At 44.0% G+C, this 144,179-nt stretch overlaps 1 protein-coding gene across 3 annotated transcripts; it reads left to right on the top strand.

The window, feature by feature from the left end:
* The first annotated feature begins 29,056 nt into the window (after positions 1–29,056).
* LOC139263449 (leucine-rich repeat transmembrane protein FLRT2) lies at positions 29,057–111,663 on the top strand. 3 transcript variants are annotated; one of them, XM_070879548.1, is made up of 4 exons: positions 29,057–29,161; positions 39,027–39,162; positions 105,340–105,639; positions 106,009–111,663. In XM_070879548.1, exon 4 carries the CDS (start codon positions 106,449–106,451, stop codon positions 108,426–108,428), a length of 1,980 nt encoding a protein of 659 aa, XP_070735649.1. In that variant the 5' UTR covers positions 29,057–29,161; positions 39,027–39,162; positions 105,340–105,639; positions 106,009–106,448; the 3' UTR covers positions 108,429–111,663. The 3 variants fall into 3 exon arrangements, with proteins under 3 accessions (XP_070735649.1, XP_070735651.1, XP_070735650.1); XM_070879550.1 differs by lacking the exons at positions 29,057–29,161; positions 39,027–39,162 and adding an exon at positions 81,461–81,529; XM_070879549.1 differs by lacking the exons at positions 29,057–29,161; positions 39,027–39,162 and adding an exon at positions 104,836–104,972.
* Positions 111,664–144,179: the final 32,516 nt, after the last annotated feature.

Genomic DNA, 144,179 nt, shown 5'->3' with positions numbered 1-144,179 from the left:
ACGTTGAATTAATCTTCTAGAAAAGACATCCAAGACAGTCATTTCCTACGCTAACTGTGTGCACGGTAAGTACGAATGAAACAAATTCAGATTGATCTGAACTGGTTTGACTTTTCAGTGCGCAGACAGTGCTGACAATGAATAACACATCAAAGCAGTTAGATCTTATCCCTCTAGGAAAACTGAGCAAAAGTCAACAGGAGAACAAAATTAGGAATTATTGTACCATCTGCAGACGAAATCAATAGTTCTTGTGTTATTATTTTTTTGCTGAGTCAAATGTCCCTTGACAAAAACAGAGAAACTTTTCCCCTTTGATAGCTTCCTGCCTCAATGAAAACATCCCCCTCTGCACAACGACTGTCACAACAGCAGTACTGGTAATCTAATACGGCTGCTGGTGATTGTCCCTTTGAAACCTCCATTATTAAGCTGCTAGAATCTAATTACTAGACAATTTGCCCTCTCACAGTCCTGTAACAGCAGGAGACTGTATACTGAAGCTAATGCTTTGTTTGGAGGCCACGTGAATTCTTCATTTTTTGGGTTGCTATACAAACACAGCTCTGTAGACACTTAAAGCACGCTCATCCTTACACAAACATTCCACCTTGATTTCTTTCAAAGGCCGTCTTTTCCTGAATTTTTTTCCCTCCAAATCTCTTCGCTTCTGAAAGCGGTGACTTGTGATACGTCACTGTTCTAATACTGCGGGCTGCCCTCTGGTACCTTGCCGACCAACTATTCTTCATGTTTGAGCCTCGAAGTGAGTTTTGGCAGGGCAAAGAAAGAACTTGCATTTATATAGCAGCTTTCACGACTTCAGGACCACCCAAAGCACTTTACAGCCAATGACGTACTTTAGAAGTGTAGTCACTGTTGTGATAAGAACATAAGAACATAAGAATAGGAGCAAGAATAGGCCACCTGCCACCTCAAGAATGCTCCGCCATTTAATATGGCTCATCCGATCATGGACTCAGCTCCACTTCCCTGCCCCCACCCCATAACCCTTTATTCCCTTATCGCTCAGAAATTTGTCTATCTCCGCCTTAAATATATTGAATGACCCAATCTCCACAGCTCTCTGGGGAAGAGAATTCCATAGATTTACAATCCTCTGAGAGAAGAAATTCCTCCTCATCTCAGTTTTAAATGGACAGCCCCTTATTCTGTGACTATGGCCCCTAATTTTAATTTGTACTATGAGTGGAAATATCCTCTCTGCATCCACCATGCCGAGTTCCCTCATTATCTTATATGTTTCGATAAAATCGCCTCTTATTCTTCTGAACTCCAATGAGTATAAGCCCAATCTACTCAACCTATCTTCATACATCAACACCCTCATCTCTGGAATCAACTTAGTGAACCTCCTCTGAATAGCTTCCAATGCAAGTATATCCTACCTTAAATACGGAGACCAAAACTGTACCTGCAATACCCTATACAGTTGTGGCAGAACTTCACTGCTTTTATACTCTTATTCCCCTTGCAATAAAGGCTAACATTCCATTTGCCTTCCTGATTACTTGCTGTACCTGCATACTAACTTTTTGTGTTTTATACACAAGTACCCCCAGGTTCCTCTCTAATGCAGCACTTTGCAATTTTTCTCCACTTAGATTATAATTTACTTTTCTATTTTTTCTGCCAAAGTGGATAACCTCACATTTTCCCACATTATACTCCATCTGCCAAATTTTTGCCACCTCACTTAGCCTGTCTATATCCCTTTGCAGATTTTTTGTGCCCTCCTCAGAATTTGCTTTCCCACCCATCTTTGTATCAACAGCAAACTTGGCTACATTACACTCGGTCCTTTCATTCAAGTCATTAAGGTAGATTGTAAATAGTTGAGGACCTAGCATTGATCCCTGCGGCACCCCACTAGTTACTGTTTGCCAACCGGAAAATGACCCATTTATCCCGACTCTCTGTTTTCTGTTAGTTAGCCAATCCTCTATCCATGCTAATATATTATCCCCAACCCCGTGAATTTTTATCTTGTGCAGTAAACTTTTATGTGGCACCTTATCGAATGCTTTTTGGAAATCCAAATACACCACATCCATTGGTTCCCCCTTATCCACCCTGCTCGTTACCTCCTCAAAGAACTCCAGCAAACTAGTCAAACATGATTTCCCTTTCATAAAACTGTGCTGACTCTGCTTGATTGAATCATTCTTTTCCAAATGTCCCGCTACTGCTTCCTTAATAATGGACTCCAACATTCTCCCAACCACGGATGTTAGGCTAACTGGTCTATAGTTTCCTGCTTTTTGTCTACCTCCTTTTTTAAATATGGTGTTACATTTGCGGTTATCCAATCCGCTGGGACCTCCCCAGAATCCAGGGAATTTTGGTAGATTACAACAAATGCATCCACTATCTCTGCAGCCACTGATTTTAAGACCCTAGGATGTAAGCCATCAGGTCCAGGGGACTTGTCTGTCTTTAGTCCCATTATTTTACCAAGTACTACTTCTTTAGTGATAGTGATTGTATTAAGTTCCTCCCTCCCTATAGCCCCTTGATTATCCACTATTGGGATGTTTTTAGTGTCTTAGAAACATAGAAACATAGAAAATAGGTGCAGGAGTAGGCCATTCGGCCCTTCTAGCCTGCACCGCCATTCAATGAGTTCATGGCTGAACATTCAACTTCAGTACCCCATTCCTGCTTTCTCGCCATACCCCTTGATCCCCCTAGCAGTAAGGAGGTAGCAGACCAATACAAAATATTTGTTCAACGTCTCTGCCATTTCCTTGTTCTCCATTATTAATTCCCCAGTCTCATCCTCAAGGGAACCAACACTGACTTTCGCCACTCTTTTATTTTTTATGTACCTGTAGATACTCTTATTATCTGTTTTTATATTTTGTGCTAGTTTACTTTCATAATCTATCTTCCCTCTCTTTATCATTTTTTAGTTGTTCTTTGCTGGCTTTTAAAAGTTTCCTAATCATCTGGCCCCCCATTAGTCTTTTCAATTTGATACCATCCCTTATTTCCTTAGTTAGCCATGGATGGTTATCCCTTCTCTTACAGTCTTTCCTTCTCATTGGGATAAATTTTTGTTGCAAGCTACGAAATATCTCCTTAAATGTCTGCCACTACTCATCAACTGTCCCATACTTTAATCTATTTTCGTAGTCCATTTTAGCCTATTCTGACCTCGTGCTTTTGTAGTCTCCTTTATTTAAGCTTAGGACACAGGTTTGAGAACCAACTTTCTCACCCTTCAACTGAATTTGAAATTCAACCATGCTATGGTCACTCATTCCGAGAGGATCCTTTACTTCGAGATCATTTATTAATCCTGTCTCTTTACACAGTACCAGAGCTAAGATAGCCTGCTCCCTGGTTGGTTCCGCAATGTACTGTTCAAGGAAACTATCCCAGATACACTCTATGAACTCTTCCTCAAGGCTACCCTGGCCAATTTGTTTTATCCAATCAATATGAATGATAAAATTGCCCATGATTATTGCCGTTCCTTTATTACAGGCTTCCATTATTTCCTGATTTATGCTCCATCCAGCAGTGCAGCTACTGTTAGGGAGCCTATTGACTCCGCCCACCAGCGATATTTTCCCCTTATTATTCCACCCAAACTAATTCAACATCTTGATCTTCTGAGCCAATATCGTTTCTCACTAACACACTGATCTCATCCTTTATTAAGAGTGCTATGCCACCTCCTTTTCCTTTCTGTCTCTCCTTCTGAAATGTCAAATATCCCATAATATTTCGTTCTCAGTCCTGGTCACCTTGCAACCACGTCTCTATAACGGCTATCAGATCATACCAATTTGTTTTTATTTGTGCCGTCAACTCATCTATTTTGTTATGAATGCTTCGTGCATTCCGATAAAGAGCTTTTAAATTTGTTTTTTTTACCATTTTTCGTGCTTTGACCCCACTTTTTGATTCACCTTTATGTTTATACATTCTGTCCCTTCCTGGCATGCTCAAATTTTCATTTCCCCCAGTGCTACCTATTGTGTTCCTAACACAGATGAGACTGCACATAGGGAGGTTAAAGTAACAGTGACCTCAGTCTTTACTGAGACACTTCAAGGTGAGGAACAGGCCTTAGGGGCCAGCTTATACACAGTGCTCCCAAGGGATGCTGGGATCCCTTGGGACTTCAGGTGATGTGCTCCCTGGTGGCGGAACATGGGAGTGCATGCTTTACAGATACACAACATCACTCCCCCCCACAAAATCAAAGCAAAAACTATTTACAAGGTGAGTCGGTCGGGAGCCTTTCTTTCCCTGGTGGGCCGCCTCGGTACAAATGTCTGTTCTGGTGTGTTGGCTGTGCCCTCGCTGGGCTGGCATATTGTTGGCCCTGCAGGATTGTTGGGTGAGCTTGGCCTGGCTGGGCTGTTGGGCGTAATGGGTTCGATTTCCTGGTCCGGAGTGGTGTCATTGATCCTTTGGGTGTGTGTTGTGGGCTCGAAAAAGGCGGTGTCTGCTGTGGGTTGTTCAGGGCAGTCTGTGAACCACAGCCTCGTTTGGTCCAGGTGCTTTCTGCAAATTTGTCCATTGTCTAGTTTGACTACAAACACCCTATTCCCTTCTTTAGCTATCACCGTGCCCGCGATCCACTTGGGACTATGTCCATAGTTTAGCACATACACAGGGTCATTCAGATCAATTTCCCGTGACACAGTGGCGCGACCATCGTTTACATTTTGTTGCTGCAGTCTGCTTTCTACCTGATCATGCAGGTTGGGGTGAACCAGCGAGAGTCTGGTTTTAAGTGTCCTTTTCATGAGTAGCTCAGCCGGGGGCACCCCTGTGAGTGAGTGGGGTCTCGTGTGGTCGCTGAGCAGTACTCGGGACAAGCGGGTTTGGAGTGAGCCTTCTGTGACTCGTTTAAAGCTCTGTTTGATTGTTTGTACTGCCCGCTCTGCCTGCCCATTGGAGGCATGTTTAAACGGGGCCAAGGTGCCATGTTTGATCCCATTGCGGGTCATGAATTCTTTAAATTCGGCACTGGTGAAATATGGCCCGTTGTCACTGACCAGTATGTCAGGCAGGCCGTGGGTGGCAAACATGGCCCTCAGGCTTTCAATGGTGGTGGTGGCAGTGCTTCCCGACATTATTTCACATTCAATCCATTTTGAAAAAGCATCCACCACCGCCAGAAACATTTTACCGAGAAACAGGCCCGCATGGTCGACATGGATCCTCGACCATAGTCTGGAGGGCCAGGAGCACAAACTTAATGATGCTTCTCTGGGCGCGTTGCTCAACTGAGCACATACGCTGCATTGCCGTACACAGGACTCTAAGTCAGAGTCGATACCGGGCCACCAAATGTGGGATCTGGCTATCGCTTTCATCATTACTATACCCGGGTGTGTGCTGTGGAGATCCGAGATGAACGTCTCCCTGCCCTTTTTGGGTAGCACTACGCAGTTACCTCACAGCAGGCGGTCTGCCTGAATGGACAGCTCGTCCTTTCGCCTCTGGAATGGCTTGATTAGCTCTTGCATTACAACAGGGATGCTGGCCCAGCTCCCATGCAGTAAACAGTTTTTTACTAGGGACAGCAGAGGATCTTGGCTCGTCCAAGTCCCGAAGGGCCGAATGGCTTAGTCCTGCACCTATTTTCTATGTTTCTATGTTTCTAATCTGGCGGGCCGTGACAGGTGATTTATCATTTACAAATGCTTCCATGACAATCAACAAGTCTGCGGGCTGTGCCACCATCAACAAGTTTTCAATCTGCGCCATTTGCACCCCCGTGGTGGGCAATGATAGCCGACTGAGAGCATCCGCACAGTTCTCGGTGTTTGGCCTGTGGCGGATGGTATAGTTATAAGCTGATAGCACGAGTGCCCACCTGTGTATGCGGGCTGAGGCATTAGTATTTATCCCCTTGTTTTCAGCGATCAGGGATATAAGGGGCTTGTGATTGGTTTCCAGCTCAAATTTGAGGCCAAACAGGTACTGATGCATTTTCTTTATCCCGAACACACACGCTAATGCCTCTTTCTCAATCATGCTGTAGGCCCTCTCGGCCTTAGACAAGCTCCTGGAGGCATAGGCGACAGGTTGCAACTTCCCCGCAACGTTAGCTTGTTGTAATACCCACCCGACTCTGTACGACGACACATCACATGGTAACACAAGTCTTTTACACGGGTTATACAATACAAGCAGCTTGTTGGAGCATAAAATGTTTCTGGCTTTCTCAAAAGCAATGACTTGTTTTTTTCCCTATACCCAGTTCTCATCTTTATGCAATAACACATGTAGGGGCTCTCAGAGGAACTGGATAGGTTAGATGCGGGAAGAATGTTCCCGATGTTGGGGAAGTCCAGAACCGGGGGACATAGTCTTAGAATAAGGGATAGGCCATTTAGGACTGAGATGAGGAGAAACTTCTTCACTCAGAGAGTTGTTAAACTATGGAATTCCCTGCCGCAGAGAGTTGTTGATGCCAGTTCATTGGATATATTCAAGAGGGAGTGAGATATGGCCCTTACGGTTAAGGGGATCAAGGGGTATGGAGAGAAAGCAGGAAAGGGGTACTGAGAGAATGATCAGCCATGATCTTATTGAATGGCGGTGCAGGCTCAAAGGGCCTACTCCTGCACCTATTTTCTATGTTTCTATGTTAACCCCGGTAGGAATTTACCAAAATAGTTGAGGAGGGCCTGATAGTCTGCATCCCAGAATACTCAAGGAAGTGGCCCTAGAAATAGTGGATGCATTGGTGATCATTTTCCAACAATCTATCGAATCTGGATCAGTTCCTATGGGCTCGAGGGTAGCTAATGTAACACCACTTGTTAAAAAAGGAGGGAGAGAGAAAACGGGTCATTATAGACTGGTTAGCCTGACATCAGTAGTGGGGAAAATGTTGGAATCAATCATTAAGGATGAAATCGCAGCGCATTTGGAAAGCACTGACAGGATCGGACCAAGTCAGCATGGATTTATGAAAGGGAAATCATACTTGACGAATACTTCTGGAATTTTTTAAGGATGTAACTAGCAGAATGGACAAGAGAGAACCAGTGGATGTGGTGTATTTGGACTTTCAAAAGGCTTTTGACAAGGTCCCGCACAAGAGATTGGTGTGCAAAATCAAAGCACATGGTATTGGGGGTAATATACTGACGTGGATAGAGAACTGGTTGGCAGACAGGAAGCAGAGAGTCGGGATAAACGGGTCCTTTTCAGAATGGCAGGCAGTGACTAGTGGAGTGCTGCAGGGCTCAGTGCTGGGACCCCAGCTCTTTACAATGTACATTAACGATTTAGATGAAGGAATAGAGTGTAATATTTCCAAGTTTGTGGATGACACTAAACTGGGTGGCAATGTGAGGTGTGAGGAGGATGGTAAAAGGCTGCAGGGTGACTTGGACAGGTTAGGTGAGGGCAGGTCAGGGCAAATACATGGCAGATGCAGTATAATGTGGATAAATGTGAGGTTTTCCATTTTGGGGGCAAAAACGCGAAGACAGAATATTACCTGAATGGCGGCAGACTAGGAAAACGGGAAGTGCAACGAGACCTGGGTGTCATGGTTCATCAGTCACTGAAAGTGGGCGCGCAGGTACAGCAGGCGGTTACGAAGGCAAATGGTATGTTGGCCTTCATAGCTAGGGAATTTGAATATGAAAGCAGGGTGGTCTTGATGCAGCAGTACAGGGCCTTAGTGAGGCCTCACCTGGAATATTGTGTTAAGTTTTGGTCTCCTAGTCTGAGGAAGGACGTTCTTGCCATTGAGTGAGTGCAGCAAAGGTTCACCAGACTGATTCCAGGGATGGCTGGGTTGTCATATGAGGAGAGACTGGATCAACTGGGCCTTTATACACTGGAGTTTAGAAGGAGGATATGGGATCTCATAGAAACATGTAAGAATCTGACGGGACGGGACAGGATAGATGCAGGAAGAATGTTCCCGATGTTGGGGAAGTCCAGAACCAGGGGACATAATCTTAGGATAAGGGGTCGGCTATTTAGGACTGAGATGAGGAGAAACTTCTTCACTCAGAGAATTGTTAACCTGTGGAATTCCTTGCCGCAGAGAGTTGTTGATGCCGGTTCACTGAATATATTCAAGAGGGAGTTAGATATGGCCCTTACGGATAAGGGGATCAAGGGGTACGGAGAGAAAGCAGGAAACAGGTACTGAAGGAATGACCAGTCATGATCTTATTGAATGGAGATGCAGGCTCGAAGAGCTGAATGGCCTACTCCTGCACCTATTTTCTATGTTTCTATGGGGCCAAGTCTCGGCCTGAGTTGCTCCTGTTTTTTTGGAGCAACTGGTTTAGAATGGAGTATCTTAGAAATTGCAATTCTCGGCATTTACTTTGCTCCAGTTCTGGTCAGTTGGAACAGTTTCAGTTTGGAACAGATTTTTTTTTAAAGGGGCGTCTCCGGCCACTTACGCCCGTTTTGAAAGTTTAGGCAGTGAAAACTTATTCCAAACTAACTTAGAATGGAGTAAGTGTAGATTTTTGTACGCTCAGAAAAACCTTGTCTACACTTAGAAAATCAGGCGTAAGTTACAAATCAGGTGTAGGGAATCGGGGGGGGGTGGTTTAAAGGGAAGTTTACAAACATTAAACACTTCAGTTTTACAAATAAAGAATCATCAATAATAAATGATAAATACATCAATAAATCAACCAATAAATCAATCAAAAAAAAAATTAATACAAAATATTTTTTTATTAAATCAATGAATAAAACATTTTCTACTTATCGACTGCAGCACCGGGAGTCCTCCAACAGCGTGCTGGGACAGCCGCCGCCCCCCCCCCCCCCACCCCACCCCAGTGTGTCTCTGTCAGTGTCTCTGTCTCTCTGTCTGTCTGTGTGTCTCTCTCACTCTCTGTCTGTCAGTGTCTGTGTTTCTGACAGCGAGCGGAGGGGAAGAGGGGGGGGCAGGGGAAGGTCGGGAGCGGAGGTCGGTCGGGGAGGGGTGGGGTGTCGGGAGCGGAGGTCGGTTGGGGAGGGGTGGGGTGTCGGGAGCGGAGGTCGGTCGGGAGCGGAGGTCGGCGGGGCGGGGGGGGGGGGGGAGAGTCGGGAGCGGAGGTCGGGAGCGGAGGTCGGTCGGGGGGGGGCTCGGGAGCGGAGATCGGGGGGGGGGAGTCGGGTGGCGGGGTGGGGGGAGGTCGGGAGTGGAGGTTCGGGGGGGGGTGGAGGTCGGGAGCGGAGGTCGGGAGCGGGGAGTCGGGAGCAGAGGTCGGGGGGGGAAGGTCGGAAGCGGGGGAAGCGGAGGTCGGGTGGGGGTGGTCCGGTGGGAGGGAGCGGGAGTCAAGTCGGGTCTCGGTCGGGAAGAAGCAGGAGCTGGGCGTGGGAGGCAACCTTATCGACGCAGCCCCAGTGAGGCCATTCGGCCAGGGCTAGGGGCTGCGTGCTTCGGGACCCTCCCACACAGTTTTGGGTGCCTGGAGCTACTGCACATGCGCGCCCACTGTAGCGCGCATGTGCAGAGGTCCCGGCACTGTTTTCAGCGCAGGGACCTAGCTCCGCCCCTACAGCTCGTGCTGCGCCGCGCCCGGCTCAAGAGGACCAGCAGGGAGCCGGAGAATCTGGAAGTTTTTTTTAGGCGCACTTTGTGGTGCAAAAAACGGGCGTCCAGGTCGGGGCTGCGCCGTTCTAGGCGCGGCCAGAAACTTGGGCCCCATGTTTCTATGTCACAGGAATGACCGCAGCTCCGTGACGTTCTGTGGCCTAGGCGCGTTCCTGATAGCCTCTGTCTTGGCGTCTGTGGGTCGAATGCCGTCTGCCGCAATCTTTCTCCCCAAAAACTCCACTTCTGTTGCCATGAAGACACATTTCGACCTCTTCAGCCACAGCCCTACATGATCCAGTAACTGGAGGACCTCCTCCAGGTTTTGTAGGTGCTCGACGGTGTCCCGACCCGTGACCAATATGTTGTCCTGAAAAACCACCATGCGTGGTACTGACTTGAGTAGGTTCTCCATGTTTCTCTGGAAGATCGCTGCAGCCGACCGAATTCCTAATGGGCATCTGTTGTAGATGAACAGTCCCTTGTGCGTGTTGATGCAGGTGAGGCCCTTCGAAGACTCCTCCAGCTCCTGCGTCATGTAGGCCGAAGTCAGGTCGAGCTTGGTGAACGTCTTGCCTCCTGCCAGCGTCACAAGTAGGTCGTCTGCCTTAGGTTGCAGGTATTGGTCCTGCAGCAAGAAACAATTAATAGTTACTTTATTATCCAGGTCAGTGATGAACTCTTTGGTGTACATTCTCAGTTTTGTGTGGATGGGGTTCAGGGCTGGTCTGAGTGCCTTGTTGCACCACAGTCTCTCAAACATCTTTTCACTCATGATGGATTGGCTAGCACCAGTGTTCAGTTCCATGGCTACGGGTAAGCCATTCACTTTTATATTTAGCATTACAGGTGGACATTTCATTGAAAATGTGTGCACCCCGTGTACTTCAGCATCTGCCTCCTCTCTCTGAAGCTTGAAATTGCTTTGATCCATCATGGACCGATTTTCCTCTGCCATGTGGTGGTTAGTAGGTTTTGCAGAGCTTACAGCTCGCCTGCAAGCTCGTTGGAGGTGCCCTATTATTCCACAGCTCTTGCAAACATACCCTTTGAAGTGGTATGAATAGGCTGAATGGAAGACTCCACAACGCCAACAAGGTGTGAATTGCCTTGTATTCATCCTTTTTTGCGGACTCTGAGTCATCTGGGTCACCTGAGGCCTGCTGGCAGTTGCAGACTTGTGGGTTCTGCCCTGTACATTTCTACTCGCAAACACAGTTCCAGTTAATTTATGAACATTGCTAGCACTTGTGTGTTGAGAGATTTGTTTGGTGTTATCACTGGTGGACATAAACGCCTATGCTATCGCAATGGCCTTATTGAGGGTCGGTGTCTCTACAGTCAAATGTTTTCGTAGGATGGTCTCGTGGCCAATGGCCAGTACAAAAAAGTCTCTGAGCATCTGGTCCAGGTAGCCATCAAACTCACATTGTCCTGCAAGTCGCCTTAGCTCGGCGACGTAGCTCGCCACTTCCTGACCGTCAGATCGCTGACACGTGTAGAACTGATACCTCGCCATCAGCACGTTCTCCCTCGGGTTAAGATGCTCCTGAACCAGTGTATACAGCTCCTCATACGACTTATCTGTGGGTTTCACCAGAGCCAGAAGATTCTTCATGAGGCTGTTGGTCAGTGCCCCGCAGACCATGAGGAGGACCGCTCTCCTTTTTGCAGCGCTTCCTTCTCCATCCAGCTCATTGGCTACAAAGTACTGGTCTAGCCATTCGACTTAGGCTTCCCAGTCCTCACCCTCCGAGAACTTCTCCAAGATGCTCACAGTTTGCCGCATCTTTGCGTTGGATTCGTATACTCGTCGTCAGTTATTGTGTTCCTAACACAGATGAGACTGCACACAGGGAGGTTAAAGTAACAGTGACCTCAGACTTTATTAAGACACTCCAGAGTGAGGAACAGGCCTATATGCTGGGATCCCTTGGGACTTCAGGGGATGCGCTCCCTGATGGTGGAACATGGGAGTGCATGCTTTACAGATGCACAACACTACCCTGCTCTGTTGCCTTCTCCTTATTCTTTGACTTTTTACATTTTCGCTCACCTGAATCCTCACCCCCCACTAATTCATTTAAAACCCTCTCTACAGCCCAAGTTATTTGATTCGCCAGGACCCTAATCCCAGCATTGTCTAAGTGGAGCCCATCCAAACGGAACAGCTCCCTCTTTCCCCAGTACTGGTGCCAGTGTCCCATAAACCAAAACCCATTTCTTCCACACCAGCCTTTGAGCCACGTGCTTAACTCTGTGATCTTATTTACCCTATGCAAATTTGCTCGTGGCTCAGGTCGTAATCCAGAGATTATTACTGTTGTGGTTCTGCTTTTAATTTGGCCTCAAGCTGCTCATAATCCCTTTGCAAAACCCTCTGTCTTTGTCATAGAAACACAGAAACATAGAAAATAGGTGCAGGAGTAGGCCATTCGGCCCTTCGAGCCTGCACCACCATTCAATGAGTTCATGGCTGAACATGCATCTTCAGTATCCCATTCCTGCTTTCTCGCCATACCCCTTGATCCCCCTAGTAGTAACGACTTCATCTAACTCCTTTTTGAATATATTTAGTGAATTGGCCTCAACAACTTTCTGTGGTAGAGAATTCCACAGGTTCACCACTCTCTGGGTGAAGAAGTTTCTCCTCATCTCGGTCCTAAATGGCTTACCCCTTATCCTTAGACTGTGACCCCTGGTTCTAGACTTCCCCAACATTGGGAACATTCTTCCTGCATCTAACCTGCCTAAACCCGTCAGAATTTTAAAAGTTTCTATGAGATCCCCTCTCATTCTTCTGAACTCCAGTGAATACAAGCCCAGTTGATCCAGTCTTTCTTGATAGGTCAGTCCCGCTATTCCGGGAATCAGTCTGGTGAACCTTCGCTGCACTCCCTCAATAGCAAGAATGTCCTTCCTCAAGTTAGGAGACCAAAACTGTACACAATACTCCAGGTGTGGCCTCACCAAGGCCCTGTACAACTGTAGCAATACCACCCTGCCCCTGTACTCAAATCCCCTTGCTATGAAGGCCAACATGCCATTTTCTTTCTTAACCGCCTGCTGTACCTGCATGCCAATCTTCAATGACTGATGTACCATGACACCCAGGTCTCGTTGCACCTCCCCTTTTCTGAATCTGTCACCATTCAGATAATAGTCTGTTTCTCTGTTTTTAACACCAAAGTGGATAACCTCACATTTATCCACATTGTACTTCATCTGCCATGCATTTGCCCATTCACCTAACCTATCCAAGTCACTCTGCAGCCTCGTAGCATCCTCCTCGCAGCTCACACTGCCACCCAACTTCGTGTCATCTGCAAATTTGGAGATACTACATTTAATCCCCTCGTCTAAATCATTAATGTACAATGTAAACAGCTGGGGCCCCAGCACAGAACCTTGCGGTACCCCACTAGTCACTGCCTGCCATTCTGAAAAGTACCCATTTACTCCTACTCTTTGCTTCCTGTCTGCCAACCAGTTCTCAATCCACATCAGCACACTACCCCCAATCCCATGTGCTTTAATTTTGCACATTAATCTCTTGTGTGGGACCTTGTCAAAAGCCTTATGAAAGTCCAAATACACCACATCAACTAGTTCTCCCTTGTCCACTCTACTGGAAACATCCTCAAAAAATTCCAGAAGATTTGGCAAGCATGATTTTCCTTTCACAAATCCATGCTGACTTGGACCTATCATGTCACCTCTTTCCAAATGCGCTGCTATGACATCCTTAATAATTGATTCCATCATTTTACCCACTACCGATGTCAGGCTGACCGGTCTATAATTCCCTGTTTTCTCTCTCCCTCCTTTTTTAAAAAGTGGGGTTACATTGGCTACCCTCCATTCAATAGGAACTGATCCAGAGTCTATGGAATGTTGGAAAATGACTGTCAATGCATCCGCTATTTCCAAGGCCACCTCCTTAAGTACTCTGGGATGCAGTCCATCAGGCCCTGGGGATTTATCGGCCTTCAATCCCATCAATTTCCACAACACAATTTCCCGACTAATAAGGATTTCCCTCAGTTCCTCCTATCTATGTCGTTGGTACTCATGTGGACCATGACAACTGCATCGTCCCCCCCCTCATTCCAAATTTCTCTCCAGCCCTGAGGAGATGTCCTTAACCCTGGCACCGGGCAGACAATACAGCCTTTAGGACACATGCTGTCGGCTGCAGAGAACCTTATCTATCCCCCTAATGGTACCGGCCCCTACCACTACAAAGTTTATTTTTACTCCCGCTACTTGAATGGTCCCCTGTACCACGGTGCTGTGGGTCAGTTTGCTCATCCTCCCTGAAGTCCCTGCTCTTGTCCACACAGGGAGTAAGAGCCTCGAACCTGTTGGACAATAGCAAGGGCCGAGGCTCCTCCATCATTCCATCTTGAGTCCCCATACCCTCCTCACTCGCAGTCACATCCTCCTGTCCCTGACCACGGATTGAATTTGAATTATTTACTCTACTTGGTCGACTAGCTCCTGGTCACAGCATCCAGGTAAATCTCCCCCCCCCTGAATTGTCGCAGTGTCTGCAGCTCGGATTCCAGCTCATCAACACGGAGCCGAAATTCCTTGAACTGCAGACACTTGCTGCAGATGTGGTCGCGATGGACCTCAATGGGGTCAACCAGCTCCCATATGCAACAGCAGAAACACCTCGCCTGTGCTGCCATCTCTAATGTATTTAATTGATTAGATTTAGTTTTTAGTTATTAATCCCGGCCCCTAATCTAAGGCCCTTAATTTAAAGCAAGAAAAGAGAGAGAAAAACTCACCAACAATCACTTCCCTGCTTTCCTGTGACGTCGAATGTAGTCACCCTGTTCTCCTTTGTCGCCTTCCCTGACCTGGTCATGCTGCTCCCTGTGGTGGCTGGCTGCTCGCACTTTAAGCTCTGCTCCTCCTCGGGTGTTCCTTCCTAGTTCGGGGGTGTTGGCGCTGTGTGATGTAGGAAACACGGCAGCCAAACTGTGCACAACTAGGTCCCACAACAAACAGCAATGTGAGAATGACCATGTCATCTGTTTTTTTTTGTGATGTTGGTTGAGGTATAAATATTGGCTAAGTCACGAGAGGTGAACACCCCTGCTCTTCTTCAAATGTTAGCATGGGGGATCATTTACGCCCAATTGAGAGAGCCCCATCTCATCCGAAAGATGGCACTGCCGATAGTGCACCATTCCCTTAATACTGTACTGTAAGCCAAGATTATCTGCTCAACTCTCTGGAGTGGGACTTGGAACCCACGACCTTCTAAGAGCACTACCACTGATCCATGGCTGACAAAGGGTAATTCACCATGAGGCGAATAACCCGACTAGAAATAACTGTTGTCGGTATTAGCAGATGAACGCTTAACCCAGTAGGGCATCCCCACGCAGCTCTCCGAAGAGAATTTAAATTTTGAGCCGCTGCTTCGTCGGCAGCGGGCGCTCAGGTAGGTTTTGCAAGAGGGGTGAGCAACTAGGAGGGAAGGGGACGACTAGGAGAGAAGGGGGCAAACTGCAGAGAGAAGGGAGCTATAGGGAGAGAGGACGCAATCGGGAGAGGGAAAGGGGCCACCAGGTGTGGGGGTTGAGGCAGCGAACGGGAGGGGAGTGAGCAGTGGCTAATAGTGGCCCTTGGCTCTCATGTGGAGTCAGGAGGAGCACTCATGCTCCACATTAGTTTGTGTATCTGGGTTCTGGTTACCAGTAGATTACAAAAAACCTCACTGTCTTGTCAATATTCCATGAAACAACCATCATCCTAGAAAGATATAGCCCATAAGAGTTTTTTGAAACACAAATTCAGTCAATGGCATGCTTTCTGAGTCCACACTACCCTAGATTTCCTAATCCAGTTAGAAATAGTAACCCCTGTTGCTTCCATTGGATTGCTTCAGGATTCCAGAGAACATTAATTGTACAATTCATCTTAGCAGACAGGAAGAGAGCTAACTTGATGGGTCTTATGTAAGTAAACATTTAACAGTTCAAAAAAAAGACTCAAACTCAAATATTTTAAAGAACATGTATTTCATTCCAATATTAAATGGGGGAATTTGTGAACATAAGGAACACCACCTTAAGATTGCAATACATTAAAGTAAAATTTCAAGACACTCTCATATGGAATAGTAGTTCTATGTTGCTGCATGACATAACCTCTCCTTTAGAAGTAATCAGTAATGTTAAAAAAAAATCTCTATGCTTCTGCATGCTCCCTTAAAACAGCCTGTAATGTATCATGTCCATACTATCCTGTGTGTGGTCCTTCAGTGCAAGTAAATCTAAATGAGTTACCCCATGACAGTGCGTTTGTTGGCCAGAAATCAGGAGTCTTGGTTTCTAGATAATCTGGAGAAAATAATATTATTTCTGACTGATTTAGGGGTGCTCATTCCAAACCATGTTTTTGCTATGGTATATAAACAGCATCCATCTTTAAATGTTTTACTTTATCACTTTCCATGTCTTTCATTATCAAAAATAATCCGCAAAATTTAAAATTAAAATGTCATGCACATATTTTTGTTCTCCCTGGGGAGTGCCAAAGCAGTGAGTTGAAATGTTATCCTTTCAAGTGTCAGCTTGGCTCAGTTGGTAGCACTTTTACTTGAGTCAGAGGGTAGTAAGATCAAACCTCACTCCAGGAGCTGTAGACATAATCTAGGCTGACACCTTTTATGCAGTACTGCTGAGGGAGTGCTGCATTATCAGAACTGTTGCCTTTCAGATGAGTGATTAGCTCTATCTGCTAATTCAGGTGGATGTAAAGTATTCCATTTTACTATTGGAAGATGTTCAGTGAGTTCTCTTGGTGTCCTGGCCAACATTCCTCCCTCAACCATCATTACCAAAAACAGATCAGCTGGTCCTTCATCTCTTTTGATGTCTGTGGGACCTCGATGTCCACAAACTAACTGGCTGCTGCAATCTCCGAAAACACAAACACAGTGGCTGCACTTCAAAAATAAGTCATTAGTTGTGAAGTGATTTGGGATGTTTCGAGAATGTGGTAAAGTGCTATTTAATTGCAAGTTTGTACTTTTTGTTATTTCGGAATGAGTCAAGGCCTTAAGTGAAGGGCACCAGCAAAGTTGAAAAGAGTCAAAGAGAAAAGAGGGTGATAGTCCTTCAGTGATGCCAGACTTGGGGTTTAACAGCCTGAAAACTGTGGGAAGAAGGAATGTTGAGGGCTATGGAAGGAATGAATTAGAACAGGGAATGGTGGAGCGTGTCTTGATTTTAGCACAGTGAGAATACAGAAACTATGAATGGTATGCGAGTGGATCTTAGGCGAAATAAGGGAGGAAAGTTCAAAGAAGCATCAAACACAGTAACATTGATAAAATAGACAGTCACAAAATACGTTCCAACATATAAGACACAAAAGATTAGAGGGGGAGCAAATGAAATGAGATGGAGCAATTTAAATTTAGCTCTTAGTGAAAATAAGCACAAACTGACACCAAAGTGATCAGATAGACTACCATGAGAAATGTCAGCATGACACTGGTGCAGCAGTGGGTGCTGTTGTAAAGTTGGGGCTACAGCAGATCATTGAGGTCTGGTGTCTATCTGATCTGGAAAAGCTTGAGGCTGACACTTGGTGCCAAGAATGAAAGTGTTTCATTCCCTAGATAGCGTATTCTTCACTTTGGTGAACAGACACACATAAAAAGACCCACTATAAATAAATATAAACACAATATGAAACAAGTGGATATTTTATATGTTAATAGATAAATCAGTGTCTGTAATAGAAAAATGTTTGGTGTTGAAACAGAAATTGAGAATACAGTAGGAAGATTTCCTCATTGAACTCTGGTTAGTGAAATCATGAACACCCTTCTCATAAATGTGTTTATGATTTAGCTGCCCTCAGCGCACAAGGTAAATCTTCCCCCATAAAATGATTCTACTCTTAAAAAATAAGTACAATTTAACAGCAGAATTATTACCTTTGAAATACATTCTTCCACTCTCACTTCCTCAGTGAGGCCTTTGAATGACACCAGCACAGAGGTTTTAAAGTACCCTCTTCTCATCCCCCTGTGGTCTGACACCATCTTCCTGACAATGCACAGCACAGAGGCAGATACAACAGGCTCACAATCACTTGTGACACATTACAAGCAGCATCGAATTGGATGAGCTGCATCATTTGTTTCTTGAGTAGAATGTGCTAGGATCCCTATGTTTATATGCCAGAATGACATGCTTCTTTCTTAAGTGTGCATGCTATGCCCATACACTATACATGTGCTGTCAACATAGGAATTGCGATAGGAGGATGAATGGTGGCCGTTTGTGGTATTAATGTTAGTGCCTCTGTAGTGATTGAAGATTCAATGTAAATGAAAGAACTAGTTACATTTTTATTTACTGCTAGCTGAATAGTAGGAAGGGAAAAGTGGATAAAACCTGGGAGTAAAACCATGATTTAGACTAATGATTGAAACCATGGTGAAAATGGAGGGAGAAAATAATGATGAAAATGGAGAGAGGGATCATGATGAAAATGAATGAAGGGGCTTTGTGAATAATGAGGGGAGGGGTCGGACTGAGAAAAACCTAGGAAGAGACCAAGAAAAAGAGGGGATTCATGAGAAAAATTGAAGGAAATGGAGAAAATTGGATGCAGGGACTAAAAAAACTAATGAAAGACATTAGAGAAAAAACAAAAGTGCTGTAAGAAAACTGAAGTGAAAGACTTGGAGAATAATAGAAGAATAAAGGTACGAGGGTAGGAGATTAATAAGCCTAAACACACAACCACACAAGATCAGGGACAGAGAGAGAATGGCAGATTATGATATTAACAGATTTTCGGCTTTTGGGGTCTTTCGGCGAAAACGGTCGTGATATGTGAAAATTAACATTTACGTTGCGCTATCGTTTTTAGGCCAAGCTTTCGGCCTTTGGGGTCTGCGGTAAAGGAGGCGTTGCACGATTATTTGTGGCGCAAACCGAGAGTTTCGGCAACTTTAGTCCGGGGCCGTTTGCACTGCGATAGAGGCCTTGGGAGGGGGGGGGGGAAATTACATTGCAAAAAACATTTCAAAAACATTCACAAAACCCTTAGCTAGCAAATCGCTGAAAAATAATTTAAAAATAAAAACTGTAACTTACCTTTTTTGCAGGTTTTCATACTTACCGCTGCTGACAGGGCTACACCGACAGGTTTAACCTGTAGGTATTCTGGGCGCAGCGTACGGGTCGGGAGAGTGCCGAAAGTACAATAGTAACACAATGCGCGTTGTTGCACGTCGCCGCACCTCTTCTCGGCAGTACTTGAAAGTGCCACCACAAACAAGTACCCGAAGATCCCGCCCGGGCTTTGCGACTAGGTTTTCGCCGCAGAGGGTCAAATCACAGCGAAAACCCGGTCGCAAACCTCTCGAAAATCTGGCCCTTTAAACTCTAATCATTATTTATTTCCTGTCATTTTTGTCTCTGTTTGGCTAGAATTTGTATTTTCATCTCTCCTCTTCTATCTTCCTCTCCTTCCCTGTTGTTTCCCTCATACGACAATTGTATCCTTGGCACTAATAGTTAACAAAATTGACAACAAACTGCCAGACAGGAGCTGAAGAGCCAAGGAAGAAAACTCTGGACTAGGAAGCTCCTAGAGATGAAAGGGAGAAGGGAAAAATAAAACAAACTGGGTGCAAAGCAGGAAAGATCCAAACAGTGTAAGAGAGGGCTGACAATGAAACAAAAAAAAGACACAGATTGAGACAAGTTGGAACAGAGGCAAGATAGGAAAAAAAATGTAGCAGCCTGGAACGTAGGCGGGACAGATTGCTCGTGGAAAGGAAAATAAATGGGACAAGTTAGAAAGAGTCTACAGGAGGGTTGCTATAAGCATTCCAGTAGGAGTGCTCAGAGCTGAAGGAATCCAACCACCATCTGTGAAGTAAGTGGGGCTGGCTAATCTCCCTGCTATGTTTCAATCCAGTGAAATAGCAGCACATCCATATAGTTACTTTCCGTAGGAATGCAGTCAAACAGAAGGGGAAGCTTATGTGAGAGCCAAGTATCCTTTTGAAACGTAGAGCCCTGGCTGACAGTCAGAGCACAAGCGAGTCGAATTCTATTCAGCTCAGTTGCAGGGAATTTCTCATGCACTATTTACTCTACAGCAACTCGATGTAATGAACCTACAGCGGACTTGGCCCACAAACAGTAGCCCTGCAGCACTCCATTTCAAAGTCAGGTGTAGAATGGTGCCCAAACACTAACCATTGTAATCGTTCACAGAGACAGAAAAGCTTGCTTATGATTTTGGATTGTTGAAGCCATATTGGTCCACTGAGGTTCATATTATAAGCGCTTAAGTAATCATGAACCTTCATAATTATAAACTAGAATAGCTTCCAGCCATATAATCTTCAAGTAAGACACTTCAAGCTCACCACAGCACCATATAATAAAACTAATCAATCAGAGCTTCGCAGCTCACAGTAGATTTAGCATTTAACTAAAAGTAAAAATCACACTGCACTAACTGGAATGAGAATTGATTTCTTTTAAACTTAGCAAAATACACAGAATGATTAAAACAAGTGTTTTCAAAGGGTAACATTCTATAATTAACTCTTTGTGAACTGAATTTTTTTTGTCCCTTTCCCGAAGATGGTAAGCGATGCTGAGGTATGCCTCCGCAGGAACCAGCAGCCACTGCCTGAATCACCATGCTTCCAGAGCAGTCAAGCAGCTGGCTATTTGACGTGTAGCATCACAGCTGAGTCTAATCCTGTTCTCCCCCAATGTTCACAGCTATACAGTTTTCAACAGGAATCACGGTATAATGATGAAGACCAGAAAGCCTGTATTTCCAACACCCTCCCTGCCATCACCCTCCATAATCCAGGGGCACTGGGACCAATTGTAATCCCTCTACCACCATCCCAATTGAGATTGGTTAATCAGCACAGGCGAGGGATAGATTTGGGGGCGTTCCTGATGAGTATTGTTCAGTATCACTCTGGGACATCCATCTACCCATTGAGCCATTGCACGACTTTGTACAGGTTAAAGCAGAACCATAGCATTTGATTTCTTTTGGAAAATATAGGGGGTGAGCTGTACATTTACGTAACTATTGAAATTCAGATATTTTTTTTAATGAAATAACAACCGGAGATATCAAAGAGTAAACCTAAAGACGTAACAATTCTTCGGAACAGGAAAAGTCTCATTAAGCCAACAAACCAGTCCTTGTTGATTGATCTCGGTCCACCTACACACATTCTCACCAGGGGTTAAGAATTCTTCCGTTCATTATGTGTAGCAACATTGTAATTGATGTATTCACCAGAATATCAAATGAGAACATTTTTACAAATTAATTTAAATCATTGCTACATCCAGGCACCAGAGAAACATTCTTCCCCGTCGTCCTCAAATTCTTCCCTCCCCAAAAAACATGAACTAATTTATTGTGTCTGCTTTAATGATTCTCCTTGGTAAATTAGTGCACAAGTCTATTAAAAAGAAAGAAAAAAATACTTGTATTTATCTAATGCCTGTCACACCCTCAGGTCGTGCCAAAGCGCTTTACAGCCAATTAAATACTTTTTGAAGTGTGATCACTGTTGTAATGCAGGAAATGCAGCAGCCACTTTGCGCACAGCAAGCTCACACAAACAGCAACGTGATAATAAGCTGATAATCTGCTTTTAGTGATGTTGGTTGAGGGGTAAATATTGGCCAAGTACCGGGGATAACTTCCCTGCTCTTCTTTGAATAATGCCATGGGATATTTTACATTCACCTGAGGTCAGACAGGGCACTTTACCTAACTTTTTACTATTAACTTTAACTTGTATCCTGGAGTGCTCATATTATGGTATGTATTTTCCTTATTTTATTTAAGTTGGCAGAGCCTATTTTTTTCTGTTTCCCTCTGAAGTAATTCCTCTAGTTACTTTCTGTTCAGTGCCACTGCTTGTAACACTAATGCCTGCAGCATGTGGCCGTGCTCTGCATACATTTAGTAAGCATTTCAGTTGTCCAATAACATCATGAAAAGAAGAAGTCAAGCACAAAATAAAACAGGGCACTTTAGCATTTTCTTATTTTGTGCAGATGCAATTGGCAGTGCAGACCTCTCACTGTTCCTCTCCTTCAGAACATTCTTTGATAAATCCCTCACCCATCCCCACCTCTCTGGGTTAAATTGAAACTTTTACTGGGTGAAGTGCAAATTACTTCCCTGCATTTTTTTTTTCTTTTTGGCTGCTGCATCTTTTCTTTTTTTCATTGTCACCTCCCTCTGTTTGCATGGAAACATAGAAACATAGAAAATAGGTGCAGGAGTAGGCCATTCGGCCACTCGAGCCTGCACCACCATTCAATGAGTTCATGGCTGAACATGCAACTTCAGTACCCCATTCCTGCTTTCTCGCCTATCCCCTTGATCCCCCCCGAGTAGTAAGGACTACATCTAACTCCTTTTTGAATATATTTAGTGAATTGGCCTCAACAACTTTCTTTATAGAGAATTCCACAGGTTCACCATTCTCTGGGTGAAGAAGTTTCTCCTCATCTCGGTCCTAAATGGCTTACCCCTTATCCTTAGACTGTGACCCCTGGTTCTGGACTTCTCCAACATTGGGAACATTCTTCCTGCATCTAACCTGTCTAAACCCGTCAGAATTTTAAACATTTCTATGAGATCCCCTCTCATTCTTCTGAACTCCAGACTTCTAATCATCTTCACTGTCATAATGATTCCTTGACCCAAACCCCAGAATCATACATAGTGTAATATGGGTAATATTGATTTAGCTGCCCATTAACTTTGATGGAAATGAAAATCGGGAGAGATGTTCGATGATGCTGAATTGATATTGCTCTTTTTAAACTATCATCCAAAGTCAAGATCCAGCCCCCTGCTCCCCCCCACCCCCCACCGCCCCCCACCACCTCCCCGTGTTGGTAGGACGCTGTGATTCTTGAACAAACTGAGCAAAGCTGGTGTGAAAACCGGACATGGTCCCTCATGGGGCAGAACCTAAAGATGATAACCTCACAGCCCCATACGTTGTAAAAAAAAATTTCTTTCTTTTTGATATTTTAATACTACCATTTTATCATAATATCAGTATAAATTCAGTACTAATTTGGTTGGATAATTTTACAGCAAGGTGCTATTTATAAAATTGATGTTGCCACACCACTTCCAGGTGCACCCTCAGGAAGGGTCTGATTCGGCATTCACAGTGTGTTGGTAGGAACAGACACAACACCTCAGAAAGTGAAATCACAACAGGAAACTGGCTGGATGGTAGGTGGTGGAAAGTTGGGGAAAAGGGACATTTTATGATTGGAAGCCAATGAGAAATGGTCTGTTCTGGGAATCAATGCTATGCTTGCAATTGTTCATGCTACACATAAGTTACTAGCACATATAGTGAACTGAGGCAGAGGGTAGAAAATTGCAGATGCACATTGAATGGATGGGCAGAATACTGGAAGATGCAGTTTAATGGAGGAAAGTGTGAATTAAGACATTTTGAATGTATGAATGGAGGAGCAATGTCATATAAATGGGGAAATTTGGGGTTCCAGGTACATAAGTCATGAAAAATTAATTTGCAGATGCTAAAGAGAAAGAAAAAGAAAAAGAAAAAGAAAAAGAAAAAGAAAAAGAAAAAGAAAAAGAAAAAGAAAAAGAAAAAAAGAAAAAAAGAAAGAAAGAAAGAAAGAAAGAAAGAAAGAAAGAAAGAAAGAAAGAAAGAAAGAAAGAAAGAAAGAAAGAAAGAAAGAAAGAAAGAAAGAAAGAAAGAAAGAAAGAAAGAAAGAAATAGAAGCAGGAGTAGGCCATTTGACCCCCCCGAGCTTGCACCACCCTTTAATAAGATCATGGCTGACCTGATCATGGACTCAGCTCCATTTCCCTGCCCGCTCCCCATAAACCTTTACTCCCTTATCGCTCAATAATCTGTCTATCTCCGCCTTAAATATATTCAATGACCCAGCCACCACAGCTCTCTGGGGCAGAGAATTTCACAGATTTACAACCCTCTGAGAAGACATTCCTCATCAACTCAGTTCTAAAAGGGTGGCCCCTTATTCTGTTACTATGCCCCTTAGCTTTAGTTTTCCCTATGAGTGGAAATATCCTCTCTGCATCCACCTTGTCGAGCCCCCTCATTATCTTATATGTTTTGATAAGATCACCTCTCATTCTTCTGAACTCCACTGAGCATAGACCCAACCTACTCAACCTATCTTCATATGTCAAACCCTCATCTCTGAAATCAGCCTAATGAACTTTCTCTGAACAGCCTCCAATGCAAGTATATCATTCCTTGAATACGGAGACCAAAACTGTAGGTAGTACTCTAGGTGTGGCCTCACCAATACCCTGTACAGTTGTAGCAGGACTTCTCTGCTTTTATATTCTATCCCCCTTGCAATGAAGGCCAACATTCCATTTGTCTTCCTGATTACTTGCTGTACCTGCATACTAACTATTTGTGCTTCATGCACAAGGACCCCCAGGTCCCTCTGCATGGCAGCACTTTATACAATTTTTCTCCATTTAAATTATAATTTGGTTTTCTATTTTTCCTGCCAAAGTGGATAACCTCACATTTTCCCAAATTTTACTCCATCTGCCAAATATTTGATAACTCACTTAGCCTGTCTATATTGCTTTGCAGATTTCTTGTGTCCCCCTCACAATTTGCTTTCCCACCCATCTTTGTAGCATGAGCAAACTTGGCTGCATTACATCGGTCCCTTCATCCAAGTCATTAATATAGATTGTAAATAGTTGAGGCCCCAGCACCAATCCCTGTGGCACCCCACTAGTTACTGTTTACCAACCAGAAAATGACCCATTTATCCCGACTGTCTGTTTTCTGTTAGTTAGCCAATCCTCTATCAATGCTAATATATTATCCCCAACACCGTAAAATTTGATCTTGTGCAGTAACTTTTATGTGGTACCTTATCGAATGCCTTCTTGAAATCCAAATACACCACATCCACTGGTCCCCCCTTATCCACCCCGCTCATTACATCCTCAAAGAACACCAGCAAATTTGTCAAACATGATTTCCCTTTCATAAAACCATGCTGATTCTGCTTGATTGAATTTTGCTTTCCCAAATGTCCTGCTACTGCTTCCTTAATAATGGACTCCAGCATTTTCCCAATGACAGATGTTAGGCTAACAGGTCGATAGTTTCCTGCTTTCTGTCTACCTCCTTTTTAAAATAGGGGTGTTATATTTGCGGCTTTCCAATCCGGTAGGACCACCCCAGAATCCATGGAAATTTGGTAGATTGCAACCAATGCATCCACTATCTCTGCAGCCACATCTTTTAGGACCCTTGGATGCAAGCCATCAATCCAGGGGACTTGTCTGCCTTTAGTCCCATTATTTTACCGAGTACTACTTCTTTAGTGATAGTGATTGTACTAAGTTCCTCCCTCCCTATAGCCCCTTGATTATCCACTATTATGATGTTTTTAGTGTCTTCTACCGTGAAGACTGACACAAAATATTTGTTCAGCATTTCTGCCATTTCCCTGTTCCCCATTATTAATTCCCCAGTCTCATCCTCTCGGGGACCAACATTTACTCAACCCACTCTTTTCCTTTTTGTGTACCTGTAGAAATTCTTACTATCTGTTTTTATATTTCGTGCTAGTTTACTTTCATAATCTATCTTCCCTTTCTTTATCATTTTTTTAGTCATTCATTGCTGGCTTTTAAAAGTTTCCCAATCATCTGGCCTCACACTAGTCTTGGCCACTTTGTATGCCCTTGTTTGCAATTTGATACTAACCCTTATTTCCCTAGTTAGCCACAGATGGTTATCCCTTCTCTTACAGTCTTTCCTTCTCATTGGAATATATTCTTGTTCCGAGTTATGAAATATCTCCTTAAATGTCTGCCACTGCTCATCAACCATCCCACACTGTAATCTATTTTCTCAGTCCACTTTAGCCAACTCTGCCTTCATACCTTTGTAGTCTCTTTATTTAAGCATCGGACACTGGGTTGAAATCCAACTTTCTCACCCTCCGACTGAATTTGAAATTTAACCATGTTATGGTCACTCATTCCTGGAGGATCTTTTACTAGGAGATTCTTTATTAATTCCGTCTCATTCCACAGTACCAGATCTAAGATAGCCTACTCCCTGGTTGGTTCTGCAATGTACTGTTTAAGGAAACTATCCCGGATACGCTCTATGAATTTCTAAAGGCTACCCTGGCCAATTTGCTTTGTCCAATCAATATGAAGGTTAAAATTGGCCAGGATTATTGCCGCTCCTTTATTGCAAACCTCCATTATTTCTTGATTTATACTCCATTCAACAGTGTAGCTACTGTTAGGGGGCCTATAGACTACGCCCACCAGCAACTTTTTCCCATTATTCCTTATCACCACCCAACTGATTCAACATCTTGATCTTCTGAGCCAATATCATTTATCACTAACGCACTGATCTCATCCTTTATTAACAGAGCTACCTCACCTCCTTTTCCTCTTTGTCTGTCATTCCGAGTTGTCAAAGACTTGCATTTATATAGCGCCTTTCATGACCCCCAGACATCTCAAAGTGCTTAACAGCCAATTAAGTATTTTTGGAGTGTAATAATGTGGGAAATATGGTAGCCAACTTGGGCAGAGCAAACTCCCACAAACAGCAATGTGATAATGACCAGATAATCTGTTTTTGTTATGTTGATTGAGGTGAGGTATACTTATTGACCAGGACACCAGGGATAACTCCCCTGCTCTTCTTCAAAATAGTGCCATGGGATCTTTTACGTCCACCTGAGAGGTCTCAGTTTAACATTTCATCCAAAAGACGGATTCTGAGCTAATGGGATTCTGGGCTTCATTGCAAGAGATATAGAATATAAAAGCAAGGAAGTGCTATGATATTTATATTGATGTGGAATGCTGTGTTCGGTTTTGAGAAACCCACCTTAGGAAGGTTATACTGATCTTGCAAGAAGTCCAGTAACAATTCACCGGGATGATATCTGGGATGAAGAGCCGAGTGATGCGAGTTTGGCTGAACTTGAGTTATATTCCCTGGAGCTGAGGAGGCTGAGGGGTGCTCTGACTGAGGTGTAACAAATGGAATGTAAGGCTAAATATGAAAAATGTGGAAACATTCTTCGTAGGAGAATCCAGAACAAGGCGATATAATTTGAGCTAAACTGGTTGAAAGCCAATGCAGAAAATATTCCTTCACTCAAAGGTTTTTGAGAATGTGGATCAATTTGCTCTTGAAAGCCACAGATATCAAGTCCATGGAGGTGTTTAAAGGGAGATAGATTATTATTTGGGAAATGACAGTATTAATGGAGGTGGCAAAATTAGGAAAATTGGAATAAAGCCGATAGAAGATGGAGTTGCCATGATTAAGAAAATGGCAGAGCAGGTTCAATGAGGCCAAATGGCCTACTCTGGGTTCTATATAGAAACCAGTCAACTTAGAGTGCTCATTTCTGCAAAGTTAATACTGAGTATTAATTCAAAAAATACATTTAACTCCAGAAATTTTACACTACACATGGAGCATGGAAGTTACTGTTTCTTGATGAGCTCTGTAACTAAAATATCCTTTTCAGAAGATCATAAGAACACATGCAATTGAGGAACAAAAAGCCAATCAGCCCATCCTCCCACAATCTGTCCTATCATGGTCTCCATCTAACACATTTAATTTCCCAAAGAAAGGTTCTACAAACTCCCTTCTCTGCCCCAAAAGCATATCAGGCTAAACTCCAGAATATCTGTCTGACCTTCCCTGGCTTGTCTGTGTATTGTCATGTTGTCCGCAATTGATCAGACTCAAGACATAGTATGTGAAGGCAACAGAACAGAAAAAAACATAAAACAGAAGTCAGTTTAGAATACGGGTGGTTTCATGGTCAGGAAAGGGTTCAAAAGTTTAAATATTGATTCATGTGAAGCAGATAATTAGAGAAAGCAGGCATCATTGCAATGAAAGATTAGAATGAAGAGAAATTCAGATCAGCTTTCTGGGTAAAAAAGAGGGATGGTCTTCGACGTGCCCAAAATGGGCACGGAATCAGCTGAGTAGCTGCGTCACCCACTGAAGCTGGCATCAGGAGACTCAAACCATGGTGCGGGCATCAACAGATGCCACATTGAAGCTAGCTGGTTGTGGGAGGGCAGAAAATCACTCAGCTCCCATGCTGAGCCGGTCAACAGGTCGGGCCTGGGACAGGGGTGAGAGGCGATCCTGGAGGCGTGGGAGGTCTTGGCCAGGCCAGCAGTGGGACATAATGTTTTTGTTGTGAGCCCAGGAGAAGTATGACTGCTCTTCCTAGCCCCATAAAAATAAAAAATAAAAAATAAAAAATAAACATCTCTTTGACCAATTTGTGAGTGTCCTCCAGCGGTTCTGAATGGTTAGGTTGCTTGAGGCCTGGTGTAAATGGACCTAAGGTGAGCGGAGCACACTCTATCTATAGATTAACGGGTGGTTAAAATAGCACATAAAAGAATCGCGCTGACTAAGGGATTACCAGGAGGAAATTTAAAGATGTGATGAATATGTTGAAATAGATGAACATGAGATTAAGACAGGCAAGGTGGCATAATGGTAACGTTACTAGACTACTAATCTGCAGACAAGAGTTCAAGTCCCACCATAGCAACTGGGGAGTTTAAATATAGTTAAGTAATTTGGGAAATTTAAAAAAAAGCTAGTATCTGGGTTCTGATCAGATTGTCATAAAAAGCCATCTTTATTTAGTCTGGTCTATAGGTGACTCCTGACCCACAGACTCTTCAATAGCCGCTGGGCATTTAGGAATGGGCAATTAACGTAGGCTGCCCACATCGAATGAGTAAAAAAAAGACAAGAGAGAGAATGAGTGAGACCATGTTTGGCATTAGTCCAACTGAGCAGGCGTGTCAAATCTCATTCATGTCAGGTGAGAATTTTCCTCGTTGGTTACTGTTGCCTGACTCTGTGTTTCAAATCATCTGAATACAAGCAGTTACATTTGAACTTTGCTGAAGCGCGTTCCACTTCTAATTTCTCACAAAGCTAATTCTATCTACTGCCCTAACTTTATTAGATTAAGAAATAGTTCTCGAAGTTCCTTTCTGGTAATCTCTGCTCGCAAAACGGCAACACAAATATTCCCAGGAGGTTTCGAACTCCTGTGCAGGAAAGTACTAGATTTCTTGTTCTACTAAAAAGTGGCAAAGAAAGTAATATTGTTAATGACTTATTCTAAGTCAGCCAAGTTCTCGCTGCGCAAACTGTAACTTCCTCTGCCCCAGCATGGCACCGCGTAACTTGACTCCACCTGTGAGCTCATCGGAGACAGCAGTGGCGAAACCCAACATTCAGGGCCCGCTGAGTGGCCTGGAAGAGTTAAGTTACATCTGTGGGCTGGTGAGATCAGCAAAGGGGGCGTTTTCACATTTCAGACTTCTGAGTCCACGAGTGCTTGAACTTCATTCAGTTCCCAACAACTGCAACAGGTTTCCCCTTCAGACGAGTAAAGTGGATCTCTGTGCGACTGTGTGTGAGCAGAAACGGCCAGCTATCAGATATCTGAATTAGGTGCAATCATTAAGGTAAGTGTTTGACTTGTAATGGCTCGGAGTTGTAAATTGCCATAATGAGGCAGACGAGTGCTAAATTACCGACTATTCTGTGCACTGGATAAAGCTGCAGGCGCATTCTTCATTCATAAAGTATTAAGTCTCGTTGCTTAGAAATCAGGCCCGTGGCTGTTAAACAACGTGCTCAGTCTTCAAACACGGGAGCTTGCTGCTTGACGCGTAGTGGAGTCGAGATTTAGTCATGCATTCTGCACAATTTCTAAAAACTTTCGGTCAGTTTGCATTATATATGTGATCGCAGCAAGATCAGCGAAACCTAGTACCACTATCTGTGTGTAATTACCATGGGCATTTAGTGGGTATCCTCAATGTGACATTTCAGGAGCTTTTGCTAAAAATTGATTAATTAACTCCCTTTCAATTGCCCTCTCTGTTTCCTTTAAGTGCTCTATCTTTCTCGCTCGAGTTCCCTTCTCATACATGTGCTATCACGCCAGTTCATTCACACAGAGTGCCGCAATTGTCATTTATTTCAAGTTGATAATTCCTCTTCCACTATCCGCATAATTGCAAAATCACGAAATACGTTGCCTGTTGAATCGCTGAAACCATGACTCGTGTCCATTAGCATGCTGGAAAGAGAAAGGCGAACAATTCAGGTGCAGTCCAACTGGCCAAGGGTCTACACCCGAAACCTGAACCTGCTATTTCCCCATATCAGACGCTGGCCAACCTGCCGTGTTTTTCCAGCATTTTACCCGTTCTTAATCCAGATTTTAAAGCATTGCAGTTTCTTTCCTCTCTCTTTATCCTCGCCTGTTAAATGATCTGCATTGCGAAAGTTCTGACCACGCAACGCTCATTTTCCGTCGTGAAAATTAAACCATAAAAGTAGATGGGGAAAAAGAGAGATATTGGTTGTAATGACATGCAAAAAGTAGTATTACTTAAGCAAAAGGTAGTCATAACTGTCATCTGACTTCTATTGTGGGGGAAAAGGACCCAAAATCTTGCAGCCCAGGAGTTATGTCACTTCTTAACTAAAGTTATGCCTTGGTCTCCATTATCCATTGTGACAAACTGATCCGAATTGATTCAATATGCCAGGGGTACGGAAATAAATGTTTCAATTAAGAACACGTTAGATGTTTTTAAAATTATTTCACTGTAATATTTTTTTTTTTGCTAGTGGTTAAGCCCTTTAGACTCAGCGAACACACGCTGAAAGAAATGTCTTCATTACTGGTCTCAGATGTCCAGTTGAACAAGAGCACTTAATAGAAGCGGCAAGGCAGACACGATATGGGCTCCAAGTTAAGTCGGACAATTAGTTTTTTTAAAAATTCCCTTATTAACCTGACCTTTAATCCACTGAGTAAATTTCTAAGTTACTAAAAAGAATCATTGTCTGACAAAGCAAGAAAGCTGGTCATTCAGCGTGTACTCGTGCTAAACCAGATGTACACCAGCAGCGCTGGCAACTGAGGCTATAACTATTAGAAAAGACTGACGGGGCTGGGGCTCTCTTTTTCCAGAAAAGAGAAGGCTGAGGGTGTAACCTGAGGTCTTTAAATTTACGAAGGGGTTTGATAGGGTAGACGTTGAGATGTTTCCACTTGTGGGGGACAGTGAAAAGATGTTTCCAATTGTGGGGAGTCCAAAATTAGGGGTCATAAATATAAGACAGTCACTAATAAAGCCAATAAGGAATTCATGAGAAACTTCTTTACCCAGAAAGTGGTTAGAATTTGGAACTCGGTACTACACGGAGTAATTGAAGCGAATATTAAAGATGCCTTTAAGGCGAAGCTGGATAAATGCATGAGGGAGAAGGGAATATGTTGTTGGACGAGATGAAGAAGAGTGGATGAAGTATAAACACCAGCCGAGGCCAGTTGGACCGAATGGTCTGTTTCTGTGCTGTAAATTGTATGCAATTCGCTGTAACTAACATAATCCGACTTGGCCACCCGAACATGCGTTGAACTATTTTAAAATGATGCATGCGGACAGTGAAAGGAGCGGAAAAAAGACACAACTCCCTAGTGGCAGAAAACAAATAAACTGACTTACGGAAAAAACCCTAAAAGGAAACCACATTTACAAAATAAATCTAGTCTAATAAATATTAACGAGAGGCAGGAGAAAGTACTGAACTCAAAGGGACACCGAATGGCTCCTCAGATAATTTATTGCTCTTTACTCCATCACAAAATTTTAAAAAATCTTCAAATTTCAAATCCAAAAAGTTTCAAGACCTGACTAGATAATGCAACAAATAGTCTCCACATGTTTATGCTGTTAGTTGTGTGTCCAAGGGTTTTAAAATGGGCTTGAATCAATTAGTATTTTATAATCATTTAAGCTAAATATAGGAAGAGAATAGTTAATGTTACAATGTGACAATTATAGATTTGAAGATGCAAAGTACTTCAGTATGAGAGGGATTGGTGTCATTTTTTTAAAGTCGATCATATACTCGTGTTTAAAACCGTTGCGCGTTTAAAATTGTTTTATTACAACCATTATCAAAATTGTTTTAGTAAAACCAGCCATGATCTTATTGAATGGCAGAGCAGGCTCGAGGGGCTGAATGGCAGAGCAGGCTCGAGGGGTCAAATGACCTACTTCTGCTCCTATTTCTTATGTTCTTATGTAAAACGAACATTTTGGTTCTGCCCTTGGGCAAGATGTCATAATTGGTGAAAGGCAAAATTGATTGTTCCCTTGTACGCCCAGCTGCGCTTTAATAAGTGACTTAAATCATTTCGTCTTTTTACCTGCGAAACAGCCCGGATTATTCCAGCCCGTATGTAACATTTTATATATTATAATCAAGTCTCAATGGGAATGGCTGGATGGCACTGGGTTTTTAAGAGAAGCTGCTGGCGAGATATATCATCACCTGTCGTGTGCTGTGCTTTAGTTTTCTGGCTCATTATGTGTGAGGTCTCCGGGCATGTGGAGACTATTTAATGGCAACACAACCCCTAGTGTGCAGTGGCCTGATGATTTCTGTGTTGAAATGCTGCTGTTCGCCGACCCACCATTCACGGTTGTTGACTTGTTTGTCCATGTGTCCGACAGAAGCGACACATAACCAAAAGCACTGCTTTCTTTAAACTATTTTTGGAATCTCGCCAGATTTTGTTTTTCCATCTCTCGCGCCTTTTATTTGTATTTCTTTCAAAAGTTGGTGCGTTTTGAGACTTCCCTTTGGCACATTAAACCGCGCGCAACGGTCAACTGTTACACTTTCTATCGATCCCTAATTCTCAGCAATTCAGCCTGTCAGCGCGCTGATCTCAGATACTTGGCAGCGAGAGCCGATACAATTCAATCCATTTGTCTCGCAGCGAATCGGTGAGACAGGCTGTGAACTTCAGTCGGTGCTAAAGATAGCGGAACGTATTAGGAAGGGTCCTTTCGCATTTCTTCAGCAGGTGGTGGACAAGATTAGGAAATGTTCTTAGTCCCTGGCAATGGGTTCACGGAGAGAAATGTTTTGCATCCCGCCAAAGACTTGTATTTCATACCTTCAGCAGAAATTGCAGTGAATACTTCCTGCAGCTACATCACGAGATGATAGTCTGGGTGTCTTACAATAGTTAGATTGTTCAATGAATTTCACAATGTATAAGCCTTTTTGTTTTTGTTTTGCACTAATTGGACGATAAGGTCTCTGATATTGTACATTTTAAACTTTAAGATTTACAGGTACCATAACATTGAATACATTAATCCTATTCCATCGCCACAAACCTACATACTATGCACAAAAGCACATCAGAACCTTTATAGCAGTTGAATAGCCGGCAGACTGAGATATGTACAATTTGTATACGGCTCTATCTCAGATGTTAGACATTCCTCCATCGCCAACACAGCTTGCTCTGTTCTCCAATATCGGCACCTTTGTTGTTATGGGCATACAGCTTCCTGAGTTTATAGCATTACATGATTCAGAGTTGAATATGAGACATAAATGAATCATGTTATAACAGATGGAAATGAATTAATCAGCTTATACCTGGTGCTTAATAATAGGTTGAACCAAATGCATTATGAATGGGATTGGATCACACCTAGATTTAAATGGCATTCCTGTAACAATCCAAAGTAGCAGCCATATTAACTCATTAATGACCCAAATGGGTTAAATCTGATTAGCAAGAGGTCTTGTTCTTTTTAAAGCTTTAGCATGTGCAGTTTGAAAATGAGATTTATTCACTCCTGCCGTTAATGATTGTAGAATATTATTCATACAGTAGATGTATTGCTTCATATTTCTGTCAATTCAGATTCTTTGCTTCAACAAGATCCAGTGAGTTGGAATCCAAACAATATGGCCCTAAAATTCCATGGGGGCTTATACTGGAATCTTGCCCATAACTTAGTTGGGAGACCAGCAGGAGATTCAGTTACATCGGATCTATGCCCTAAGCCGAGAGTTCCCACCCGGGATGAAGACCCAGTATGTTGGTGGTACACTGAGTGAGATGAGGCTTACTGGCCTCATCAAGGGTGTATTTGGGCCACACCAACTGAATCTGGCCTGGCCATTGGTCTGAAACCCTTAAAGAAGAAAAAAACAACATTTTAATTGCCAGGATCTACCCCCTTGTGCAGGGGCAAATCTGAGCAGTGATGGGGTTGGGAGGGAGGCTTGATTAATCCCTCCCCACAGGTGGGTAGCCGGCAGAATTTCTGCTTTTATGTTTCAGGTGGGTGCCAAAGAAGCACCCCAAGAACCAGCCCCATGCAAGTGAGGTGCCCTCCCACTAGCTCTGTAATCTTGTGTGCAGTTGGTGCTGGAAGGCACTGATAGACATCATCTGTCTCAACCTTCTGAATTACTGTCTGTAAAACTTCAGAACTATGTCCACATGCACAGGAACATTAAGGGCTAGAGCAGCAGATGTTTTTGATTTCAATGGCAAGGAAAATCAGGCAGGGAGCATAACGAGTGATTGATCTGGTGCCCATTTTGTGCCCCTGCCAAAGTTGAATTTTCCATCCCTATGTCTGGGTTTTAGGACAGATTTTTCCTCTTCCTTAGTGTATTGGATTGTTTACATACAGCGACTAGATGGATTGCACACCTGGAAGGGACACCACCCAATTTTATTTAAATAGACAGGCTCCCTGATTAATGCACGTTTCTTCCTTCCTGATTTTCAACAACAACAATTTTATTTATATAGCGCCTTTAACCTACTAAAACTTCCCAAGATGCTTCACAGGAATATTATAAGACAAAACAATTGACACCGAACCATATAAAGAGAAAGTAGGGGCAGATGACCAAAAGCTTGGTCAATGAGGTAGGTTTTAAGAAGCATCTTAAAGGAGGAAAGAGAGGTAGAGAGGCTTAGGCAGGGACTTCCAGAGCTTAGGCCTTTGCCAACAGAAGGCACAGCCACCATTTTCCTGTATGCTGTGCCCATGCAGCCCATGACACCCAAACACAGGAGCAGGGAAAATCTGTCCTGAAATTCTGCTGATGTGTTAATGAAAATGCCACCAGAATATACAACTTCTATCTTTTTAAAATACTTTTTGTTTTATTTTCTGAATATTAGTCAGGACACCGAGGATAACTCCCCTGTTCTTCTTTGAAATAGTGCCATGGGATCTTTTACATCCACTTGAGAAAGTAGACGGGACCTCGGTTTAACATCTCATCTGAAAGACAGCACCACTGTACTGTGTAGCACTCCCTAGATTTTTGCGCTCAAGTCTCTGGAGTGAGACTTGAACCCACATCCTTTGAGCTCAGAGGCGATGTTGCTACCAATTGAGCCACCGTATGTATCACATGCAGAGCAAGGTTCCCTCTACATTGTGCACCAGCCTTAGTCTCAGAAAAGCACCCCATTGCTCAATCGGTGTGATTTTTCTGGTTCCCACCCACCAGCCAGCCTTTTGGCCTCTATTACTAAGAGTACCAATTTATACGGTTAGCAACCTTATAGTCAACACAGAAGGAGACGTTCATCAACCCAAGTTGGATTGAACACAGGTCCCAGAGACGAAAGGATTTTAGGATAGTATGTTATCACTGTACCACCCAATTTCTAGTACACACTACTTCCGAAATGTACGTGGTCGCATAATAGTCTTGCACTGTGTTTTAAACATGTCAAAGTATTTTAATAATAATTAGATGTGTGTTCAGTCATAAAATGGTTAACATTCTGTACTAGATTTTGCTCGCAGCCTTTTTCAGAGGCAACATTATAATGATGATGAATGTGCTCAAATTTAACAAGCATGTACATACCAATCATTTTATTTCATTAAGCTCTTGCATTGTATCTAATTGATCCTTATAAATGCTCCATGTAATTAAACAAAGAAAATAAAGTGTAAACGTTACACCAAATAAATGTTTTTTCAAGGGCTAAAGTAGTTCAAAATATTGGTCAACTAAAGCCCAGCAAGTCGCACTGAAAGCTTCCCACAGTCTTCAGTTAACTCAGCTGTAGTTATCCAACAGGAAGAAATGAGCTTCATTGTGTAATTACTTTGGGAGACTGAGTAGACAAGCAGTAGGGTGCTTCACGGGAAGCAAACAGAAACAGTGTTCTGAAACTGCTTCTGCTGGAACTCAACATTACTCATGACTTGAATGAACCTCATTGCTTTTTGACTTTTCCACATGACAGATAGAAAAAATATAGCCCCGATGATTAAACTAGCACCTCTTGGGCACTCCTGGGCTGTGTACAAGAGAAGCTTGTCGTTTGATAGCCATTTCTTCCTTCAGCACTAGCCTCCAATTGCTTTCTCTTCATCCCAGTCTTTAATGTCTGCACCTGTTTTATTGATACTTCAATAGTCATTGCTGCTCTGAACATTCTTCTTTCATTCCTCCCAAACTAATTGCTACCCGTCCTCCCTGTATCTTCACTGTTTTGAAATCAAGACTAATTTCATAGTTGTCTACACCTGTTCATTGTTTTCCAGGATCTTAACATAAGAACATAAGAAATAGGAGGAGTAGTAGGCCATACGGCCCCTCGAGCCTGCTCCGCCATTCAAAAGATCATGGCTGATCTTCGACCTCAACTCCACTTTCCTGCCCGATCTCAATATCCCTAAATTCAAAATACTTAATTAGCTGTAAAGCACTTTGAGATGTCCTGCGGTGTTGAAAGGTGCTATATAAATGCAAGTCTTTCTTCTTTAGATCTACATCATCGGTGTTATGGTTCCATCAGACTTATTTAACTGTTGTAACAGCAGCTTCCAAGTTCTCTCTTTTTCTGTGCACGCATTAGCCAAAAAGAGGCTTTAAGAATCAGCAGATCTAAAATGGCCTGTGAAATAGTTATGATTTTGGATTATTTTTGTGATCTGACAAAAGTTCGCTCCTTGCCCTCAGAGACATACTGGCATACCATTTACAGAATAGCAAATTCAGGTTTGATTGGATTGTACTCTCCCTTCGTGCATGGTGCTGGGAAACAGCTCAGATTAAGTTACAATTATAATTCTGGCACCGGCTGCTTGATGCTCTAACTCGTGTGTTATACATGCATAGAACTACATAACTTACAACACAGCACCAAGCCATTTGGTCCAACCAGTCCATGTCGGCATTTACCCTCCATGCGAGCACATGGTTCTAATTACATTGCCCTGCCCTATTCCCATATCACTATTTCCTTTTCCTTTATCCACCACAATCCAATGTAATCTTGAATTATGACATAGTTTCTGCCCCATCCCTACTTTTAGCTCGCGTCATCCTACTCTTACACACTCTTCCAGTGTTTGCACTACAGCTATGGCCGTTCACCTATGTTTCTCATTATTTGATCAGTTTATGTCAGCCTGAAACAGAACGGTTCTTAATTAAATAGAAAGATTCAAATTTCTGGCTCATATAAATTCTGGAAGATGGTCCACTTGATGGTGGTGGGATGAGGAATGTAAGTGGGGTTTTTTTGGGCGCAAGTTGGCTCCAGAATTACTCGCCTGGCAATGGGAGATTGGAACTGAGTTGATCCTTTGTGACAGATCAACAATCGATACCAGAGACATGTAGATTTGCAGTACTCCAGCATGTTGCTGATGATTGACCAGCCAAACTGAATCTTTGATGACGCATGAAATAACATAGGAACATAAGAAATAGGAGCAGGAGTAGGCCATTCACTCCTTCGAGCCTGCTCTGCCATCATGACTGATCTTCTACCTCAACTCCATCTTTCCACGCTATCCCCATATCCCTTGATTCCCTTAGTAACCAAAAATCTATCAATTTCTGTCTTAAATATACTCAATGACTGAGCATCCGCAGCTCTCTGGAATAGAGAATTCCAAAGATTCACAACCCTTTGAGTGAAGAAATGTCTCCTCATCTCAGTCCTAAATGATCAACTCCTTATTCTGTGACCCCTAGTTCTAGAATCCCCAGCCAGAGGATAATGTAGAAGGAATGTTAATTTGAACAGAGATACAATCAAGTTGGATGGAGGGAAACATGGTGGATCTTTTACGTTCACCTAAGAGGACCTCAGTTTATCATCTCATCCAAAAGATGGCACCTCTGACATTGCAGCACTCCCTTAGTACTGCACTGGAGAATCAGTATAGATTTTGTGCTCAAGTCTCTGGAGTGGTACTTGAACCCACAACCTTCTGACTCATAGACAAGAGTGCCACCATTGAACCATGGCTGACACAAGGTGGATTTGTCACTGGGGTTGGAATTCTTCCAGTTCAGATCAAGACAATCCTGCCAGCAAATGCCCTAACAGCCCTAGGTAGATAAGCAGCAGCAAGCTTACCAGTGTTCTGTGTTCTGGATATCTGTGTAGTTTTAGGCGATTATTTTCCAGCAGTACCCTTGGGCACACCTGACGGCGATGGGACTCCTTAACTATTGGCTTTTGCTAATGGAAGTCCAAATTCTCTAGACTTAGGAAGAGAGTCTGTGTTTTATATCGAGCAAACAGAAACTTTGCTTGAGCAGAGAAGCTCTTAGCACAGCAAAAGGATTCTTCTAAAATATGGAATTCTGCTACCCCTACTGAGCTAGCCATGCTTAAACAATCCCAAACCTACAGTTCAAATGCGTCATAATTTGAACTTAATTCTTTAAAGAGCAAAGGATTCAATCCTTCGCACTTCACCAACAATCCAGGACTCAGCTCACACTTTGAGTACATCAAGCTCTCAGACAAATGACAGTAATGGTACTTGTAAATTAAATTCTTCCTCCCTTCTGATTTATGCCAATAACCAGTTCAGTATAGTTGTGTCAAACCAAACGCATTCTTTCTCCGGTTTTGCTAATGGGTTTTCACATGTATCAGACACTAGGCTGACTAGAAAACAAATTCAAACAGTAAAATGCAATCTACTCAAACTAACAATGTGCAGCAATATAAGAAGTGTTATTGCTGACCGACATTAGCTTCCCGTCCCTTAATACCTCAAATTATTTTAGTCCCTTGATGGCCTCACCCCCTCCCTATCTCCGTATTCTTCTCCAGTCCTACAACCATCTAATAACTTTGCGTTCCTCCAACATTAGACTCATGTGCATCCTCCACTGATTTTGCCACACGATTGACAACAGTGCCTTTAGCCATTGAGTTCTCACACTCTGAAATTCCATGCCCTGATTGCTTCGCTTCTCAACCTTTCGCTCTTCATTTAAGGCCCTTGTTAAAACCACCCCTTTGATTAAGCTTTTAATCACACCTTTTCTGTGGCACGGCGTCCATTTTTTGTTTGATTACATTTATGTGAAGTGCCTTGGGATGTTTTTCTACATTAGGGCACTATATAAATGGAAGTTGTTATTGTTATTAATGTGATCAATTGGTTCAGATATTGATTTCCACATTATGTTCCCTCACAGACCTTGAACCTACTGTGAGAAAATTAGCTCACAAATGCTCAACGACAAATTGCATTTCCAAAGCAGCTTCACCACAGTAAAAACATCCTGAGGTGCTCCAGAGGGAGAACAGACATTGAGCTGTTGTAGATTTCGGGTAAGTGACTGAAACCATGGTTGACGAGATTAGTTTTGAGAATGTGTTTGAAAGGGGTAGCAAGGCAGAGAGATTTAGAGAGAGTGAGTTCCAAAGAGTAGGATCTAGATGTCTGAAGGTTCTGTCACTGAAGGTAGAATGGAGGGAACAGGGGATGCAAAGGAGCCAGAGTCGGTAGATTGGAGGGTACAGACTGTCATCTGGGTCTGGAGAAGATTGGGGACATAGGGTGGGGCAAGGTCAGGGAAGGATTGTAAATCCGGACAAGGATTTTGAATTCAGTTTGTTGGAGGACTAGGAGCCAATGAAGGTTGGTGAGGGCAGGGGTAATAGAGAAGCGGGACTTAGTACCTGATAGGTTGTGGGTGGAAGAGTTTTAGATGCAGTGAAGTCTATGCAGGTTGGAGCTTGCTCAGGTATGTCCTGTCTACAAAAAGCAGGAAAAGTCCAATCTGGGCAATTACCGTTCTCAATTATCAGAAAAGTAATGGAAGGTGTAAGCAGCCCTTACTGACCAATAACATGCTCACCAATTCTGCCTCAGTTCTGCCAGAACCACTCAGCTCCAGATCACATTACAGCCTTGGTCCGAATATGGACAAAAGAGCTGAATTCCAGAGGTAAGGTGAGTGACTTGGTGAGAGTGGCCTTGACATCAAGGCAGTATTTGACCGAATGCGGCAACAAGGAGCCCTAGTAAAATTGAAGTCAATGGGAATCAGGGGGCAATCTCTTCACTGGCTGTTATACCTAGTACAAAGAAAGATGGTTGTGTGTGTGGTTGTTGGAGGCTAATCATCTCAGCCCCAGGACATTGGTGCAGGAGTTCTTCAGGGCAGGGGTCTAGGCATAACCATCATCAGCTGCTTCATCAATGACCTTCCCTCCACCATAAGGTCAGAAGTGGGGATGTTCGCTGATGACTGCACCATCTTCAGTTCCTTTCACAACTCCTCAGATAATGAAGTAGCCTATGCCCGCATGACAATATTAAGGTTTGTGCTAATAACCGGGGCAATATTAAGGTTTGTGCCAATATGTGGCAAGTAACATTCACGCCACACAAGTGCTGGACAATGACCATCTCCCACAAGAGAAAGTCTAACCACCTCCTCCTTACATTTAATGGCATTATTATCATTGAATCCCCCACCATCAACATCTGGGTATCAGCATTGACCAGAAATATAACTGGACTAGCTACATAAATACTGTGGCTACAAGAGCAAGTCAGAGGCTGGGTATTCTGCAACGAGTGTCTCGCCTCCTGACCCCCCTAAGCCTTTCCACCATCTACAAGGCACAAGTCAGGCGTGTGATGGCAAACACTCCACTTGCCCTGATGTGTGCAGCTCCAACAACATTCAAGAAGCTCAACACCATTCAGGACAAAGCAACTTTGTTGATTGGCGACCCATCCACCATCTTAAACATTCACTCCCTCAACCACTGATGTACTGTGTGCACCACCTACAAGATGCACTACAGCAACTTGCCAAGGCTTCTTCGGCAGCACCTCCTAAAGCCGCAACCTTTACCACCTAGAAGGACAAGGGTAGCAGATGCATTGGAACACCATCACCTCTAAGTTCCCCTCCAAGTTACACACCATCCTGACTTGGAAGTAGATCACCGTTCCTTCATCATCGCTGCATCAAAATCCTGGAATTCCCTCCCTAATAGTACTGTGAGAGCAACTTCACAACACGGACTGCAGTGGTTCAAGAAGGCGGTTCACCTTCACCTTCTCAAGGGCAATTAGGGATGGGCAATAAATGCTGGCTTTGCTAGCGATGCCCACATCCCTTGAACAAATAAAAAAAAAAAGCTTGGGAAGCCGGTATGGAGAGACTTGAAGGAGTTGAGTCTAGAGGTGACTAAGGCCGGGCTGAGGGTTTCAGTGGTGGAAGAAGTGAGCTTATGTTAGGGCACAGGAAGGTGATGCAGACGTAGAAACAGGTATTCTTGGTGATAGATTAAGAAATGGGGCTTGAAGCTCAACTGAAAATAACACAAGAACACCAAGAAGTGTTGAGTGAGCAACCAGGGAGAGATTTTAGTAGGAGTTGCACATGGTGACGTTATTCTTGCTGATGCATTTGGATACAATCCTCTGCTATTAATTAAATGTTTCTAAATAACTGGGTTAATTCCTCCATAAAAATGGTGAGCAAAGGAATTGTGTGCTAATATTCATGGCATAATTTAAAAAATATTTTGCGAGAGAGTTCACCCCTGGCTGCAATCTACAAGAGATGATTAGCCTCCAACAACCACAAACACAACCATCTTTCTTTGTGCTAGGTAAGACAGCCAGTGAAAAGATTGCCCCCTGATTCCCATTGACTTCAATTTTACTAGGGCTCCTTGATGCCAATTCGGTCAAATACTGCCTTGATGTCAAGGCCACTCTCACCGAGTCACTCACCTTACTTCTGGAATTCAGCTCTTTCATCCATATTCGGACCAAGACTTGTAGTAACGCAATAGTAAGGAAGGACATTAGCTTGGATGTGGAATCTATATGGGTGGAGTTTCGGAATACCAAAGGGCAGAAAACGCTAGTGGGAGTTGTGCACAGACCACCAAACAGTAGTAGTGAGGTTGGGGACAGCATCAAACAAGAAATAAGGGATGCGTGCAATAAAGGTACAGCAGTTATCGTGGACGACTTTAATCTACATATAGATTGGGCTAATCATACTGGTAGCAATACGGTGGAGGAGGATTTCCTGGAGTAACATAGAAACATAGAAACATAGAAAATAGGTGCAGGAGTAGGCCATTTGGCCCTTCGAGCCTGCACCGCCATTCATTGAGTTCATGGCTGAACAAGCAACGAAAGGGATGGTTTATTAGGGATAGTTTTCTAGACCAATATGTCGAGGAACCAACTAGAGGGCTGGCCATCCTAGACTGGGTGGTGTGTAATGAAAAAGGATTAATTAGCAATCTTGTTGTGTGAGGCCCCTTGGGGAAGAGTGACCGTAATATGGTAGAATTCTTCATCAAGATGGAGAGTGACACAGTTAATTCAGAGACTAGGGTCCTGAACTTAAGGAAAGGGAACTTCGATGATTTGAGGCGTGAATTGGCTAGAATAGACTGGCAAATGATACTTAAAGGGTTGACTGTGGATAGGCAATGGCAAATATTTAAAGATCACATGGATGAGCTTCAACAATTGTACATCCCTGTCTGGAATAAAAATAAAACGTGGCTAACAAGGGAAATTAAGGATAGTGTTAAATCCAAGGAAGAGGCATATAAATTGGCCAGAAAAAGCAGCAAACCTGAGGACTGGGAGAAATATAGAATTCAGCAGAGGAGGACAAAGGGTTTAATTAGGAGGGGGAAAATAGAGTATGAGAGGAAGCTTGCCGGGAACATAAAAACTGACTGCAAAAGTTCCTATAGATAAGTGAAGAGAAAAAGATTAGTGAAGATAAACATAGGTCCATTGCAGTCAGATTCATGTGAATTTATAATGGGGAACAAAGAAATGGTAGACCAGTTGAACAAATACTTTGGTTCTGTCTTCACGAAGGAAGACACAAATATCCTTCCGGAAGTATTAGGGGACCGAGGATCTAGTGAGAAGGAGGAACTGAAGGATATCCTTATTAGGTGGGAAATTGTGTTAGGGAAATTGATGGAATTGAAGGTAGATAAATCCCTGGGGCCTGGTAATCTGCATCCCAAAGTACTTAAGGAATTGGCCCTAGAAAGAGTGGATGCATTGGTGATCATTTTCCAACAGTCTATCGACTCTGGATCAGTTCCTATGGACTGGAGGGTAACTAATGTAACAGCACTTTTTTAAAAAGGAGGGAGAGAAAACAGGTAATTATAGACCAGTTAGCCTGACAACAGTAGTGGGGAAAATGTTGGAATCAATTATTAAAGATGAAATAGTTGTGCATTTGGAAAACAGTGACCGGATTGGTCCAAGTCAGCATTGATTTATGAAAGGGAAATCATGCTTGACAAATCTTCTGGAATTTTTTGAGGATGTAACTAGTAACGTTGGCAAGGGAGAACCAGTGGATGTGATGAATTTGGACCTTCAAAAGGCTTTTGACAAGGTCCCACACGAGATTGGTGTGCAAAATTAAAGCACGTGGTATTGGGGGTAATGTACTGACGTGGATAGAGAACTGGTTGGCAGACAGGAAGCAGAGAGTTGGGATAAACTGATCCTTTTCAGAATGGCAGGCAGTGACTAGTGGGGTACCGCAGGGCTCAGTGCTGGGACCCCAGCTATTTACAATATATATTAATGATTTAGATGAAGGAATTGAGTGTAATATCTCCAAATTTGCAGATGACACTAAACTGGGTGGCGGTGTGAGCTGTGAGGAGGACGCTAAGAAGCTGCAGGTTGACTTGGACAGGTTAGGTGAGTGGGCAAATGCATGGCAGATGCAGTATAATGTGGATAAATGTAAGGTTATCCACTTTGGGGGCAAAAACACGAAGACAGAAGACAGAATATTATCTGAATGGGGCAGATTATGAAAAGGGGAGGTACAATGAGACCTGTGTGTCATGGTGCATCAATCATTGAAAGTTGGCATACAGGTACAGCAGGTGGTGAAGAAGGCAAATGGTGTGTTGGCCTTCATAGCTAGGGGATTTGAGTATAGGAGCAGGGAGGTCTTACTGCAGTTGTACAGGGCCTTGGTGAGGCCTCACCTGGAGTATTGTGTTCAGTTTTGGTCTCCAAATCTGAGGAAGGACGTTATTGCTAGGACTGGAGTGACTGGGCCTGTATTCACTGGAGTTTAGAAGGAGGGGATCTTATAGAAACCTATAAAATTCTGACGGGACTGGACAGGTTAGATGCAGGAAGAATGTTCCCAATGTTGGGGAAGTCCAGAACCAGGGGACACAGTCTAAGGATAAGGGGTAAGCCATTTAGGACTGAGATGAGGAGAAACATCTTCACTCATAGAGTTGTTAACCTGTGGAATCCCTACCGCAGAGAGTTGTTGATGCCAGTTCATTAGATATATTCAAGAGGGTGTTAGATATGGCCCTTACGACTAAAGGGATAAAGGGGTATGGGGAGAAAGCAGGAAAGGGGGTATTGGGGTGAATGATTAGCCATGATCTTACTGAATGGTGGTGCAGGCTCGAAGGGCCGAATGGCCTACTCCTGCACCTATTTTCTATGTTTCTATCTGTCATTTTTACAGTTTAGTAATCCAGCTCTTAAGTATTTGCAGCTCCAGACAATGGCATGGTCAAGTGATCAGTAGATATTAATATTCCAGAATTCAATGGAAATAAATAAAACCAATGCCATTATGTGTGAAAAGTTGGTGTGAGTCTGCAGCACAGGTATAAATGGTGTACAAGATGCTATTCTGAAAGAGTGGGAAAAGCTGTTCGCACTGCAAAGCAGATCTACTTGTGAAAAATATCCTGCATGTTAATTGATATGACAGTAATTTTGCTTTTATTTTTGGACAGGGAACCTGAATAATCAGTTTACAATTACTCTATCTAACATAGATGATCTATTGTAATGCAGCTCTCATAGAAACATAGAAACATAGAAAATAGGTGCAGGAGCAGGCCATTCAGCCCTTCTAGCCTGCACCGCCATTCAATGAGTTCATGGCTGAACATGAAACTTCAGTACCCCCTTCCTGCTTTCTCGCCATAACCCTTGATCCCCCGAGTAGTAAGGACTTCATCTCTCATTGTATTCATGAGAAAATGTCACGATAGCAGTTTCGCTGATGTGCAGTAGTGCACAAACATTGGTGTGTTAATTCAGGTGAAGTAGCTGTATCTTAAATAATGTCAAGAATTGTATTCCTTTATCTCGAGGCTTCTCTTTTTCCTACATTACAACAGTGACTACACTCCAAAATACTTCATTTGCTGTAAAGCGCTTTGAGACATCTGGTGGTCGTGAAAGGCACTGTATAAATCCAAGTCTTTCTTTATTATGCTGTTGAATATCAATTTTCCTTCATTTCTGATTGCTTGTTTTGATCAAGGCTTAGGAACGGCAGCTTTTCTTAAAATAGTCTATTGGTAGTAATTAAAAGCCAAATAAGTACTTTTGGAGTGTAGTCACTGTTGTAAGTAACGCGGCAGCCAATTTGCAAGCTCCCACAAACAGCAATGTGATAATGACCAGATAATCTTTTTTAGTGATGTTGATTTGAAGGATAAATATTAGCCAGGACACCGGGGATAACTCCCCTGCTCTTCTTCTAAATAATGCCATGGGATCTGTTATGTCCACCTGAGAGAGCAGATAGGACCTTGCTTTACCATCTCATCCGACGTTGCAGTACTTCCTCAGCACTGCACTTTAATCCTAGATTTTTGTGCTCAAGTCTCTGGAGTGGGACTTGAACCCATAACTTTCCGACTCCAAGGTGAGGTTGCTACCAACTGAGCCACTGGTTGACACCACCATCACCACCACCACCACCAGCACCACCTGCCGTGAGATGCTTTATAGAGGTGGAAGTAATTGGATCAAAGCCTAAAATGGGTTGGAACAGGTGACTTAAATCTTGGTCAAAGGAGTGGGCTTTAAGGAGCTTCTTAAAGGAAGGGACGCAGGTGGAGTGATTTCAGAGAGTAAGACCTAGGCAGCTGAAACCACCGCTGCAAATTATGTGTTAAAAGGAAGGGGATGCTCAAGAGGCCAGAGTGAGAGAAGTGGAGAGTATGGGAAGCAGGTAGGTTATATGTTCTAGGTGGTAACTGAGATAGAGTGGGGGGTGAGGCCATGGAAAGATTGAAACACATTTGTTTTAAATTTAAGGTGTTGGGAGATGTAGATCAGTTAATTCGGGGTTTGCAAACTGACATTTATGGAGAGTGGAGTATGAAAAGCCAGTTGACACTAAGTTGGGTGGCAGTGTGAGCTGCAAGGAGGATTCTATGAGGCTGCAGAGCGACTTGGATAGGTTAGGTGAGTGGGCAAATGCATGGCAGATGAAGTATAATGTGGATAAATGTGAGGTTATCCACTTTGGTGGTAAAAACAGAGAGACAGACTATTATCTGAATGGTGACAGATTAGGAAAAGGAGAGGTGCAACGAGACCTGGGTGTCATGGTACATCAGTCATTGAAGGTTGGCATGCAGGTACAGCAGGCGGTTAAGAAAGCAAATGGCATGTTGGCCTTCATAGCGAGGGGATTTGAGTACAAGGGCAGGGAGGTGTTGCTACAATTGTACAGGGCCTTGGTGAGGCCACACCTGGAGTATTGTGTACAGTTTTGGTCTCCTAACCTGAGGAAGGACATTCTTGCTATTGAGGGAGTGCAGCGAAGGTTCACCAGACTGATTCCCGGGATGGCGGGACTGACCTATCAAGAAAGACTGGATCAACTGGGCTTGTATTCACTGGAGTTCAGAAGAATGAGAGGGGACCTCATAGAAACGTTTAAAATTCTGATGGGGTTAGACAGGTTAGATGCAGGAAGAATGTTCCCAATGTTGGGGAAGTCCAGAACCAGGGGACACAGTCTAAGGATAAGGGGGAAGCCATTTAGGACTGAGATGAGGAGGAATTTCTTCACCCAGAGAGTGGTGAACCTGTGGAATTCTCTACCACAGAAAGTTGTTGAGGCCAATTCACTAAATATATTCAAAAAGGAGTTAGATGAAGTCCTTACTACTAGGGGAATCAAGGGGTATGGTGAGAAAGCAGGAATGGGGTACTGAAGTTGCATGTTCAGCCATGCACTCATTGAATGGCGGTGCAGGCTAGAAGGGCTGAATGGCCTACTCCTGCACCTATTTTCTATGTTTCTATGTTTCTATGTTTCAGCAAATGACTGGAGTAATCGAGTCTAGAGGTGACAAAGACAAGGGTGAAAGTTTCAGCTGGACAGAGGTAGGAGCAATGACTGAGTGAACAACCAGGGAGAGTAGAATTTAGCAGAAAGGTGGAAGTAGGCAGTCTTCATAATCATCCCCATCATAGGCAGTCCCTCAAAATCGAGGAAGACTTGCTTCCACTCCAAAAGCGAGTTCTCAGGTGGCTATATCGTCCAATGCAGGAATTACAGTCTCTGTCACAGGTGGGGCAGACAGTGTTTGAAGGAAAGGGTGTGTGGGGTGTCTGATTTGCTGCACGCTCCTTCCGCTGTTTGCGCTTGATTTCTGCATGCTCTTGGCGATGAGACTTGAGGTGCTCAGTGCCCTCCCGAATGCTCTTCCTCCACTTTGGGCGGTCTTGGGCCAGGGATTCCCAGGTGCCAGTGGGGATGTTGCACTTTGTAATGGAAAGGATTTGAGGACGGAAGCTCAACTCAGGTTTGAACATGTTGCTGAGGTTGCGAGCAGATTGGTTCAGTCTGAGACAATGGGCATGGAACCGGATGAAAGTGGTGACACAGGTATCGAGCTTGTGGTGGGGGCCAAAGACAATGGCTTTGACCTTCTCAGTGTTTAGCCAGGATGATCCTGGGAGTTTTGGCAGAGGAGACTGAACCCCAGTAGAGCTTGATGTGGTCAAGCCAGATCTGGCAATAGATTGCTCAGCCAATTGTGCTTCAAGTATGTTTAATAAAACACAGAAACACAATAGTCTCAGGCTGAACCAGACTGCAGTTTAGCAATTTTGCCATCCTGTTTTACCCAGAGATGAGCTCTGGCCCCATATCCTCTCCATAACAAAGACGGCCTTCTTCCGTCTTCACAACATCGTCGGCCTCCACCCTACGTCAGCCCATTGCACCAGCTGACAAGGCCCATTTGCTTGAGGCTTGAAGCGTACAATTCCTATCGATAGGGGCTAATCTTTACACACTGTAATCCTGTTAACTAGGTGCTAGCACTGTATGGAAGCCACCAACTGGTAGACTGAAGCCACTGAAGCCGAGAACCTTGCTCAAAGGAAGATTTTATTTGGCAGTGAGGAGATTCAAAATGGAGATCTCCAAAATTTTTGCATTAACTTTTATTAAATAAAAGATCCCAGTCCAATCCAAGGGTTAACATACAGATGGTCTTGCTGTATAGTATGTTTACTTTCAACCAGCCGGGTGTCACGCTGTTCAGTTTGTGATGATGAATTGTTTAGATTTGAGAATTTGTTGCGCATGGTTACACATGGCCAAAAAAAAGAGCTTCATTGTACCATAGTTAACAGTAAGACCTTGAAACAGCCATGGGCAGGAAGTTGTCTGCAGCAAAGAATCCCAATAAATATTAACCAAAGACCCCCCTGACATAGCTTTCAAATAATTGTCAAGGAACAGCACCTGGAAACCAAAATGTAAAGCACACTGTAGTTGTTTTCTCTTCTCATGATTATTTTTTAATTTAACGTATCTAATTCATCTCGTGTTCTAGCTCAAATGAATTGTTTAAAAAAAACCTGCATGGTGAACATTTTCTGGCACAATAACGGATGTGCAAACTACAGCCGTTATCATGATTTTGTGCCTCCAGCATGGAGCTAGCGCATATTGGGAATTCAGGTGAAGAAGTCAACTCACCTCACCTGATCTTTTATCCATTCACTTGAGTGAATGGAAACTCTTGCAGGCCCCACTGACTACCGTGCTCAAATTCCCAGTCTGTGAAGCTCTGAAACACGAGTGCACATATGTAAAAGTATACCGTGGCCAAACCGTTCCTTGAGCTTAAATGCCCCTTGTGGTGTATACTGAGCCAAAAGGTCCCAGATTCTACCCCCAATCTGATGTTTCCACTTGTGGGAGAGGAGTTCAAAACTAGAGAACATGTGTTTCAACCAACACAAAGAACTCTAACCTGCTGCACAAAGTGTATGGGCCGTTCTAATTTACGAATATTCTGGGTGACAATTATTCATATTTAAAAGTAGATTGCTGAAGCACATCTGGGAAAAGAAATATAGAAAGAGGAGTAGGCCATTCAGCCTCACGAGCGTGTTCTGCCATTCAGTTAAATCATGGCATATCTGTGTCATGATCATGAATATAAGATAGTCACTAATAAAGCCAATAAGAATTCCGGGGAAATTTCTTTGCCCAAAGAGCGGTTAGAATGTGGAACTTTCGACCACATGGAGTCGTTAAGGCGAATAGCATGGATGCATTTAAGGGGAAGCTAAATAAGTACATGGCGGAGAAAGGAATAGAACGTTATGCTGATATGGTAAGATGAAGTAGGTGGGAGGATGCTCTTGTGGAGCATAAACACCGTACATTCTATGTAAAGTCTGCATGGAGTTAGCTCATCTCAGTTTATGAAGCAAATGGATTGATACACTTGACCCTCGTGCCTTTGCATGTATCAGCCAGGGTTCCTGCTCGCTATAGCATGTTTGTCGACTATCTCAGTTTGTTCAAGGTGAGAAGATTTGGTGCCTGAATTTTAATCCTGCTCTGCGCCCCTAAACTTGGAACTGCATTCCAGAATTTTAAAATGGTTTCCATGCTTAAAACTCTTGATCCTAATATTTGGTAAATCTTCCGCTTTCTACATCTTCAAAACCACTTCTGAAATGCTAAATTTTGCTTTCCTGCACAGTCCTCAGATAGACAGCGTGACAATATATTGTCTTTTCAGATAGAGAGTTTCAAATACAACAAGGTGCTAATCCTCCGATTGTAAAGTGTAAATTGAGCATTCCAGATTTGCAGACCAAACTGAAACTTCCTTGAATTGGATTTGTGGAACCATTACAACGTGGCAAAGCCCATAACATATATTAGTACCAAAACTTAAAACATTAGGAGCTCGACTTTCCTCTTCATTTTCGGCGGTTTTCTCGGCAGTACAGCTCTTTTTCGGCGGAAAACCATCCAGCGAAAGTTTCCTCTTCAGTTTTGAAATAGTTCTGCCGACATTTTCAAAATACCGCTGGGGAGCAGGCCGTCCATGTGCATCTGAGTGCACCGCCGAGAAAACCTCCACTTTCCAAGGTTTGCCTCAACAGTGACCCATACGTAAGATCAAAAAAAAACGCCCACGAATAGCTGCCAGAAACAGGGCGGTAGGTAAGTACTATGCAAAGAAAGGTAAGTTAAAGGTTTTTTTTATAATTGCTTTAAAATTCTTTCATGACGATTAAGTTAAAAAGGGTCTTGAGAATGTTTTCTAAATTTTTAATTTTTGTTTCATTGAAAAAATATTTTTGGAGTTCCCCCGCCCCCCCTCCAATTGCAGCCTCGGTCTAAATTTTGACTACATACCGTCCATTCTGGTAAGAACCGCCCATTTTTCCAAGTTTTATGTTTAACCATCGAGAAACTCAAGAATCTACGTGTAAGATCTATTTTCTTGCCAGGCTGTATTTTTTCCCTTTTTTATGGAATTTTTCACCAGCATTTTTTGACGAATCTTAGCAGTCTTTTTGGGCAGCAATCCGGCGGTGGGAGGGTTTAGGGAAAGTCTAGCCCAAGCACTTTTGTTCATTCATGGAACTATATATAGCAAAATAAAGTGTTTCTAATGTTGACTATTAGTCCCTGGTGACCTGATTTTTAAGGCCTCTGTTCCTAATTTCCATGTTTGCAGGTTGACAGATATGTTGGAAAGTGCATGCTTTAGGTGAGGACTAGGATTGGTCTCAGCTTCCAAAGTTGAAGAACTCCCTGACACATCAAGAATCAGCCACTCAAAGGTTTTTTGGTATTGATTTTAACCGTACCTACAAAAACCAAGCGGCAAAAACAGAGAAGCGAAATGAAGCTGTTCCATTGGGACTACAGAAGCCTATCTGAAGCTAGTCTGACTAAAAGATTCAATAATTCCGTACAAAAAGAGGTCCTTTTGATAAATTCAAACCAACATTTCTATGTTTCTATTACAGAAATACTGTACAAAGCTTCAGAAATGAGTGGGTTATATTTTAAGCTTCAGGAGGCCGTAACAGCATAAACAAATTACAACAACAAGAACTTGTATTGATATAGCACCTTTAATGCATCCCAAGGCGCCTAATAGAAGTATTATGAGATAATAAATTTGACACCGAGCCGCATAAGTAGAAATTAGCGCAGGTGACCAAAAGCTTGGTCAAAGAGATATGTTTTAAGGGGTGTCTTGAAGGAGGAAAGAGAGGTAGGGGGACTGAGAAGTTTAGGCAGGGAGTTCCAGAGCTTGGGGCCTAGGCAACAGAAGGCACGCCCACCAATGAGCGACAATAATCAGGGATGCTCAAGAGGGCTGAATTAGAGGAGCGCACAGACATCTTGGCGGGGGCGGGGGGGGGGAGGCGGCTGGGTGGGGGCTGGCTTGTGGGACTGGAGGAGGTTACAGAGAAATGAGAGGCAAGGCCATGGAGGGATTTGAAAATGAGGATGATAATTTTGAAATCTAGGTGTTGCTTAACCGGAAGCCAATGTAGGTCAGCGAGCACAAGTCAGTCTTGTATATTCCTGTGACATTTGCTCAATCTGAATGGATCAGAACTAATTAAGTCGATAGGCTATGGAACTGCAGATGGAATAGAATGAAAATAATGTGAACTCTCCCTTTTGTTCAAGTAGTGCTATTGGATCTTTAATGTTCCTTGAACCAATAAACAGAGACTCAGCTTACCATCATACCTGAAGGATTGGACTGCTGACCATGCAGTACTCCTTTTGTACTGTACTACAACCTTCTGAATGCAAAGGCAAGAATACTACCTCACTCATAGGTGGTCCCTCGAAATGAGGTGACCTGCTTCCATGCCAATAAAAAAGGATGAGTTCACAGGTGTTTCGAAAGAAGAACCCGACTACATCCTCAAGGGTGGAAGATGTCTGTGCATGGATTTTGTTAACGTATGGTGGCCGTTGCGCACCAGCCACCACACGGGCTTGACCGAGCTAGGTCTTGGTCCAGTGGCAAAGATTACCCAAGACAACTGGAAACCTGTTCTGCTGCACGGACCCAGTCCGCGCACACATATCGCAGTGTGGGCTGGCCCATGCTGCCCCTGGACCCCTGGCCCTGAACTCACCAACTGAGGTGAGTTGACAATATAAGGGTAATTCATACCATTCACTAGGATCTGAACTGATTAAGCAGAAATGCCGTAGCACTGCAGATGGAACATAATGTGAGCAATTGTAAGACAATACACACAAACAGGAAACAAGAAATATGTGTACATATGAATGTATCTCAAGTTTTAAAATGTGGAAAGTAAAAAAGGATATAAAGTACCTACTGAATGTATCTAGTCAATGTGAAACTTATCAATAAGGTTCATCAAATACTGGGATGCATCTGAGATGATTTGATTATTAAAGATAAAACAACTTATTTTCATGATCTTTAGAACACTAGTTAGGCCATAATTATAATATTGTAGACAGCCTACTTCTGAAAGGAGAATGATGCATTGATGAAGATTCACAGAAGAGTGAAAAGGATTATTCTGGATTTTGAAATTTTAAGTTATGAGGAGGGCCTGCGAGTTGATTTAGTTTCCACTGGAGGAAAGTAGCTTAAAGCATAATCCGTGTCTTCAAAATACTGACAACCGTTGATAATGTAGATTTAAATGGATTGTTTAACTTGGATTGTAGCCACAGATAATATGAAGACAACCTCAGCACACCTCAACACCTCAAATAAGCCTAAAGATTAGAGGGAACATTTTTTTCCCACAGAATAGTGGATATGTTGAATAGTGTCTCAACTAAAGCTGTTAATTGTAAGTTTACAAGCAAACGAGCTGGATAACTATCTGTCTGGGAGTGGTATTGAACATTCTAAAACATAAATCAAAAAGTATCAAACACTCTGTGAAGCAAAACAGTTACTTTACTAATGAGATCAAAAGCATTTCACATAATGAAAAACAAGTCAGAGTTGAATATTGGATGCCCAACACCACCTTATTCGTCCTCACTGTGCTGAAATCAAGTTCATTGCAATCACGGAGGTAATTTTGAGATTTATTCTGAATTAGGTGGTTGTAAGACCCCAGAGTCTTTCACATTATGGGGCAAAAATATCCACTTCCTGAAAATAATGTTTCCCTTTTCCTTAGAGTTCAATAGCTAGGTCACAGAATCAAAGGCTCCTCATGCCATTACACTAGCTGACACACCCTAACTTCACACAATATTATCAATGACACAGCACAGAGAATGGAAACAAAAGTCATCTTAACTTTCAGCGAAAGTGTAAAATGGTCAATATTGGATTGGCCGCCTACTATACACTCGGCTTGATTTTCTTTTCCAGTTAAGTCTATGGAATAGAAAATATAATGGGCAGCCAATCCAATGTAGCTTGTTTTACACCATTGCTGAAAGTTAAACTGATCCCATTAATCTCCTGGACAAAGACCCACTTGGAGTTCATCCCTAGCGCATCTGATAAGCCCACACAAGACAATGCCAAGTATCGCAAGGTTCTGGCTGTATATTCGGAGTTTGTGGCCTTGCCTAAGGGCATAGAATGGTTGATTACACAATTCACTACTTTCAGTGGAGAAGGCATTTTTGAAGGGAACTTGGGTCAGAGATAGGGCTACAATACAGTAATCCTGATTCTCCAGTCCACACTGCTGTTGATTGAGTGAGCTGGAAGCACCATATCATGGAATCATCCTAAGATACTCCACCTAAGAGCTTATGCACAGTGTTAATCATCTCCTCCCACCAATTTTCCTCTTCCTCCCCTATAGGCACTGACTCATGCTGGGGTATGGACGCAAATGCACGAGCAGCCCTCCAGTATTTAGTCTGTCTGGACAGCGAGTGTTGACATGATACTTGACAATGTGGGGTGGGGGTGGGAATGGACATCAGAGTCGACTTTAAGCATTCAAAGAATTACATAGAATGTACAGCACAGAAACAGGCCATTCGGCCCAACTGGTCTGTGCTGGTATTTATGCTCCACACAAGCCTCCCCCCACCCCTCTTTATCTAACCCTATCAACATGTCCTTATATTCCATTATTTATCTAGTGTCCCCTTAAATGAATCTATGCTATTTGTCTCAACTACTCCCTGTGGTAGTGAGTTCCACTTTCTTGCCACTCTCTGGGTAAAAAAGGAATGGCAATAATCATGGCCGATTTTAACCTTCATATTGATTGGACAAAGCAAATTGGCCAGGATAGCCTTGAGGAAGAGTTCATAGAGTATATCCGGGATAGTTTCCTTGAACAGTACCTTGCGGGACCAACCAGGGAGCAGACTATCTAAGATAGTCTGGGGAGGGCAGCAGCAGCCAAGTTCATGGCACCGTGGCTGGCTCTGCTGCACAGGAGGGCAAGAAAAAGAGTGGGACAGCAATAGTGATAGGGGATTCAATGGTGAGGGGAATAGATAGGCGTTTCTGCGGCCACGACCGAGACTCCAGGATGGTATGTTGCCTCCCTGGTGCAAGGGTCAAGGATGTCTCGGAGCGGGTGCAGGACATTCTGAAATGGGAGGGAGAACAGCCAGTTGTCGTGGTGCACATTGGTACCAACGACATAGGTAAAAAAAGGGATGAGGTCCTACGAAACGAATTTAAGGAGCTAGGAGCTAAATTAAAAAGTAGGACCTCAAAAGTAGTAATCTCGGGATTGCTACCAGTGCCACGTGATAGTCAGAGTAGGAATCGCAGGATAGCGCAGATGAATACGTGGCTTGAGCAGTGGTGCAGCAGGGAGGGATTCAAATTCCTGGGGCATTGGGACCGGTTCTGGGGGAGGTGGGACCAGTACAAACCGGACGGTCTGCACCTGGGCAGGACCGGAACCAATGTCCTAGGGGGAGTGTTTGCTAGTGCTGTTGGGGAGGATTTAAACTAATATGGCAGGGGGATGGGAACCAATGCAGGGAGACAGAGGGAAACAAAAAGGAGGCAAAAGCAAAAGACAGAAAGGAGATGAGGAAAAGTGGAGGGCGGAGAAACCCAAGGCAAAGAACAAAAAGGGCCACTGTACAGCAAAATTCTAAAAAGACAAAGGGTGTTAAAAAAACAAGCCTGAAGGCTTTGAGTCTTAATGCAAGGAGTATCCGCAATAAGGTGGATGAATTAATTGTGCAAATATATGTTAATAAATATGATGTGATTGGGATTACGGAGACGTGGCTCCAGGATGATCAGGGCTGGGAACTCAACATTCAGGGGTATTCAACATTCAGGAAGGATAGAATAAAAGGAAAAGGAGGTGGGGTAGCATTGTTGGTTAAAGAGGAGATTAATGCAATAGTTAGGAAAGACATTAGCTTGGATGATGTGGAATCTATATGGGTAGAGCTGCAGAACACCAAAGGGCAAAAAACGTTAGTAGGAGTTGTGTACAGACCTCCAAACAGTAATAGGGATGTTGGGGAGGGCATCAAACAGGAAATTAGGGGTGCATGCAATAAAGGTGTAGCAGTTATAATGGGTTACTTTAATATGCACATAGATTGGGCTAGCCAAACTGGAAGCGATACGGTAGAGGAGGATTTCCTGGAGTGCATAAGGGATGGTTTTCTAGACCAATATGTTGAGGAACCAACTAGGGGGGAGGCCAACTTAGACTGGGTGTTGTGTAATGAGAGAGGATTAATTAGCAATCTCATTGTGCGAGGCCCCTTGGGGAAGAGTGACCATAATATGGTGGAATTCTGCATTAGGATGGAGAATGAAACAGTAAATTCAGAGACCATGGTCCAGAACTTAAAGAAGGGTAACTTTGAAGGTATGAGGCGTGAATTGGCTAGGATAGATTGGCGAATGATACTTAGGGGGTTGACTGTGGATGGGCAATGGCAGATATTTAGAGACCGCATGGATGAATTACAACAATTGTACATTCCTGTCTGGCGTAAAAATAAAAACGTGAAGGTGGCTCAACCGTGGCTATCTAGGGAAATCAGGGATAGTATTAAAGCCAAGGAAGTGGCATACAAATTGGCCAGAAATAGCAGCGAACCCGGGGACTGGGAGAAATTTAGAACTCAGCAGAGGAGGACAAAGGGTTTGATTAGGGCAGGGAAAATGGAGTACGAGAAGAAGCTTGCAGGGAACATTAAGGTGGATTGCAAAAGTTTCTATAGGTATGTAAAGAGAAAAAGGTTGGTAAAGACAAACGTAGGTCCCCTGCAGTCAGAATCAGGGGAAGTCATAACGGGGAACAAAGAAATGGCAGACCAATTGAACAAGTACTTTGGTTCAGTATTCACTAAGGAGGACACAAACAACCTTCCGGATATAAAAGGGGTCAGAGGGTCTAGTAATGAGGGGGCACTGAGGGAAATCTTTATTAGTCGGGAAATTATGTTGGGGAAACTGATGGGATTGAAGGCCGATAAATCCCCAGGGCCTGATGGACTGCATCCCAGAGTACTTAAGGAGGTGGCCTTGGAAATAGCGGATGCATTGACAGTCATTTTCCAACATTCCATTGACTCTGGATCAGTTCCTATCGAGTGGAGGGTAGCCAATGTAACCCCACTTTTTAAAAAAGGAGGGAGAGAGAAAACAGGGAATTATAGACCGGTCAGCCTGACCTCAGTAGTGGGTAAAATGATGGAATCAATTATTAAGGATGTCATAGCAGTGCATCTGGAAAATGGTGACATGATAGGTCCAAGTCAGCATGGATTTGTGAAAGGGAAATCATGCTTGACAAATCTTCTGGAATTTTTTGAGGATGTTTCCAGTAAAGTGGACAAAGGAGAACCAGTTGATGTGGTATATTTGGACTTTCAGAAGGCTTTCGACAAGGTCCCACACAAGAGATTAATGTGCAAAGTTAAAGCACATGGGATTGGGGGTAGTGTGCTGACGTGGATTGAGAACTGGTTGTCAGACAGGAAGCAAAGAGTAGGAGTAAACGGGTACTTTTCAGAATGGCAGGCAGTGACTAGTGGGGTGCCGCAAGGTTCTGTGCTGGGGCCCCAGCTTTTTACATTGTACATTAATGATTTAGACGAGGGGATTAAATGCAGTATCTCCAAATTTGCGGATGACACTAAGTTGGGTGGCAGTGTGAGCTGCGAGGAGGATGCTATTAGGCTGCAGAGTGACTTGGATAGGTTAGGTGAGTGGGCAAATGCATGGCAGATGAAGTATAATGTGGATAAATGTGAGGTTATCCACTTTGGTGGTAAAAACAGAGAGACAGACTATTATCTGAATGGTGACAGATTAGGAAAAGGGAAGGTGCAACGAGACCTGGATGTCATGGTACATCAGTCATTGAAGGTTAGCATGCAGGTACAGCAGATGGTTAAGAAAGCAAATGGCATGTTGGCCTTCATAGCGAGGGGATTTGAATACAGGGGCAGGGAGGTGTTGCTACAGTTGTACAGGGCCTTGGTGAGGCCACACCTGGAGTATTGTGTACAGTTTTGGTCTCCTAACTTGAGGAAGGACATTCTTGCTATTGAGGGAGTGCAGCGAAGATTCACCAGACTGATTCCCGGGATGGCGGGACTGACCTATCAAGAAAGACTGGATCAACTGGGCTTGTATTCACTGGAGTTCAGAAGAATGAGAGGGGACTTCATAGAAATGTTTAAAATTCTGACGGGTTTAGACAGGTTAGATGCAGGAAGAATGTTCCCAATGTTGGGGAAGTCCAGAACCAGGGGTCACAGTCTGAGGATAAGGGGTAAGCCATTTAGGACTAAGATGAGGAGAAACTTCTTCACCCAGAGAGTGGTGAACCTGTGGAATTCTCTACCACAGAAAGTAGTTGAGGCCAATTCACTAAATATATTCAAAAGGGAGTTAGATGAAGTCCTTACTACTCGGGGGATCAAGGGTTATGGCGAGAAAGCAGGAAGGGGATACTGAAGTTTCATGTTCAGCCATGAACTCATTGAATGGCGGTGCAGGCTAGAAGGGCTGAATGGCCTGCTCCTGCACCTATTTTCTATGTTTCTATGTTTCTATATGGTACTGTGGAATGAGACAGGATTAATAAACAATCTCCTAGTAAAGGATCCTCTAGGAATGAGTGACCATAGCATGGTTGAATTTTGAATTCAGTTGGAGGGTGCTAAAGTTGGATCTCAAACTAATGTCCTAAGCTTAAACAAAGGAGACTACAAAGGTATGAAGGCAGAATTGGCTAAAATGGACTGGGAAATTAGATTAAAGTGTGGGACAGTTGATGAGCAGTGGCAGACATTTAAGGAGATATGTCATATCTCAAAAGAAAAATATATTCCAATGAGAAGGAAAGACTGTAAGAGAAGGGATAACCATCCGTGGCTAACTAAGGAAATAAGTGATGGTATCAAATTGCAAACAAGGGAATACAAAGCGGCCAAGACTAGTGGGACGCCAGAGGATTAGGAAACTTTTAAAAGCTAGCAAAGAATGACTAAAAAAATAATTAAAAAAAGGGAAGCTAGATTATGAAAGCAAACTAGCACAAATATAAAAACAGATAGTAAGATTTTCTACAGGTACATAAAAAGGAAAAGCCTGACCAAAGTAAATGTTAGTCCTTTAGAGGGTGAGACTGGGGAATTAATAATGGGGAACAGGGAAATGGCAGAAACTTTGAACAAATATTTTGTATCAGTCTTCACGATAGAAGACACTAAAAACATTCCAATAGTGGATAATTAAGTGGCTACAGGGATGGAGGAACTTATTACAATCACTACCACTAAAAAAGTAGTACTCGGTAAAATAATGGGACAAAAGATGAACAAGTCCCCTAAACCTGATGCCTTACATCCTAGGATCTTAAGAGAAGTGGCTGCAGAGATAGTGGATGCATTGGTTATAATCTACCAAAATTCCCTGGATTCTGGGGCGGTCTCAGCGGATTGGAAAACTGCAAATGTAATGACCCTATTTCAAAAAGGAGGCAAACAGAAAGCAGGAAACTATAGATTAGTTGGTCTAACATCTGTCATTAGGAAATGCTGCAGTCCATTATTAAGAAAGCAGTAGCAAGAAATTTGGAAAAGCATAGTTCAATCAAGCAGAGTTAGCATTGTTTTTATGAAGGGGAAATCATGTTTGACAAATTTGCTGGTGTTCTTTGAGAATGTAACGAGCAGGGTGGTTCAGGGGGAACCAGTGGATGTGGTGTATTTGGATTTCCAGAAGGCATTCGATAAGGTGCCACATAAAAGGTTACTGCACAAGACAAAAGCTCACTGTGTTGGGGGTAATATATTAACATGGATTGGCTAACTAACAGAAAACAGAGAGTCGGGATAAATGGGTCATTTTCCAGTTGGCAAACAGTAACTGGTAGGGTGCCGCAGGGATCAGTGCTGGGGCCTCAACTATTTACAATTTATATTAATGACTTGGATGAAGGGACCGAGTGTAATGTAGCCAAGTTTGCTGATGTTACAAAGATGAGTGGGAGAGCAAATTGTGAGGAGGCTGCAAAAAATCTGCTAAGTAAATGGGTAAAAATTTTGCAGCTGGAGTATAATGTGGGAAATGTGAAGTTATCTACTTTGGCAGAAAAAAATAGAATTGCAAATTATAATTTAAATGGAGAAAAATTGCAAAGTGCTGCAGTACAGAGGGACCTGGGAGTCATTGTGCATGAAACATAAAAAGTTAGTATTCAGGTACAGGAAGTAATCAGGAAGGCAAATGGAATATTGGCCTTTATTGCAAGCGGGATAGAATATAAAAGCAGAGAAGTCCTGCTACAACTGTACAGTGTATTGATGAGGCAACACCTAGAGTACTTCGTGCAGTTTTGGTCTCTGTATTTAAGGAAGGATATACTTGCATTGGAGGCTGTTCAGAGAAGGTTCAGTAGGTTGATTCCGGAAATGAGGGGGTTGACTTTTGAAGATAATTTGAGTAGGAGTTCATTGGAGTTCAGAGGCATGAGAGGTGATCTTATCGAAACAAAAAAGATAATGAGGGGGCTCAGCAAGGTGGATGCAGAGAGGATATTTCCACTCATAGGGGAAACTAAAACTAGGGGGCATTGTCTCGGAGTAAGGGACCGCCCATTTAAAACTGAGATGAAGAGGAATTTCTTCTCTGAGGGTTGTAAATCACAGAATTCTCTGCACCACTGAGCTGTAGAGGTTGTCTCATTGAATATATTTAAGGCAGAGATAGACAGATTTTTGAGTGATAAAGGGTTATGGGGAGCGGGCAGGGAAGTGGAGCTAAGTCTATGATCAGATCAGCCATGATCTTATTACATGATGGAGCAGGCTCGAGGGGACAAATGGCCTACTGCTGCTCCTATTTCTTATATTCTTATGTTCTTCTGTATAGCGTTTCTCCTGAATTCTCTATTAGAGTTATTAATGATATATTTCTGACCCCTAGTTGATCTCTCCCAGAAGTATAAACATTTTCTCTACATCTACCTTATCAAACCCTTTCCTAATCTTAATGGTCCTATATTTCTGTGTTGTACATTCTATATCAAATGTAAAATAGAAATAAAATTGTAACAGTTTTTTTTATTTAAATAAGTCATAAAAAGGAAGGTGAGTCCTACCAGAAAATCTGTCACTTACCGTAGTTTACTTTTACCTAGGATGAGGAAAAATTCTCTGCAATTGTTCGGTGTATATGACCATAGATTAGATAACAATATTTGAGGGTAGCCAGGCACTATAGGAGCTCATTCGGTAAATCAATCAAATAGCAGCATTTCATTTTTTGACTAAAAAACACTTTGAGAGCAAAAATTGGGACTGAAGGTGTGAGCTAAAGAAAAAATCTGCTGTAAGGTCATTTTCAAACTGATAGAACGCGGGAGGCTGTTAACCACATATGATTCATTTGAAGCCAGCCGAAAGCTGTGGAATGGCATTGATATTTTGACCAACATTACCCACAACAAATCTATCTTTTAAGAACAACTCTTATCACCATGGTGCTGCACGTTAAACTGTGAGACTTTTAAAATTGTAATATTCTAAACCAGACAAGTAAGAACTGTCTTGTGTGAAACATTTGTATTGTTTTAATTTTGGATGCTATCACTTTAATGCTCATTTAAATAAAAACTAAAGAACATGCTTGTGTGGGAACTGCGCATAATAATATCATGGAGCAATATTGAAAAGATATAACAGAGTGGCACCAGTGATCAGCTGGTGAAAATTTATGGCACGGTGTCAGGAAATGAGTGACAGAAAGAAAACTAGAAGTAACAGAGCAGAGGTGAGAGAAGCAAAGCAGAATGTTAACAGCGGAGTCCTGCTGTGCATTTTTACATAATGACGGGTTTAAATGGTGTGAATGAGTAAAACTGCTGAACAGCTCCTTTAGTGGGTAGGTGGTATCTGAATACAGAAACCACATAAGTAATAGCAGATTCTTGAATTAACAGGCTAAGTTATTTCAGTACTATTTACATCAAGACATTCAAATAATGTGAATGTGCCTGTTGGTACAGGAGGCTGCACATTCATATATCGCCAGACAACACACACAATTGCAATTTTATTTGAAGACACAGAGTGCAGGTCAACCCAGTGAATGACATTTCTGACTTATTGTTATCATATTCTCAGTCCATTACGCTGAGTATCAGTGAGGCATACACAGAATTTAAAGGGCCACTTCCTTCACTGGTATAGGTCTGAATTTGGTTTATCAAGGCAATTCTAAACTGCTGCTCAATTAGGGTTGGTGAATTGTTAGGAAATTATTACTTAATAAAAAACATAGAGAATAGTGGGACTGATGTGCAATAATGTGGTATGGATGCCAGGTTGGTGTGCTGCCATCAAATCAATATCTTTACAGCCTGAGCAGCAAGTCAGTGCTGGCCCCTACTTCTGAGACAGAAGACAGCATGATTTACAAGAAAGAAAATGGACAACTGCACACCTAAAAACAAGTGAACAAGACTAAACTATGCCGCCACCCCCAAACAGTGAGACAATTGCAATTTTCCAGCGGATTACTTGTAAGAAGAATTTAGCTCTGCGTGTTCAAACACACCAATATAATGCCTCTGTTATACTGAAGGTGTTGATATCAGCACCGTTTGTGTATCAGGCAGAGTGCCCAGATACACTGGGAACTCACAACGTTCGGAGGAAAGTGACAGGGCTCCAGATGTGAGTGCACAAACACATGCACAAAGCGTGATTCACTGACCTCCTGCTCTGCCGCTGTATTTTCGAGCGAGTGAAAAGAGCTAATGGAACTATTAGCCCTTTTCAGCCAGAAGAAAATAGCAGCCTGCAACTGAATTTTTTTTTAATGAAAGGTAAGTAAAAGTCCGAGCAATTGGTCTTTGCAGTCTTGTTTAACTGGTTTCACATTGCCTTGCAGGTACACCAGTCGAGCACTCATTAAGATGGGTTGCCTAGAAGCATCAGACGGCAGGCCTTGTGCCACATTCAGCTTGCTCAGATCTGCAGATGCTGATCTGCGTGGGAGGCCTTTTGGCTGCTATTTTTGTGCAGTAGCCAGAAGGCTCTGCAACCAGTGGTCATTACCTCTGCTGCAGCCATCAGCCCTAAACTTTAGGTGGAGGTCCTCTCTCAAGGAGCAGGCCTGCACCCACAGAATCCCCGGCAATGCTTAAGGACCTGAATCCGTGTTGGCTTAAGAACCTGAATCCGTGTTGGGTTCAGGTCATATCGGGCAAACAACATTTGGGTATGCTCCACCCGACCCGTGCCTAGAGGGGTGGAGTGGCGAGGGAGGATAACCAAAGCCCGGGACAATGCCTAATTATCTGAAACACATTTTTCAGGAAAGTTATTTATAGTACTTGTGTAGTCAGGTAAGTACTCAATGCCAAATATGACTCTAATTATTATTTAAATCCTAATATTATTCTGACATGCACTGCGTGCTCCACTGTTTTAAGAAACTGGTTGATTTAGAGACATACCTTCATTGATTTATTTTCATTATCAATGGCTTTATCAGCCATTAGTAATATTTTGCTACCTTCATGTAAAAGCTGTAAATCAATATGACATTTACTCTTCCTTCAAACAACTGAAACTACACAGCCAGTGGCTGTGGATTAAATCAAATGGAAGTGATTGAACAATAATGCCAATAAGTTGGATGGAGCTGCTCAAGATGTTAATTAGAAATCTTAATTTCAGTAGGAGAAATTTGCAGGGTTGTGGGGAAAAAGCAGGGACTATTTGGATTGCTCTTTCAAAGAGCTGCCACAGACCCAATGGGATGAATGGCCACCTACTGTGTATGGGTAAACTTTCCACTTCACATCTCCCATAAAAGGCCCATATATCGCCTAAAACGGACCTCTCTTGCCCATTTTGAGCACAAAGTGGAAATTAGGCCAGAAAGATCGCTGGAAAAATAAGCACCCAAGTTTCGGCTCACTTCGCCGAGCTGATCGCCCGCACATTGCCCATCCCAACTTTCGGCAGTTCGCCGGCCTGATCGCTCGCCAAGAACATCGCTGGGTATTAGTTGCTTTTCCCGGGCTTTACTGAAGGAAATTGGCACTACGGATGCTATTTCGAAGATCGGAGGAAGGGTGGAGACAGCCAAAAAATTGTGCTGAGATAGTTGAGTTATTTAAGGGTCCTGTACAGATAGAGTTACTCAGATTATTAATTATATTTAATTTTACTAATAGTAACCTAGTGGATTAGGCATTTTTGTTTTAGTGAAAAGTGCATTTATACCATGTGAAAATAATTATTGAAAGTGATGGGACCTTAGTGTTAGACTGGGGCTGGAATAGAGAGAGTATTAGTCTGAGATTGGTAGAGTGTTAGACTGGGGCTTTTATAGAGAGAGTAGTTTAATAGATTGACATTCTTTAGTGAAAAGTGCATTTATAGCAAGTGAAAATAATTATTGATAGTGCTGAGGCCTATGCTTTCTGCTCACAAGCTGGTTTCTGAAAGGATCAATCAAAGAGGTGGCAGAGTAATGCATAGACAGAGACCGAGGAGGAGCGCGTACAGCCAATGAACGTACTTGGAAAAGCAATCTTACCTCACCTTGTCTGAAAATGCGTGTCTGAGGAGGAAATCATCGATGAGATTTGCCAGCTCATCAAGGGGGATCTGCAGCCTTCCAGCACCATCAGAACCGCACTGTCCGTTGAGGTGAAGATTACTGCAGCCCTCGCCTTCTACACATTGGGATCTTTTCAGGCTTCAGCTGGCGACATCTCAGCACGCCACACACTGCTGCATTCGACAGGTGACTGAAGCCCTTTACGCTCACAGGATGGACTTTATAAGCTTCCCTACGACCAGAGAGGCACAGACCGGGAGGGCTTTGGGTTTCCTGAATAGCAGATTTCTCCAAGGTGCAGGGAGCAATAGACTGCATGCACATTGCCATGAAAACCCCTTTACAGATCACGAGGTGTTTTGCAACCGAAAGGGATTCCACTCCCTGAATGTGCAGCTTGTTGTCGACCACAAGCAAATAATCATGAGAGTAAATGCTACATTTCCTGGCAGCACCCATGATGCGCACATCCTATGTGAGAGTGCTATCCCTGACCTGTTCGTCAATCAGCCAGAAGGTTATGGTTGGATGCTGGGGGATAAGGGATATGGCCTTGCAAGTTTGCTGATGATCCCACAGCGTAATCCCGTCACTGAAGCAGGGAAACATTACAATGAAAGCCACATAGTGACACGCAGCATCGTCGAAAAAAACAATTGGAGTCCTAAAACAGCGCTTCAGATGCCTGGACCATTCTGGTGGCTGCCTTCAGTACTACCCTGACCAGGTTGCTGAGTTTATTGTGGTGTGTAGCATGCTGCATAAACTAACTCTAAAGAGAGGACAACTAATGCCAGATGGGGCTGCAGGTCAACCTCCGGAAGGAGGGGAGACAGAAGAGCCAGCAGGCGAGGAGTAAAAGGCAGAAAAGGAGGCTGGTGAGGACCTAAGGGAGGGCAATCAGCCTGGCGATCTAGCCATGGTCAACGCCGCCCCCCCCCCGAAGACCAGTACCCAGTGGCAGGTGCATCGCTGCTAAGCTGCTGCATTAGCAGCTCATTTATGAACGCTTTTCCTGAACTTAAATTGTGGATAGTCATATTTACATTTGCATTTTCAGTTAAGGTTAAGCAAAAGTTGCATTGCATTGAGTCACCTTTTTGCCTTGCCTACACAGGCCTGGCATTTGCATTAGTGCTTAACTTAAGTAAATTTTTGTTATAATAATAGAATGCACAATGAATGCAGAACAATTGTTAAATGTTATGCTTAACGTAACTATAAGAGAATGCACAACAATTATTCAACTCAATAAAAAAAATATTTAACACAACAAATTTTAAAAATTTTTCTTTCAACACCCTCTCTTTCCCACCGCGCACCCCACCCCCCCCACCCTGCCCACCCAGCCCAAACAACAACGAACTTGAAAAAAATTTCACTGATATAGAAAAAACAACCCCCCTCCCTACCTGCAGCCACATTTCCCTCCAGGTCCTTTACTAACCGTGTTTTAACACCACCCGCCTGTTTTGGTCGCCACAGACTGAGACGAAGCTGGCGTGCAGTGGGCAACGGAAAGACTTCCTGCCATGGTGGTGGTGTCGGAGTGGAAGGCGAATCATGTTGTTCGTCTTCCGAGTTTAGAGGAACTGTAACCTCCGTACTCACGTGAGTGCTAGGGGTTCCACTTTGAACCAACATGATGCCTTGAGGTGCAGCGCCGTGTCCAGCCAACAACACATGCCAAAGGGCATTGGTTGCGGCAGTCTGTTCTCTGATCACCTCCAAGTTCTGTCATGCTAACTCCGTTTGCATGACGGACCAGTTGGAGAAGTTCGTGGAGAAGTTGCTCAACCTGTTGGAGATTAGGAAATTAGGGGTGCATGCAATAAAGGTGCAGCAGTTATAATGGGTGACTTTAATATGCACATAGATTGGGCTAGCCAAACTGGAAGCAATACGGTGGAGGAGGATTTCCTAGAGTGCATAAGGGATGGTTTTCTAGACCAATATGTCGAGGAACCAACTAGGGGGGAGGCCATCTTAGACTGGGTGTTGTGTAATGAGAGAGGATTAATTAGAAATCTCGTTGTGCGAGGCCCCTTGGGGAAGAGTGACCATAATATGGTGGAATTCTACATTAGGATGGAGAAAGAAACAGTTAATTCAGAGATCATGGTTCAGAACTTAAAGAAGGGTAACTTTGAAGGTATGAGGCGTGAATTGGCTAGGATAGATTGGCGAATGATACTGAAGGGGTTGACAGTGGATGGGCAATGGCAGACATTTAGAAGCCACATGGATGAAGTACAACAAATGTACATTCCTGTCTGGCGCAAAAATAAAAAAGGGAAGGTGGCTCAACCGTGGCTATCGAGGGAAATCAGGGAAATCAGGGATAGTATTAAAGCCAAGGAAGTGGCATACAAATTGGCCTGAAATAGCAGCGAACCCGGGGACTGGGAGAAATTTAGAACTCAGCAGAGGAAGACAAAGGGTTTGATTAGGGCAGGGAAAATGGAGTACGAGAAGAAGCTTGCAGGGAACATTAAGACGGATTGCAAAAGTTTCTATAGATATGTAAAGAGAAAAAGGTTAGTAAAGATAAACGTAGGTCCCCTGCAGTCAGAATCAGGGGAAGTCATAACGGGGAACAAAGAAATGGCAGACCAATTGAACAAGTACTTTGGTTCAGTATTCACTAAGGAGGACACAAACAACCTTCCGGATATAAAAGGGGTCAGAGGGTCTAGTAAGGAGGAGGAACTGAGGGAAATCTTTATTAGTCGGGAAGTTGTGTTGGGGAAATTGATGAGATTGAAGGCCGATAAATCCCCAGGGCCTGATGGACTGCATCCCAGAGTACTTAAGGAGGTGGCCTTGGAAATAGCGGATGCATTGACAGTCATTTTCCAACATTCCATTGACTCTGGATCAGTTCCTATGGAGTGGAGGGTAGCCAATGTAACCCCACTTTTTAAAAAAGGAGGGAGAGAGAAAACAGGGAATTATAGACCGGTCAGCCTGACCTCAGTAGTGGGTAAAATGATGGAATCAATTATTAAGGATGTCATAGCAGCGCATTTGGAAAGAGGTGACATGATAGGTCCAAGTCAGCATGGATTTCTGAAAGGGAAATCATGCTTGACAAATCTTCTGGAATTTTTTGAGGATGTTTCCAGTAGAGTGGACAAGGGAGAACCAGTTGATGTGGTATATTTGGACTTTCAACAAGGTCCCACACAAGAGATTAATGTGCAAAGTTAAAGCACATGGGATTGGGGGTAGTGTGCTGACGTGGATTGAGAACTGGTTGTCAGACAGGAAGCAAAGAGTAGGAGTAAATGGGTACTTTTCAGAATGGCAGGCAGTGACTAGTGGGGTACCGCAAGGTTCTGTGCTGGGGCCCCAGCTGTTTCCACTGTACATTAATGATTTAGACGAGGGGATTAAATGTAGTATCTCCAAACTTGCGAATGATACTAAGTTGGGTGGCAGTGTGAGCTGCGAGGAGGATGCTATGAGGCTGCAGAGTGACTTGGATAGGTTAGGTGAGTGGGCAAATGCATGGCAGATGAAGTATAATGTGGATAAATGTGAGATTATCCACTTTGGTGGTAAAAACAGAGAGACAGACTATTTGAATGGTGACAGATTAGGAAAAGGGGAGGTGCAACGAGACCTGGGTGTCATGGTACATCAGTCATTGAAGGTTAGCATGCAGGTACAGCAGGTGGTTAAGAAAGCAAATGGCACGTTGGCCTTCATAGTGAGGGGATTTGAGTACAGGGGCAGGGAGGTGTTGCTACAGTTGTACAGGGCCTTGGTGAGACCACACCTGGAGTATTGTGTACAGTTTTGGTCTCCTAACTTGAGGAAGGACATTCTTGCTATTGAGGGAGTGCAGTGAAGATTCACCAGACTGATTCCTGGGATGGTGGGACTGACCTATCAAGAAAGACTGGATCAACTGGGCTTATATTCACTGGAGTTCAGAAGAATGAGAGGGGACCTCATAGAAACATTTAAAATTCTGACGGGTTTAGACAGGTTAGATGCAGGAAGAATGTTCCCAATGTTGGGGAAGTCCAGAACCAGGGGTCACAGTCTAAGGATAAGGGGTAAGCCATTTCGGACCAAGATGAGGAGAAACTTCTTCACCCAGAGAGTGGTGAACCTGTGGAATTCTCTACCACAGAAAGTTGTTGAGGCCAATTCACTAAATATATTCAAAAAGGAGTTAGATGAAGTCCTTACTACTAGGGGGATCAAGGGGTATGGCGAGAAAGCAGGAAGGGGGTACTGAAGTTGCATGTTCAGCCATGAACTCATTGAATAGCGGTGCAGGCTAGAAGGGCCGAATGGCCTACTCCTGCACCTATTTTTCTATGTTTCTATGTTCTTTCTATGTTTCTAGAACTGATTGAACCTGTGGATAAGCTCGCGACCTATCGTGACCATCTCCCTGTACATGGAGATCAAGCACTCCTTCTGCCCTTCCAAGATAGGCGATTGCTCACCTCACTGACCCAGCCTCCGTGGGGTTGGTGCAATGTATCGCGCCTTGGCATTGCCAGCTGCACATTGCTTGGTCCCGGTGCTTCTTCCCGCTCAATAGAGATGACTGCAGGTTCATCCCACCCCTCCCCCCCCCACAACAATGAACGGATCCTGCAGGATCTCAGGATCATCATCCTCCACCTCCTCCTCCTCTTCCTCGAGGTGAAGAAAGTGCCTCTATTCCTCCATTTCCTCCTGTTTCTCCTCTTCCTCCTCCGAGGTTGTTGGTGCAGCTGCTGGTGCCGGCTGGAGTTGTCCGAGCTTCTCAGGTTGACCTTTAAAACACATATGTTCTAATAAGCTCTGTAAAAATGTCATATAACGGTGAACATTAACACGAGACATTGCATATCAATACTTTTCACTACCCCACAAAGCTCTTGCGGCTACATTCCCTGCCACTTGTGCACAAGGGCTGCATGCATGCATGCAGGACATGACATCATTAGTATATTGCATATTGCATTATAATTACAGGACATTACATCAGTTACTTATTTAAGTTTTTAATACTGTTTGACACATTACACATTACACATTACTCACTAGACGCATGGCTGAGTTCGGCCAGACCACGAATGGTGGCCGAACGGCTGTCATGTCCAATCAGCGCGGCCGCACACTCCTCAATTTCACTTAAAGGCTGCAGCTGAGCAGAGCCGCCTCCCCTCCGCCTTTGCTCGGAACGGTTGATAGATATCTTCTTCTGCAAACAAGAAAAGAGCATGGCATGGCATAAGCTGACGGACTTGGTCGTATCTTAATAAAAATTTGCATGCATCAGTAAAATATTAAATATAAAATTTGAAATAGAAATTGCAACTTACTGTTAACATGGTTTAACTCATACATTTAAAAATGACAAACTTAAATTCAATGCAGGAGATTCAATGTTCTAATCAAAAATTGCATGCAGCAGTAAAATATTAAATTTAAAATATAAAATGCAACTTACTCTTGCTGCTGCTGCGACCAAGCTAATCCAGCATTTTCTTTACTGGTCAGGCCCCCTTGCCTCATGGGATGCAGACGTTACTATATCTGCAATCTACCCCCCAAATTTCCCATGCACACCCCGTGTCAAGTCAGCCCACCTGGCATGCACCTCGTTCACCAGAGCCTCGTTTGCTTCATCACTGAAGGGTTTTTCCCTTTTCCTCCCTGAGTCAAATTCAGCTGACATTTTAATAGTACTTATAGTACTTATATTTATTTATATTTATAGCACTTATATTTATACTTATAATTGCAATTGATCTAATTCCCTCTCCTCTAACTCTCTGGCTTCCTCCACTCTCTCTCTCTCTCTCTCTCTCTCTTTCTCCTCCACCCTGTACCTTCTGAGCATGTGTGATGACTCCTGACCTCCTGAAATGTGGTAAAACCAGTTGGCCGAAAATAAATTTCACACGTGCAGAAGGCCGTTGCTAGGAAAGCTTTTGACTTCCTCGTTCGGTGGGCGAATGTGATATTGCCGAAAAATCAGATCGCCCATTCCACATCGCCGGCTTATGTCCGAGTGGAAACTCTTTTTAAAAAAAAAAAAAAAAAAATGGCCCATGTACCAGTGATCAGTAAGGCTGAGACGTCCTACATCGCTGGAACAAGGCCCATTTTTTGGGACGATGGCTACCTCGTGGAAAATGTAGCCCATAGATTCTAGGTTCCGGCTAAAGCACAAATGCCTGGAACTTCTGCAAGGGTTCTTGCCCCAGACTAAAACTGATGCTGGACTTTGTGGAATTTTGCGGGCTCCATGCCCCGCACCTCAAGTTTCTGATCTCTAAAACATCAGCGTGAGAAATTAGCGGGGTTAATTTTCATTTCTATCGCCTGATATTGAGGCAGTAATAGCATCAAAATGGGGTTGGAAGCCATACCGCCCCGACAAGGAGCCCGGCAACATTTTGAAAGGGTCATAGCCCCAGATGCCATTTTAGGTTGGAATGTGTTCTAACACAATATGGGACAATTAGCTACAGTATCACACCATGAGAGGCTAAAGACCCCAACAACAAAATAACAATTGATTACTCCCATTAACATGTTTTTGAAAACTGTTGGTGTTGCTCAGGGTAAGCTCAAAAATAAAATCTTTAGTTACAAATTAGCTGCTGGTCCTTTTAAGTTTTGCATTGACATTTGAAATAAAAACAATTAGTGTCTATCCCATTAAATATTGCTATTCATTACTGAAAAACACAAATTTACAAAAATTCTGATTTATTGAATAAACACAGTATACATAAAAAGCAGTCACTGGGATCTGAGCTAGGCCAAAGCTAAGCACATGCTGGTTTGATGATCTTTCTGTCAGACAGAGTGAGGACAGGATTATTATACCATTTTCTATTCATCGAGAGGATGTCTGATGTGCACAAGACCATCGCCATGTTTAAGAATGTTCCAATCCAGCTAATGAGAACATAAGAAGTAGAAACATAGAAACATAGAAAATAGGTGCAGGAGTAGGCCATTCGGCCCTTCGAGCCTGCTCTGCCATTCAATAAGATCATGGCTGATCTGCATAGACCTGTCCATTTCTGTTTATCCAATGTGGAGGGCACAAACCCTCTCCACATCAGTACAAATGCCAAAAACACAAGTCCAGAGACTCAGGTTGGTAGAGCGCAGCCTTCCTTCTGTCATAAGGTCCAAAATGGAGATGTTTGCTGACGATCATACAGTGTTCAGTTCCATTCACAATACCTCAGACAACGAAGCAGTCCATGCCTGCATGCAGCAAGACCTGGACAACATTCAGACTTGGGCTGATAAGTGGCAAATAACATTCACACCACACAAGTGCTAGGCAAAGACTATCTCCAAAAAGAGAGAGTCTAACCATCTCCCCATGATATACAATGGCATTACCATCATAGAATCCCCCAACTTAAGAATATAACAACATAAGAAATAGGAGCAGGAGTAGGCCATACAGCCCCTCGAGCCTGCTCCGCCATTTAATACGATCATGGCTGATCCGATCATGGACTCAGGTCCACCTCCCTGCTTGTTCCCCATAACCCCTTATTCCCTTATCGGTTAAGAAACTGTCTCTCTCTGTCTTAAATTTATTCAATGTCCCAGCTTCCACAACTCTCTGTGGTAGCGAATTGCACAGATTTACAACCCTCTGAGAGAAGAAATTCCTCCTCATCTCAGTTTTAAATGGACAGTCTCTTATTCTAAGATTATGCCCCCTATTTCTAGTCTCCCCTATCAGTGGAAACATGCTCTCTGCATCCACTTTATCAAGCCCCTCATAATCTTATATATTTCGATAAAATCACCTCTCATTCTTCTGAATTCCAATGAGTAGAGGCCCAACCTACTTAGCCTTTCCTCATACGTCAACCCCCTCATCTCTGGAATCAACCTAGTGAACCTTCTCTGAGCCTCCTCCAAAGCAAGTATATCCTTTCGTAAATATGGAAACCAAAACTGCACGCAGTATTCCAGGTGTGGCCTCACCAATACCCTGTGTAACTGTAACAAGACTTCTCTGATTTTTGCTCCATCCCCTTTGCAATAAAGGCCAAGATTCCATTGGCCTTCCTGATCACTTGCTGTACCTGCATACTAACCTTTTGTGTGGCCCTTTAACTGATTGCGGGGCCCATTCAATTGTGTGGTTATTCCCATTGAAAAGCCGATGAGCGACCTGCACACAACTTAGCAGGAATGTTGCTCACCACCACCTTCTCAAGGACTGTTGGGGATGGGCAATAAATGCAGGCCTTGCCAATGACACCTACATCAACAATAACAACATCTTGTATTTATATAGCACCTTTAACTTAGTAAAGCATCACAAGGCGCTTCACTGGAGTGTTACAAAAATAAATCAATTTAAATTTAACACCGAGCCACATAAGAAATTACGGCAGATGACCAAAAGCTTTGTCAATGAGGTAAGTTTTAATGGGAGTCTTAAAGGAGGAAAGAGAGGTAGAGAGGTAGAGAGGTGGAGAGGTTTAGAGAGGGATTTGCTGAGCTTAGGACCCAAGCAGCTGAAGACACGGCCACCAATGGTTGAGCCGTTATAATCTGGGATGCTCAAAAGAATTTGAGGAGCACAGATATCTTGGGGGTTGGGGGGTGGTTGTGAGGCTGAGCATTCACAACCTGTGAATGAATTTATTTTTTTAAAAAGCACGAAACACTGGCAAGCTTCCCACTGCATATTCAGCCAGGACCACCCATCTGTCAGGAAATTGGTTTGCAAAGAATTGAGTGGGAGGAGCCCCAGCCCTGAGTGACAGTTCTATTGCTCTCGGTTGCATTAGTGAGCTAGGTTGGTTTGTTAATAAGTAACTATGTCTGAGATTCAGATAAGAAGAATGAAATAAACTCCCTTTTGTTTTTTATTGATATGTTGTGGTGTGAAACCTGGGATTCAAAACTTTCATATAATCATAACAAATCTTTTTTGCTTATGGCATCATTGGGTACATTGTTTTATAAGGATATGCATATTATAACAATTAAAATTCAATTGATGTCTTATTATCCTAAAGTATAGGTGTGAATCCCTTTAACTATTTGTCAAGTTCGAATTAATTGACATGCTGAAGATACTGTATGCTCAGTTGTTGGAGAGTTTGTCTGTATGCTATTTTTCAAGTGCACACATTTCCATTACAGTGTATATTAGTTGATCATCTGTGGCATTGTTCATTCAGCGATGATGCTGTACCAAGAGATTGTTAATGTGTGGAAGTGAGGCAATGGTGTACATCAGAAGGATCTGCCGTGAGCAAGTGAAGCAAGTGTTTTTTTGCTTGGTTCCATATCACAGTAACTTAAATATATTTACATGAACAATCACTATTTAGTTGAGGAGATTTACTGGAAGAGTTCGAGGAACAGTTAAGAAAATTATACATGCCCGACTTTTGCTGTGATGATGGAACAGCTTTCGCCATTCACCTTGCATACAGTTGCCTAAAGACTTTCCGCGGGCTTGTCAATGAGATTCCTGATGCGATGTGGCGCCCTCTACAGGGGATCTGTGGTATATGTCAGCAGTAAAAGCAGTAAAACCAAGCAGATTGAAGAATCCTCACTGAGCCACGCAGAATGTAAAGCAGGAAGTAAAAAATGAAATATAAATTACATTTAAATCATCACACAGGAAGTGGAATAAAGATTGGGATGCATACATGGGATTAAGGGACATAAAAGAGAGAAACTAACAAAATTTATTTAATTAAAAAAAAATCTACAGCATTAATTTTCTTCTGAGAATAAGAGACTCCACACTTATAAAATTTTCAGGGCCAGAGAGGTTGTTAAGCAGTAATTAACACTTATTATGCTGTTTAAAAACTCAAGTTACTCCTGATTGAACAAGCCCTAACTTTTTTGTGTGTCTTTAGTGCAAGATTAGTGGGTAATTACCCTAAGTTCACACCATTACAGTGATCTCTGTGCAGATTGCATCAGCAAAGACTGCAACAGTGCATGCTATGGAGGAGCAGGGTATCACTGACAGCACCTTACGGATTTCTGTATTTAACTGCGCATGTGCAGACGCCAGAATTTTCTGTCAGTTTTACCCTATGGTAACTCTACAGGGTATTGGTGAGGCCAGTTTTAGTCTCCATATTTAAGGAAGGATATACTTGCATTGAAGGCTGTTCAGAGAAGGTTCACTTGGTTGATTCTGGAGATGAGGGTTTTGGCTTATGAAGATAGGTTGAGTACGTTGGGCCGAGACTCATTGGAGTTCAGAAGAATGAGAGGAGATCTTATTGAAACATATAAGATAATGAGGGGGCTAAACAAGGTGAATGCTGAGAGAGAATATTTCCACTCATAGGGGAAATTAAAACTAGGAGACATAGGGCCCAAGTTTCCACATGATTTGTGCCTGATATTTAGGAGCAACTGGTGGAGAACAGACTATCTTAGAAATCGCAATTCTCCACATTTTTTTTTTCTGCAGTTCTAGGCAGGTAGAACAGTTCCACTTTGGAACAGAATTTTTTCTTCAAAAGGGGGCGTGTCCGGCCACTGACGCCTGATTTGAAAGTTTCCACAGTGAAAACGGACTCCAAACTAACTTAGAATGGAGCAAGTGAAGATTTTTGTAGAACTGAAAAAACCTGTTCTACACATTAAAAAATCAGGCGCAGGTTACAAATTAGGCGTCCAGAACGAGGTGGGGGAGGGGCGGAAGGGAAGTCATTAAATTCTATAATAAATCCTTATTTATACTCCTACAAATATTATACAAATAAATCCAATCTGAATAAACATTTATAAGCAAAGAAAAGATTAAATAAACCATCCCTACCTGTGTGAAAGTGCTTCAGCCATCGTTCGTTCTCGCGGGGGGGGGAGGTGGGGGGAGGTGGGGGGAGGTGGGGGGAGCCGTTCCGTTCGTTCCCGTGGGGGGGAGAGGGGGGGGAGCCGTTCCGTTCGTTCCCGACGGCGGGCGGGGGTGGGGAGGGAAATGGCTGCCTCAACTTTCTGAGGCTTCCTGCACCTTCTCACTGCTACAAGAAGCCTCAGTGCTGATCATGGAAGGGCAATGTGCTTTTATTAAAAAATGTTCAAAAATTAAACAGTTACAAAAATGGCCGAGTGCCAATGTTTCCTTCACACTGCGTGTGCGCGAATGCTCCAACGCGCATGCGCAGCGTTGCCGGCAGGAAAAAAACTAATTTAAACGGTACCCACTCCCTCCCACTTACAAAATCGGCGCTGTTGTAGGCTCCGCCCCCCTGGGCGCTGCGCCAGGCGACAAGGAGCTGCAGGGCGCTCGAGAATAGCGCGGTTTTTTTTAGGCGCTGTTTTAGGCGCGAAAAATGGGCGCCCAGCTCGGAAGGGCGCCCGTTTTTTATCGTGTGGAAACTTGGGCCCATTGTCTCAGAATAAGGGACCGCCCATTTAAAACTGAGATGAGGAGGAATTTGTTCTCTGAGGGTTGTAAATCTATGGCATTCTCTGCCCCAGCGAGCTGTGGAGGCTGGGTCATTGAATATATATAAGGCGGAGATAGATTTTTGAGCGATAAGGGAATAAAGCGTTATGGGGAGCGGGCAGGGAAGTGGAGCTGAGTCCGCGATCAGATCAGCCATGATCTTATTAAATGGCGGAGCAGACTCGAGGGGCCAGTTGTTCTACTCCTCCTATTTCTTATGTTCTTATGCAACAGTTAACGCTAACAGGCTTGACCCTATTAGTATAGCAAAATACGGGCCTCGATTGCTTTAAGAAACATAATTGGATAAACAAATAGATATCGACCTTGTATCAATACTGATTTGTATATATACGCACAAAAATAAAGCAAGGCTCGTGCCGAGTCAGAATTGGAAATCCAATGCTCTTGATAAGTGGCAGTGGGCTGCTTATCAGCATGGTAGAAAGGCATGCTTTTGAGACCTAACACTACCCAGACAATTTTGGCAATCTAGATGCTGGACGTGTATCATGTGCATGTAAATGAAGGACACAATTGCAATAATGTTTTGATTTTCAAAGTGATCCCTTTGTTTTATGCATTTCATGCCTTTGAACTTTAAAGTCAGGCCTACCTTGGATCAGCAGAGAGACTCTAAATTCAGCCAAGAAAGCTCTTCACAGTGCTCAAGGTCAAGGATAAATAACATGGACCATTTTGTGTACTGAGCACAATACTACACTGATTAAAAAGTAAACATAGGCTAATGTTCCACTGATGCAACATAATCCATCCATCTATGCTCTATCATGTAACTTATAGAGGGTTTAATATTCTGCAAGGACTATATATGACAGTTTCTGAGTTCCTGTTTATCTTAAATCAATTTAAGTCTGCACTGATTTACGTGGTTAGTTCAAGTTGTATTGCAAACTATATATTACTAACTAGGGTGTAAATGAAACCATGTTGCTTTGAATTACGAGTTTTGAAAGAAAACTAGGTGTTTTCTCTTTAAATAAGTAAAAGTTGAACTGTCAACATTTTTCAGAGAATGCTCACCCACTTACACGCACCCACTTACCCACTAATCTCTTATGGACGTTTTTTTTATTGATGAATGTACAATGATCTGAAAAACACTGATTTTAGGAGAGGAAACTGTAAAGTCCTGTCCCCTCAGTACAGATTCACACGAGGCATGTAGTGAAGTCAAGGTCACTCTGGACCTGCACCTTTATTTCACAGCTCTGGAATGCTGCACTTGCCTGAGACCTGTCCTTATATACCTGTCTCTTGCAAGTGCACCCCTGGTGGTAAAGTATGCTGGTGGTTACAGGTCATATCTTATTACAGTCATGTATTGCATGTTAGGATACAGTTATATATAATAATGTAAGATACATGACAGAAACAATCCCCGTTCACAGTGAATAAGGGAAAGTTATATTGTATACTCTATGATTGAGAGTTTAGAATAAGTGCTGTTAGTTCTTACTGAATGATGGATAAAGGCTTCTCTGGTATTATGGTATCACTCAGAATGAAATACATTCTCAGAACCATCTGCATGTATAAGACAACCACATCTCAAATATACATTAATTAAAGCTGCTCTCAGCTGCATGCATAACTCCACTTTCAGAATTATGAACCTACACTTTCATCTGAATAGGGTGCACATAGGCCTTCATTCATGTCCCCAAACACTGACTTTACAGTTAAGTCACTGTAATCGCCGGTTAAAATATGGTAATATCATTACTGGCTTGGCGGAGGAAATCGTTGAGGGGGCCCGTGTGATATCCATACAAGCAGCATAATGGTGGTATTGCCAGGAAGATTAATTAACGAAAAGAACTTGCATTTGTATATAGTAACTTGCATAGTGTCCCAGAGTGCTTCACAGCCAATTAAGTACTTTTGAAGCGCAGCCAGTGTTAGGGAATTCGGCAGCCAATTTACACACAGTAAGATCCCACAAAAAGCAAGGAGATAAATGACTAGATAATCCGTTTTACTAATGTTGATTGAGGGATAAATGTTGGCCTGGTCACTGGGAGAACATCTTCCATTAGTGCCATGGTATCTTTTATTTCCACCTGAGAGTGCAGGCAGAGACTTTGTTTTACATCTTATCCAACAGACGGCATCCCGGACAGTGCACTAACACCATCCGTACTGCGCTGAAGTGTTAGTCTATATTATGTACGTAAATCTTTGGATTGGGTCTCATCTGAATATACATTTAATTTAAACTGTTCTCAGCTACATTCAAAGCTAAACTTTCATCTAATAGGGTACACATAGACTACCCCAAAATATATCAAATATCACAGGGGATTGGGGACGGTTAGTCCTTTCCTCTCTGAGGCCAGACTGACTGAGTGAAAGTCTCTTCTTGCACATCTTTAAGGCTCTAAACTTGAGTTTGAACTCAAGTCTACAGTTATTTAGTTTTAACAGGAAATGATCCCAGGAATAAAATGCCCATTTTGCTTACTATGACCTACATTTATACATCTATGCATTACAGAGCCAAGTAAACAAAGCATGTCCAAGTCAATTTTTGTAATCAGTAATGTGTTTTAATAATGAACTCTGTAATACACAATGTTTAATGTATGAAGTAACTAGTTACATCTGTTCGTGTGGATATTTGGCCAGACTATAAAATAAAATCCAAGAGGAAAAAAACTGGCATGTCTTATTTTCTGTTGCTGTGCTAATTTTCCATGGAATGTTGGCTCACAAAGTACATTTATTTTATTATAGTCAAAACTCTATGGAAACTTCGATGAGATGGCTTCAGAATGCAAACCAGAGCCACTGATACAATCTTACCCAGAACACATTTCAGTAAAGAGATGCACTGCCCACCCCCTGACCCATTTGTTGAAAAATACAATCCAACGCCCTAATTTCTTCATAAAACAGCACTACCATATGCATATAGGAATGTAGGAATAGGAGTTGCCCATTTTGTTCCATATCTTTTAATAGCCTTCCCAAGCTAAAACCTATCAATCTCAGTCTTCAAAATTTAAATTGACCCAGCATTCACAGCCTTTTGGAGGAGCTAGTTCCAGGTTTCCACTACCTTTTGTGTGAAAAGACACTTCTTGATTTTACTCCTAATTGGCCGAGCTCTATTTTTAAGATTATATCTTATTGCGCTGGAAGCCCCACCAAAGGAAATAGTGTCTCTGTATCTATCCTATCGAATCCCTTCATCATTTTGAACACCTCAATTAAAACACTCCTCAACCTTCCATACTCGATGGAATACGAGCCAAGTTTATGCATCCTGTTATCATAATTTAACACTTTAAGCTCTGAGATCATTCTGATGAATAGCCCAGTATCTTTAAGAAATATGGGAGAATAAAAAGAATGAAAGAACTTACATTTATATCGCGCATTTCACAATCTCAGGACATCCCAAGCATTAAACAGCCAATGGAGTACTTATTGAAATGTAGTCACTGTTGTAATGCAGGGAACACAGCTGCTAATTTGTGCTCAACAAAGTCCCACCAATTGCAATGAGATAAATGATCAATTAAATGGTTTTTTTGATGTTGGCTGAGGGATAACTGTTGGCCAGGACACCAGGAGAACTCCCCTGCTCTTTTATGTCCACCTGAGAGGACACATGGGAACTCGGTTTAATGTCTCATCCGAAAGAAGGTATCTTGTGACAGTACAACACTCCCTCAGTACTGCGTTGAAGTGCCAGCTGAGATTATGTGCTCAAGTCCCAGAGTGAGGCTTAAGACCACAATCTTCTGACTCAGAGGCGAGCAAGCTAGCACTGAGCCAAGAATGCCTGTCTTTCTCCATAATTAGCAATTCTTTATAAAATCACATCCTCTTAAATTGCACATTTAGAAGACACATGTTGCCTCAATTTTGTTGGCAGATTGTTAAATATAGAGAAAAATGTACTTTTATTTTTAATTTAAAAAATATAATAATTGTCATCCCTGCTGAACCCCCATAATGCAAACTTTTCACATCTCACCCAAGTGGCTCATTTTAACATGACCCTAGAGATTGATGCTGAATTTTCCTCTGCTAACTCGCATTGGATGGCATAGTGATGGAAATATTGGTAAAATGGGGAGGGGAGGTCTATCGCCACCACCTTGAATGTACTTCCCCTTGCCTCCACTGGAACCATTTAGCTTGCCCTGTCCCACTCTCAACATGGAAATACTTGGTGGAAGGGGGAGGCCCGAACTGGTCTACTAGACCACCTCTGAGGTATCAGCAGGCAAAGCTAATTCAGCAACATGGAACAAGTGAAAGGTCACAGCCTGTAAGTTGCAATGGGACAGTATTTCCTGTTGTTTTTCTGTCCCCGACCAGAAATGCGCATTCTGCAGTTGTCTGGGGTGGCACAGTAGAAATCAGAAGCTCACTGTGCGGGAAAATAAGAGCACTGACTTGGGTTGCCAACTGTGATTGGATATATTCCTGGAGGTGTCATCTCCAATCACCCCACCCCCACACTCCTGCCATTGGTTGCCTGAAATGTCCATACTTGTTCTGCATCGTCTTCCCAGCAAATAGAAAAGTGAATAGACTCTTCATTACCCAACTGGGTGATTCTTGACTGTCAGTCAAACAGCCTGGTTTCTCACATCCATTATTTTTTATAACTAGAAACGAAAACTATTCAAAGAAATAAAATTTAAAAACACTTTTTTTATTGCCCCTTTGATTTTTCTGCTGGGTTGCTGTAACAGTGTCCTGGAGATTAGTGTATAATTCCTGGAGACTGCAGGGCAATCCTGGAGGTTTGGCAACTCGAACACAGACCCACCTTCTATTGCTCTGGTGCAATATGTTGGACCAGTCCTGAGAGAGGCCTTCAAGCAAGGCATTGCTTGGAACTACAATCCTTGATTTTATAAAAGTCAATACCACCGTTATGTGCCAATGTGCTCCGAGACTTACTGCAGGCAATATTCATTGCCAGCGAAGACCACAGAATCATCTCTAATATTTAATATTTAAACAAAACTAAAAATGTGTTGCACTGCTAGAGCCTTAAAAAAAAAAAAAATCTATTACTTAATTCTTGCCAATGGTTAGCGCAGAATCATATACCCTATTTGTAAGGCTTTAACTATTGAACAGCAATCGCTTTAAATTTGCAATTTTAAACATCTCAATTAATAAGAACACTTTTGTCTGGGTATGAACCTTGCACAATTACTGTGTCACATATCTGCGTGAGTTTTTAAATTCCCAAGTATCTTCTCTTATCAGTTCCTCTTGCTCGGGTGCATTTCAATAGCTTTGGTGTGGTAGGGAATTTGTACAAACAGTGATTTCTACGAGCCTGTCTAATCTTCCCAGGTTTCGAAGAAATTAGCCATAAATCAGTACAGGCTTCTACAAACATCCTGGGAAATTTGAACAAGCCTGTTCTCATCAACGGCTTGTACAGATTTCCTGTTGTACTGTTAGCACCTCACCAAGTGACTTTTCTTTGTGTGAGTTTAGGTACTTCAACAGTATACACAAGTCTTGCATTTCAACTACAGGCACAGACTATTTACTTGGGAAAGGACCAGGCTAGATCATAGGTAAGTCCCATTCCGTCCTTATTCAGCATCCTCACAAATATATTGTCCAACAAGACTAACTGTACAGCAATCAGACTAATTTATCTTTTCTTTTTCCCTAGTCCAGGTGCACACAGGCCAATACCGTGCCCCAACTGTGCACGGTCTTTCTGCTTGTGATATGTACTTTTAGATTTTTCAATAGAAACTGACTAAGTTGCCCAATGGTGGACGAACAATGTATTGCACTTCATCTAATAGATGAGCTAACATCATTAAAGAAATGGACCCAGAAATTTCCACGAGACGCTCCTGATCTCCCCGCATAATTTCAACAGAAGGTTGGCTGAAAGCCCGGAAACAAACGATGCAAAACGGACACGTTTAACTGTTTACGTCATTTCTCCGGGGACTCTGCCAAACTCCCACTGGAAAACCCCACAGAAGTTCCAGCCAATGACATCCCAAAAAACAGGAATGAAAAACATCTATAGCAAGATGCTGCTGGCCATGTGTGATGCACGAGTCATGTGTGGATAGAAGAGTAGGTTGCCATTTTGCTGTGGCTGGCTGTTAGCTTTGTTTTACTCTCTTTTGCTATTCCAGGGCATATCAATAATTTCTTAAATCTCCTTTGATGAAACTGAGCATGCCAATCTTTGGAATTCCAGTTTCATTGTCCAGCTGTTCAAAAATAACAGTAAAGTGACTCCGCTATGAGATAAATATCTCGGTGAGTTTATGCACTTGCAGGAGGACTTAGTGGTTCAAGTAGATTTTCTTGTGACCTTGGGAAGGATGCTGAAAAGATCATTTCCTGAGCATTAATATTCCACAGTTCCAGACATCCCCTCACTCGGTGACCTTTTGCTGGATTTTCACGACACTCTCTGACTAACACAGTCTTTTTGTTGAAGCTTAATGTTTTCACAGCTTGTTGCAGATGACCAGGATCTAGCCAGCTGAAGCACTGATCTGAATTTCTTTCCATCTTTAACTTTCTACCGACTGAGTTATTTTACTTAAATAAATAACACAAAACTTGGACAAACCCCATCCACTTGGCGAAAATTAAATGCTGTATTCCTTTTGAACTATTACTCTGCGCCAACATTGCTGTAATAAGCAGAACCATATTAGTAGCCCTAATTTTAAAGAATAATGTAAATCTCCTATTACTTTAATACACTGAGAGCCTTTGCCCTGTTGTTTCTATATCACGTTGAATAATTGTTATAATTAAACTTTTCCTGTGCAGCATATCTGGCATCTATGCCTTGACTGTCGGCTTTCTTCCACGTCATTGGTTAGGGCTCCCTGCTTTTCTCCCTTCTAATTGGTTACTTTGTACTTTTGTTATACACCAATCATATGGCACAAAACCTTCCTCCTCAATTTCAATGTCCCCTCCAATCACTTTTCAACAAAAGATTTCACATTCCAACAGGGAACATTCTTCAAAATAGAGCTGCCATGATGGTTTCCCACAAAGTTTATTGTATACCTAAAGTTCAAACCATAGCGCCTAACATTAAAATAAAACTCAAACTCAGCCATAAATTGGGGCTAGTGACACCACTCCTCCCCCTCACAAACTGTTCAACATACCCTGCTCTGCCGCTGAATATTCTAGACTGTGGCTACATTGTACGCCCATACTTCATGAGCTCCAGCTGGCCAGCTTGCTCTCTATATTCAGCAGGCCAAAAGCCCTGATACTAAAGAATAAAATGCAAAGGAAAGATTAGATTTTTCTTACGCAGAGCTTTCAATTCTCTACCAGAAGCGGTTGTGGAAGCAGAATCCATAATCGCTTTGAAAGGGAAGTGGGTAAATATTTGAAAAAAAAAATTAAAAGGGTAGGGGGAAAGGAGTATGGAAATGGGACTAAATGAATAGCTCTTTGAAACAGGTGGCACAGGCACAATGGGTCGGATGGCCTCCTGTGCTGTAAAACTCTATGATGAAAAGAATTATAATTCTGAGCAGCCACTGTATGCACAAAGAAACTTACTTAATTCTTCACAGAACCAGTGGTTTCCTTGTATGCATATTAAGAAAAGTCAATACCGTCTGAACAAATACCTAACCATACTTATTTCAGGTGGAGACAGAAAATGGACATATTTGGCGATTGTGAAATATAAGAGGTGGGGACAGGATGCGCCAAGAGAGTTTTATTTGTAATGTAGTTGCGCTCAAGCAGCAGGGATGATGGGAGAGAGGGCGCAAATACAGCAGAACTACAGAGACAGGTAGAGGCTGAGGAGCTAAAGAGAGACATTAGTAAAGATATGAATGACGGGGATTACAACATAGCAGAGGGAGAGGATAGAGAAAATAACAGAGAAACTGCAGAGAGAAAGAGGCAGAGAAACATGGATGGAAAGAGATAGCCAGAGAGAGAGGGAGAGATGGTATGAAAGAGCGAAAGGTAGGATTGTAAAGAGAGGAAGCAATTTTTTTTAATGTATTCGTTCATGGGATGTGGGCATTGATGGCCTTTATTGCGCATCCCTAATTGTCCTTGAGAAGGTGGTGGTGAACCGCCTTCTTGAACTGCTGTCTTTGTAGCGATTTGGTACAACTGAGTGGCTTGCTAGGCCATTTCAGAGGGCAGTTAAGAGTCAACCACATTTCTTTGGGTCTGGAGTCACATATAGGCCAGACCAAGTAAGGACGGCAGGTTTCCTTCCCTAAAGGAAGTAGTGAACCAGATGGGTCAACATTACTGACACTAGCTCTGTAATTTTACATTCACTTAATCAACTGAATTTAAATTTCCCAGCTACTGTGCTGGGATTTGAGCTACATGCACTCCGGATTATTAGTCCAGGCTTCTGGATTATTAGTCCAATAACATAACTACTATGCTACCATTCCCATGTGCAGAGAGGCAAGTAGACATCCAGAGAAAGAGTAAGGAAATGTATCAGAAATTGTAGAAATACAGAGGAAAGCAGAGAAAACATAGGAACCGCAGACAGAATACAGACAGGGCCAGGCCTCATTCCTGTGTATGTAGATATCAGACAGAATATATGACATGGACTAGAAAGCGAGAGAGAAAACAGTAACCAGATAAAGAATGAAGAGGGAGAGCGATCTTCTTGGGCATTCAGTTGAGAGGGAGAGAGAGAAGCCAAGTGCTTGTTGTGTGGAGGAAACCGAGAAAATAAAGGAACAGAGACCAAGAGAGACCATATTGGGAGGAGGGGAAAGATAAAGAGAACCTGTTGAACAGGCGGAAAGCTAACAGAGAGAAAGACTCTGTTATGTGGGGTGATGGGAGAGAAATTGTTGAGGGGGATCTAGCTCTTGGAGGAGGTGGAGAGATAGAGATACACTGTTGCACAGAGGGTACCTCTGACTTGGAATGGAGCAGGTGCTCTTGTAGTTCAGTGGGTCCATGCATAAAACAGCATATCTCCTGACTTACTGGTGACTAGTGCTGTGGGAGATCCACTACCTTTATAAATAACGGTTCAATGTCCATATAGTAATAGGTTTAATTAGAGATATGCTGTAACAGATTTCATCTGCTGTGAATCATTCAACTGCTGCAAGGCAAATTAGACTTTAAATATTGGAAACAGCATTATAATGAAAAAGTAGTAGCATCTATTTAATTTTTCTGCAGAAGTTATTGCTTGATCATGTACTGCTATAGGAGTCAGAAAGTAAAATGAACTATGTGGTAAATGAGTATTTAGGACCTTGAAATTATGCCGTGTGAATATTAGCTTACGAATGCTGAACACATTCATGAAAATCCCTTTGTTCACTATTTGAACAGAGGGGTTAGCCAATTTTAAACTGGTTTAAGTAGCAAAGACATTTTATACAAATGCCTTGTGTTTGCTTGTTGAAATTTGCACAGCATAATTGCAAAGCCTGAATCTTGTCAATTTAGTATATGATCAGACCGATCTTAAGTCATAAACTGCTTCATCACTGACATTTGCAAGATTATATGAAGGGATAGGAATTTGCTGTCTCCCAGATAGATACTGTAATCATGAATTATACACTGATTATACCGCAACCAACAACTCCCACCACCGTCCAAAAGTTCATGCAACATTAGTGACATTTAGAAAAGTAGCAGCTGGACTGACATCCAGAGTAGAAATATAAACGGAAATGTGAAACCTGAGCACAAAATGAGCAACACATAAAGAATGAGCAATATAAACAGTGCAATTAAAATCAAACACTGACAGTGATCCCTTCCATTTAGCTCCAAGCTCTAACAAAATCTGTTTCAGAGAGTTAAATGGTTGACCTGAAAAATATCTGACAGCGTTGATTCTGAGTTGCAAATTGCTCAGACCTCTGCTTTTGGAAAAAGGTTTTCAAAATATATTATTATTCTGATTATTGAGGTATAGAACCAGAAGCTGTCAATGTGAAAATATATCGTCCAGCACGCCGTGATGATACAGCTGCATGCAGCAGATGACATCCACATTTAGCACTTTGCTTCCCTTAAATGCCGACATCTATGTCAAATGTAATTTCAAATCTAATTTAGGGTATTTCTTCTGTAAAATGAAAACTCACAGTTAATATTACAATTGTTTTTTTTTTTAACATCATTATATTCTACTGCATCCTTCTGCTCCAGTCATCAGTCATCATCTTCTGCCCACCATGTCTGTGAACCAGAATTCCCAATCCTGGGTGAACTTCCACCCACAGTAGAGAGTGCTGGAAATCACTAGCAGGATGGCTGGTGGCTGGGAGCTCAAGAGCAGCAATAAATTTGGTCTGCAGTTAGGGACTTGTCGATAGTGGACCCAGGACGCTGTCTCCCAGACAGATATTACAGTTGTGAGATACACAGAGATTATACTGCAAACAACAGTGCAGCTGTCAGTAGCTGAGAATAGTCAATAATAAGAGAAGTATCATTTATATCAGCTTATATTTGATCTTCAGCACACAAATACTAAATCCCACAGTTTTGTTTTGCACATTATTCCCTTTCTTTATGAAGTCTACTCATGTCATGTCATATCCATGGCAGATGGTTACAGGCAAACTTTCTATCTGATGCCAAAGGGAAAATTTTTGCATAATTTTCCCTCGGGATTAGGTAAATGAGGTGGAATAAATAATAGAGCATATTTTGCAATTTGTGCAATGAGCAAGCTAAATAGACCAAAAGATATAGATATGTGAAGAGAAAAAGATTAATAAAGACAAATGTAGGTGCCTTGCAATCAGAAACAGGTGAATTTATAATCGGGAACAAAGAAATGGCAGACCATTTTTTTGTTCTGTCTTCACTAAGGAAGACACAAATAGCCTTCCGGAAATACTCGGGGACCGAGGGTCTAGCGAGAAGGAGGAACTGAAGGAAATCCTTATTAGTCAGGAAATTGTGTTAGGGAAATTGATGCGATTGAAGGCCGATAAATCTATAGGGCCTGATAGTCTGCAGCCCAGAGTACTTAAGGAAGTGGCCCTAGAAATAGTGGATGCATTGGTGGTCATTTTCCAACATTCTGTAGATTCTGGATCAGTTCCTATGGATTGGAGGGTAGCTAATGTAACACCACTTTTTAAAAAAGGAGGGAGAGAGAAAGCAGGGAATTATAGACCGGTTAGCTTGACATCGGTAGTGGGGAAAATGTTGGAATCAATTATTAAAGATGTAATAGCAGCGCATTTGGAAAGCAGTGACAGGATCAGTCCAAGTTAGCATGAATTTATGAAGGGGAAATCATGCTTGACAAATCTTCTGGATTTTTTGGGGGATGTAACTTGTAGAGTGGACAAGGGAGAACCAGTGGATGTGGTGTATTTGGACTTTGAAAAGGCTTTTGACAAGGTCCCACACAAGAGATTAGTGTGCAAAATTAAAGCACATGTTACTGGGGGTAATATATTGACTTAGATAGAGAATTGGTTGGCAGACAGAAAGCAAAGAGTACGAATAAACAGGTCCTTTTCAGAACGGCAGGCAGTGACTAGTGTGGTACCACAAGGTTCAGTGCTGGGACCCTGCTATTTGCAATATATATTAATGATTTGGATGAAAGAATTGAATGTAATATCTCCAAGTTTGTAGATGATACTAAGCTGGGTGGCAGTCTGAGCTGTGAGGAGGATGCTAAGAGGCTGCAGGGTGACTTGGACAGGTTAGGTGAGTGGGCAAATGCATGGCAGGTGCAGTATAATGTAGATAAATGTGAGGTCATCCACTTTGGTGGCAAAAACAGGGAGGCAGAATATTATCTGAATGGTGACAGATTAGGAAGAGAGGAGGTGCAATGAGACCTGGGTGTCATGGTACATTAGTCATTGAAAGTTGGCATGCAGGTACAGCAGGCGGTGAAGAAGGCAAATGGCATGTTGGCCTTCATAGCTAGGGGATTTGAGTATCGTGGCAGGGAGGTCTTACTCCAGTTCTACAGGGCCTTGGTGAGGCCACACCTTGAATATTGTGTACAGTTTTGTTCTCCTAATCTGTGGAAGGACATTCTTGCTATTGAGGAAGTGCAGCGAAGGTTCACCAGACTGATTCCTGGGAAGGCAGGACTGACATATGAAGAAAGACTGGATCGACTAGGCTTATATTCACTGGAATTTAGAAGAATGAAAGGGGATCTCATAGAAACACATAAAATTCTGACTGGATTAGACAGATTAGATGCAGGAAGAATGTTCCCGATGTTGGGGAAGTCCAGAACCAGGGGTCACAGTCTAAGGATAAGGGGTAAGCCATTTAGGACCGAGATGAGGAGAAACTTCTTCACTCAGAGAATTGTGAACCTGTGGAATTCTCTACCACAGAAAGTTGTTGAGGCCAGTTCATTAGATATATTTAAAAGGGAGTTAGATGTGGCCCTTACAGCTAAAGGGATCAAGGGGTATGGAGAGAAAGCAGGAATGGGGTACTGACATTGCATGATCAGCCATGATCATATTGAATGGTGGTGCAGGCTCGAAGGGCTGAATGGCCTACTCCTGCACCTATTTTCTATGTTTCTAAATCATGAGGGGTCTAGACAGAGTAGAGAAAAACTGTTCCCATTGGCAGAAAAGTCCAGAACCAGAGGACACAGATTTAAGGTGATTGGCAGAAGAACTAAAGGCGACATGAGGAAAAACTTTTTTACGCAGCGTGTGGTTAGGATCTGGAATTCACTGCCTGAAAAGGTGATGGATGCAGATTCAATTGTTGCTTTCAAAATGGAGTTGGATAAGTACCTGCAGGGAGCAAAAATGTAGGGCTGCAGGGAAAGGGTCGGGGAGGTGTGTCTAGCTGAAGTGCTCTTTCAGAGTATGGCACGGGCTCGATGGGCCGAATGGCCTCCTTCTGTTCTGTAACCATCCCATGATTCTATGATTCTATCAGATCAGAGACAGAAACTCCCTCCCTAAATTTCTCCACTCCTCTTCATACTTTCAAAAGCTAGCTAAAAATGTTCCTCTTCATCTGAGCTTTTGATGACTATTCAATTTCTGTTTTTCCTCCACCCTCCTTTTCCCCTCCACCTTCTCCTGGTTGCTGTCCAATGTCTTTCCTCTACCCTGCACAGTATCCTGAAATGTTTTTCTTCTGATCTGAAGACTGCTGCAGAAATGCTAATTGTTGATGATGTTTTGCTGAGGTGTGAAATTTCTGGAGCTTTTTGAAACTAAATAATGCCTTCTTTGATAAGATTTTCTTTTAAGTTTTGACAATTTTTCAAGTCAATTTTCTGGTTTCTAATCAGAATTCTGTTTCTGTATGACCTAATGTACGGGTAACAGGTCAAGGTATAGGTATTGAATTTTCTTTCACATTAGAGGTTAGAGAAAAACCAAAGTATTATTATTAAAGTTCCCACATATAAATTCCAGCAATGGCTTTCCTCTGATATGATTGGTAGCAATGCCTTTAGTTGCCTCGGCCCTAAACTCTGATATTCCCTCCCGCAAACTTTCTGCCTCTCTCTCCTCCTTTAAGACACTCCTTAAAACCTACCTCTTTGACCAAGCTTTTGGTCACCTGTCCTAATATCTCCTTATGTGGCTCGGTATAGAATTGTGTTTGATCACTCCCCTGTAAAGCGCCTCAGGACATTTTACCACGCTAAAGGCGCTATATAAATGCAAGTTGTTCTGTTTTTAATGCTATTTTTATTTGAGATAACTTTATTTACTGGCCTATTGAAAAGTTGCCCAAGTTATGATGGGGGTCATTGAATTGGAATTTACAAAACTGACCTGAAATCAACAGATGGGATTGATTGAAAAATATATTATCTCTTTGGCAGGCTGTGCAGTCCATCTGGAATGTAAACTGTTGAACTGCAAGTCTGTTTGGTACTAAGCAGGCAATTGACATTTACTGAGCAAGCGAAGGTCAAATAAATTAAGAATCTATCTGGATGTTAAGCCGACTTATATAAGATGTAAAAACGTGAAATGAGAGAAGTCCATTTGGCCCATTTATGAAAATGAGAATGAAAGCAAACTTGCAAGGAATATCAAAATCAATAAAAAGAATTTTTACATTTACAATAGGTGGTCAGGGGCAATGTTGGCCTCTTAAAAACTGAAAGTTGTGATATTATCAATGAAAATGGGGAAATGGCAGACATGTTGAACAATTACTATGCATTAGTATTTACAGTAGAAGAGGATAGCATGCTGGAAATCCCAAAGAAACGAATATTGAATCAGAGACAGGAACTCAATAAAATTAACGTAGCTAAATTAACAGTAATGAAGAAAATAATGTCACTAAAAAATGACAAATCCTCAGGCCCAGATGGTTTCAATCCCAGGGTTTTAAGGGAAGTAGGTGAGGACATTGCAGAATCCCTATCTATAATCTTCCAAAGTTCTCTAGATTCAGGAACCGTTCCTATAGATTGGAAAATTGCGCATGTCATGCCACTTTTTAAGAATGGCTAGAGAGGGAAACCAGGGAATTATAGACCAATTAGCCTAACATTTGTTGTCGGGAAATTGCTAGAGTCTATAATTAAGGATAGGGTGGCTGAACACCTCGAAAATTTTCAGTTGATCAGAAAGAGCTAGCATGGTCATGCCTGAAGAGGTGACTGATAAATTTGATAAATTCCTACATAAGAGACTGTTTACTAAGGTAGAAGCCCACAAAATTGAGTGCAAATTATTGACCTGGTTAGGAAATTGGCTGAGCGGAGATAATGGGTAGATACTCAAATTGGCAGGATGTGATGAATGGTGTCCCGCAGAGATCTATGTTGGAGTCTCAGCTATTCACAATATTTATTAATGACTTAGATGATGGTATAGAAACTCATATATCCAAATTTGCTGATGACAGAAAGATAGGTGGCATTATAGGCAGTGTAGATGAAAGCATAACACTACAAAGGGATATTGACAGATTAAGTGAATGGGCAAAACTGTGGCAAATGGATTTCATTGTAAGCAAAAATGAGGCCATCCACTTTGGACCTAAAAAGGATAGATCAGAGTACTTTCTAAATGATGAAAAGCTAAAAACAGTGGAGGTCCAAAGAGACTTAGAATCCACATATATAGATCATTAAAATGTCATGAACAGGTACTGAAAATAATTAAAAAGGCTAATGGAAAGCTGGCCTTTATAGCTAGAGGACTAGAGTATAAAGGGATAGAAGCTATGCTGCAGCTGTACGAAAACCTGGTTAGACCACATGGAGTACTATGAGCAGTTTTGGGCCCCACACCTTAGGAAGGATATATGAGTGTGCAGTGTAGGTTTACCAGAATGATACCTGGACATCAAGGGTTAAATTATGAGGAGGGATTATGCAAATTAGGGTTGTATTCCCTAGAATTTAGAAGGTTAAGTGGTGATCTGATCAAAATGTTCAGGTTTTAAGGGGAACAGATAGTGTAAAGACAAACTATTTCCATTGGTTGGGGATTCTCAGTCTAAAAATTAGAGCCAGACCTTTCAGAAGTGAAATTAGGAAACGCTTCTACACTCTCATCCGCAAACGGCAACTGCTGCTCGATCAGTTGTGAATTTTAAATCGGAGATTGCTAGCTTTTTGTTAACCAAAGGTATTAAAGGATTTGGGGCAAAGGTGGGTATTTAGTGTTGGGTCGCAGATCAGCCATAATCACATTGAATGGCAGAACAGGAGCTGAATGGGCCTACTCCTGTTCCTATGTTCCTATTTAACATGCTCTTTCCACAGATTGCAGATAACTTGTTCTACTCTGGACTCTACCCCATTTACTTAATCCCCTGAGGGAAAACTATGCAAAGGTACGCTCTTTGTGATCAGGTGGAAATTCTGCCTGTAACTATCTGCCGTGGATATGATATGGCATGGCAAGACTTCATAAAGAAAGGGAATAATGTGCAAAACAAAATTGACATCTGACACTTCAGCACAACAACGATTTGCAATTCTGTTGCACTCTTCAGATCAGAAGAAAAACATCTCAGAATACTGTACAAGAGGGAAAGATAATGGACAGCAACCAAGAGAAGGTGGGGGGGGGGGGGAGTAACAAAAATATAATCGTCATCAAAAGCTAAGTTGAAGTGAAGTGTTTGTAGATAGCTTTTAAAAGCATGGAGAGGAGTGAAGGAATTTAGGGAGGGAGTTGCTGTCACAGACCATTTGGTCTATTTAGCTCGCTCTTCCACAGATTGCATATAACTTGCTCTGTTGTAGACTCTACCCCACTTATCTCATCACCTGAGGGAAAGCTATACCAAAATGTTCCCTTTGGGATCAGGTAGCAAGTTTGCCTGTAATCATCTGCCGTGGATATGATATGACATGACATGACATTTCATAAAGAAAGGGAATAATGTGCAAAACAAAACTGTGGGATTTAGTATTTGTGTGCTGAAGATCAAATATAAGCTGAGTTAAATGGTACTTCTCATATTGTTGACTAGTCTCAGCTATTGATAGCTGCACTGTTGTTTGTAGTATAATCTCTGTATATCTCATAACTGTCTGGGAGACAGCGTACTGGGCCCATTATCCACAAGTCCCCAATTGCAGACCAAATTTATTGCTGCTCCTTGTAAAGTCCTGTCTCCTCAGTACAGATTCACACGAGGCATGTAGTGAAGTCAAGGTCACTCTGGACCTGCACCTTTATTTCACAGCTCTGGAATGCCGCACTTGCCTGAGACCTGCCCTTATATACCTGTCTCTTGCAAGTGCACCCCTGGTGGTAAGGTATGCTGGTGGTTACAGGTCATATCTTATTACAGTCATGTATAGCATGTTAGGATACAGTTATAGATAATAATGTAAGATACATGACATCACCCTCCCCCAAGGTCTTATTGTCTTTATAGGTTCAGTCTCTCAGGTGGTCTACGCTCTCGCGTGGAGTGTCTGAGTTGTGGTTCAGTTGTTTGCCTTGATATCTGTTTTTGTTTGGGTGTGGTTGCTGGTATCTCGCCTGGGCTGTCTGTTTCGATTGGTGTGATTGTTGTTGACTCACCTGGGCTGTCTGTTGGGATTGCCCTTTCCTCAGGTTGTTCCCTCTGTCTGTCCACCAGGTGTGGTGCGAGTTCCACATTGTAGTCTGCCTCTGGTTCCGCAGTGTTGTTGGTAAATCTGCTTTTGACTTGGTCTACATGCCTCCGGCAGGTTTTGCCTTTGTCCATTTGTACTACCAGTAGCCTGTTTCCTTCCTTGCCCGTTACTGTCCCTGCAAGCCATTTGGGACCCCTGCCATAGTCTGGTACAAATACTTTGTCCCCTATCTCATTCCATCTCCCCCTCGAATTTCTGTCATGGTACTCAGTCAGCTTACAACGCTTTGCCTCTACGATTTCGTGCATGTCTGGGAGGATTAATGAGAGCCTTGTTTTTAAAGTCCTTTTCATCAACAGTTGTGCGGGGGGGGGGGATCTCAGTCAATGAGTGTGGTTGAGATCTGTATGCCAGCAGCAGTCACGACAGGTGACCCTGCAGCATGGGACCTTGGATTTTAAGCTTGCCTTGTTTAATGATTTGCACTGCTCTCTCCGCCTGGCCTTTTGGAGGCCGGCTTGAATGGTGCCATCTTGATGTGATTTATGCCGTGGTCAATTATAAAGTCTTGGAATTCTGCGCTGGTGAAGCACGGACCATTGTCACTGAACAATATGTCAGGGATTCTGTGCGTTGCAAATATGGTTGCGAGGCTCTCCACAGTGGTGGAGGTTGTGCTCGAGTTTAAAATGGTGCATTCGATCCACTTTGAAAATGCATCTGCAACTACGAGGAACATTTTGCCCATGAATGGGCCCGCATAGTCTACGTGCACCCGCGACCACGGTTTGGTAGGCGAGGGCCAGGGGCTCAATGGTGCACCTTCGGACGCAGAGCTCCAAGTCCGTGTCAATACCAGGCCACCAGACATGGGATCTGGCTATGGCCTTCATGAGAACGATCCCCCGGTGCTCGCGGTGGAGCTCCCGGACAAATGCCTCTCTGCCTCGCAGAGGCATAACTACTCGGCTGCCCCACATCAGGCAGTCTGCTTGCAGCTCATGCATGCACCTGTGAAAGGGTTTTAATTCCTCGGGGCAGGCATCGCGAGCCTCTGCCCAGTCACCGGTTAGGACACATCTTTTTACTAAGGATAACGTGGGGTCGCTGGCCATCCAGGCTCTGATTTGGCGAGCCATCATGGGCGAACCTATGGACTCAAAGGCATTGATTGCCATGAGTATCTCACATGGTCACCAGGGGTAGCCTGCTGAGCGTGTCGGCACAGTTGTCTGTGCCTGGTCTGTGACTTATGGTATAGTCGTAGGACGCCAGCATGAGTGCCCACCATTGAATTCGCGCCGAGGCGTTGCCGTTTATTGCCTTGCTCTCTGATAGGAGGGACGTGAGGGGCTTGTGGCTGGTTTCTAATGCAAACTTGGCCCCGAAAAGGTATTGGTGCATCTTTTTGACACCGTACACGCACGCGAGCGCCTCCTTCTCTATCATTCCGTACCCGCGCTCCGCCCGCGAAAGTGACCTGGAGGCATAAGCTATGGGTTGTAATTGCCCGCACTATTGACATGTTGCAAAATGCACCCGACTCCATACGCTGATGCATCGCATGTGAGAACTAGCTTTTTACCTGGATCAAAGAAAGTCAAAACACTGTTGGAGCACAGAAGGTTGCGTGCCTTATTGAAGGCGCGTTCCTGGGCGTCCCCCCAAAACCAATCGCACCCCTTCCTGAGTAGCACGTGGAGAGGCTCCAGCAGCGTGCTTAAGTTCTGCATAAAGTTCCCAAAGTAATTGAGTAGCCCGAGAAAGGCGCGCATCTGAGACATTCCGGGGCCTGGGTGCCAGGCGAATTGCTTCTGTTTTGGACTCTGCTGGGCGGATTCCATCAGCGGCAATCCTTCTGCCCAAAAATTCAACTTCGGGTGCGAGAAACAGGCACTTGGATTTCTTGACTCGTAGGCCTACCCGATCCAACCGCTTTAGTACTTCCTCCAAATTACGGAGATGGGAGTCGGTGTCCCTGCCCGTGATAAGTATGTCGTCTTGAAATACAACCGTCTCTGGGATGGACTTGAGCAGATTCTCCATGTTGCGCTGGAATATGGCAGCTGCCAACCTGATGCCGAAGGGGCATCGATTGTACATGAAAAGGCCTCGATGTGTGTTGATGGTGGTGAGTAGCTTGGATTCCTCGGTCAATTCTTGCGTCACATACGCAGATGTGAGGTCTAATTTTGAGAAAAGTTTACCTCCAGCCAATGTGGCAAATAAGTCCTCTGCTCTGGGCAGCGGGTACTGGTCCTGTAGGGAGATTCTGTTTATGGTAGATTTGTAGTCCCCACAGATTCGTACGGATCCTGCTGTCGAGAGCCTGTTCTCCCGGTTTTGTCTGTGTGTGGGGGTAGCAGCTTGTTTAGTGCTGTGAACTTCTTGTTCCGATATTTCATTAGTTGTCGTACCTGCATTGTAAATCAACCTCGTTTCTTCTTCCCCTACCAAGAATGTCTGTGCAACCAGTGCTGCTGCCTCTAAGGTCAGTTTCTTGGTCGCTATGAGCTTTCGGAATATGCCTGCGTGGCCTATACCTTCAATAAAAAAGTCTCTCAGCATTTCTCTCCTCAGTTCATCGGAGAACTCACATAAACTAGCCAACCTCCGAAGGTCCGCCACGAAGTCGGGTATGCTCTGGCCCACACAGCGTCTGTAGTTGTAGAACCTGTGTCTGGCCATGTGTAGGCTGCTCGCTGGCTTCAGGTGGTCTCTTACCAGTGTGCTCAATTCTTCAAACGACTTGCTTGCTGGTTTCTCGGATGCCAACAGATCCTTCATTAAAGCGTATGTTTTCGAGCCACAGCTGGTCAAGAGATGGGCTCTTCTCTTGTCTGCCTTATCGTTACATAACCAGTCTTTGGTTACAAATCTTGGCTGAAGCCTTTCTATAAAGTCCTCCCAATTGTCTCCCGCATTGTACTTTTCATCCGATCTGTTGTTCGCCATTCTGTGGATTCTGTAATCCCGTAACTCGTCGCCACTGTAAAGTCCTGTCCCCTCAGTACAGATTCACACAAGGCATGTAGTGAAGTCAAGGTCACTCTGGACCTGCACCTTTATTTCACAGCTCTGGAATGCTGCACTTGCCTGAGACCTCGCCTTATATACCTGTCTCTTGCAAGTGCACCCCTGGTGGTAAGGTATGCTGTTGGTTACAGGTCATATCTTATTACAGTCATGTATAGCATGTTAGGATACAGTTATATATAATAATGTAAGATACATGACACTGCTGAGCTCCCAGCCACCGGCCTTCCTGCTAATGCTTTCCAGCGCTCTGTAATGTCGGTGAAAGTTCTCCCAGAATTGGGAATTCTGGCTCACAGTGTACAGCATGGTCAATGTCAGGGCACCAGTAGATAGAATTGTTGGAGCTGAAGGGAAAAAGCAGCAATGTGGTGGAATGGAGAACGAGAAAGCCAAAAAGCACTGCTTTTTGGGGGGAGAAACTGAGGAGCTTATTGACAGGGGTTGCAGAAGTTGGAGCAGCACTTTTGGGGGTGAAAGAAATTTGGAACAGTACAGAGGGTGAACAGGGAGAGGAGAAGTGCTTTGGAGTGGAGAATATGTGAACAGGATTTTGGGGGATAAGAGAGAGAGAGCAAAAGTGAATGAGCGAGAAAAAGCAGATGTCAAGAGCAGTGGTTGGGGAAGAGAGGTTTGAGAAGTTGGGATCAATGCTGTAGGAGAAGGTAAGTTATAAATAGCAATTTTACAGGGAGAAGGAAGCTGGCAGATATGTTTTGGAGAGAGATGGGTACTTTAGGGAAAAAAAGAAAAGGAACATTTTCATCCATTTCACGACCACTGGACAAAGTGTTTTATAGTCAATGAAATTGCACCTGGTTGATCTGTTGAAAACCCAAATGTCATTTTGTGTTCCTATTTGAAGATCAAAAATCTACCACTTGTAAAGTAAAGAAGTGTTCAAATTTAATAAAGATGCATGATTTCTAATGTAAAAGTTCAAAATTTTCCATCGGAGCATTTCCCAGACACCTGGAAATGCACCACCATTTGGGGAAGGGACCTCACATTTGGAAGGATGGTTATAATTCTAATAGTGTTACCTGCATCCTGACTGGAATGATTTTATGATCGATAAAAGTGGGTTTGAATCCTCTACTTGTTGGGCAATTGTTTTTTTAAGAAAATGAATTAAAACTAGTACTTGATTTTCTGTTGCTACTTGTAGGTGGGTATTTTAAAAATGTTTCTTGGTTTTTAGTTTAAGAAAATGCAATGCCCACGTTCATTGCAGATTCTAAAAGACTAGAAAATGAATCAAAGTAGTCAATGTTTTTCTCAGACCCCCTAGAAAATAAATATCGTATGTTCAACACTTGAACCCCATTTTAGACTTTCATATATTTAAAGTGAAGGGATGTCAACTGTAGCTACAAATTCTGTTGAACTTCTGGTCAGGGTATGTGAGATGGCCGTGGTAGATGACCTCAAGGCTGTTGACGACCCAGCTGCAGACTACTGGTACTTCACTTTGGCTGGGGCAGTGTGTCCCAGCTGACTGTCTGGCACCAACAAGGGCACCCGTTAACAGGCTGGCACAAAGACTGCACACAAGTTGGAGCTTGACTCCGCCATGCTCTCCCACATTGTGCACAAGCTCGCTCGCACATGGCCCAGTACACCTAGAATTGCCATCAGTCTTCTTATGTATGGTGGGACCTTGATGCCTTCATCTCTCCCTCCGGCCAGCTGCTTCCTGAGCCGTCCTATCCTTTGCCTTTTCTCCCACGCACCCGTTCGAGGTGCATCCCCATGTGCAGACCTCTCTAGCCAACCCTCTTAACTGCACCAGCTGTGGCTCAGTGGTAGCCCTCACATCTCAGTCAGAAGGTTCTGGGTTCAATTCCCACTCCAGAAGCCTGAGCACAAAGTCTTGGCTGACACTCCAGTGTAGTATTGAGATAAAGCTTCACTGTCGGAAATGTCGTCTTTTGGATGACGCGTTAAACTGAGGCTCCGTCTGCCCTCTCAGCTGGACGTAAAAAAAATCACATGGCATGATTTCAAAGAAGAGCAGGAGCGTTCTCCCCGGTGTCCTGGCCAATATTTATCCCTCAACAAACATCACTAAAAATAATGATCTGGTTATTAACACATTGCTGTTTGTGGAACTTTACTGTGTGCAATTGGCTGATGCGTTTCCTATGTTACAACAGTGACCACACTTCAAAAATCACTTAACTGGCTGTAAAGTGCTTTGGGACATCTTTAAGTTGTAAAAGGTGTTATGCAAATGCGAGTTCATTCATTTATTTATGTGCGCAATGCCAGTCTCAGTGCTAGTGTCTGTGTGTAAGGTTGAGTGCTGCCCTCGTTGTCTTCCTCTTCTGCATCCTGAGGACTGATTGGAACTCCTGGAGCTAAAATGGAAAAAAAGGGACAAGAGTTAGCATTTAGTGGCACGGCTAAGCAGAGACAGATGGTAGGTTTCTGAAAGCAGTAGCCACGTGTCGTGCATCATGTATAAGGATAGCATTTACATGAGAAGGGAAGGAAAGAACGATGATTTAAAACCCTGCAGGACATCTCCAGACTCGCAAAATGTCACACTCCTGACACGCCAAATGTTCATTTAGCTAGGAGCTAAATTAAAACATAGGACCTCAAAAGAAGTAATCTCAGGATTGCTACCAGTGCCACGTGCTAGTCAGAGTAGGAATCGCAGGATAGCTCAGATGAATACGTGGCTTGAGCAGTGGTGCAGCAGGGAGGGATTCAAATTCCTGGGGCATTGGAACCGGTTCTGGGGGAGGTAGGACCAGTACAAACCGGACGGTCTGCACCTGGGCAGGACCGGAACCAATGTCCTAGGAGGAGTGTTTGCTAGTACTGTTGGGGAGGAGTTAAACTAATATGGCAGGGGGATGGGAACCAATTCATGGAGACCGAGGGAAACAAAAAGGAGACAAAAGCAAAAGACAGAAAGGAGATGAGTAAAAGTGGAGGGCAGAGAAACCCAAGGCAAAAAACAAAAAGGGCCACTGAATGAATATAAAGGAGATGCAGGAGGGGTCAAAACTAAAAATCATGGTTTAAAAACTAGTATTAAAACACTCTACCTAAACGCAAGCAGCATTCGAAATAAAGTAAATGAGTTGACGGCACAAATCATTACAAATGGGTATGATTTGGTGGCCATTACAGAAACGTGGTTGCAGGGTGGCCAAGACTGGGAATTAAACATACAGGGGTATCTGACGATTCGGAAAGATAGACAAGAAGGGAAAGGAGGTGGGGTAGCTCTGTTAATAAAGAATGATATAAGGCCAGTTCTGATAGACGATATTGGCTCTAATGAACAAAATGTTGAATCATTGTGGGTGGAGATTAGAGATAGTAAGGGGAAAAAGTCACTGGTGGATGTAGTTTATAGGCCCCCAAATAATAACTTCATGGTGGGGCGGGCAATAATCAAGGGAATAATGGAGGCATGTGAAAAAGGAACGGCAGTAATCATGGGGAATTTTAACCTACATATCGATTTGGTCAAATCAAATCGCACGGGGTAGCCTGGAGGAGGAATTCATAGAATGCATACGGGATTGTTTCTTAGAACAGTATGTTACAGAAGCTACAAGGGAGCAAGCTATCTTAGATCTGTCCTGTGTAATGAGACAGGAATAATAAACGATCTTCTAGTAAAAGATCCTCTCGGAATGAGTGATCACAGTATGGTTGAATTTGTAATACAGATCGAGGGTGAGGAAGTAGTGTCTCAAACAAGCGTACTATGCTAAAACAAAGGGGACAAAAGTGGGATGAGGGCAGAGTTGGCTAAAGTAGACTGGAAACACAGACTAAACGATGGCACAATTGAGGAACAGGGGAGGACTTTTAAGGAGCTCTTTCATAGTGCTCAACAAAAATATATTCCAGTGAAAAGAAGGGATAACCAGCCGTGGATAACCAAGGAAATAAAGAGTATCAAATTAAAAACCAATGCATATAAGGTGGCCAAGGTTCGTGGGAAACTAGAAGATTGGGAATATTTTAAAGGACAGCAAAGAATGATGAAGAAAGCAATAAAGAAAGGAAAGATAGATAACGAAGGTAAACTTGCGCAAAACATAAAAACGGATAGGAGAAGCTTTTACAGATATATAAAACAGAAAAGAGTGACTAAAGTAAATGTTGGTCCCTTAGAAGATGAGAAGGGGGATTTAATAATGGGAAATGTGGAAATGGTTGAGACCTTAAACAATTATTTTGCTTCGGTCTTCACAGTGGAAGACACAAAACCCATGCCAAAAATTGCTGGTCACAGGAATATGGGAAGGGAGGACCTTGAGACAATCACTATCACTAGGGGGTTAGTGCTGGACAGGCTAATGGGACTCAAGGTAGACAAGTCTCCTGGTCCTGATGAAATGCATCCCAGGGTATTAAAAGAGATGGCAGAAGTTATAGCAGATGCATTCGTTATAATCTACCAAAATTCTCTGGACTCTGGGGAGGTACCAGCGGATTGGAAAGCAGCTAATGTAACGCCTCTGTTTAAAAAAAGGGGGCAGACAAAAGGCAGGTAACTATAGGCCAGTTAGTTTAACATCTGTAGTGGGGAAAATGCTTGAAACTATCATTAAGGAAGAAATAGCTGGACATCTAGATAGGAATAGTGCAATCAAGCAGACGCAGAATGGATTCATGAAGGGGAAATCTTGTTTAACTAGTTTACTGGAATTCTTTGAGGATATAACGAGCATGGTGGATAGAGGTGTACCGATGGATGTGGTGTATTTAGATTTTCAAAAGGCATTCGATAAGGTGCCACACAAAAGATTACTGCAGAAGATGAAGGTACGCGGAGTCAGAGGAAATGTATTGGCATGGATCGAGAATTGGCTGGCTAACAGAAAGCAGAGAGTCGGGATAAATGGGTCCTTTTCGGGTTGGAAATCGGTGGTTAGTGGTGTGCCACAGGGATCGGTGCTGGGACCACAATTGTTTATAATATACATAGATGACCTGGAAGAGGGGACAGAGTGTAGTGTAACAACATTTGCAGATGACACAAAGATTAGTGGGAAAGCGGGTTGTGTAGAGGACACAGAGAGGCTGCAAAGAGATTTAGTAGGTGAAACGAATGGGCTAAGATTTGGCAGATGGAATACAATGTCGGAAAATGTGAGGTCATCCACCTTGGGAAAAAAAACAGTAAAAGGGAATATTATTTGAATGGGGAGAAATTACAACATGCTGCGGAACAGAGGGACCTTGGGGGTCCTTGTGCATGAATCCCAAAAAAGTTAGTTTGCAGGTGCAGCAGGTAATCAGGAAGGCGAATGGAATGTTGGCCTTCATTGCGAGAGGGATGGAGTACAAAAGCAGGGAGGTCCTTCTGCAACTGTACAGGGTATTGGTGAGGCCGCACCTGGAGTACTGCATGCAGTTTTGGTCACCTTACTTGAGGAAGGATATACTAGCTTTGGAGGGGGTACAGAGACGATTCACTAGGCTGATTCCGGAGATGAGGGGGTTACCTTATGATGATAGATTGAGTAGACTGGGTCTTTACTCGTTGGAGTTCAGAAGGATGAGGGATGATCTTATAGAAACATTTAAAATAATGAAAGGGATAGACAAGATAGAGGCAGAGAGGTTATTTCCACTGGTCCGGGAGACTAGAACTAGGGGGCACAGCCTCAAAATACGGGGCGGCCAATTTAAAACCGAGTTGAGAAGGAATTTCTTCTCCCAGAGGGTTGTGAATCTGTGGAATTATTTGCCCAAGGAAGCAGTTGAGGCTAGTTCATTGAATGTATTCAAGTCACAGATCGATAGATTTTTAACCAATAAGGGAATTAAGGGTTATGGGGAGCGGGCGGGTAAGTGGAGCTGAGTCCACGGCCAGATCAGCCATGATCTTGTTGAATGGCGGAGCAGGCTCAAGGGGCTAGATGGCCTACTCCTGTTCCTAATTCTTATGTTCTTATGATGCGCCACACCCGGTCTTCAGGTGGGGACAGCACATGGATGAAGCATGGCCCTCCTCCTGGGATGCCCTGCTCCCTGTTATCATGTGTGAGGCTGCCCTGCAGGAAAGAAGGGAAGTGTGTCGATCTTAGAGGAGCCAGAGGTTTTGAGGCCCTGCTTGTCAAGATAGAATAGTGTTGCTGGCGTGTGAAGGAAGTAATAAGGAGGAGAGTAGCAGGTGCAGACGGCTGCAGTAGGAGGCAAAGGAGATGGAGTGAAATGTGCTGCAGGGATTGGGAGAGACTGATGGAAATCGAGGGAGAGAAGGGTTAGTGAGTGCTGGGGCAAGAGATAGTGCCAGACTAAGAACATAAGAATTAGAAGCAGGAGTTGGCCATATGACCCATCGCGCCTGCTCCACCATTCAATAAGATCATAACTGATTTTAGAACTTAACTCTACTTCCTTGCCCGATCCCCATGTCCCTTGATTCCCCTAATATTCAAAAATCTATCGATTTCAGCCTTGAATATACTCAATGATTCAGCAGCCACAGTTCTTTCAGGGAGATAATTCCAAAGATTCACAACCTCTGAGTGAAGAAATTCCTCCTCACCTCAGTCTTAAATGGCTGACCCCTCATCCTGAGACTATGTCCCCTAGTTCTAGATTCTAGGACACAACCTCTCAGCATCTACCTTGTCAAACCCCCTCAGAATCTTTATATGTTTCAATGAGATCACCTCACATTCTTCTAAACTCCAGAGAGTATAGGCCCACACTACTGAATCTCTCCTCGTAGGACAACTCTCTCATTCCAGGGATCAATCTAGTGAACCTTCATTGCACCACCTCGAAGGCAAGAAATTCCTCCTCAGATAAGGAGAGAGTAGTAAGAGGTATCAGTTAGGAGGCTTACCGAAGCTGTCCCCATGAGGTCATTAAAATTTGGGGGGGGGGCATGGTAGCCATGTCACATTCTGCACTCAAATGCTGTGCTATCTGTGCCTACTCCTGTCAGGCAGCTTGTCTGGATAACGTCCTGGTGGATAGAACATCTATCAGCCTGTTACAAAACTAAATTGATAGTACCAGCCTTCCCCTGCCTTGCAAACACGCTCCTTGCAGCAGACGCCACATCTGTTGCAAGATGAGCTTTTCCGCCGACCGATATGTGACTCCAAGACTGGAGTTTCGGGGAAATCACACCTCGGCTGATTCAATGCACAAAAAAAAGTTCCCGAAAAAGTAACCCAGACCTCATTTTAAAAACAAACATTCTTATTTTTTTTGGCTTAAAAGCAAAAGGCGTCCTTCCCAGTCAGGGAGACGCGTTGTCTCTGAGTGCAAGGGCCGTGTGTTACCTCAATCCGCCGTTGGGTAGGAGACAAGGCAGCTCGATCAAGCAACACTTGGGAAGGAGGTGATCTGCGGAAGATCGCGCCCCAGAGTCGCAACTCCAGCGACACAGTGAGCTTGGGGACAGTGACATGTGCCAGTCACTTGTGAGCCTCAGTATCCAGCTACTCCAGCCTGCTTGGCGTCAGGAAGCAGCCTGGGAAAGGGAGAATAAATCTTCAGCAAACAACACTTTTAGCCGCGTCAGTCCGCGCAGACTTCAATCGGAGCATGTTTTCCCCCTCAGCGCCCTGAGACCGTCCTGCTCGCAAACCAGTGCCTCGCTGAACACATGCGGCGTGTGATCTCCATTATAGTCCTGTGATTCTATATGACTACTCTTTTATTGTATTCCGATTCTAACACAGGGAAACTGCCTTCGGGCTGGTGCTTCTAGTGCAGAAGAAGATTCAGCATCGCCAGCCAGAGGTGGAGCACAAATTAAACAGTGAATCTCTCCACGAAGCAACCTGGCTTTGTAAAACAAAAACATTATTAACCCTTAAAGAGGCATTTTCACACCTAAGTGCATATTAGAATCGCCACACTAAATTCACCAACATCTTTATTTAAAAAACGAACTATCAATATTATCAATGAGATCTACCCCCTCTCTCCTTTATGCCTTTTCCCTCTCTCACAATCAAGTCTCGGTGTTTGATCGTGCTTATTAAGCACTTCTGTTCTTAGGCACGTTGTCTCTCTGTGTGTGCGGCATGTCAATGTATTTTTTTTTTGTGTGTTTGGTTGGTTGATAAGATTCAAATCATTACGACAGCTGCGGTTTGCAGCGCCTTCGGTTGGAGCCAGTTGGGTGCACAAGTGACTGGCCGGCTCTCCCTGTGCAGTACTGCCACCTTGCTACAACCTGCTGCATGTGCGGCCAGGCAGGCACAGCCCAGCATCTGCCTCTGTCACTTGTCAACGGTGTGCACAACACGTTAACCCTAGCGCTGCCCTGCTGCCTTGACAGGGGGTTCTTTTCAAAAAAAACAGGCTGCACGCATTTGTACCGGAAGACACTTGCAAGGGCGACGGATAGGGAGTTTAAATGTGTCCCTAATCTGGAATAAGCAGGAACAAAATAACTAAAGCGGAGATTCGAGGCGTTTACGTGGCAAGAATCCCGCTGTTCTCGTGCGAGGTTGGAGAACTGCTCCAGTCACTGGGATCTCACCCCGAGGACAGCAACTCGCGAGTTTATTGTCATCCCTTCAGGTGATATAGGATGTTAAGCATGGTTCACTTTCAGGCTACAGCACTTTCTTAAAAGCTGCTGCATATTATGTTGTGAGAAATGCATATTGAAAAGGCACAAATGTCCCCTGCAGTTCTGAAGGCTGATCTAACCTTTCGCTTGCATGGAATTTAAATATTTGAACAAATACGTCCAAACGATACAGGAAAAATTAAGATTCCTCTCGATTAATGGAGCTCGCCGAATAACCAGCCCGGGAATGACTTATAATAAGGAGACAGTGCCAGAGCCTTCCCGTGACCACGAAAGGGGTCAGAGACGAGGACATTTGTGGGGGAACTGTTGGATATTTTCCTGTTGTGCACTTAAAAGTGCAAGGCGATCTTTCGGGCCACATGCAATAAGTATCACCCGGTCAAGTCCTTGAGAAATGAAACACCGCTAAATGCTTGATTTGATCACAATGAATGCTTTCTGTACAGGCTGGCGAATAATAGTCCCCCGCTGCATTGCAATCGGCCAGCAGCCCCCGCGTCCTCTGCTGAATAATGATCAGCGATTGATAAAGGCAAATCAATCGGCCAATTCACAATCAACTTTTTGTTGTGGGGGCGCAGGGGGTTAACTGCAAGCATCCGTTTAATACTTTCGTGTGTTACCAGTTCAGGGAGCGTCAGATTGTAGCTGGCTGCCGAAGAAGCCTTGCGCAACTCTTAAGTTTGTAATTTAAAAGAAAGATTGTCCAGCTGGAGCCATATTGTAAATAGTCCCATTGGCTATTTTACTGCTGGGGCTCATTATATTTCTAGGCAAGCTGAAGGTCAGGCAAAACTGAAAGGGGGCTTTTACTGGCACTTTTGCCAGAGGAAAGAAAGGAGAAGAGGGGAGCCGGGGAGATACAATATAATACCAGCAAAAGTGACGGGTTTATCGAACAACTCCACAGTTTGTCAAAGGTAGGACTGGACAGAGAGGTATTGAAGAGCTCGGGCATTCGGCTGCTGCCAGGGGAAGCTTTGTTGCTGGAGCGGAGAAACCTTCCTCACATGAAGAGAGAGAGAGAGAGAGGGGAGGGTCTGTGTGTGTGTGTGTGAGAGAGAGAGAGAGAGAATCGCTATCAGCTGAATTCATTACTGTAAACATCTCCCAGGGGTTTTAAGAGGAAAAGGGAAGACTTACATTAGCAATAAACAGTCTGGTCAGACTCATCATTACAGGCATATCACTGTGTGAACTAGGAATACAGACTGGGGCACAGAAAGAGTAATAAGTGGCTGTGGATTGTGTGGTTGTTGCCTAACGCATACACCCTCTCGTCTCTAGAAGCGGGACCGCGGCAGAGGCGACACTTGAGGGGCTCCGGTGCTTTGAGGAGAGCTAAAAAGGAAGAGAGAGAGAGAATCAAAGCATGGTCAGACTGGTGAAGCAGAGCCTTCCGCTGGGCTGAGCAGAGACGCTGTTCGGTGATGACAGAAGCCGAGTGGAGTACAAGTCAACCTGCACACCAACTACTGGAACTGTGCTACACTGTCTAAAGCAAGATTAGCCATCAAACCAGCAAAACCGTGAAGGAGAGCAGAGGCAGAGGATGACCGAGACACAGAATCGGACAGCAACGTAAAGGTGGTTGTAAATTCTGTTTCATTTCTTTAAAAAAAACAGTCAAAAATTTATATTGCAACCTGATTTAAATTTTTTATTATCTGATGGTCATATCCATCACCAATACCAATGATCACAGTCACCACTTAAAGCTTAAGCAGTCTCAGGGTTGTGTTGGTGTTTGCTCTCTTTCTCTTCAGTACTGGGTTTTTAATAGTCTTATTTTATTAACTGGCATGGAGTAAGCTGAAGGCAGTTAATGGTATAGTGACAGCCCATAGATTTCTCCAGCAGAGGCAGCTCTAGGTTGAAAAATGCTGCTCCGAGAGTATGTGAATCCAAATGAACTGCTCATTTATTTCTTGTGTGTGTTTTCTTTTAATGGAATAGGATTCTAGATGTACCAGGCGAGCTGAGATGACACCCCCGTTCTGACTTGGAGCAGCAGTGTGTGACGAAGGGACTCCAGATTTAATAAACCCACTGAATGGTGCGGCTGGGCTGTGTGCGTGCGTGTATATGTGCGATTTCAAATTGCCAATCACCAGCGAAAGCAGTATGTGATGTGCTTTAGTTATCACCGAGTGTCCTGGTTTAGATGGAAAAATTTGCAGCGAGTGACTCTAGTTAACAAATTGCTGCTTCCTCTATTAAGGCATAAAAAAAACCGCACGCAAGGATTATTCTCACCAGGCACATATACCGTTTCTCCTCCCAAGCGTTTGGATGAAGCAAATACCGGCTTTACATTCACAGGAGCTGTCACTGGCTTTGTGGATTTTTTAACCGCCTGCTGTTTTACAATTTAGAATTCCTTAATTGTTAGAGTGATGGGAGTGTCACGGACCAGAGTCTGTTTCATGGACTGGATTACTTTATTGCATTTATGGATTATGCTTCTATTGGGACTGAGCGCACAAATAACTGGGGCAGATTTTTGTCCTTCGGAGTGTCGTTGTGATAAGAAATTTGTTTACTGTAATGACCGTGGCTTGACATCAGTGCCTGCTGGGATACCAGAGGGCGCCGTTATTCTCTACCTCCAAAACAACATCATCAACAATGCTGGATTTCCTCTTGACTTGCGAAATGTGCTCTCTGTTCAAACAGTGTACTTGTACGGCAATGAACTGGATGAGTTCCCTGTGAATCTACCAAAAAACATGAAGGAGCTCCACTTGCAGGAGAATAATATCCAGACCGTCTCCAGGGAAGCCCTCAGCCAGTTGCAAAAACTTGAAAAGCTCCATCTGGATGACAACTCCATCTCTACCGTTGGCATCGAGGATGGCGCTTTCCGAGAAGCTGCCAACCTTAAGCTGCTGTTCCTGTCCAGGAACCACTTGAGCAGCGTGCCGATTGGGCTACCCTTGGGGCTGGAGGAGCTGCGGCTAGACGAGAACCGGATATCCATTGTGTCCGAGCTATCCTTTCGCAATCTGACTCTTCTTCAGCGCTTGGTCTTGGATGGGAACCTCCTGACCGACAACGGAATTTCTGAGGGTGCCCTGGAGCAGCTGGCGAAGCTAACGGAGCTCTCGCTGGTGCGGAATTCTCTCACCGTGCCCCCGCCGAACCTTCCAGGTGGCAATTTGGTGAAACTCAGTTTGCAGGAGAACCAAATCAGTCAGATTCCAGTCACCGCCTTCACGCAACTGAAACAGCTCGAGAGGCTGGATCTTTCCAGCAACCAGCTCCGGAGGCTGGTGAAAGGTGCATTCGATGGTATGACCAGTTTGAAACAGATTCTTTTGAGGAATAATCCCTGGTATTGCGACTGCAACATAAAATGGGTGACCAAATGGCTGCAGTCACTTTCATTTTCTATCAATGTGCGTGGGCTGATGTGTCAGGGGCCCGACAAAGTCAGAGGAATGGCTATAAGAGATCTGAATATAAATCTAGTATCCTGTCCAACTGCTACCGCTGCCCCCCACGGCACACCCCTCCCCCCTGCCCCCCTGCCTTCTGTCGTGGCTACTGTCATTTCTACTACTTTTATTCCTGCTGCCAACTCTTCCATTCTTCCCTTCGCACCGGGGTCGACTGCTCTTGTGCCTACGGGAGACAAAGAATTCACAGACTCTTTGCCAGTTGGCCAATTGCGAATGACTGTTCAGTTTGTGAATGACACGTGCATTCAAATCAGTTGGCTGGCCATCTTTGCGGTGACCAAATACAGAATCACGTGGGTAAAACTAGGCCACAGTTCAGTCGGTGGCATTGTGCACGAAAGGATAGTTAGCGGGGACACGGAGCAGCTGAGCGTGCTGAACTTGGAGCCCAAATCCACCTACAGGATTTGCATGGTCCTGCTGGACGCCTCGAATAACTTTCACCCCGAGGATGATACAGCTTGCTCGGAAGTCACCACAAAGTCGTCGTCTTTTAATACTAACATGGCCTCGAGTCCCGAACAGGCGACCCAGCAGGACCTGAACTCCCCTTTACTGTTGGCGGGGCTGATAGGGGGCGCGGTGATCATTGTGCTGGTTGCCCTGCTCAGCATTTTCTGCTGGCACATGCACAAAAAGGGGAAATACAATTCACACTCGTGGAAGTACAATCGTGGTCGGAGGAAAGACGACTACTGCGAGGCTGGGACAAAAAAGGATAACACAATTCTTGAAATGACTGAGACCAGTTTTCACATAGTCTCGCTAAATAATGAACAAATGCTTAAGGAGGATTTTAGACTGCAGTCGATATATCCTCCAAATGGAGCGATTAGTTATACAGACTGCCACACCAGAAGCAACAGCAGATACTGTACGAGTGGGGCTCCAGATTTGGAACAATGTCACACATGACCACGCAGTGCAAAGACCCTTCAGTTATAGGACTTTCTAGAATATATTTGTGAAATATTGTCCAGACAGATTGCGTCTGCCGACTGTGTAATTTATACAGTGTAAAAAAAATTGCTATCTTTTCTATTACAAAAAATAAGTAGCAACAATTTTGTAATGCAGTCAAGTGATTTAAAAAAAAATTAAGTAAGATGTATAGTTGTTGCTGTACAATCAAGGCCTATGTTCATAAATGAAATGTTTTTTTTTACCATATGGTGGCATTTAATGACATAGCTTCACAATTGGGGTTTAAAACATCTTCTGAACAGTCACACTGACACTTAATTTAGAAATCAACAAAGACTAACAGTCTGATCTTTCCACTTCCTTCTCCCCCACAGCTCCCCCCCCGGTTTTCTCACCTTCCTTTCTTGCAGGCGTTTGCATTTTGCTGTGCTATATACCCGTACCTTGCCCCTTCAGGCCTAAAATGTGAGTGCTGGCATACGGCCTCGAAGGGCAGTACAGCTGAGCTTGACATCCACCTGCATTCCAGCAGGGGTCACTGCATAGCAATCAGGAGTGGTAACTTTAGATGATCTTTTTCTCCTCCATCTTTCATCCAGGAGCACTGTGGCCATTTTCAGCACCCTAACTTATGGCCCGGCTAGGACCAAGTAATTCAGCCCGGACTGGAAGTTGAACCTGGGACCCTCTGGTCTCCATGACTGAAATCCACTTCACACATCTATGTAATAAGCCACTTCAGGAGCTTAATCTGATGCTTCAATTTACTGACCAGTACTTACCGTACACTGTACGTACTATATAATGTGAATTGGCTTATAGCAGCGATCTCCTTAAAACTCCAGATAAGCTCCAACCTTCCTTTTTATTTAATGCTGTGATTAGATTTACCCAAACAATGATTACATCACACAGTTTGTTAGAATTCGAACTCTGCAAATGTCAATATGTAATACATTTGAAGAACATGGTAGATTCATAATAACGAGGAGCAAATTCACGTGGAATGCCTTTGCTGCAAGGGCAGCTTATAGCACAGTTGTCGATTAATGGAAATTAAAGGTTTATTCTCAAATAACATAAAGTAATTCATTCAAAGAGTGCACACTCCTCATTTTTGATTTGTTAAACGTTTGTGATTTTTTTGGAGATTAGGTAGTTTTTTGAGGAACATTTAGAAAAGAGGTTAAGAGCACTTTGGCCCCGAGCTACCTAACCATGACAACAATGGAGAATTAGGATGACAGTTCCCTGACCAACTCGGTGCCTATGAAAATAATCATATGGGAAGATCGAAATTGTAATAAAATGACATGAACTGATCAGCATTCCATAGGGTCCTCACAGGTAATGTGAAACTTTTGCACCTCCTCCGTTCAAATGGAAGCCATTTGTTACATTTCACACTTTTCGCACAGATGAATGGGCTACAGCTGTGGCGCCCAATTATTTTTATAATCAGATACACCAATTAATTGTTGGAACAATTACCTGAATGTTTAGCTACATTGCGTTTTCACAAAAATGGCACCACTTCTTAGTTTAGCGTGCAGATGATACCTTTCACAGAGACATGTTGCTGTTGCACCGAATGACTCATACCCAGATCATTCAGATTGGCTGGTTTGGTCTTATAAGATGGTCGGCCAAATCATCAATGGACTGTCCAGAGAGCCCCCCCCCAACATTACCTTTTATACTTTTAACCAAGGGTATTTGTTCTGTTCTCCCATTTGTCTCTCTCTGTCTCCCTGTGCCTTCCATGCCACGAGAAGGATGATCTGCTTCCTCCCCCTTGACCCTCTGCCAGCTCTGCTGTGTTTGGCAGCCACATGAGACGGACGTACATGAGGGCAGCCCGAGGGGAGGGTGTAAACTCCACCATGGCATGACCGAGATCAGGAACTCGCCATGCAGAAGCACAACCTTACCCACGTACCATTCCATGGCGTCACTGCCAGAGCTCCAACACTTAGGGCTGTGTGCCACACTATCCCATTTAGCTGACACAAAGGACAGCTTGTTAAGTGAAGAATGAGACTCCATTTTAGTGGCGATCATAAGCTCACTGTATTAACAGTATTCTGTACAATGTCTGAATGATAATAGGTAAATATTGACACAGTACCTTATCTTGGACATACTGATGTTAATGACAACTGAAGGATTAGCTGTTCACTTAAGTTTCTGATGATTATACGTTTAATCGATTCAATTCGATTAATCCACACAAATGTCGCCCCCACTGAGATGTTCATTCTTTGTAAGCTCCACTTGGCAACAGACAGCTCTGAAGTTGAGCCAGTTTTGGGAATAAGCAATACTGGTAAACAGGCATTACATCCAAGGAGAACAGAATAATAATCAAAACCCAGCTTCAATTTTTAAGAAAATGCCTACCGCAAGAATGCTTAAAAATCAAATGTATTAAAATCAGCCACTACTTTTGTAATACAGATGTCAGTACATGTTTATGTAAATGACAGTGTCAAAATATTTTGATTTAACTTTCTTTTTGTTCCAAATTTTCCATAGTGCAAGGAACCAAAGTTCATTATCTTGCACCCTCTTGGTGTATCATGTATGTGCCTTGAATTTAAATCATGTTACATCCTTGAAACCTTCTCATTCCCACCCCCCTCTTTTTTTTTGCAGATAAACTACCAATACATTAAAGAAACAAAGCTTTTATGAAACAATAAACAGCTATGAAAGTTGAACATGTTTTTAAAAATCATGTGAATCATTTTAATTTCAGGTAAAAATGACCCTGTGACCTTTGTGTTCGTGCTGCCTTTGAGGTCTTCTCTTTGGTTATGAATTGTTACGGAAGTGACGAGTAACCCTTTTGTGAATTAACGACCGCTTTTTACCACTTTAATGTACTTCTGGATACAAAAGACTGAAATGATTGTGTTTTTTTTAATGAGCAAATGCTGTTTTTTTGTTGTAATTTAAACAAATACAGTGACCAAGCAATTTGTCTGTGAAAGTAAGCATTTTTGTGGAACAGCACACAATAACCTCTCATGCGATTATTTATTCCCCTTTTAAAAGAAAAATAAACTGAGCATTTATTGAATTGGACAGTGTTACATTATACAATGCAGTACATTCCTTTAGATCCAAAATGCAAGGACCTATTGACCACAATTAACAACCAGTTAATCCTTATTTTTTAACAGAGCAATGCACTGCTAGCTTTTTATTTTTTTACGTAGTTGCTTCGGAGCCAATGTTGTAATAAAAATAAATCCTTTCAAAATATTTTTTCTACTGCAAAAGTTAATTAAAAAAAAAAACTTTTTTTTTTACAATGGGTGAAAAAATACATTTCTGAACCATGGGGAGTTAAAGGGAGCAAGGTCACTTGTACTCAATTTTCCTGTTTAGCCTTATCTAGATCAGAAAATCTCACGTTGAAAGTGCAACAGTACATTTTATGTTTTGTATATATTTTTGTCTTGTCAAGGTGGGAAAAAGAAATCTCATGCTTTATATATAAAATGGCTACTTGATGTAACTTATAATAATGCACAGATTTACTTGTTATACTGACAGGTTGCAGATTCCAGAGATACTCTGTACCTCACTTGCATATTCCTTACTTTCAACAAATTCTCTGTATTTCTAAAACATTGTTTGAAGGATGTCCATAACCAAAATACAAAATAAAGTATGGTCACAATGTATACAGTACTGGCATTAAAACAGCTTTACATTATTCAGAATAAACAGAAGACACTGAATGGGTAAGGTGTGTGAACTGTTGCTCTCATCCTGTCAGAAGCTAGCATTTCCACTGCCTCCAGGACCTATGTAAAGTTCATCAGCAAATCGTACCCTGTAAGTAAGCATAGAAATACAAGGGAATTGTGAATGCTGCAACACAACAGGTCACCTGCCTTGTAAAGGGGTGGAGGCATAGTACAGGACACCAATTCCCCTCCAAGTTATACACCATGCTGACTTGGAATTACATCGCCGTTCCTTCATCGTCACTGAATCAAAATCCTGACATTCCCTCACTAACAGCATGGTGAGAGTACCTTCGCCACACGGAATGCAATGGTTCAAGAAGGCGGCTCACCACTACCTTCTCAAGGGCAATTAGGGATGGGCCTTGCCAGCGATGCCCACATCCTAAGAATGAATAAAAAATAACTAGTCCGATAAAGAGCTTCAGTTTGCATATTAAACTGCAAGAGAAATGTATTATCCAAAGACAGAAGATTGAAATGTTTCATGTGCTCATTTGTCACTTATCGAGTATTTTTATATTATGCCCCCAAAAATCCATGGGCTGTGATCCCAGTTGTTTCCCAGTTGTTTCATTGATGCCATGCAGTGTTGATTCTGCCACCATTTGCAGGGTCAGTGATAGAGCTTTGGATTTGCATGGGGCTTGTGAGTGACTACAGGTGCAGCTTTGTCAATTGCCTGCCCGATTCCACTGGAAAATTCCTGTTCATTCCCAGCATTGGAAGGAGTGAGGAGGGTTGCCCAGGCCTCCCTCAAGAGCTAAAGCTGCTCCCCCTCCCCACCCCTCTGACCCCCCACCTCCCCTCTGTTTATGACACACAAAATAAATGTCCTTTCCTTCCTGGCTTGGGCCCCCTTTTCCCCTGAGTAGGGCTTACTTGCACCCTTTGGAAACCAGTATCCCTCATCTCTCTTGGTTTATTGGCATTCTGATATAGGGGAAACAGGAACTCCAAGTGTATGACCTCTGACCCCAGCTCTTAACCCTTGGCATCACTGGCCTTGTAAAAGACAGGCAAGAGTTCTGCCCTTACAAGGCTCAATGGAATTGTCCTTTTTTGGTATGATTCCCGGGAACTTCCAAGGAAATATTTTTTTAATCACAACAGCTACTTCTTTGCTTCAACCACTATTGAATGATGATACGATATAGTGGAGGACATCACTGAAAAATTGGGTTACAATGCAAAATGATGCTGAGTTTCACAGAATATTGGGTTCTTTTGGACAGGATATTACATGGGAATTCAGCTTCCTCCATATATCAAACTCAAGCTCTTAGGCACTTGCATTGAAACCCAGACTACATCATCCTTTGTAATATGTGATGCAATTGTTCTTTTTGTTGACATTTGATTACTCCCAATAATTTTCTAGTACATTGAAAATTGTGGAAATGTACAAATAACTGCATATTTCTAATATAAGCTATACTTTTCTCTCTCTCTGATGGGTAGTTACCATTTAATGAAGGGTACATACACTCTTTTTCTCTACTATACTCCTCTCAGAGATACTAATAGATTATTTCTGCATCCGAGACTTTGGAGCTTAATTTAATGTGTTTTAACCAATTTTCTTAAATTTTAGCTCCCACCTTCTCACAGTGCTGACTTGTGCTCAAGTTCAGTTCCACAGATGGTGGCAGCTCTCTAGTACATTTTCCTCATGGCCATTCTTCATGTTGAAAGCCTTGACAGTGAGTGTTGGCAGATTCCTTTACTGCAGAGGGAACATAAGAAGATAGAAACAGGAGTAGGCCATTTAGCTTCTCGAGCCTGTTCCGCCATTCAATGAGATTGTGGCTGATCTGCGACTGAACTCCATGTACCCACCTTTGCTCCATATCCCTTAATACCTTTGGTTAACAAAAATCTTTCAATCTCAGATTTAAAATTAACAATTGATCATGGAATCACAGCCGCGCCCAATCTTGCCCTCAGCACATTCTTGCACATTCCAGTAGAGGACACTGTATAATAATCAAGAACAGGAATCCGACAATGTTTTAAATCCCTCTCCCTAACCAGGCGCACTAACATCAATTGTAGCATTTTGACTACAGAAATTGAACTTTGGACCCTTCTAGTGTGTATGACCCACCTCTGCACTGACAAATACATTTACCCACTGAACCATGGTGCAGGGTGGAGATGGGAGGAGGGAAAGTTGATGTGACTGCAACCTACCCTGTCAGAATCTGTCTCCTCCGTATAGAAATAAAGACATGTATTTATATAACATCTTTCACAAGCTCAGGACGTCGCAAAGCGCTTTAAAGCTGATGAAGTACTTTTAAGGTGTAGTCAGTGCTGTAATATGGGAAACATGGCAGCCAATTTGTGCACAGCAAGCTCCCACAAAGAGCAACGTGATAATGATCAGATATTCTGTTTTAGTACTGTTGATTGAGGTCAGGACACTGAGGTTATCTCTTCCGCTCTTCTTTGAAACAGTGCCTTGGGATCTTTTGTGTCCACCTGAGAGAGCAGACCGGGCCTCGGTTTAATGTCTCCTCCGAAAGATGGCACCTCCGACAGTGCAGCAATCCCTCAGTACTGCACTGGGAGTGTCAGCTTAGATTTTCGTGGTCATGTCTTTGCAGTGGGACTTTGAACTCACTACTTTCTAACTTAGAATCAGAAGCAAGAGTGCCACCAAATGAGCCACAGCTGACTCTACAAAAATACTTCACCTCCACTTGGTACTTCTTTGAGCGGTAGTGTCCATCTATTACTATTAAGCTCAACTTTATTACTGACTCAGTTAATATTGTATACACATTCCTGTTATGAAAGGACTTTTGGAGGGCCAACAAAAAAGAGATAGTGTCTGCTGACTGACAAGTTGGTAACAAGGGGACATGAGCTGAGAATTTTCATTCCAAAGGAGAAGTTAGAAGAATTTATTTTACACAAAGGATTATTGGAAGATAGAATGGGGCCGAAATTGCCCCTTTCCTTAAGGCCTCTTAACAGTGGAAAGCGGTAGACAGGCTGCGGAGTGCAATGGCTGCCGACTTTTTGTGTAATGGCTGCCATTATCAAAATTCCGCTCCCATGTTATCCTGGCAGTTGCTCCGCTCCCACACCCTACCACTCTGCTGCTGCTGATTTGTGCTAAGTGCGTCATCACAGTGCACACCGCTGATCTACCCCGCCCCCCGCCGCCGACAGCGAAATTCTGTCGTGAAAATTTTCGGTCCGCCCGGCGGTGCCAGAACAAGCTTTTTCGCAGCCATCCAGTGAGGCTGAGGCCTTCTGAAATGGCGGTGCAACTTCCCTTAAAGGGGAGGACCTACTGCCGCTGCCGCCATGTTTTGTTTTTTCGGCCGACTTCCATGTCGGTCCGACAATTATGCCCGCCAGCTACGGCTTTAAGTGAAGGGGAGAGCTGTGGTGCCGCGGGGCCGTAATGACATCATCGCGGCGGCCACTCCGCATTGCCCCCAACTTCCACCCCTCTGGTGGTGTGACCACCGCATATCCATCCCCATTCAGAGCGACTTCCGGATCCAAGCGAAAAACAAAACAAAGAGCGGAATTTCGCTCAAGAGGCCACCTCAACCACCATGGCGGTAAAAACCATAGAAACGGGGTGCATGCGCCCCATTTCAGCTGGGGGCAATTTCGGCCCCAATGTGTTTGTGGCACAAAATCAAAACTGGCATTTTTTGGAAACTTATCGCCGAGCGTTACTTTCTTCATGTGCTTAACGCTGGGAAAAAATATTACCACCCGCCCACTTTTGTTGTTCGGAATCATCAGAATGGGCGAAATCAATGCCCATAATATCGCCCAGCATTACTTTCTGCATGGATTTAACGCTGAAATTCAATATTAACGCCCAGCCACTTTTTTTTGTCATAAAGAGCACATTTGGCGAAACTAACCCCCAGGAGATTGCCCACCGTCACTTTCCCCACCTCACACACATATTTCCTACAATATCGCTCGCCCAAAAAACCGCCCACAAAAAGTGGAACTGTTCTGAACGAACACCAGCGGTGTGGCTGACATTTTTAAAATCCCATTCTTAAATGAGGAGCTGAAATCTGAACGATTTGCCTGAAAGAGTGTTGATGTGACTGACAATGCTGATACACTGCTGTGTGTGTGCAGCTCAGACATCAATGGTGCCCATCACCTTGGTGCCAGTTAAAGTTTACATTGATTGATGTTAAGTTGTATTTAACCTTTTATTGTTAAGGAATCAACAGTGTGTAATGGTGCAGCTATCTGAGACAATGTGCAAAAAGGTTATGTTCAATAACAAATATTTTATACCACATTGGTCTGAAATCATCAGTATCAAAGGCAATAACACCCAACCCCTGCCCACATCCCAATTTTTCCACCATTGACGTGAATCACATGTTCAACATGTCCAGCAACACAGAATACAAAGGCAAAGCAGGAAAGGGGTCCCAACCCCCTTACATTGCAACAAATTGCAAATACCCAGATGGAGATATAACACAGCCATCACCTGCGCACATGCACCTCACTTTCCTTCCCCCCTCCCCTTGTTCTGTCCACCTCTACCCTTTCCCATCCTCACTCCATGGTGCTGGCCGAGGAGCTCCTCAGGTGGTGCCTCATTGGGGGAGATGAATACAAATGTGGTCATTGAATGGGCACCGGAGCGGGGTTGCCAAGGGGGCAACATTCTCTGATGCAGAAGCAGGATCTTGGTCCTTGCTCTCATCTGTCGTTCACAGCGCTGGTGCGGAACCTAGGGATGGAGTGCTGCGCTCAGGGACTACTGGGAGGCCTGTGGCAGCAGTGTTCCTGGCTATCGCATCCAGGGCCTCTGCCATGCACAGAATGTACTCGTTCATGGTGGCCAGCTGTCGGGATATGCCCTCCAATGCTTTGATGAGCTGTTCACCAATGTCTATAGTCCTTCTGGACAACTGTACCATCTCTCCGCTGTCACGTGGCACTTGTGGAACAGACTTTCCGTGTCCACGGGACCTCCGCGGGGTCGGCGCTGTCCTGGGGACAAATGGGGTGCCCTGTGGCAAGGTGCTTGGGGTCAGTACCTCCAGAGTGGAGGCGGGAATGACTGGAGGGCCACTAGATGGCCTTGGGGTGGAATGGCTTCTGGAGCGTGGCGATGCAGGTTCCTCGAAATCCACGTTCTCATCCGTGGAGAACAGACCCAGCAGATTGACGGGCGAGAATCGGAGCTCCTCAGCACCAGATATAGGATCGCCTGTTGACTCCTGCCCCATGCCCCCACCTTCTGGCCTCTGTGGTCTTGCCTTGGGACATGCTACTGGCCGAGCTGAAAAACACAAATGAGGTTATTAGAGGAGAAGTAGGATCTAGGGTCGCAAAGTGAATCCAGCGCTACACACAGCATCTGCACGACAAAAGCACCACTGCTATCCAAATCATCGCAGACATCACATTTCATGACCAGCAACACATTTGCATTCCAATGATTTTCATTAGGCCACCATTAATTCTATGATAATTTTAGAAATCATCTATCATTTATGATTGTTCGGATATGAGTGGGTGTCGCATCTATTACGCAATGGTGTAAGCTTAACTCACGTGGCATCACTTCAGGCTCTGCAGATGCGTCCGTGGCTGTCCAGGATGCTTCCCGACGAGTGCGAGCACAAGCTCCCCCATGTCTGTGATGTCGCTGGGGACTGGTGGCCCCCCCACCCGTTCTTCTCTGCATGGACCTCATTACCGATGGCTTCTTCTGTAAAAGGTGACAGGACAACATGGCATTAGATCATTGCATGATATCATTGCTAGGTACTGTCACAGACATTGATATATAACCAACAGATGTAATCATCATTATTATGAAAATTATCCTTCTTTACCTAAAGATGTGCACCGTGATCACAGGCTTTGAGTAAAACATTCTCGGTAAAAGCAAAAGACCTCACATCTGATGATAGTCACTCATGACTGTTACAAATCAAATTATCTAAATACATAAGTACATATAAATCAATGTAATACTCACTCTTGTGGATCCCACAAGGTCGTTCCATTGTTTGTGGCATTGGTTGCCCTCATGCACCTCGTTGGTCACCGACAAGACCATCTCTGCTATCTCGGTCCATATCTTCTGGTATGCCTTTGGGGTGGGCTTCCCACGCCCTCCCTGTGTCAAATCACCCCAGCGTGATTCGACCTCCTGCAGGAGGGAGGCATTTTCCTTGTCCTGGCTCTTTTGCAGCCTCCAATGTGCTTCTCTCCCACCTCACTGCTCTCTCCAGCTTCAATCTCCACAGCGTGCTTTGATGCCTCCTCCTCTCTCTTCATTCCAGGCCAAATTCGGGAAAACATGTGGCTGGTAACAGCTGCTTTTTGTTTGCCTACTTGCTGTGAAGCTCTAAAGTCTCCCTCCTTCCTCCCAAAACAGTCACACCACACCCAGCCACGCCTTCAGTCCCTCTGAGCTCCCTCTCTCTTTGTCTCCTCCTCTGCGCATGTCATGATGAGCCTTGACCTCCAGAATCACAGGAATTGAGCGTTGCCATGCCATTGCTAAGGACGGCCACACTTTACGGCAGAATTTCAATAAAATTTAATGCTACCGCCCATTTTATATCGCTCGCGGTAACACCCATTTTCAAAAGTGGAGACTAGGTGGTTTGAGAATGGGCGAAAAGCCGGCGATCTAAAAACCCTTGTTTAATGCCCACGCCGGAAACCACAAAAGTGGAGGTTCTAGCCCATGAACATCACTTAAAATAAGATTTGATGGGTACTTGAAAAGAAGAATGTAAAAGAATACAGTGATATGGCAAGGAAATGGGATTACAGCAGATAAAGAAAGAACATGAATTTGTATAGCACTTTTCATGACATCACAAAACATATCGCAGCCAATGAAGTATTTTCAAAGTGAAGTTACTATTGCAATTTAGCAATACATGGTCGGCAAATTTGCTCACAGCAAGGTTCCACAAACAGCAATGAGATAAGTGGCCAGATCATCTGTTATAGTGATGGTGGTTGTGGAACAAACAATGCAGTGGTATATTTTACATCCATCTGAGAGGGGAGGTGGGGTTTTGGTTTAATATCTCATCATACAATCCCTCAGAACTGCACTGAAGTGCCATTCTAGATTATGTGCTCAAAGTCCTTGAGGTGGGTTTTAACCTTAACTTTCGGACTCACAGGCAAGAGTGCTACTACTCAGCTAAGGCTGACACTTAGACAATGCGATAGCTCCAATTGCAGAGTGAGGCACAGGCATGGTGGCCCACAAGGCCTCCTTCCATGTTGGGATTCCTTTGATATGCGAGTCAAGGCTAATTGTAAAGAACATTTATGTCTTCCCAAATTTAAAGAAATCAATATAATTGCACTATACTTCTACAGATTCAGCTTTTTTTTGATCAAATTTAGTTTCTAGAACAGTCACAACACCACATAGCATATCGTTGTTGAGATATGCATAATAGAGGGAAAGTTGTCCACTTTAGTGCTCCCAGTGCATGCTGGGAAATTGGATATCTCAGGCAATGGATTTTGCATCCATTATCGATGCTCAAATTCATTGGCAGGATAGGCGCACCAACATCAGTGTTCTCTCTCAGGCTAACATCCCCAGCATCGAGGCATTGACCACGCTCGACCAGCTCCGGTGGGCAGGCCACATTGTCCGCATGCCCGATGCTAGACAGCCGAAACAAGCACTCTACTCCGAGCTATGTCATGGCAGGCGAGCCCCAGGAGGACAGAGAAAATGCTTCAAGAACACCCTCAAAGCTTGAACAAATGCAACATCCCCACTGACTCTTGGAAATCCCTGGCCGAAGACCACTCAAAATTGAGGAGGAGCATCCGAGAAGGCACTGAATACTTCAAGTCTCTTCACTGGGAGCACGCTGAAGCCAAGCACAAACAGCAGAAGGAGTGTATGACAAATCAAGCACCCTATCCACCCGTCCCTCCAACCATCATCTGTCCCACCTGTGGCAGAGAATGTAGATCCCACATTGGTCTCATCAGTTACCTTAGAACTCATTTTAGTGTGGAAGCAAGTCATCCTTGATTCCGGGGGACTGTCTAAGAAGAAGGACTGCAACACCAAAATTAAAATCTATCCTTAAATTTACATTATTCAAAATACATTCACCAGGCAATGTCAACTGACAGTTTTTTATCATCTGACAAAAAATCGTGCAGTTTTAATCTAACTATCCACGCACGTAGGAGCAAATAAGGCATTATTTTCTGAATATACCAAATATAGTGCATAAATAATGTTCTTTATTTTCAGTTCTTATTGATGTTCATTAAAAAAAATCCTAGATTTTAAATTTGATCAAACAGTTTTTCATCCAAAATTGACAGTGCTTCCAACAACAAGAGCTAAGGCCAACTGCCTGGCAAAGAATCATGGAGCTCTCTCTTAAATGTGTACATTGCTTTTTATCTTCACTTGTCCTTCTGCCTCATGTTAAATTATACTTTGTGATGAAGCCATGCACTATATTCAGAAATAGCAAAATAGAAAATTTACACTCAATTGCAACAATTAAAAAATAGAAATTGAAAAAAAAGTCTTCAATTTGATTTCTTTATTTTTGAGTCTTTGGATGAAGATGAATTAAAATTAATTATTTGTTTACATTATTTATTCATACACTGCCATTTCCTTTTAACTCAATGAAACTGAACCTAACAATTGTGGAATTAATGTTGGACTGTGAGAAATGGGGATGTTCGCTGATGATTGCACAGTCTTCAGTTCCATTCGTATCTCCTCAGAAAATGAAGCAGTCCATGCCAGTATGCAACAAGACCTGGATGACATTCAAGCTTGGGCTGATAAGTGACAAGTAATATTCATGCCACGCAAGTGCTAGGCAATGACCATCTCCAACAAGCAGGAGTCTAACCACCTCCCCCTGATATTCAACGCTATTACCATTGCCGAATCCCCAAACCATCAACTTCCTGGGGGTCACCATTGACCAGAAACTTAAATACCAGCCACATAAATACCATAGTGCCAAGAGCAGGTCAAATGCTAGGTATTCTGTGGCGAGTGTCTTACCTCCTGTTTCCCCAAAGCCTTTCCACCATCTACCATCAAAAAGTCAGGAGTGTGATGGAATACTCTCCACTTGCCTGGATGAGTGCAGCTCCAAAAACACTCAAGAAGCTCAACACCATCCAAGACTAAGCAGCGCACTTGATTGGCACCCCATCCACCAGCTTAAACATTCACTCCCTCCACCATTGGCGTATTGTGGCTGCAGTGTGTACCATCTACAAGATACACTGCAGCAACTCATGAAGGCTTACATAAGAACATAAGAACATAAGAAATAGAAGCAGGAGTAGGCCATTTGGCTCCTCGAGCCTGTTCTACCATTCAATAAGATCATGGCTGACCTGATCTTGGCCTCAACTCCATTTTTCTGCGCGCTCCCCATAACCCTTGACTCTCCTGTAGTTCAAAAATCTGTTTATCTCCACCTTAAATATATTCAATGACTCAGCTTCCACAGCTTTCTGGGAGAGTGAATTCCAAAGATTCATGACCCTCTGAGAGAAAAAATTCCTCCTCATCTCCATTTTAAATGGGCAATCCCTTATTCTCAAACTATACCCCCTAGTTCTAGATTTCCCCACGAGCAGAAACACCTTCTCCGTATCTACCCTGTCAAGCCCCTTCAGAATCTTATATGCCTCAATAAGATCACCTCTCATTCTTAAAAACTCCAATGAGTATAGGCCCAACCTGCTTAACCTTTATTCATATGACAAACCCTTCAGCTCAAGTATCAACCTAGTGAACCTTCTCTGAACTGCCTCCAATACAAGTATATCCCTCCTTAAATAAGGAGACCAAAACTGTACGCAGTACTCCAGATATGGTCTCACCAATGCCCTGTACAGTTGTAGCAAGACTGCCATCCTTTTATACTCCATCCCCCTTGCAATAAAGGCCAACATTCCATTCGCCTTCCTAATTACTAGCTGTACCTGCATACTAACTTTATGTGTTTCATGTACAAGGACCCCCAGATCCCTCTGTACTGTGGAATTTTATAGACTCTCTCCATTTAAATAATAATCTGCTTTTTTATTCATCCTACCAAAGTGGTAACCACACTTTTTCCCACATTATACGTCACCTGCCAAATTTTTGCCCACTCACTTAACCTATCTATATCCCTTTGCAGATTCTTTGTGTCCTCCACACAACTTGCTTTCCTACCTATCTTTGTATCATCACCACTTGGTCGCTTCATGTAATTCATTAATATAGATTGTAAATAGTTGAGGCCCCAGCACTGATCCCTGTGGCACCCAACTAGTTACAGTTTGCCAACCTAAAAATGTCCCATTTATCCCAACTCTCTGTTTTCTGTTAGTTAGCTAATCTTTTATCCATGCTAATATATTACCCCCAACTCTGTGAGCTCTTGCGCAGTAAACTTTTATGTGGCACCTCCTTCTTTGGCAGCATCTCCCAAACCCACAACCTCAACCACCTCGAAGGACAAGGGCAGCAGGTGCATGGGAGCACCTTCACCTGCCCTCCCAAGTTCCGCATCATCCTGACTTGGAAATATGTCGCCATTCCTTCATCGTTGCTGGGTCAAAATCCTGGAACTCCCTCCCTAACAGCACTGTGGGAGTACCTTCACCTCAAGGACTGCAGCGGTTCAAAAAGGCGGCTCACCTCCACCTTCTTACCGGAACAAATTTTTAAAAGAACTATGGGTCAAGGGACTACGGACATCATTTTATATAACTTAAACATTGTATTATGATGTATAAGTACTTCAGTATAGTTTTTACTCTGTAAAAAGTTACTTTAAAGTATCTGGGATCTGTGGAATGTAAGTAAAAGCAACATAAACACATGAGTGCAATTTTACTGTAATTTTTATTAACAATAAATTAAGTTAAAGAATACTGACAGTTATATTTTTTCATCTTGGGTAAAATATGGCAATTGAATGAAAAATATCGACTTTAGAGGACAGCCTTTATTGACAATATTATAAAACTTGGATTTCCTTTTCAAAAGGACTGGATATGGTGAGTAAATCAGGATTTCCTCCATTTTCATCCTGCCAGTGCGATCTCCGCAGTGACAAACTAAAAGTTTAGAATTTACACTAATTGCCAGCACATTTGCATTCCACGAACTTAGTGTCAGTGTGAAGCCAAACCTGCTTTGAATCAATGCTAGACTTGGGGCGTAACTTGGTTGAGAAGGCCCAAACTGACTCTGAGGCAAATCCTTCAGATTCCCTCCTTCAGTGAGCTTCATCCAGCTTCAGACCTGTGTCAGGTCAGCTCATAATACAAGACCCAAGCCGTATTAATGCTAATTTTCCAACCATGGGTGGAGTCCCGCAGGCAGCAGGTAGCATATTGGACAATTACGCATGTTGCACCCATGGTCTTCTGATAAGCCACCCACACTGTGTGAGACATCACCAGCGGAGTGGAATCCCAAAAATATGTTGCCATGTAACTGTGATGTAAGTGCACCCTAAGTAACAATAATTGAGAAGTGTGAAAGGGACTAAATTAGAGATGCATTATTAGTGCCTGATTCACTATCATTGGGCTGGAAATCCCAGCCTCCCCGGGTCCGTACTGAGTGTCCACACCCAGGAAGGAATTGCAAAAGCCGGTTTTCAGCGCACAATGTGCACGCGCTGAAAACCGGCTTTTCCGATCTGTCAAGCTGGAGCTTGACAAATCCAATGCATATCGGGTGCGAGGACATTTGCAAGGGCAAGCTTGTGGGATTTATCCATATCTTGCCCAGCAAATGTCCTCAAAATTATTGCGCCTGATAAAAGCAGGCGTATAGCCTACTTTTACAGGCATAAGAATTTAAAAACATACAAAAATATAATAAAATTAAATTTAAAAAACAATTTTTTTTTAAAACCCTGTTACATTTATTTTTAATCATAATTTAAAAAAACATTTTTAAACTCAGAATTTTTTTTTCTCTGAGATATTTATTAACTTTAAGTTCAATTAATTTTAATTATGTGAGGTGTGTTTTTTACTTTTTATTATATGTGTTTAGTGTGTTTCGTTTTTTTCTCTCATTAACAGCAATGAGAACTCCGACCGCAATTTCAGCCCCATTATTGCTGATTGATTGAAGAAATGTTGGCAGTAAATGTTCCCATAATTCCATCTTGATTTGTTTTTTTCCGTACAATATAAGGTGGGACAGCAGCATAATGGTTATGTTACTGGACTAGTAATCCAGAGGCCTGGACTAATGAGCTGGCAACGTTTTAAAAAAATTAGTTCATGGGATTATGGGCATCATTGGTAACGCCTTCATTTAGTGCCCATCCCCAATTGGCCTTGAGAAGGTAGTGGTGAGACGCCTTCTTGAACTGCTGCAGTTTATATGGTGAAGGTACTCCCATAATGCTGTTAGGAAGAGAGCTTCAGGAGTTTGCCCAAGCAACGATGACATAACGGCGATATATTTTCAAGTCAGGATAGTATGTGACTTGGAAGGGAATTTGGAGGTGATGGTGTTTTCATGTGCCTGCTGCTCTTGTCTATCTAGGTGGTAGAGATTGTGGAAATGGGAGGTGCTGCCAAAGAAGCCTGGGTGAGTTGCTGCAGTGCATCTTGTAGATGGTACACACTGCAACCACAATATGTAAGTGATGGAGAGAGTGAAATTTTAAGGTGATGGATTGGGTGCCAATCAAGTGGACTGCTTTGTCCTGAATGGTGTTGAATGTCTTGAGTGTTGTTGGAGCTGCACTCATCCAGGCAAGTGGAGAGTATTCCATTGCACTCCTAACGTGTACCTTGTAGATGGTTGAAAGGCTTTGGGGAGACAGGAGGTGAGACACTTGCCTCAGAATGCCCAGCCTCTGACCTGCTCTTGTTGCCACAATATGTATGTGGCTGATCCAGTTAAGTTCCTGGTCAATGATGACCCCCAGGATGTTGATGGTGGGGGCTTCGGCGATGGTAATGCTGTTGAATGTCAAGGGGTGGTGATTTGACTCTCGCTTGTTGGAAATAGTCATTGCCTGGCATTTGTGTGGCGCGAATGTGTGGCCTCCAACAACCACAACCATCTTCCTTTGTGCAAGGTATGAATCCAGCCAGTAGAGAGTTTAACCCTTGATTCCTATTGACTTCAGTTTTACTAGGGCTCCTTGATACCACACTCGGTCAAATGCTGCCTTGATATCAAGGGCAATCACTCTCAGCTCACATCGAGAATTCAGCTCTTTTGTCCATGTCTGGACAAACGTTGTAATGAGGTCTGGAGCAGAGTGGTCCTGGCGGAACCCAAACTGAGCATCTGTGAACAGGATATTGGTGAGTAAGTGCCGCTTGATAGCACAGTTGACGAAACCTTCCATCACGTTGCTGATGATTGAGAATAGACTGAAGGGGCAGTAATTGAATGGATTGGATTTGTCCTGCTTTTTGTGGACAGGATACACCTGGGCAGTTTTCCAGATTGTTGGATTGATGCCAGTTTTGTAGCTGTACTGGAAGATCTTGGCTAGAGGCGCGGCTAGTTCTGAACCACAAATCTTCCACATAACGGCCAGAATTTTGTCAGGGCCCATAGCCTTTTCTGTATCCAATGCGCTCAGCCGTTTCTTGATATCACTTGGAGCGAATCAAATTTGCTGAAGACTAGCTTCTGTGATGGTAGGGATGTCAGGACGAGCCCAATATAGAAACATAAAAACATAGAAAATAGGTGCAGGATTAGGCCATTCAGCCCTTCGAGCCTGCACCACCATTCAATAAGATCATGGCTGATCATTCACCTCAGTACCCCTTTCCTGCTTTCTCTCCATACCACTTGCTCCCTTTAGCCATAAGGGCCATATCTAACTCTCTCTTGAATATATCCAATGAACTGGCATCAACAACCCTCTGCAGTAGGGAATTCCACAGGTTAACAACTCTCTGAGTGAAGAAGTTTCTCCTCATCTCATTCCTAATTGGCTTACCCCTTATCCTTATACTATGTCCTCTGGTTCTGGACTTCCCCAACATCGGGAACATTCTTCCTGCATCTAACCTGTCTAATCCAGTCAGAATTTTATATGTTTCTATGAGATCCCCTCTCATCCTTCTAAACTCCAGTGAATACAGACCTAGTCGATCCAGTCTCTCCTCATACGTCAGTCCTGCCATCCCAGGAATCAGTCTGGTGACCTTTCGCTGCACTCCCTCAAGAGCAAAAACGTCCTTCCTCAGATTAGGAGACCAAAACTGAACACAATATTCCAGGTGAGGCCTCACTAAGGCCCTGTACAACTGTAGTAAGACCTCCCTGCTCCTATACTCAAATCCCCTAGCTATGAAGGCCAACATACCATTTGCCTTCTTCACCACCTGCTGTACATGCATGCCAACTTTCAATGACTGATATACCATGACAACCAGGTCTCGTTGCACCTCTCCTTTTCCTAATCTGCCGCCATTCAGATAATATTCTGCCTTCATGTTTTTGCCACCAAAGTGGATCACCTCACATTTATCCACATTATACTGCATCTGCCATGCGTTTGCCCACTCACCTAACCTGTCCAAGTCAACCCGCAGCCTCTTAGCGTCCTTCTCACAGCTCACACCCCCACCCAGCTTAGTGTCACCTGTAAACTCAATTTCTTCATCGAAATCATTAATGTATATTGTAAATAGCTGGGGTCCCAACACTGAGCCCTGCAGCACCCCACAAGTCACTGCCTGCCATTCTGAAAAGGACCCATTTATCCTGACTCTCTGCTTCCTGTCTGCCAACCAGTTCTCTATCCTCGTCAGTACATTACCCCCAATACCATGTGCTTTAATTTTGCACACCAATCTCTTGTGTGGGACCTTGTGAAAAGCCTTTTGAAAGTCCCAATACACCACTTCCACTGGTTTTCCCTTGTCCACTCAGCACTTCCGGCTGAAGATGGTTGCAAACGCCTCACCCCTGTCTTTTGGACTCGCATGCTGGGATCCGCCATCATTGAGGATGGGGATATTTATGAAGTCTCCTCCTCCCATTAGTTGTTGAAAGGTCCACCACCATTCACAACTGGATGTGGCAGGACTGCAGAGCTTTGATCTGATCTGTTGATTGTGGGATCGCTTAGTTATGTCTAATGCATGCTGCTTCCACATTTTGGCATGCATGTAGTCCTGTGTTGCAGCTTCCCCAGGTTAGCACCTCATTTTTAGGTATGCCTGCTGCTGCTCCTGGCATGCTCTTCTACACTCTTCATTGAACCAGGTTTGGTCCTCTGGCTTGATAATAATTGAAGACTGAGGGATATGACAGGTCATGAGGTTACAGATTGTGGTGGAATACAATTCTGCTGCTGCTGATGGCACACGGCACCCAGATTTGAGCTGCTAGGTCTGTTCTAAACCTATCTCATTTAGCATGGTATTTGTGTCACACAACACGATGGAGGCTGTCCTCATTGTGAAGACGGGACTTGTCTCCACAATGGCTGTACGGTGGTCACGGCGACGAATGCTGTCATGGACAAATACATGAGGGATGAATCTGTCCATGAGAAATTACTGGAGAAATACCACCAACGATGTCTCCGCAAGATCCTGCAAATCCCCTGGGAGGACAGCCGCAGCAAAGTTAGTGTCCTTGATCAGGCCAACATCTCCAGCCTCGAAGCACTGACCACACTCGACCAGCTCTGTTGGGCGGGCCACATTGTTCGCATGCTTGACACAAGACTCCCAAAGCAAGCGCTCTACTCGGAGTTCCTACACGGCAAGCGAGCCCCAGGTGGGCAGACAAAATATTTCAAGGACACCCGCAAAGCCTCCTTGATAAAATGCAACATCCCCATCGACATCTGGGAGTCCCTAGCTAAAAACCACCCTGAGTGGAGGAAAAGCATCCGGGAGGGCGCTGAGCACCTCAAGTGTCATCTCTGAGAGCATGCAGAAAGCGAGTGGAGGCAGCAGAAGGAGTGTGTGGCAAACCAAACTCCCCACCCACCCTTTCCTTCAAAGACTGTCTGTCCTACCTGTGACAGAGACTGTAGTTCCATATTGGACTGTTCAGTCACCTAAGAACTCACTTTTAGAGTGGAAGCAAGTCTTCCTCGATTTCAAGAGACTGCCTATGATGGATGATGGGACAGATACATCTGCAACAGGTAAATTGATGAGGATGAGGTCAAGTAGGTTGTCCCCTTGTGTTGGTTCTCTCACCACCTGTCGCAGGCCCAGTCTGGCAACTATGTCCCTCAGGACTCAGCCAGCTCGGTCAGTAGTGGTGCCACCGAGCCACTCTTGGTGATGGACATTGAAGTCCCCCACCCAGAGTACATTCTGTGTCCTTGCTACTCTCAGTGCTTCTTCCAAGTGATATTCAACATGGAAGAGTACTGATTCATCTACTGAGGAAGGGTGGTAGGTAGTAATCAGCAGGAAGTTTCCTTCCCCATGATTGACCTGAAGGCATGAGATCTCATGGAGTCCGGAGTCAATGTTGAGGACTCCCAGGGCCGCTATATACCACATGACCTCCACCCCGATTATATGTCTTGCCGATGGGCCAGGACATACCTAGGGATGGTGATGGAGGAGTCTGGGACATTGGCTGAAAGGTATGATTCTGTGAGTATGACTATGACAGGATGTTGCTTGACTAGTCTGTGGGACAGCTCTCCCAATTTTGGCACAAGTACCCAGATGTTGGTGAGGAGGACTTTGCAGTGAAGATTGGGCTGGGTGTGCCATTGTCTTTTCCGTAGCCGGTGCCGAGGTCGATGCCTGGTGGTCTGCCCAGTTTTATTCTTATTGTTTTTTGCAGGAGTTGTGTACAACGGAATGGCCTGCTAGACCATTTCAGAGGGCAGTTAAGAGTCAACCACATTGCTGTGGGTCTGGAGTCACATGTAAGACAGACCAGGTAAGGGCGGCAGGTAATGTCCCTAAAGGACATTAGTGAACCAGATGGGTTTTTATGACAATCCGATAGTTTTCGTGGTCACCATTACTGATACTTGCTTTTTATTCCAGAATTAGTTAATTAACAGAAATTAAATTCCCCAGCTGCTGGGGTGGGATTTGAACTCATGTCTCGGGATCATTAGTCCAGACCTCTGGATTGCTAGTTCAGTAACATAACCACTATGCTACCGTTCACGAAAATGATCAGGTGATGTGAGTTCAAATTCAATTAATGGAATATAGAAACTACTATCAGTAATGGTGACTATGAAATGACCAGATTGCCATAAAGGAAGGAAATCTGCCTAGCAAGCCACTCAGTTGTACCAAACCACTGTGACAAAGTCACTGTGGGAGTCCCTTCACCATGTGGACTGCAGCAGTTCAAGAAGGCGGCTCAGCATCTTCTCAAGGGGAATAAATGCTGGCCTTGCCAGCAACACCCACATGCCGTGAATGAATTAAAAAAAAGGTCATCTTTATTGGGGAAAGGGGAAATTAAGTCTCCAATGAATTAGTTTTTAATACTATCTGTTGTTTTTATTTCTAATATTCAATTGACCCTACCTGATCTTCATCTAATAATTGTAATACTCATTCCCTACTCTGCCCTACTCCAGTACAAACTATAAAGAAATCTGCATAATGTTTTCATAAAGACCAAAGGAATGAATCTCATCAAATACATTAGGCGCTGCACAATAATTAGCTCTCGAGGAAAGCAGAGCTTGTCACGAAAGCTTGGTTCATTACACAGTGAAAGTGTGTACAGAACCTGAATCAGTGATAAATGTGTGGCGGGTAATTGCCCAAATAAAAAAGTCAGCCTGTGGAACACGAGGGGGTGGAAATTAGGTGGCACCTCTGTTGTGGCATTAATCCGGGCGGAGCGGTAAATTTTGCACCAGGAAATGATTTGCGCCTCCAGCAGCAAAATTCATCAGCTGAGCCCTGCATGTGGAGCGGAGTACTAAGGAAGGCGTTACATACCTCTTTTAGGGCACCAAACCAGCTGCGCAAATGAAATTCTCGAAGTCTCGGACCGCTCGAAGAGAAGCTTCCGTGGAAAATAAAATCTGAAAAAAAACCACCAAAAACATTCCCAATACTTTACTGATGCCACATCCACATGAACAAAAATAAAAAAATAAGAAACAATCACACTTACCTTAGGTAGACGTTCCTTCCCTCACTGTGGCAACTACAGCTCGGGCCATCAGCTTTCACAGGTGGCCCCACTAGGGCACGCCATGGAGCGCTACAAATCGGGCGAGTTTCAAATTTCGAGCTGTTATCGCAACCTGGGGTGTTGCACACCGGCTCGCCTCTCCTGGGCGAACTCTCCGATCCCCCGCAAACCTGGCACCGAATGTCCCGCCGGGGTGCTGGAAGCTGGCCGCCTGCCGCTGCCATTACTGCCCCTCTGGGGCGAAAACAGAGGCGGCAACAAAGCAAAAATCCAGCCCCTTGACTAAGAACAAATGTTTGTGAAATTTAAGTGAAGTTGTGGAAAAATGAATCATTTTCTTGGTCAGTATCAATCAAAGCTATAATGCACTGCTAAGATATAATGTGCAAAGCTTGAATGTGCAACAATTGATGTAACCTAACTGAGGGATTTGTACAACATTAATAAAATGAGTAGAACTGAATGATTTTCACACTGTACACTTTTTTTCCCTCTGAAATTGTGTGAAATGTGATGGTTTTTATCAAAGCAAACTCCATTGATCTTGACATAATTTGTTGATATTCATCAGGTCCCTCCAACCTTACTAGAACTTCAGGGACTCACAGAAAGTAATTGCAAACACACAGCCGTGGCTCTGAGCGTGAGGCTTGGATTGTCGTGATTGTCAACTGGACTCTACTTGTAACTCTCGCTCCAGCATATGCTCATTCCTCTGTGATAGGGTTCACTGCAAGAAGTAAAGAAAGGAAGACGTGCATTTCTATAAAGCGTTCCGTGACCTCAGGATGTCCCAAAGCATTTCACAGCCGATGAAGTTCTTTTCGCAGCATAGGCACTGTTTTAAATGTAGGAAACATTCCAGCTAATTTTTGTACAGCAAGCTCGCACAAACAGCAATATGATTATAGAAGAATGATTGCAGCACGAAAGATGGCCATTTGGCCTGTCGAGTCCATGCTGGCTCTCTGTAAGAGCACCTCAGCTAGTCCCAATTCCCCACGCCCTTTCTCCATATGTAGGGGGTCGTGGATCTGTCAACTTCACCTTCTGACCATGAGCGGTTCAAATTTCTCCCACTCCCTGGTTCGAGACCTTGGACTTATTAGTCAGGATGTAATAAAGAGCAGCAGACAATTGTTTTGGTGCAAAAAACATCCTTATGTTTATTTTAGGATGCCAACGCAGCACTTCAAGATTATATAGAAACTTTAATACTTAGAATAGGAGTGGGGAGCATTAAGTTACAGGTGGAAAAACACACTTCCAGTCTTGCCTCCCGCCTCCCACTTCTAACCCGGATGCGGTAGAGCACTTCCAACTGTGCACTTGGCCAGTCTTCGGGAGTCGGCTGATGCGGTTGGGCACATTTTGAAAATGTACTTGTTGAGTACCCGATTTCCTTCCTCTAGCTGTGGTTTCGGGCCCCTTTAGGTAAATTTTACCCCGTTGGTCGTTAGGAATCGGTTGTGGTGGTCAGGTTTTGGTCGGACCCCGGTTTTTCCTTCGGTCTTTTCCCTCCGGCGTCGATTTGTTGGTCGTGGTGTCCCTGTTGCCTCATGCTTGCCGGGCTGGAAGGTGGTGGCTTCTTCTCAAGTTTCTGAGCTTCCTAGTTTCTCAACTTCTGTTCTTTTTCTTCCTCTTTTTTTTCACTTTGTGAGGCCTCTAGTTATACTACTGAGGGGCCTGCTAATCTTGGCGCCAAATCTCAAGACTCCTTTGTTCTGTCTTGGCTGGCCCATTGATTCTGCTGTGGGTCCTTTGTTAAGTTTGGTCTGCTCGCTACCTTTTGATTAGAGTTAAATGGTTGAACTAGGTGTCGATGGGACCAGGAATTTCTGTGTTTGTTTTAGATGGGCTGCTGAGCCCTTGTCTTTGTTATGTTTCTCTGCTGGTTCCAGGAGGTCTGGGTGAGGCCAGAGATTTCTATGGGCTTGCCTCAGTATCACTGTGGGGTGCGGCCACTCTGCTGTGGGCTGGTTGTTTAAGATGCTAATGTCCTTCTGGGAGCTGACTAGGTTAACAGCTTCCCAGACAGTTTTGATCAATCCAATACCCAAAGTCCAAATTACAGAGGTAGATCCCACCACCCTGCTTGCAGCATTTCCTTTCATAGGCCTAACATCTTCGAGAAACACTGGGATTTTGTGATCCTTACAATCCCCCATTTGACACTCTTCTTAACAGAGTGTTATTTTTGAAGAACAAAATTCCTGACACCCGAGAGCCAGCCTTCCCTGGATTTACCTAGCCAACACCCAGAACACACATTCCCCTTCCTCGAGAACAATACAGCGTTATCATAGGCAAAATCCAGTCAGGACATTAAACTTACAATGTACATTACACACATAAAACTCTATTTACAAACCCGACCTCTGCGTTTTTACAGCAGGGAGGGGATAGAAACTTAAACATACTCCTGCGATTTACTGCAGCACAACCTTCATGTTCTGTGTTTCAGGATACATCCATCATCGCATTTGGGCTCATCTAACACCTTCTGGCATCGGAGTCGACGGCCTCTGTTTCGCATCCTACAGTTAATACCTAGCAGATACAGAATAATCACAAGCTGACAAATGACCAACGCATGGGAGGCTATACGGATCCAAGGAGGGATTTCTACATTAAATCCCAGATCCCACCATGGTAGAGCTGCTATACTCGCAATGTCGCTCCCTACTTCAACAGTTTTCTGTTCTAATGTATAAAAATGCTTTTGGGGCACAGTATTACGAGTGCACCCCGGCTCCGGCACCCGGAGAGGTCAGTGCCTGTCATAGCGTGCTCCCACTTGATGACATAGGGTGGGACCGCTTTGAACAGACATGTACTCCTCCTCAAATGACTCCAAAATTCTCCACCCTGTACACTGGTGCTGGTCGCGAGGTCCCACCGATGACCGGCATCCTCAACACTATCCCCATGATAGTGTGGTTAGACCGCCCGCAATCTATTGGGACAGGGTGGGCTTCAGAGGCTAGGCGGAGCTGACACGGGCTTGACAAATTACTAAACGGGTGCAGTGCTGCGAGGTGTTTGTTGCTTATCCAGGAGGGGACTTGGCCTTGCTCAAAGTCCTCCAGATTGCTGTGGCCCTCGCCCAACAACTATGCCCCAAACAACACACACACCTCGTTTCTTGCAGCCTGCTCCGAGGCATTCCTGTTCTCCTGAATTAGATCATTGACTGCTTTGGCGTGTTTTTCCAGCTCTGAGATTATTTCCTTTAAGTGGACCATCATGGCTTGGTCCTCGTGTAGCTCTGAGCCTACCACTGTATTTTCCTCCTCCAGAATCTTGGGCAGCTGGTTCTTTAAACCGTTTATCTGCATGGTAAGTTGCACATCATCCAGGCTATTGATAACGGACGACCCTCTGTTGAAAGCTGTGGCTATGTCGTTCCAGGTCCCCCTTCTCTGCCTCCCTGTACCCATTGTGTTCCCTGCATTTAAACTGTATAGTTCTGCCTTGTTTACATTCCCGAAATCTAGCTCATAGAATCTCCTGACCATCTCTCGAGTAAGGCTTGGTACAGCTGCTCTGTCTCTTTTGGGCACCATGTGGGTAAGTGAACCTCAGTCAGATTTAGTATTAATGAGGCCATGGCATTGTGAATCGCCTGGTATAGCAATTTCTCGGTCGGGACTAAAACCAACCCGTTCCCTGGGGTCTTGGTGGTGGTAGGACACCTATCTACATCCGTCTGTATCTTCAGGGCTGTGGGCAGGGGTTTCCTGGTGTGTGCAATGAGCTCGGTGGCATTTATTGTAGTTGGGGGCTCTGAGATTACGCATGAGACCAAGCTCCGATCCCACCCGATCCCATCCCCGGCATCTTGCCACTGCCTGAGGAATGCGATGGATATGCCCGCAGGACAGATCCTCTCTGACCCCACATACACATGTAAATCCCTTGTTCGGATCTCCACCACTTTTCCCAGCACACACTCATTCCTCCCTGTGCACCCATGACCGTCCGGTAAGTATCGTTATCTAGTGTTTCCCAGTCAGCTATCTGGTCCCCCGTGTCCATGCTCAGCTTCGCAGTGGAATGTGCCCCATACAACTAAGGCACACCCGTTTACCCTCTGTTACCCAGACCCAGGAGGCGGTGATCTTTATACTAGGGCATGGGATGGATGCCTCCCCGTATGTGAACCCAGCATGGCTGGAATACTGGGTAGAATTTGACCTCAGCCACCCTGGCCAGCTTCCCTTGTGGAAGTAAGCGATGGCCTCATCCACGCCCGGTGCACCACCTCCGGTTGTAACGGTGGGTGCTCTCCCTCCTGAGCACCCATAAATGAGGGACACCTCCATGTTGCCCCTGCGACCGGTACTTGTCCCTAGTTGAGCAAACAGTAGCAAGACCCCTCTCATCCTTTTTTCTTCCTGTAAAACACAGAGCAGATAGCCTTGCACTTGATAACGGTTCTCAGGCTTGGCAGACGTGACAAAAATTGAAAACTCTTAACTTGAAATCTAAACTTAAAACTACTGAAGGAAACTATGTACACCACCACCCGTCTCTGGGTGGCCAGGCTAGGAGCTGATGACCCCCTGCTTTCTGCGGCCTCTGGGTAGTAGGTGCATCGGTGACCACGGCACCCTCGGCCGTGGGGTTCAGAGAGTCCTCCATGGGGCCTTGGCTCAGGCGACTGGGGGTTGTCCCGAGTCCCAAACTATGGGTGGGATGGCTCCCTCTATAGTGCAGTTCACTGCCCCTGTCTGTATGGCCTGTGAAACTGCCGCTTCCACGAGGGGTTCCCCACGGCCGGGCCCCGTGGGCTGGAGACCCTCGTCTCTGGAGCGGTTCCTCGCTCCTGACTGTCCCTTTCATTTGTTGGCTCTCCCAGAGTTGAACAGTTTGCATTGGTTAATATGGAACCATTTTGCATGGCGGGGCATCTTCACTGCATCGACCATGGGGCTTGCTTTATCTACAATACTGTATGGCCCCATGTACAGCAGTTCAAAAGTCCCGACCCGAGCAAAATTCCTAACTGTGACCTGATCCTCTATCTCCCTTTCGTGGTGTTTGCGGAGTTCTAGCAGCAATCGGTTGCTCCGATGCTGTTTTCCCATATTGTTAGCAGCCTGCCAGTGAATCTGTTTAAGGTGTTCAAACAGATTCCTGACAAAGCTGTCCCGGTCCACCTCTCTGAGCGGACCTTCTGTGAGCACTGGGGCTAGCATATGGTTGGGGGTACGCATGATCCTACCAGTCATGAGCTTGTGTGGGGAATACCCCGTGCTCCTTTACTGGCTGACTCGGACCCCCATTAGGACCAATGGCAAGACCTCCACCCATTTCTTGGGTGAGTCTCCCATCTCCTTCCACAGCCTTTCCTTGATGGTACGGTTTAAATGCTCCACAGGACCCGATGACTGCGGGTTGTGGGCAACGTGCCATTTCCCTTCCATGCCGAGCACCTTAAGGGTTGCCTGCATTACCTGACCGGTGAAATGGCTCCCCTGATCAGACTCCACATACTGTGGTAGTCCCCACCGGGAGAATACTTCTCTCACTAGGATCCTAGCAGTCCCCAATGCGGTGGCTGTTCGGCATGGGAAGGCTTCCACCCATTTCGAAAACACACCCACCAGGACTAGGTAGTACTTGTAGCCTCCCTGGGCGTTGGGTAGGGGCCTGATGTCGTTGATTTGGATCAACTGCCATGGTCCCGCTACCCTCCTGGTGTGTCCCATGGACGCCTTCCTTTTCTGGGGGTCAGGGTTGTTTGCAGTGCACACTAGACAATTTGCGCAGAACTCACGGACGTCCTCCCTGAGTCCCGGCCACCAACCTGCCTGTTTCACCTGCTGCCAGGTGGTCTCCGGCCCAGGGTGCCCCACTCCTGGGCCATCGTGGGCCAGCTGGAGGAATTCTCTCCGGTGCTATGGCGGCACCACCCACTGTTCCCCTTTAAACAGCATGCCTTCTTTTACGGCGACATCTGCCGTGCCGTACGGACCCTCAACCCGATCTCCCTTAGCCAGCGTGCTCAGGATAGTTTTCAGGACGGGGTCCTGTGCCTGAACCGTTTTCAGGTCCGGGGCCAAAGCTACCCCTGCATCCCCTGATGTCCCAATTCTGCTCCTGACCGCTGCTATTGGGCCTGAGTCGTACGGATCCCAGAACTTGTCCATGCGAGCACCCTCTTCGGCCTGCTGGTTCCCCTCGCCACGGGGTTCAGTTTTCGAATGGGCCTTCACCTTGTGTACGTACACCTCCCCTTCAATCCCTAAGGCTGCCATGATCTTTTGCAACAAAGGTTTTGTTGCCAGGGGTTCACCATCTGCAGAGGTGTATTCGCGACAGGACCAGATGGCTAGGTATTCCGTACGCGAATTGCATGTGAACATACTGTCGGAGCAAATCGTGTAGCGGGTAGGGAACTCTTCGGGATGTCTGACTATCTACACCACCGCCGACAGTTCAGCATGTTGGGCGCTCATGGTACTCAGGAGTTTAATCGCCAGGGCAATGCCTGCCCGTGGGTCGTAAATCCCGCATCCAGTGAGTCGCTCACCAGCAGACAGTGTGCTGGATCCGTCCACGTAGATCTCGTGGCCCGTGGGGTGTATCCCGGCCCGAAAACCTACGTCTACGTCCCATACCCCTTCCACGGAACACCTGTGGGCCGTCCCTGAATGGATGATATTGGTGGCGAGCTTGGGCTCACAAAGGCCTTTTACCCTCAGATTCATTTGTGAGAGCAATAAAGTCCAGCGAGCGATGCGTGCACTGCTCACTGTCCCATCCTTTATTCTCCCATCTAGAAGAATCTGGGTGGGCGTTTGATGGTTGAGGAGAGTCATCGGGGACACCCCCGTGAAGATTTGTGACCTCTTCACGGCCCAATGAGTGGCAAGCAGATGTCTCTCACAGTCGGAGTACCCCTTCTCCACATCCGTGAGGATTCTGGAGGAGTAAACCACCGGTCTCAGCTGGCCGTGCACCTCCTGAGGCAGCACTGCATGCAGGCTGTCCCCGCTGGTAGCTACCTCCAGAAAGAACTCCTCTCCCCCATCAATTGCTCCTAGGACTGGTGCGGTCTGCAGATCTTTCTTGAGCTGATTGAATGCCGTCCCGCAACCCTCATCCCACTCCCATTCCATGCCTTTGTGCAGGAGGGGCCGCTGTGGCCGTAATAAAATCTCTGCAGTATCCCATGAGTCCCAGGAAGGATCTTACCCCCGTTACCGTGGTAGGGGCAGGTAACTTCTGTACCGCCTTCCTTCTCGCCTCATCGATGGCCTTTTCACCAGCGCGCACGGTCAGCCCCAGGAATTTCACTTCCTGCTGGCCAATCTGCACTTTCTTAGGGTTTACTTTAAACCCTTTCTCTCTCAGCAGCTTCAGCAGCTCAGCCAGCAGTGGGCCATGCTGCTCCCCCTCGTCGGTGAACAGGAGCAGGTCGTCCATGTACTGCACTAGCTGCTGGGGTCTGCTGAACCCTTTTAAGCAATTTGCCATGCACTGGTGAAAGATACTATGGCTGTTGTGAAAACTCTGAGGGAGACAATTCCACATGTACTGTTGGCCCTTGAAGGTGAAGGCGAACTTGTACTGGTCCTTCCGTTTTAAAGGGATGGACCAGAACCCATTCAAAATATCCAGCACCGTGAAGATGGCCACCGATGCTGGAATGTTTCCTATCAGGCTGGCTATGGCTGCGACCGTGGGTGCACAAGCTGGGATGTTCTTATTGAGCACCCGATAGTCCACCGTGTCTCTCCATGAATTGTCCGGTTTTCTAACCGGCCAAAGTGGGGAGTTCACATGGATGGCTATTGATCTCAACACACTCTGCTTTACTAGTGAGCCCAGAGCGGTTTCCATGTCCGCTTCAGCCTCCCTGGGGAAGTTATATTGTTTCTGTGGTTGGGCCATAAGATCCCCTCCTACTCTGACCTCAACCCTGTTTATCCTTCCACAGTCGTGTTTGTGGGTGGCGAATGCTACGAGATTGGCCCGTACATATGCCTGGTACTCCGCCGGGGTGTTACTGACCAGCAGTTCAAGGTCGTAACCCTCCTTCGGCTTCACCGTACACAAGGTCCCCTTACCTTGCTTCCCTGGTGTGACTACCACTTCTGCTTCCTCTCCCGTACCCACTGCCCCCCAAAGACAGTGGTTCCTAAAATCCACTAGGATCTTGTGAGCTAGAATGAAGTCTGCCCCCAAGATCCCCCTTCCTTCCCGCTCCCATTTCATCACGACACACGTCCACTTGGTGTGGAGTGCTCCCAGATGAAAGCTCAGCAGGATGTAGAACGATCCAGCCTGTTCGTTCCCTGTGAAACCCACTAGACTGCACGGTACCCCACTAGATAGAGGTGAGGCGGCTGGGTTATCTGTGTACACAATGGTGCTTGAAGCTCCAGTATCTCGCAGAGAGGTCCCTGTTACCTTCTCCACCTCCATCTTAATGCACGGTCTCTTGTGTGCATCATATTCTAGAGGACACAGGTACACAAGTGGCACCGGTTCTAGTCATGGGTCAGGACTTGGCAGGGCGGATGGAATCTTCCTGCCCGCTGCAGTGGCTTACTTCCCCGGCACGTTTAAAACAGTCCGGAGCGCTGCCATGAACTCCTTAAAGGTGTTGGAGGAGTTCTGCGTTACGGGTTCGGGTTTTTGGACAGGCGCTGGGGGATCCCTTTTCCCACTGTCCTTCCAGGGGTTTCGGCAATCTTTCCTCCAGTGCCCATTCTTTCCACACACAAAGCAGCTGTGCCCTTTATCGGAGGGGCTGCCCCCTTCCTGGTGCCACTCTCTTTTGCTTTGGCTGAGTCTCAATTCATGGACCTTGCCTTTTGCAGCCCTTTCTTCCTCCCCCCTGCCATTCCTAAAAGCTAGGTTGAGCTGTCTAACCATGGTCTCCTCGGTAGTCTGGGGGTCTCTGCAGTCAAACCAGAGCTCCGCTTTGGCCTATATCCTTGGTAGGCTGTTTGCCACCAGGATACGGAGCCAGCGAATCCTTTGGTCTCCGACGAGGTTATCCCAATTTAAGCCCCCGCCACAGGCACTCTGGAAGACGGGCCACAGCCTGTCTGCGAATGCCTGCGGGATCGCTCCTGTAAGCTGCAGTGACCTCTCCAGGCGGGAAAACGGGCTGCCATCGTTGAGGTCCATGGCCTCCAGGATTTCTTCCTAGATGGCCGCAAATGTACTTTGCCCCCTCTTGGTGTTTGTGGAGAGAGACTGGTACAATCTGCTATCGATGGAAAACAGAAGCATTTTGGCTATTTCGACGTCATCGCAACCGTTTATCCCCCCTGCCTGTTCCACCTCCATGAAGTGAATAGATGGGTCCCCCTTATTAGTGAGTTTATTCAAGTGAGCCACCATCACCCTCAGCTGCTGGGTACCATGTGGGAGCATGAAGTGACTCTCTAGGTCCCCTTGCTCCTGACCTACATTGGGCGCACCATACTTACGCTGCCGGATTGGACACATCGGTCCCCGTCCCGGCCCTTCTCGTATTGGTTCTGCGTCCCTATCCCCCTGCTGCCAAACTGGGTCTGATCTCGGCACCACAGGTGGTGTTCGAGCGTCCCTATCTGCCCTGCAATCCGCCTCCTCGTTTTCCCCTTGCTCCTCCCTGTCTACCTGGGTTGCACCCAGGCTTATTAAGCAAACCATACCTTTGGCCTTAGACAGAGCAAGGTTCAGATTCTGGATTTGCTCCTGGTAGAGATCATGGTCTCCCATCTGAAACCCCCTGCTACTCGCGACTCGGTACACCACTTAAATATCTCTCCTCCTGCTCTTTAACTTGTCTGGGTGTTTTCCTCCCGCATCCCCAGCTCACTACCCTTTGCTTTGGTAACCTGGCACTGCAAGTAATCTTGGTGATTCCTGTAGATTTCCTCCAATTGCCTTCTTTCCTGTTTTTCCCTACTTAGTTCCTCCCATAATCTCTCTCCCGCTGTAGCCCTTAAGCCTGATTGTGCCTTGGTCTCCCCGAGTTCTGCCTCCAATTCCTCAACCCTTTCGTCCAACAGCTAGACCTGTCGCTGCAGACAGATAAGCCATGTCGCCTTTTCAATAGAACGCCTATGCCCTCTATTCTCAGTCCACTCCGCGGCTGCATCTCCCAGATGCTCAGCGCGCAGTAGGCTACGCACCCATTTCTAGGTGATGTTCACCTTCTTAAACATATAGGAGGAGATTCGCTCCTCCATTTTGGACCTTTCCTCCGAAACATCGTCCACTATATTACATCCCTTTTGCCAAGATCCTGCCGCGGTCGTCATTCTATTGGGGTGGTGGATCCGTCAGCTTCACCTTCTGACCGTGAGCGGTTCGAATCGCTCCCAATCCCTGGTTCTAGACTTTAGACTTATTAGTCAGGATGTAATAAAGAGCAGAAGACAATTGTTTTGGTGCAAAAAAATTCCTTTTGTTTATTTGAGGATGACAACACGGCACTTCAAGATTATATAGAAACTTCAATACTTAGAATAGAAGGGGGGAACATTAAATTACAGGTGGAAAAACACACTCCCAATCTTGCCTCCCACCTCCCACTTCTAACTATCTAAGCTGGAACTCTAGGGTTACAGGGATTATGCTCACCAAATGATTCTTTGACAGTTGAGCTGGTTCATGGTTTCGGGGTTTGTGGGATGTGGCGGTTGGTGCCTGCCATACCCCGGACGCGGTAGAGGACTTCCAACTGCGCACCTGGTCAGTCTTCGTGAGTCCGCTGATGCGGTTGGGCGTGTTTTGGAAATGTGAGTTCCCGATTTCCTTCCTCTAGCTGTAGTTTCGGGCCCCTTTAGGTAAATTTTACCCCGTTGGTCGTTAGGAATCGGTTGTGGTGGTCAGGTTTTGGTCGGACCCCGGTTTTTCCTTCGGTCTTTTCCCTCCGGCGTCGATTTGTTGGTCGTGGTGTCCCTGTTGCCTCATGCTTGCCGGGCTGGAAGGTGGTGGCTTCTTCTCAAGTTTCTGAGCTTCCTAGCTTCTCAGCTTCTGTTCTTTTTCTTCCTCTTTTTTTTCGCTTTGTGAGGCCTCTAGTTATACTACTGAGGGGCCTGCTAATCTTGGCGCCAAATCTCAAGACTCCTTTGTTCTGTCTTGGCTGGCCCATTGATTCTGCTGTGGGTCCTTTGTTAAGTTTGGTCTGCTTGCTACCTTTTGATTAGAGTTAAATGGTTGAACTAGGTGTCGATGGGACCAGGAATTTCTGTGTTTGTTTTAGATGGGCTGCTGAGCCCTTGTCTTTGTTATGTTTCTCTGCTGGTTCCAGGAGGTCTGGGTGAGGCCAGAGATTTCTATGGGCTTGCCTCAGTATCACTGTGGGGTGTGGCCACTCTGCTGTGGGCTGGTTGTTAAAGATGCTAATGTCCTTCTGGGAGCTGACGAGGTTAACAGCTTCCCAGACAGTCTTTGATCAATCCAATACCAAAGTCCAAATTACAGAGGTAGATCCCACCACCCTGCTTGCAGCTTTTCCTTTCACAGGCCTAACATCTTCGAGAAACACTGGGATTTTGTGATCATTACACATAGCCCTCCAAATGTTTTTCTTTCAGGATAATTTCCAACTCCCTTCTGAAAGCAGTGATTGAGTCTGCCTCCGCCAGCCTTTCAGGATGTGCATTCCAGATCCTAACCACTCGCTGCATAAAAAAGTTTTTTCTTATGTGCCTTTTGTTCTTTTTCCAATCTGTGTCTTCTGGTTCTCGACCCTTCTGCCAATGGGAACAGTTTCTCTCTGTATACTCTGTCTCGACCCCTCATGATTTTGAACACCTCTATCAAATCTCCTCTCACTCTGCTCTGCTCTGAGGAGAACAACGCCAGCTTCGCCAGTCTATCCACATAACTGAAGTCCCTCATCCCTGGAATCCTTCTCATAAATCTTTTCTGCACCCTCTCCCAGGCCTTCACATCTTTCCTAAAGTGCAATGCCCAGAATTGGACACAGTACTCCAGTTTAGGCCGAACCAGTGTTTTATAAAGGTTCAGCATAATATCCACACTTTTGAACTCTATACCTCTATTCATGAAGCCCAGGATCCCGTAAGCTTTTTTAACTGCTTTCTCAACCTGCCCTGCTTGTGACAAATTTGCTGGAATTCTTTGAGAATGTAACGAACAGGGTGGCTAAAGGGGAACCAATGGATGTGGTGTATTTGGACTTCCAGAAGGCATTTGACAAGGTGCCACATAAAAAGGTTAATGCACAAGATAAAAGATCACGGGGTTGGTGGTAATATATTAGCGGGTAGAGGATAAGCTAACCAACAGAAAACAGAGTCAGGATAAATGGTTCATTCTTGGGTTGGCAATCAGTAACTAGTGGGGTGCCGCAGGTATCATTGCTGGGACCCCAACTATTAACAATATATATTAATGACTTGGAAGAAAGGACCGAGTGTAATGTAGCCAAGTTTGCTGATGATACAAAGCTGGGAGGAAAAGCAATGTGTGAGGAGGACACAAAAAATCTGCAAAAGGACATAGACAGGCTAAGTGAGTGGGCAAAATTTTGGCAGATGGAGTATAATGTTGGAAAGTGTGAGGTCGTGCACTTTGGCAGAAAAAATCAAAGAGCAAGTTATTATTTGAATGGTGAAAAATTGCGAAGTGCTGCAGTACAGAGGGACCTGGGGGTCTTTGTGCATGAAGCACAAGAGGTTAGTATGCAGGTACAGCAAGTGATCAGGAAGGCCAATGGAATCTTGGCCTTTATTTTAAAGGGGATGGAGTATAAAAGCAGGGAAGTCTTGCTACAGTTATACAGGGTATTGGTGAGGCCACACCTGGAATACTGCATACAGTTTTGGTTTCCATATTTAAGAAAGGTATACTTGCATTTGGAGGCAGTTCAGAGAAGGTTCACGAAGTTGATTCTGGAGATGAGGAGGTTGACTTATGCGGAAAGGTTGAATAGGTTGGGCCTCTACTCATTGGAATTCAGAAGAATGAGAGGTGAGCTTATCAAAATGTGTAAGATTATAAGGGGGCTTGACAAGGTGGATGCAGAGAGGATGTTTCCACTGATGAGGGAGTCTAGAACTAGGGAGCATAATCTTAGAATAAGGGGCCACCCATTTAAAATTCAAATGAGGAGGAATTTCTTCTCTTAGAGGATTGTAAGTCTGCGGAATTCACTGCCTCAGAGAGCTGTGGAAGCTTTGATGACATTGAATAAATTTAAGACAGAGATAGACAGCTTCTTAACCGATAAGGGAATAAGGAGTTATGGGGAGCAGGCAGGGAGGTGGACCTGATTCTATGATCAGATCAGCCATGATCATTGTGAATGGCGGAGCAGGCTCGGGGAGCCGTATGGCCTACTCTTTCTCCAATTTCCTGTGTTCTTATGTTCTTATGCCACCTTCAAAGATATGTGCAGCTATACCCCTAGGTCTCTCTGTTCATGCACCCCTTTAGGATTGTACCATTTAGTTTATATTTTCTCTCCTCATTCTTTCTACCAAATTATATCACTTCACACTTTTCTGTGTTAAATTTCATCTGCCACATGTCCACCCATTCCACCAGCCTGACTATGCCCTCTTGAAGTCTATCACGATCCTCCTCACTGTTTACTATACTTCCAAGTTTTGTGTCACTGCAAATTATGAAATTGAACCCTGTACACCCGCATCCAATTCATTAATATATATCAAAAAAAGCAGTGGTCCTAGAATCGACCCCTAGGGAACACCATTGTATACCTTCCTCCGGTCTGAAAAACTACTGTTCACCACTACTCTCTGTTTCCTCTCACTTAGCCAATTTTTTATCCATGCTACCACTGTCCCTTTTATTCCATGGCCTTCAACTTTGCTGACAAGCCTATTATGTGGC

The sequence above is a fragment of the Pristiophorus japonicus genome, chromosome 4 (assembly GCF_044704955.1).
Source record: "Pristiophorus japonicus isolate sPriJap1 chromosome 4, sPriJap1.hap1, whole genome shotgun sequence".
Taxonomy (NCBI): Eukaryota; Metazoa; Chordata; class Chondrichthyes; family Pristiophoridae; genus Pristiophorus; species Pristiophorus japonicus.
Note: the sequence above shows the minus strand (reverse complement) of the source record. Positions and strands in the feature narration are given on the sequence as shown.

Excerpts from the sequence above, each read along its gene's own strand:
- LOC139263449 (XM_070879548.1), top strand. The coding sequence starts at position 106,449 with ATGGGAGTGTCACGGACCAGAGTCTGTTTCATGGACTGGATTACTTTA.